This window comes from Peromyscus eremicus, chromosome 19, assembly GCF_949786415.1.
Source record: "Peromyscus eremicus chromosome 19, PerEre_H2_v1, whole genome shotgun sequence".
Lineage (NCBI taxonomy): Eukaryota > Metazoa > Chordata > Mammalia > Rodentia > Cricetidae > Peromyscus > Peromyscus eremicus.
Window position 1 is genome coordinate 12,163,867 of NC_081435.1, and position 144,179 is coordinate 12,308,045.

Genomic DNA, 144,179 nt, shown 5'->3' on the forward strand with positions numbered 1-144,179 from the left:
TTGTTCCCGGCCCAGGTTTTCACATGAACTCTGAATGCCAGTTTCTTCCCTGTTGGCATTATTTGGACACCAAGCTATTGCTTACTTTGAGTAGTAATGGTAGGACATCTATTAATAGCTTAGACAGTCCTTGAACCCCTGCAGTGTACCATACATAGTCCTCAATTCTCTTCATGCTTTGGCTCAAACTCAGATTAGTCCTCTATGACACAGTGACTTCATCTCTGAATATTTTGTATTTGAAGGACCTAGATCAAGATGGGCCAATTAAATGTGATACATTTAGCAAAGGATCCAGCCTCAGTTGTACTTAGACCAACTGTCTCAGAAGTCCGGAGTCTTACTTGCATTCTATTGCCTTCCTTACTAGTCCAGGTACCATCGCAGTGCATGGCATGCATAGTTGTATGGGACAGTTGCTAGTCTCATTTGGCATGGCATATAGGCTACAGGGTGTCTGTAATTGACAGGGACAGCCTTGCCTTCTCTCTGACAGTTTTTGAAAACCTATATAATATAGATGATATCCTTTGTCTATATTTAGAATGGATTTAGATTACTTGCTGTCCACGTAGATACTAAGTTAAAATAATAAGTAAACTCTTGTCCTTCCATAGAAGTTTTTGCTTTCCAAGATGAATATCAGTATAGTAAGTGTCTCTATGAATTTCTGAAGTTCATCAGGCAGTGACTTGGTAGTCTTTATAGAGCAGCCTCAAATATCTAAAAATACCAAATATTCTAAGAAGCCATCTTTCCATGTAAGTCAGGGCAGTTAGAGCTATGTATTATGGTTTTAAATCTAAAATGTTTTCTTGAAATTTACTCATGAAGTTGAAATACAATTAATCATACCATTTGAATAATATCCCTTGCCTTCATGACTCTACTTGATAGAGGAGCATTCAGACTACATTTGTAATGTTCCCTTAGAGATATAATGAATACTGAAAGTCGTGGAAGGGCCGGAGATGTAACTCAGTGGTGGAATACTTGCCTAACATACACAGATCTCTGGGCTTGATATCTAGCACTGAAAAAAATATGATGTGGATATATTCACATATAAATTTACAAAATATCTTCCTGTGCGTCATCTCTTATTTAAGTCAGTTTGGTTCCTATTTATTTTATATTTTTCTGAATTCCAATCTTATTATTCCCCACCTCTCAGACTTTATTGAACTCTCTAGAGACTTTCTTCCACAAACCATGAAAATGATGTTCTCAAAAATCAAATGTCAGAGTTGTTGCAGACCTGTGAAATGCACAGTCTGTGCTGGGATTATTCATCTGTCATTTCTAGATATTTTACATGCATAGATTATTCATATAATGTATTCACAGGTATCTAGTTTTGAAAGCATTTCAATTCCTACTGACAGTAATATTTCACAGCAGCAAGTTAGTGTGTTCTTGATTTTCCAAGGTGTTTTCAATCATCTAAGTTACTGATTTATCCATCAACATACAATCTGTTACTCAGTGTGCCTAGAAAGTACCTCCTTTACTGGTAATGTGGCTAATTCTTCTCCATTGACAGGCCTATGCCTAATAAATATACAAATAGCTAAGTAACCAAGGGTCCATTATTCATTATTTAATATTTGAAGAACATAATTTGTAAAATTTAACATAGAGTTAAGTGTATACTTTCTGAGCATAAGCAGTTCAGTTTTCACAGAGTTAGCAGAAGGATACTCTATCTGCATTTAAACAATTACTTCTATCAACAGATGTCACATCAATTATTCTTTAAAATGTTCTTTATAAAATAAATATATTTTTCAAAGCTTACAGTGGAAATATTTGCAAGAAGCTATTATTAATTCCTTTCTGAAAGGAGAATGAGCATATAATTATTTATATTAATAGCACTTAGCATACTTTTTCTCTAATAAGGGTTCCTCATAATTGCTTATTGAACGTGTTGAGTTTTTAGACTTATGTCGAATAGCATTAATTTTTCATATTCATATATTTGAAAATGAGATTTTAAAAACATTTACCAGAAATGGGCTATAACATTTTATCAAAAGCCACATTAACAAAATTAAAATAGTTTAAGATCTGTGTGACTTAAATATTCTTCTGAAATGCTATTTTTAAATGTGAAGGAATGGACACCTGTGATTGAGATAGTCTTTGTCAGATCCGTGAATATTCTTTCAATCACATTTCCCAGCATCTTTCCTGGTTTTTAACATTACTTAAGTAGACAAGCTGTCCATTCTTAGCACTCAGCATTCACTGCTAGTAAATTTTATGTGTTCCATCAGCAATTTGATGACAGAAAGAAATGGTTTTTCTGTATTTCACGTAGCACCGGGGCTCTGCAAAGTGTCTCTGGGGGTTCTTTGATGTCTAGACAGTTTAAATTATGCCTGCTCCCTGCTTCCAAATTCCACCCCTGTTCTGCTTCAGGGGTTGTGGGAAATGAAACAAACCAGAAGGGTTCCACAGTCCTACAGTCCAGGGGGAAAAGCGACCATGTAGAGTAGGTCTACCCTGGCAGGTGTATAGGAAACAGCCCAGTTGCAGGGTCTGTAAAAAAGAGGAATGGCGCAAATACCCTGCTTATTTACTTCTTCCTGTATTTTCCATATGGAAATACATGCACATTGTCAGCAAAATGGAAACATCTAGTACCAGAGAAGGAGTCCCAGTCACCCTATAGCCTAATGTCCTTTTCTCCTTCCCAACCTCCCACAGGCAGCTGGGTCCAGGGTTTTAGTCCCATTCTTGAACATGGCCTTATTTTTGACATGGTGAGATAAATCGTTCTTCATATGAGAAAACTAACTTTGTTTTCTTCTTTGTCCTTTGTTTTCCCTTCACAAATGGATGTCACCGTTCCTCCCACCCATCCTGTTAGAAAGTAAGTAGTGGCTGAAATCTCTGAGATGTTTTGTTAAAACGATGATGCTTTATGATTCCACCCACAATGCATGTTCCCTTTCAGAGCTCGTGCGTTCAGTTATGGTGGACAGGATTAATCTTTGTATCAGCTTTACAGAAATGTCTGGGGAGCAGACATGTAGAGTGTATTTGTTTCACCCTCCTTCATAGCCACAGCTCTGTGCATGACATTCTATATTTTATGAATATAAATAACAAAATTGCACAAATAAGGCTTTCCTTATTTATTTACTTATTCCTTTTGTATAACAGTTAAGTGAGATCACACACTTGATTTTCAGGAAAAGGAGGTTACATTATCTAAACTATGGAATTGAGATTTAAGAGCCATAAGTAAAGAGGGAGGGGTTAGACTATTTTTAAGGTGTATGTTCCTATTGTGTGTATTACATTGTATTGATTGGTTCCTTTTAAGAAGCATTGGTATCTTTAGATGAAAACTCTGATTGTTTTTAAATGAGATAGACCAAAATAATGATTTTTTTTTTATAGAAATGCAGTTAATGCCTTAAATCTTGGTGGCTAATCAGAATGATTTGAGCTGCAAGAATGTTTTATTTGAATATAATGTCATTTTAAATCAAAACAAATTTCATATGCTTCTTTTGGGAAATATTTGGAGAAATTAAACCAGTTATTGAGACTTTTAGAGCTATATTATCTTACAATTGTGAATTATTTTTTAAAAGATTTTTCTATGGTAAATCTTGAGCATTTGAAGTTAGTAAACAGCATCACTTAAGAAAGTACTTGTGCTCATTAGAGCTTATCATTTGTGTGAGATGAAGTCCTTATCATCTATGCTGACATTAACCATAGCATCAAGCTGCAAGAGTTAGGTATCATGTGTACCTTAGACTATGTAAACTATAGTGATGTTGTATTTGTTCTGTTTTCTTTTTTACCTTTAAATCTACATTCCTCTTAAATGTTCTAAATCTGCAGTCTTTGAATTATGTACATTAGGAACATAGTATGGGGGACGGGAAGACTATTTTAGGGTTTCCTGTTAAGTGGACAATGCTATTAAGTTATGGTTTTAAAGATCTACATTGTGTCATTTTTATGGGTTGGATTCCATGTGACTTGTCATGTTAACATCTTGTCACGTCCCTGCAGAAATTCTGCATTTCTGACAGTTTTACTAATTTAAAACTCCTGAAATCTGGCACAATCATTCCAAGCTTCAAATTTTCTGTGCTTTTGTCTGGAGAGTAGAGTATAAAAATCACATATTTTTGCAGTGTTCAGTATAACATGTGTTGCATTATTTATCTGGAATTCATTTGTAGAGAGATAGTTCTGGGGAGATGAATCTATTTTTCTTTATAGCTACGGCTGGGCCCACTTACATATGAGCAAACATTTTTCATGAGGGAAAATAATGAAATGAGGCCAGTGAGGTTGTAGGATCTTCATGAGGAGAGATGTTACATAAGGCCATAGCACTGTTCCCACGTGAGTCACAATGTTTGAGCTACATTGTTCTCCGACCAAATTTATATTAGGACTCTTGTTTCCTGTCAAACCCAATGGAATTATATTTATGTGTTGGCACAGAAAAGCTGCTTCTTAAAATAATAAAGAATACTCACATTATTATAATGCTCCCAAACCTTCCGGACCACGATGCCTATCCATGCTGACTTTCAATAGTGGGTTCCTGCAATTCAGCAATTTTGTCTTTTTCAATTTACCAGAAAGCATTCATAGTAAATAAGAGATTTGATCATCTTGGCTTTTAGAAAAAGCTAGAAGCATGAACTTGTAGTTTTACCTAAAATTGAAAATTTGAAAGTTTCACATCTTGAAGGCTCCTTTGTTTCAAAACATTTGGGGTTGAACACTTATAACTCTTAAGGGGTTTGTGGAGTAGGGCTTCTAATCAACACTGATTTGACCAAGTACTGATCTTTTGGGATAATGGAAAGTAATGTGCATAAAGACACATAATTAACGCAAAGCAGTATTTATACATTTAAATTCTTGCTTGCAGAGCTATTAACTTTTAAACAAAATACAATATACACACAGTGTACATTTTCTTAACATATTTATAATGGTTTTCATATAATCCATAAATGTTTGTACATGTGTGCTCTGATATATTCAATCATTAATTTAATGTAATGTGCTTTCTTTTAAATATTGCTTGAGCAATTTATTTCATTACATCTTTACTGCAAATGTAATTATTATCTGGGCAGAGTGCTCCAACACACATTTCTTTATTTCACATATCTAAGGAAAGGTTGACATTGTAGAAGCTATAGCAGAGGTATGAACATAGATGTGAATTCTTAATTTGCCATGTGAGCAATTCAACACTAGGAGCAGCCTAAATACTTATAATTTCAAATCAGTTCTCCCCTAGTTTCTTATTATTCTTTTGTTGTTTTCAACCTATAAGATGAAGCAGGCCTTGAACTTTTTTTTTTTTTTTTTTTGATCATTCAAGTGCAACTTCCAAGTTGTCTGTAATATTTTAAAACTGAGGCTTCATCATGTTATTTTACAAAATAACACCACATAAAAGTTTGAGCTTTGGTTTCTTTAAAGTACAGTGTTGGTCGCTTTGTGAATAAAAGCATAATTTGAGTTTGGGAGACTTTTTGCCTGAAGCCTGTAAAACAGATGAATCTGATTAACTTTGGGGAAGCTGGACTGGCTCTTTATTGTAATGTAGATGTTTTCAAGGGTGGCAGTGTATTTTAAAAGGCATGTAAGGAGTGGTTTTGTTTTTTGTTTTTTTCTCAGACTCAGAGAATGGTTTGGCTTAATCCGTTGTGTCTCAGCTGGGCTCATTTTTTGCACACTTCTCTTTTTCTAGTGGAACCTCTCCCTTAGCCTGTCTGAATGCCATGCTTCACACTAACACTCGAATAGGGGATGGGACATTCTTCAAAATCCCTGGAAAGTCAGGCCTCTATGCTCTCAAAGTAAGTTGGATGGTTTTGCATACTGTGTGTATTCTTACTGTGGTTCACACATTTTTAAATATATAAAGGTAAACACAATTAGATCTTTATGAATGACCTCTGTGCTTGTGAAGGTTTTCACCTCCCACACAAATTATTTGGTGTGGAGCATAAACAGTGATGGATTTCTCTAAGTAAAACCATGGTTTCACTTCATAACATGGGGTAATAAAAAATAGCTGTGGCTTCCTTGGAACTTCTTGATTCTTTAAGATTAATAGGGAAGCATGTCACAGAGCATCAGCTGGGAGTTTTAGGTGAGCACAGTGACCATACACTTCTTGACTTTATTACAGTCAGCTATGTGCACTTTGCACCTGTGTGCCTTCTATAAAAAGAAGAAAATCTCCCCTTCTGCTTGAAATTGCACTGATTTAAATCATATATTCAGTGTGGTAGCAAATAGTAAGCTCAAGAAGTTGGTTTTTGAAAGCAATAATAAATGTATGTTGTATAGATATATAAACAGAAATATAGCTATAGAAAATAAAAATTTATTTTGCAGTGGTAGTGTACTCCTTTAGTTCCAGCACTTGGGAAGCAGAGGCAGGTGGATCTCCATGAGTTTGAGACCAGTCTGATCTACAGAGTGAGTTCCAGGACAGCCAGGGGTACACAGAGAAACTCTGTCTCAAAAAAGAAAAAGAAAACAGAGAGAGAGAGAGAAAATGAAAGAAAAATTAAAAATATGAGCTATATAGATAAAATATTAGATGTTTTGGATGAAAGAATCTTAATTATCTGGTGGACTCCTCATTGCTCTTGAAAATAGGAAGTGGCATCTAGAACAGAAAATTCCTCAGGACAGCAGCTTTTGCTAAAGCAATTGCGAATATGATCTACCAGAATAATTATACTCTGCTAGAATAATTGAAGTTTGTATATTTTAGTAGACTACCCAAGTTAAAAAGAAGTTAGTGCTTTAATAAGTGATGTTTAATTAAGTGAAATTCAATAAGGTAAAGTTCATGAATTTCCTTTGATATGTTTGTTTTTAATGTCAAGAGTTACACCTGGCAAAGAAAGTCTTCCGTGAGTAGGAATGACTTCCGTTCTTGTCACATTGTGTGTTGTAGAAAATAACACAAGCTCATGAAAATTGTTGTATCTTTTCATTTGTTTTTGGTAGCCTCATGGTGTCTCATTGCTTGGTCAAAATTCTGAGGTGCTGTCCCGTTGTCATTGCTTTATAAGGAACGGGACATAAGATTGAAAAAATGCAATCTGTACGTGACAAAAGGACATATTTTTGTATAGGTTTATTTAAGGTTTATTTATATATTTATATAGAAGGGTGTTTTGTCTACCTGTATGCACACCAGAAGAGGGAGTTGGATCCCATAGAACTACAGTTATAGACGGCTGTGAATCATCATGTGATTGCTGGGAATTGAACTCAGGATGGCTAGAAGAGCAGCCAGTGCTCTTAACCACTGGTACATCTCTCCAGCCCTGTGTGTAGATTTTAGAAGACTGTCCAGAGACATTAACCATTGTGGTGGTCTTTTCTCAATGTTTTAATGTTTTCCCATCTTCCATCCAAAGGTGTAACTTTTACATTAAAATAGCAATCAATATTACAATTCTGAATCAAATATAACTCTGATAATACTTCAGGATTCTAAAAATATTATTCAGTTGCTAATAGACCTCTATAAATCTTTTGTTGTTGTTGTTGTTTGTTTTCAAAATAATACAGAAAGAGGAGTCATCATGCCCAGTGGATGGAACATTGGATCTAGTGTGTGACCCAGACCTGGATGGCACTGAGATGGCAGAGGCCAGTGCCAACGGAGAGGAGAACAGGGGTGAGTGACTCACACACCCTTGCTCTCTTAAAAGCTGTATCATTCAAGTGTCAAGTCACTACTTGCTTTCTCCACCGTTACAGATGCGATTTTTCTGCTACATTTTTATCACTTAAGATTTATCATCTATCGTTTTTGATATAAAAGCTTAGCATCGAAGAAAACCCTGACATCCTTTCCCATTTTGTTATTTTAAACAGTTTCCCTGAATGACTTTCTTGGATGTTACCAGAATCTGCATATTCCTCCCATATAGTGATAGAGGGTTCCTGGTTGGTGTTTCTGCTTTTATTTCAATGGGTGGGCTAAGATCAACAGCATCTTATGACTGGTGGTCCTAGTTCTTGTTACTGCCCTTTTTCTTGTAAGTTAAGCCTAGATAGTGTCACTATAACTCACAGAATCAAGACAATGTCAGCTAGATTTTCCTTTCACAGAAGCCACTGTGAGGGTTCCCAGCCAATTCACTAGTCCCACAACTGCCCACATATGATTACTGGGGAGGAAGGCTGTAGAATTAAAGTCTCATCTGTGGACTCATAGGAATTAGTAAATTATCTTTAGGCAAACAAACCTTGTAGAAATATTGCATTTCAGTAATAACAGGATTCGTTCATTTTGCTCCTAGCATAGTGAACACCACAGCCCTTGAACTGCTTGTGCCTCTTAGAGGCCCTAGAAGCTGGGTGCTACTTCATTCCTATTTGAACTGCAGACATGTGTGTGAAACAGATGATGTCTTACCAGAAAGGCTGCAGTGGTCCATACATTTTTACTATCCTGTGTTTGACTCAATGTCCCTACTTCCCTCCCTTTTGAGCCCTCCTCCTACTGCCAGGGTAGTCCTCTAGCAAGGCAGAAAAACGCACCTCTGGCATCCTGGATGAACTGGTTAGTATGGCCTCTTCCTGTCTTCATACAAGGTGAAGGAGAGTCTGCCTGAGTCAGTCTTAATGTTGTGCTGGTTGAGTGTATGACAGTATACACAGTCAGTATACTCTCTCTCAACATATGCTCTTATCTTCTATGAGCCAAGCACAGTTCTCATCAGCAGTAAACAATACAGCAGCTTGCTAGTGAAAATTGAGTACTTTGACAGACAATTGCAAAGCAAGTATATAAAAGTTGTTCTTGTCCAGTGGTGACAACTGATACTCAGACATGAATAAGCAAGTGTCTACTGAGGAATGAATAAACTCCTTCATGGAGTGAGAGAGCAGAGGTTTAAGGCCCGAGAGTTCTGGGTAGAGGGAAGAGCAATTCCAAAGGCCTTGAGGTAGCAGAGTACCAGGAATGTTCCCGAAACAGCAAGAGATGGGTGCACAGGGGGGATTTTAGTAAATTACAAAGTCATACAGCCACATTATATAGCATCTTCAGGTATCCAGATAGTGTTTTACATGAGAGTCTGAACCCTTGCATGGTTTTAAGGTAGAAAGACAATGGCCTCAACTGGATTCTACTAAGATCACCAAGTATAAGGAAACTGAGAGATAATGGCAAAAAGTAGGGAGGGCAGTTGGAGACTTTTGTCACCATTGGCGGATGGGGAGGTGAGGACACTGGAAAGGACAGAGAAGCAATGAGTGGGATGACAGTGATTAGACTCTGGATATATGTGAGGGATGATCCAACAGCAGCTGCTCCCAAATGTAGAGTTAAGATAAAGGGGTTGAGGGTGAATCTAGACTTTGGATGTGAGTAATCAAAGAAGACCATTATTCTTAATACCTTAGCTTATGTATCAGTTACATTTATTGTTGTTGGGCAGAAGCTTAGGGTTTGTTTTGGCTCATAGTTTGAGTGTACAGTTCACCAGGGTAAGGAAGTCATGGCAGCAAGAGCCAGAAGCGGCTGTCTCATTGCATCTACTGTTAGGAAGCAGGGAGAGATGAAGGCTGGGGATTGGCTTACTTGCTTCTTTTAATTCAGCCTGAGACTCTAGCCATAGAATAGTGCAACCATTTGGTTTGGATGGGTTTTCTTACCTCAGATAAGCTCATCAAGAAACTTCCTCACTGATATACCCAAAGACATGTCTCTGAGGTGATTCTCAATCATGTCAGGTTGATGATAAATAGTAGCTGTCCCAACTAGAATGCTGGGTTTCCAAATGATAATTGGTTTGGGGAAGGTTTATTGAACAAGAGCTCAGGTTGGTGGTGTGGGACATGTGATTGTATTTTATTGTTCAGGTAGATGTGTTAAATGGTCACCAAATTGCCAGGGAAAGATCAGGCAGAGAATAGATACCTGTAGATTTTCCATTGACTGGAATCATTTGTAGACATGGAATTGGTTGAGGTCACTAAAGGTAAATCGAAAAAAAAAGAAGTTTCATGATCTCAAGGAGGGCACTTGATTGTCAACAAATTGGAGAGACTAGAAAAAGGTGAAACAATGTGTTTCTTAGAAGACAGAGTTTCAAAAATGTCCATACTTCCTCCCATAAAAGCACTAACCACTCTAACCCTGCTTAGCTTTTGATTAAGATCAGGTGCATTGTCGTCCTTATCTACCAGGATATTTGACGCCAGTCTGGGCTGGAAACATTGTCCTGAGATGAGCAGAAATGGGGAGGAAAACGGGGAGAGAGAGATGGGAACCATGGAGGAGAAAAGGAAGAATACATTTCTACTAGATTCATGCTTTGTTGATGCACACGGTGAGAACAGAAACAGCCTTGGGGACTTAGATCACCCCCTGCATGAGACGGGTTCATGAGAGTGAGAAGGAGACCTGGAGGGACTGCAGACGGATTCAAGGATTCAAGGATTTCTGAAGGGGAGGCAAAGGAAGTGGGAAAATACTTGGAAGGGGGATATAATGGATAAATTATTTTTTTGCTTAATGAAAAAAAATTATTAGAATCATTGTGTGTTTACTGGTAGGAAAATTCCAGTGGAGGAGAAATGGATCTAGTGGGAGGGATGTTGCGCTGCCATGTGCTTAACAAGAGGAGAGAATGTTGATGAAGATGAAAATCTATGCAGATGAAGATGGTTTAGCTAAAGGCACAGGCATGATGGAAAGCAGTCAGTAGAAAAGTCAGGCTGTTTGAGTAGAAGGGCAAGTGGGTGATTTCTCACCGTTATGTTCGGACCACTGAGCACGTACACAGGTAGATTTGATTGCCATTGAGGTCTTGTCACGTGGCTGATGATGCAACATAGGAATGAAGGAATGGAGGGTGTATAGAGGAGAGATTTATGGTCTCCATAGTGTTTAAGCTAGATGTTACTAGTGCCTTGGATGGATGGGTCTACCTAGAGGGAAAATTACATTTTTAAATTAGAACAAAGATATAAAAACTGATAGAGTCCCTGATTATGGGATTCAAGAGTAATCCTGAATATTGAAGCCAAAAATATGATAGAAATAGTATGGATAATGTTTACCAAGTAAGAGCTAAAATTTTCCAGAAATGGAAGGTACCCTGGAGTTGGCCAGAATGTGTAGCTAAGAGTAGGAGTTAATGATTGGTGCATACCTATTTCACCTGGACTGGACGCCAGCCGAGCTACTTTGAAGTAGAACAGCTGTGATAACCCACAAGCATTGCCCACCCGATCAAGCCTAGTAAGAGTAAGATGGTGGCCCCTTTCTCTGTAAGAGTCTGGCAGCCACTCTGTAAGAGGTAAATGGCTGGCTGTGAAGGGCTTACTCTGTGATCTAACTGCCTTTGAGTAACCTGTGTCCTTGTAGTTAATTCTAGTAAACTTAGGGTTCATCTGGTCGGACTTGGACAGATCCATGAATAAATGAACTTTTACATGCGCCCGGAGTGAGTCACTCAGGATACATATGCTCTGATGGCACAAAACGCAGTGCTGGGGTCCATTAAAGAACAGGGAAGAATGGTCCAAAGGAGCAGTGAGGGTCACATAGGTCACCTACCCTATTCCAAGGCCCAGTAGTACAAGACATGTGCAAAAAAACCAAAAGTCTGCCATGTCGCAGTATCTTGGGGTCCTGGTGTACATGGGAGAGAGCCAAGATTTGTCAACCAAGAAGCAAAGTAATGATTTGGAGAAAATGTTGAGATTGCAGAAGTTTTTCTAATGACTGACCCAGAATTCCAGGGGAGACAAGGATTTTAGGGCAGGGATAGAAGATAGGGAAGGAGACCTCAGCCAGTAATTAAGCAAAGCAGGGATAAGCAGACTCCCCTAATTTGACATGTGATTAGGAACTTCACAGAATAGCTCAGACCTGCACATATCCAGCTAATGTGACCCAAATTAGATTTCCTGGCCTCTCCTTTGAAGTTGCATTAGGGAAATTGCTTTGGGGAAATCGCTGAAAGAATAGTAAATAGCTTATTTCCTTGAGTACTCCTTGGCTCACCCACCTTTGTATCTTATTGCAAACCATAATTGCTTCTTGCAGGACAAGCATATTTCCTATCCACAAAAGTACCCTGTGTAGCGTGGAAAACCTAGAGAGTGAAAACCTATTGAGAGCTGACGATGCCAGCTTTTGCAAAGAGCCCACATTGCAAGAACTTGCACGAACTTTGATATTCACGGCATTCCTCTGATGCAGATGGTATTTATAGGTTCTCTTGCTTGACTTGATCACAAAGAACAGTCTTAGGGACCTCTCAGATTGTATCCAAACCCAGCCAGGTTCTAACTATTCTGATGTGCTGCCTGGAAAAGCAGGGAACAGTTATTACCTAGTGGTAGAGGTAATTTGCCCTTCCAGTGTGAGCCCTCAGGTGTTCTGATCATCCCCTTGAGAAAGTTTTCCACATGTGTGGATGTGGACCTCAGGGAGAAAAGGGAGAGAAAAGCAGAGGAGGAGGAGAAGACATGGGCCCACTACCTGTTCTATCTGTGGCCCCTCCAATTGCTTCTTTGGTGTAGAGACTGAGAAGTATCTAGGGGAATAATAATCAGTGATTGGTAAGATACCTTTGGCACAATTGAAAGAATCAGTCTGGCATCACCGAGTTATTTAAAATTAATAAAAATTAATAAAGATTAATTGTTACACCATCAGAGAGGGAAATAAAGATACCTGGGAAGAAGTGTCGTACATTGACTGATAGCAAACTGAGGCTGGAGAGATGGCTCACTGGTTAAGAGTGCCTACTGATCTTGTAGAGTTTGCTCTTCAGTGCTTGTGATTCCAGCTCCAGGGAATCTGACACCCTCTTCTTACCTATACTAGAGATACGTACACATATACTTAACTTAAAAATAAATCTACTGGAAACAACCTAGATGCCTGTCAACTGAAGAATGGATTAAGAAAATGGGGTACATATACACAATGGAGTACTACTCAGCAGAGAAAAAACAATGCCAGCATGAAATTTGCAGGCAAATGGATGGAACTAGAAAATAACATCCTGAGTGAGGTAACCCAAACCCAGAAGGACAAACATGGTATGTACTCACTCATAAGTGGATTCTAGATATAAAGCAAAGAACAATCAGACTGCAACCCATAGAACCAGGGAGGCTATATAGCTGGGGGGACCCTAGGATGACTGTGGCTTATAATACGTTTCGGTTTTACTCAATTACTGGGCAAGCCTCAGTGAAACATTTCACTATTAAGATAAGAATTTATACTGTATCAAGCTGATAATAGAAAAATAAATAAATAAAATAAAAAATAAGTCTTAGGGATAAAACTATACCAAGTAACAGTCTATAGTATCTGAATGCCAGTTCCTGTGGTAGAGTTCATGTCACTGATGTCCTGCCTTAGTCCTTCTCTTGGAGTCAGCTGACCACAACAACAGGTTCTTAGAAAATGGCAGGTGCTTTGCCAAGATACTTTTATTAAAGTTCTGTTGAAACAATTCTCAGTGTGGGGAAAGTGGTATGTTTTTGGCTGTGAGATTTATGGGACAAAGAACTATGGCTACGTCCATGTCTCTTTGACTTTTGTGTCCCTCACATGAACAAGTATCGAACACACAGACTTGAGAAAGTAAACTGCGCAAATTTTACAAGCTAAGCTCTGGAGATCAAAGAGTGACTTAGGTGAATCAGTTGATACATCTGTGTTGACAAGCCATGACAAGCTATGCCTATATCAGTATAGATCTGTGTCACACAAAGAAAATATTATGAATTTTATGGTCTATTTTAGGCTGAGATTTATGAGTGTGTTTGTGTCTGAGTTGTTTTTGAGCATAGTACAGAGGTATATCATAGCTTTCCTCATATGTTAAGTTGGTTTACAATACATTACTCTCTTTCAGAGCCCATAATAGTTTATATTAAATAATATCACCAGTAGACAGTCTTTACCCTCTTCATCTTCTACTTAAAAGTTGCTATTAATAAGAAAAAAGTGTCTCTTTTGTAGCTGTAATATATTTCATGCTTAAGATAAACAGCAAGCCGACCCCTTTCTTTTAATGAGGAAACTGAAGAATGTATAATTTTCATCTGCAAAGATCAAAAAAAAAAAAAGTTCTGCTTGCTATTAGCTCTAATGGCTTCAGAGAGGAAGCCACACTAAGGCCAGGGAATTAGTATTTTTAAAGTCTCCATTTACAGAGAGAGGGGGGAGGGCAGGAGAGGATAGGAGAGGGGAGAGAGAGGGGGGAACAAAGGCAGGAAGGGAGAAAGGGAGGGAGGGAGCGAGGGAGTGAGGGACAGAGGGAAAAACAGGAACATATATCCAATGTTGTTTAGACCTTAAATCCCAGTATGTATGATTTCACCATTTCAAGAATTTTATATGGCCCTTTTTCATTCTTCTTTATAGCCAGTTTTATAAGTGGGTTTCTGATTGTGTGATTCTTGGCAGAGTTGTGTTAACTTAATGAAACTCTGTTCAGCTCACTCTTTGTTTTCATTGGCTCAGAGGTTGCAGTTGGAGGGGGTCTTTTTTTTTTTTTTCAATATCAAAAGTGAAAGTTGCTTTAAGACAGCTCAAGTGTATGGGTAGGATGTCTGCTGATGCATCAACTACACAGAGACCAGGAGCTTCTGGAGGAAGTGTGTGTGTGTGTGTGGGGGGGTTTCTAATGAAGGCCCAGGCCCCCTGGAGGAGTGCTCACACTGTGCTCTAATTATATAGCATATTCACACTGGGAAGAGGTGGAGGCAGAGGGTAGCAGGGGTGCAAGGGGAATGACTTGGGTAACTAGATTCTACCCACTGAATTAGTTACTTTTTCCTGTCGCTGTGACAAAATGCCCAAAAAAGGCGACTTAAGAAAGGAAGGGTTTGTTTCTGCTCACGGATTGAGCAGGAAACGCATGGCATGAGGCGGTTGTTCATGTTCCTCCCACAGTTAGGAAGACAAAGATAAATGCTGGTGCTCAGCTCAGTTTTTCCTTTCTAATTCACTCCAGATCTCAGTCCATGGGATGGTCCAGCCCACATTTAAGGCAGGTTTTCCTCCTTAGTTAAATTCCTATGGAGACACCCTTACAAGACACACCCATAAGTGTATCTCCTAAGTGAATCCAAATTGAATCAAGCTAACAATAAAGATTAACCACCCCAGGGTCTTGTTTTTCTATTTGCCTGTGGTGCCCCACTGTGCTACTTGCGCAAGATGCTAAGTGTCTACACGTGTGTGGGGTTTTTATTTGGAGGGTGGGATATGCAGGGTGTTGTAGGCAGGCTTCCAATTGGTCACTGAAGAAGAGACAGTGTTGCCACTGTCTACCTGGCATCCCTTCCTGAGAATTTTGTGGGCATGAGAAAGAAATTCCTTCAGGGTTTGTACCATGCCACCTGGTTTCCTTGGGTTAAACAAACTTGTCCCTTATCCAACACCTCTGCGTTTTAATCAACAGCTTGTTAACCAGTGGAGGCACCTGCTCTACTTTGGTGGGCTGAAGAAACTTAAGTATGTGGGGATAGTGTTGTTTTAGCTGCATGTGGAAGACAGTACAGAGGGAAGAGAATACTCTTCAGAGAAATGACCATTGGTGGGATGTCAAACTTCCTCTGCCCACACTCCTTCCTATTCCTCATGCTTTCATCCCTGCCCATGGATTTCACAGTTCATGAGAAATAAACGAGATTTCAAAAGATCATTCTGCTGTGACTTTTCTTGTACCTAATCCATTTAAGGAGACATTTTCCTAACAACATGTCCAGGGAGGGTAGGAATCTTCAAGTCCAGCCCTCTTACATTTTTTTCCCCTCTGTGTTTTTGATAACCTTTATAGCAAAGAAGGATTTCCTTATGTTGAGTCTTTGTGCTTTTAATTGAAACAATTTTCTCCTTTCTTCTGCTGCCCTGTGATGGAGAACAGCTGGTTACCATCACCCCACCACCCCCTTCGCCTTCTCCAAGTGACTCCCTCCCACTCCTTCAAACATGACTTAGATATTACTTCCACTTCTTTTATCCATCAGGGGCCTCGTTTTCTTACATCTCCCTCCTTGAACTGTGAACTCGGTTCATGGATAAATGGGTTTTAGTCAGTTTTAACAGCTCTGAGCCATGGGGGAAGAGAAAGTTTGCTTTTCAGTGCAGATAAAGTTCCCCACGTTACATATCATTTCCTAACTTCTCTTGTGTTACAAGAGCAAAATTCCATAATAACGATAAAGATGAGAAGGAGTGTGATCTCATAAGAAAAACAAGCTCCCTCTCAAATAAAAATACAATTAAAGGTATTCCCCCAATTCTTCATCTTAACGAGCCCATTTTGATTTATATCATCAGAGACATGTACATCGGAACAAGGCAGCCATGCTCTTTAAAAACTGCACGTTCTTGCTGGTGCCAGATAATCCATTTTCTCTGTCTGTAAAGTGACTTTTTACAACTGTTTCTCAAACAGCTATCTGTGTACCCTGCCTGATATTTTACATTCTGACATATGAAGTGATTAGCAATAAGCCCATTAGTGAAGCTTGGCCCACACAAGCCCTTTGCTTTTATATTTTTCCTGTGGACTTTCCTATGTTTCATTTTCTGGGTCTGTTGTTCTATTTCTATGCAGCTATTCCTGGGAAATGGAGTAGCATTGACGATCTGGGGTGTTATGCCAGTATAAGAGAAATAATTGGGGAGCTGCAGTGATAGCTCAGTGCTTGCCCCACGAGCATGAAGACCTGAGTTTGATTCCCATTACGCGTATTAAAAGTTGAGTGTGATGGCACATGTTTGTAATCCCAGCGCTAGGAAGGTAGAGACAGGTAGATCATTGTGGTTCACTGGCCAGCCAGCCTGGCAGAGTCAGTGGCCCCCATGTCCCCGTGAGACACTTGTCTTAAGAAACAGATGGACAGTCTGAGGAAAGACATCAGAAATTAACTTCTGCTCATCAAATGTGTGTACATATAAGTGCATGTAAACACAAACATACACACCCATATGTATACACACACAACAACATATGTATACACATGTACACACAGCAACTTACAATGCAATTTTGTTGTTTAGTATTGTTTTTATTATATCCTCTCTCATACAGTACAGTTTCCCTTCCTGTCACTACTCTCAGCCACCCCCACTTCTCCTCTCCCCCAGATCTACTTCTCCTCTGTTTCCCTTAAAAAAAGCAGCCCCCCCCCCAGGGATATCAACCAAACTCTGCATGGCAAGTTACAATAAGATTAGGTATAAGCCATCATATCAAGGTTGGACCAAGTAACCCAGTAGGAGGAAAAGGGTCCCGTGAGCAGGCAAAAGAGCCAGAAACACTCCCCACTGCTTTGTTCTCTGGCTGGCTCAGATAGCTTTCTTGTACACTGTTAGGAGTTCCACAAGAACACCAAGCTACACAAACATAACATACACGCAGAGGATGTAGCTCAGACCCATACAGCCTCCATGATTGCTGCGTAAGTCTCTGAGCCCCTATGAGCCCTGCTTAGTTGGTTCTGTGGGCCGTGTTCTTCTGGTGTCCTCAACCTCTATGGCTCCTACATTTCTTCCTCCCCATCCTCCTTGAGGTTCCTGAGCTCCACTCCCAAGTGTTTAGCTCTGAGTCTCTGCATCTGCTCCCATCAGTTGCTGGGTGAATCCTCTCTGATGACAATTTGGCTAGATACCGATTTATGAGTATGGCAGAATATCATTAGAAATCATTTCATTCATTTTTTTGGCTGATTGTTTGGTTCTATCCTAGGTCTCTGGGCTATCCAGCCTCTGGTTTCTGGCCATCCAGGCTGTGTTGGGCATGGGCTTCCTCTCCTGGCATGGTCCTTAAGTTGAACAAATCATTGGTTGGCCACTAGTACAAGTTCTGTGCCATCATTACCCCAGCACATCTTTTAGGCAGGACAGGTTGTAGGTGGAAGGTTTGGTGGCTGCATTGGTGCCCCAGTCCACCACTGGAACCCTTGCCTAGTTACAGAAGATGGCTGGTTCAGGCTCCATATCCTCCATTACTAGGAGTTCTCGCTAGGGTCACTCATAGAGTCCATGGAGTTTCCACTGCACTAGGTTTCCACATTCCCCTGCCCCCAATGCCTATGGTATGTTTTACCTCATACAAACAGAATCTTGTTTTCTTTATTTCCATTATTCTGGGAAATTCTTACTGTTTTTATGATAGGATGGGAATTAGGCATCTAGAAGGTGGAGCTCCTTAGGTATACTTTTCTTCTTAAATACATCATTTTAGTTTGATGTTTTCTCATTGTCTAATACATGTTTAAAAGGATACTTTAAAGGGTACTCAGAGATATTAGCATAATTAAATCAGAATGGCTGATTAATCAATACTTGTAAGGAGTGATTCCTGTAGGTACATCTTCTGTGTGGGAAATGTTCTTAGTTACCTTTGGAGCTTCAGTGTTTCATCTAGTGCAAACCAAAATGTTTATTAACCATTTGTTGACATTCTAAATCAGTTATGGTATACCCAGTTCTATGATAGGCAACTGCAATTTGCTTATCAATATCAGCCACAAAATCACTAATGAGATTCATGGCATTGTCTTTTATGACACACATGTATGTACATGCACACAAAGCATACTCATGCATACACAAGCACATATTTGTACACACACATGCACACATGTCTGTCCTAATTAGTTTTTATTGTCAACTTGATGCACCGGGGAAGAAGGACCATCAATTGAAGAATTGCCTCTTTTGGATTGGCCTTTGAGCATGTCTGTGGGGCATTTTCTGATTGCTAATAGATATAGGAGAGCCCAGACCACTGTGGGTGGTGCCATCCCTAGGCAGGTGGTCTTAACCTGTACTGAGGGTTGTTGCTCCAGATTGCAGCCTTGAGTTCCTGCCCTGACTTCTGTCAGTGGTGGACCTGGAAGTGTAAGATGAAACGTTTTCCTCATTGGGTTACTTTTGGTCATGGTGTTTATCATTGCAATAGAAAAGCAAACTAGTAAAATATAACATTAGCATCTTATTTCATGATTACTTTTGGTTTACTATTTTTCCCCTAAAATAAGGCTCCACAGAGCTAATGAAGCAGATTTTGGAAACATAGTGAAAATTTCATTCTCTCAACTATATTTTATTCATACACATTATTGTGCTAAATAATGTCAAGAGCCTCAATGGTTAAAATGTTGAGACTCTGTTCTTTAACAGTTTCTTGAGAAAATTGCTATTTCCGTTATTTTATTGCTAGAAGTCCTCTGTTGCTAGTTTGTTTTGGCATATCATACCCTTGGAGTGTTTTTTTTTTTTTAATGCAACAAGAAAACTTCCTTAGACCCAATTTACTGTACCCTCTTTGACACAGGAATAACTTTAGAGAGGACACCTCTCCCTAGGCTGGATCCAAAAAGGATTAAGGAATTACCTTTCTCTGAAAGAATTGAAGTCCAGGAAAATTTTAATTGGGGTCAAATGGGTTTCCTGTTCTTTTTTATGTCAGTTTTTATACTTTTTGGCATGCATTTTAGTTGCTGCATTGATCCAGAATATCTACTTACACAATTTCAAATGTAAGTACTATACACAAAACACACTGTAATCCAAGCTGAGACCTTTGGACAATTTCCCATGAGGGCTTTACTCTGGAATCACTTGCTTATTGATCTTTCAAGACAAAGTATAGTTATCACCATTATGTTTCTATTGGCATAGTTTTCTTTGGAATTAATTGTTCTATACCATTGTTCTTTAAAAAAGAAGATTAGTTTTTAAACAGCGTGGTTTTATAATGTGTACATACACATGTGATCAGCTGTAAGTGGGAATAACATCTAAAAATCCAGGCAGAAGGTCGAGAGAAGACAATATTAAGTGATAAAGAAGGGCAGGGTGGGCAAAGGGGGCATTGAACATGGAAGAGGAAAAGTGTCTATCTGTGGGGAGCTATGAGTGGAAGATGGGTGCAGGGGTTAGGGGGAGCTGGAGAAAGAAACCATAGAAGCATACCTTAATAAAGATGGTCACAATGGCATCTAACATATAATACGATGACTTTAAGGTAAACGTTAAACCTCGTGGTCCCACAGTCGAATCATGGGCATTTTTGTATGTTTATTGACTCTTGTTCTTCAGTTTTTGAGAATGATCTACAGTTCCAATTAGAGATTATCATACCAAGCAACTTAAATCTATTCAGAGAAACAAATATCACATATTTTCTCTCAATTTTCCGTCCTATTATGCATATATACACACATATACACATATATATGTGCATGTATGTAACTATGAAATTAAAATAGAAACTGTTTTGGAGAACAGAGGGAACTAATAGGAAGGACTAAAAGGGACTAAAGGCAGGAGAAAAAGGGGAGGGTGAGGGGTTGAGGGGGATCTGCCCAACATAAAATGCACATGTATGATAGTGTCCTGTAAAGCCTGTTTACCCTGTTTCTTTCTGCATTTCATGTTGTTCTGGACATGAAGAACGTATTCAGTAAAAGTTGTGTGTGTGAACTAGTGATTGATAAGTAGTAAAACCCAGCTCACTTCTAGAGAATTACTGAGCCCCAGTGGGTGACCACAGTGTTGTCCTAGCTCTCTGATATGGTGTCTATTCATTGTGATGTTTTTCCGATATCTATCTATCTATCTATCTATCTATCTATCTATCTATCTATCTATCTATATACACATACATCAGTGGCATTTTTGTAGGAACCTGTTGGAATTTGACAGCATCATCTGTGATTGTTTTAGGAAACTAATAGGGAGAGTTAGAAGAAAATTGATAGAAATGAGAAGAGTTGAAGTCCACAGCCTTTCCTGAAGGAGGCACTTAAAGTAGAGATCTCTCAAATCGCTATTGCTTATGGGGGTGGCTTAGTGGGACGCACAGTGGGAACAGAATGAAAAGCCTGTATGGAAGTGACTGAATATGGTCCAGGCCCTGGCATGCACTATGGTTTGTGCCCACACTGCTTCTGCCATTTTATGTAGCTTAATGATTTTTAGCTTTGACTTTGAAATTTTGTTTTTATTTCCTTATGCAAAAACCATAAAATTGTGGCTTTTCTCTTAAAGCAGGGGAACAAGTAAGGGTGGTACAGAAAAAATACATCTATGCTTAGCACCGGTCCCTGCAACTGCCAACTCATTTGTGAGGAATGTTCTGTTAATTGACTTTAGGATACATACATATATATATATATATATATATATATATATATATATATATATATATATATAAATTTTTCAAAAGGTTGCTTTCTCCCCCAATTTTAAAAACTTTTATAAATGCTTTTCTATAATTAAAAACTACCTGTGTTTTTCTCCTCTTCCTTAATCTCTTGATATAAGCAGTAATGAAAAGTTAACTGCAATGATAGATACTTTAAATGAATTTAATGAAAGTCAGATTCAAAATTCAAAGGTAATGAACATAGAATAGCTTGTCTTTGCACATAAGTAAGTCCTGAGTTGCTGAGCCCATGGGTGCTGTGGCAAGAGTACATCCCATCACTGCAGAGACAGTCAGGACTGTATCCACTGACTTCTTCCAAGGATGTACATAGGAAGAAGCACGGCTTCTGCAGAGGCAGTTAGGGGAGCTTTTGGAGAAGCTATTCAAGTTGGATCTTCTGAGATCAGTTCACAAGGCTGAGTGATGGGGGAAGACTCCTTGGGAACGACACAGTGAGAGTAAGTGCCACAAACAGCAGGGGCTTGTGCTCCAGAATCATTAAATGCCCTCCTTGGCTACCTCAGATGTGGTGGGAGTTGTAGAAGCCAGTGCAACGTGAGACCAGAAATAAGTGCAGATCGATAGAGTCTACTTTCTGATTCCTCCCTCATTTGTGTCTTGAGTTGAAGATCAAAGCTGGATTTGTGGGGCATTTGTTCTTCTGTTAGTGAGCTAACAGGTGGATTAGAAGGGGATCTTCACGGGACCACTCAACTTTAAACATATGCAGGTTGTATGGCATCAACTATTGCAATAGCATGTTCAAGGTCAATGGAATGAAAAAGAGGCCAGAGGACAACTTGGAGACACCTAGAAAAAGAGACACAGTTGGCTGCGACACTCCCACCTTGTCTCTGGTTGTTAAGAAGACTTCATGGCTGCCTATAACCTTTGCCCTCAGCCCTTTTGAGTAAGTAGCTTGTGTGTAAAGTGATAGCCGAGAGGCAAGTTTGAAACTAGAAGATTAAACTATGCTTTCAGTTTGCCTTATTTGGGGAGACAGGCAAAATGTAGGATGCAAAGGTATCTCTGTACCTTTTAAGAAATACTGAACACCAACTTGGCCAGCGAAAGTGCACATCCTTGTTTTTGTTTCCTTTTTCTCTGTGTATTCGTCTATGGCATCTGTGAGAAGGGCAGGCTATCTTTTTATAAAATTCCATGCCTTTCTGACATGCAAAGACCTGTCATTAATTCTGTGATCACATTAACGTAGTTTAAAAGAAAGGAAAAATCCCAGCTCCCATTCTGTCTTAAATGCCAAGAAGATAACAGGTTCTAAGCCTCATGTCAAGGTTTGATATTTATTGGATAAATCATCTGTCCCCGTTGTCCGATTTCCTGGCTCCTGTTGTAACTTCACTTACAGGGAATTTCCCTTGATCTCTCCTCTGACATTAACTTATCTGCAGTTTGCCTTTCATAAACCAAGCTCTGCCTCTTAGATGAATACTCAGACCTCCAGTTATTTATTTATCACATCTATTCCTATGACAGCTGCAAAATAAGTATAAAAGGGTGAAAGAAAGCCTTGTGTTCTGTCAAAATATGAATCTGCATAATCCATTTCCTCAGTGGATGGGTATTTCCCATTCTGCTACCCTTCTGTCATATGTTTGGCAAAATAATGAATGAATTATCTCAGATGTCCATTTGTTTACATTTGTCCATGCTTTAAACTAAATATGTCCATTATAAGCCATCGCTTGGGGTCTAGAGATGAACACATCCATACCCAATGCCAAGGCACAATCATTTATAGATTTTATTGTTGAGTGCACTTCTTTTCCCCTTAATAGTGTATTTTTTTTAATCAGAAGCAAATATTTAGAGAAAACCATTTTGATCCAGAGAATCATGTCAAGATCAGTTGGAGATATGAAGGGAACAGTAGCTGAAACATGGTGTTATTGGTGGTACTGCATTGAATTTTGAAGGAAGGGCAAAGAGAAGGCTAATAATGCGGCGTCAGGGAAGGCCTAGCCTGAGAATGCACTTTATGGTATTCCTCGGGCCTGATCTCTCCACCCCCAACCTCCTTCATTTTGAGCTCTGAATTGAACATACTCTTGGTACATGGCTGTGAATAACTACAAATGAACACAGGACAATAACAGCTAAAACATACGTGTTGACACTAAAGTAGATTTCCTGATAAAGGGGGTGTCCTAGGTCAGAGGGCAAGAGGCAGGATGGTAAGAGCCACAGCTGTTCTCGTCCGGAAGAACACACAGGTGCACCCTGCTCTCACAGCAGTTGGATAATGAAAAGGGCACAAAGGTTTGGGAGCGTTCAGTCAGAACTTGTTATTGTTTGATCACGCTGCACTGAAGTTTACATTTGGAAGATTGATGATTCTGAGCCAGCGAGATGGCTCAGCCACTAAAGACACCTATTAACAAGTCTGAGAACCTGGGTTTGATTTCTGAGGCCCACATGGTAGGAGAGAATTGGCTCCTGCAAGTCGTTCTGTGACCTCCACACAAGGCCTGAGACATGCCTTCACTCAAACACATATAAACAAAGTAAAACAAGAAAACCTTTAAAGTTTTTATTTAAAAAAAGATGTACCATTAAAAGTGTTTCTTAAATAAATTGATAGTAAATTTGAATTTACATGTTCAATGCGCTAAAGCAATTTCATATCTTCTGTGAGTTTCTCATTACCTGTGGACTTCATTTGGTTCTCCATTAACCTGGTCAGTAAATTTTCAGTTTCCTGAGTAGAGGCGCCACCAAGAATGTAGAAGTCATAAAGCATATTTGCTAATGCCTACTTTACTTTTAGCTGGACTTTTATTATGTCCATTGCTGTTAGTTGGTCCAACTAGGATGATATATCCTGTCTGCCACCTTTCTGTCACCTCCTTGGCTGGTCACACATTATAGAGAGTTCAGAATATTAAGAGCAGCATCTGTAAAATTGGTGGACAGATAGGTCTATCTTTGGAGTGTGATCTGGTGGGTATTTATTGGTAAAGAAGCTTTGTTGAAGTGTCAGCAACCAGACCAGTGCAGTAGTCATTTCAAGGAAAGAAGCCTGGTCCTCTGGTCCCCAGTGTTTACTCAAGACATGTTATAAAGGGGGTCTTTACTAGAACATCTAGGTTGTCTTTGTGAAAACTGTCCTACTATATCAAGCAGAAAAAAAGCCATCTGATCTTTAATTCAAAGACTTCTGTCTTTACATGTATATCCAAATCTTTGTTTTAAAGATTTTATTTTTATTTATCTGCATGTGTGTATATCTGTGTGTATGTGTGTATCTTTGTGTGTGTGTGTGTGTGTGTGTGTGTGTGTTGATGAACATGTGTGAACACTTGCCTGCAGAGTTCAGAAAGGGCCATCATACCCCATGGAATTGGAATTATAGGCAGTTATTTTCCAACCCACACAGGTGCTGGGAACCAAGCCTGTGTGCTTTAGAAGAGCAAAAAGCCCTCTTAATCAGTGAGCCATCTTTCCAGAAGCAGATGCCAAAATGTGTTTACTATAGTACTTCCTGGTTCTGTTACCCTCCCACTGAACAACCTAATCCTCTAAGCCCTATTCACTTTCCACTTAGTACATCCAACATCATGCAGCTAAATTCTAATTCTTAAAATGTGGAATTTTTACCATCAGATCTTCACTTTGAGGGACAGTACTTTTGGTAGAAAACAGTGAGCTATGGGACTGGGCTAGCCTGGGATCCCAGGTATGATCTCATTTTCTGTAAGAGTATGTGACTTTCCGAGCCTTTCTGAGCTCTAGTTTTCTCTCTGCCCTATATGGAAATGACTCATTTTTCTTATAACAAATAAACTCTAAGAACTAACTGAGATCCCATATGTAAAGTTTCTCGAAAAATAATTAGCAGTAATTAACATTTTTTGCTAAATATGTTCATTTTGGCTTCCTAATTACCTTCTGTATTAAAACAAAACTCAATTAACTCTGATTTCAACAAAACTTTTTAATTAATTACATGTTCATTTCTAGGTGGGATATGCTAGTCTTTCAAAAGCAAATCTTATGTAAAGAGTGTATCCATTTTGGACTAAAATAGCTATTTTTTCTTTTCTTGAGGGCATGTGCTGGTTATTGATAACTAAACAGTCTTTATTCTATAGTTTTCTTTAAAAGTCTGTTCAGAACCTCCTCCCCCAAGTTGCCATCACTTGGAAAACAGTCCTGACTTCTCTTTACCCAGTGCCCTTAAAATGTCTTGTTTTGAGCTTTGACAATATGTTCTCGGGTTATTTTCTTCCATGAAACTTCCTCTTGCCTCCTGCCTTTGACATATGCCTCCATTCTGCCACTTACCCTGCACTTCCTCACTTTGCTCCTGTGACTCTCTCCCCTTCCTCCAATGCATGGAGAGCAGGGTCTTTCCCTGTGCGCCTGCCCAGAGCCTCCTCGCTGGAGGATGGCCGAGGAAGAGCTTCACAGCAAATGGTTCACAGAGCAGTAGACTCTGTATGCTCTGCAGTCACCCACTTCAGGACAGCATTTGTCAATAGCAGTGTTTATGGAGAAAATTTCCTGTGTGGGGTAGGCTAAAAGAAAGCCCAAACCTGACAGAAAAATGGGCAGAACTCATTGTTATCTGTAGAGGGTAAACTGAATTGATAGCAAGCACCATGGATCTTATCCCATAGGAAGAAAAACACAGTCTGGGACTCCATGGATTCTCCAGGGGCTGGCTAGTGGGAAGACGAATCAGAGTTTTAGTCTGTGGATCTGAGTTTGTTTAAAACAATTTCACTCACTCAGATGGTTCCAATGTAGGATCTACATATGCAGATAGATGTAGTGTCCATTGACCCCTGAATTGTAAGGCAGGTACATGGCTGTTTGTATGTCATATGCTTGCTCTAAGGCAGACACAATCGCCCGTGGGAATGAAAGCTCAGCCCTCTAGAACAGTTGAGTGGAACTGTGGCCGCAGTTACTAAATGATCCCTCCTCTTTGAATCCAGATATGTCTCCTTGTACTGTGCTATTTTGCTGTATTTTAAGTATCCATTTTCAGCTAGAGAAAGCTCCAAGTGAGTTAATTACAGTGGGTATAAAAAAAGGAATTCAAATTAGTAATATCATTATCTCTCTCTGCTTCTAGTGTGTACGAAGCAGGTAACGGATGAAGTACCTTCCACTCGAGACTGCAGCCTTACGAACACAGCAGTGCAAAGCAAACTGGTGTCTTCCTTCCAGCAGCACACCAAAAAGGCTCTGAAACAGGTAAGAGGCTGCCTTCTGCACTCAGCCCTTAAGTTCTGCCTATGCAAGGTTACGGGGGGTGGTGCGGACCAAATAAGGTAACCAGGATCCTGAAATCAAACAGTGACAAATCAAACTCTGGATTTGGCTGTTTCTGTAATATTTAGTATAATAATTTCACTATATAGTGAAAATTAGGTGTTGATTGGACTAAGAACTCTGATGTAAGACAGAATAGGAAATATGCCTGGAGTCATGTAAGAACGTGTGTGTGTGTGTGTGTGTGTGTGTGTGTGTGTGTGTGTGTGTGTGTATGTGTGATTCATAGTAAATCCAGTTGGGATCATAATTGTGTTATATAATTTGGAAATTATATTTCTGTTTATGATCATCCTGTTTATCTAGCCGTTGCCACAGTAATGATTATTGTTCGATACTGAATGGAACTTCATCTGTGTATCACAGAAGCTACCTGACCTTGTTGGCCTTGACCTGTGTGGCCTCATGCTTTGATGGTGGGGTGAGTGTCAACTGCTGTCACCACACCACCAGGTCCTGAAACACAGGAGAAAGAAAGGTCCTATGGTTAGATGGGCTGTGGAGTAATGATTACACTAAATGAGTAAGCTTCATCCTGCAACTCTGTCTGCCCTGTGTTTGATGGAAGTCGGGAACAGGGTTCCAGTTCCTGCAATGTGTTTATAACTAGGAAAGGAGAAACGATATTTTCCAAAGCAGCTTGAGCAAAGTTCCCAACAGCCAAGTTGCTCCTTGATGCTCTTGTAGCTTCTTCCTCCTTTTCCTCATCTTCCTACCCTCCCCACTGTGGTTGTTTCCTTAGTTGAGATCACATCTCCCTGTTAATACCAGGCTGGTCTTCAACTTTCAGCAGTCCTATTACTTCTGCTGGTATTACACCTGGGGCTTGCCATAGCAGCTAACATTCACTTGTAGATTTGGGATGCTTCTACCCACCATCTCTGCCTCAAAGAAGGAAATTCAGGAAGGAAATTGAGCATTTTAGTATTGAGTTATGTTACTTTTCTATTCTGTATTAATTACTGAAATGATGGTTCTCCCGTCCATATTTAAGGTACTGACAGTGTTTTTCCTGCAGAGGGCTAATCTTCTTTGGTAACTTGCCATTCATATCATGAATTTTATGAAACGTTTTTTAGATGCTACAGAGCAAAGCTGCGATCAGCATTGATATCCCTTTTTAATTTGTGAAATAAAGAATAGAGTAGGTAGGCAAGCCCAAGCAGATGCCCACTCAAGCAGCAAATAGGAAATAGGATGTAGGCAATAAAATACTAAACAGCACAAAACAAAGAGTACAGAATTGGACACTTGTGGCTGTGGCATTTAAGAAACATAAATTGGATCATAAATGAAACGTGTGCATCCAAAGTGTGTGGCCTAGAGGATGTGCAGACTGTGAATAGTGCTGGGTATGAATGGGAAGAGAACATTCACATCTCTGTGATGGATGTTCGTGTCATTTTTCTCTCACTTTCATTATTTCAGCTTCGTATCACTTGAATTCTAAACAATTATTAATATTGTACAACTTTGAGTTAGCAGTGTTGTTGGTGACTCTTGATTTCTCCCTTTTTATTTTCTTTCGTAGTAGATCATGTGCTCATGAGAAGCACAACTTGCTTACAGTTTGAAGTTTGTCTTTAGAAGCGTGTCCTGTGAGTTTCTCAGTTATGAGAAAGAGTCATTTATTCCTTTCTTAGAACTTCTATCTTAGAATCAAGTAACAAATTAGCAGCCAAGTAGATGTGGCTCAATATAGGTCGGATATGCTAATGTTCCATTAATCACTAATTTATATTGTAAATAACATTCAAAAGAAAAGCTCCCTGGGCAGAATTTTACTGAGATCCCTGTAACTGCTTAATGCCTTAAGACAGCATTTAAAACTTGACTAAACATATGGCTCTTACCTTGTAACCCCAGACAATATGCACCTGTCATTTGCTTTGGACAGTTGAAAGATTATAACCAGATAGAATTTTTATCTATATCTACCATATAAACATGTACATATATGTCTGAACATGTTTTCATGTATGTGAATTATATGTCCCATGTATTTGTATACAATCACAAATCATAATCATAGCATGTAAGACAGCTGAATCACTTTGGTGATTATTACACGAACTGATATTTACATTATTACTCACCCTTTGAAGTGTGCAAGCACTCATGTGCCTGTTTTTATTTTTTTATTGCTGTTTGAGAGAAGGTCTCATGTAGCCCAAGCTAGCCTTGAACTTAGCATGTAGCTAAGAAAGGCCTTGAAATCCCCATTCTCCTGCTCCCACATCCTATGTGTATCACTATCCCCAGCCATAGGCCTATTTTTCAAATAAACCAAGGTCCAGTGAATTAACCGAAGTTGTTCAAGACCATCAAGCCAATAACTGTCAGAGACAACACTTCAATCTAAAATTGCAGTTTCAGATTCTATCCTCATCATCAATATCTCCTATCAGCATATGGTATATTATTGAGCATATACTGTTTTGAAACTATTTATGGAAATAAACATACTTAAGTTTTTGTATGACATTAGGAGGGTAACACAGGGGGGTCACTCGGAATACCATTCCCAAAAACAGACTGCTTGTGTTCAGTACACGTAGTGATGGCCCACTCTCAGTTACATTAGCCACTAAAAATTCATGAAAAATAATTCTCATTCTTGCCCTCCTGTGGTTAAACATCTCTGAAGCTGCAGTTAGTTTTTTCCCCAGCTTTATGAGAAACCCAGGTGCCAGGGGACTTTCTCCATCAGCACACATATGCACCAAAGAACAGGCTGAATCCTCAGAGGACCCCAGCTTCATTATAATGTCATTTACATTATGATTTAGGTCTTCTTGTAGGCTTTCAAAAGGATAATGGGATGAAATGCCCTAAAATAGAGAATCTGATCTACCATAACTGGGGATAGAAGATCACCTTATCCTTATGAATGTCAACCCACTTCATAAATATTTATACAAACTTAAAAAAAAATGTGCCACACTACACAACCCAATATGCTGCTAGTGTTCTTTGGGGTCAGCATGCTCCCATATCTCTCTGGGTGTATGAGTGCACTTTTATTTTGCTTTGCTTAATAAACTTCTTCTTAAAGTGTGTGTGTTCTGATTCAATTGAGCTGCAATAGAAAGAAGAAGGTGAAAACAAATTCCTAAGAACACAGGAGTCTTCACATCACAAATAAATAAAAACAATGACTAAAACAGGAAAACAAAACTCTTGCAAGCAAAGCCAGACACAGCATCACAGGTCTAAGCTGCTCACCCTTTAATATAGGATGACACTATAACAAGCAAGTTCTTTGACCTCAAAGCTGCTGACCACAATGTCATTGTAGGCTGGACTGTGTAGAACCTGTAGTGCCTTGGCTATTGGATAGAATATTTTTATTGCTCCAAAATACCTGAATTCCTTTTACCTTCAAATCATCATGGGGTTGGTTAGCGTGATGAGCATAAGTGCATGGATAACGTTTTATTTTCTTGCAATTTTGTTGTTGTTGTTTTTTCATGTATGCACTCTCAGAATCGTCCGCTATTACCTTTTTCCCTGTCTGCTTTCTGCTCTGCTCTTGACTTCTTAAGATCCTTAGACAATGGGGAATGATTAGATTTTTGAAATTTCCAAGAAGCAAAGCAAGATTATCTTTTGGAGTCTTAACCAGCAGAATAAAATAATAGGAAGGATGAAAAGAAGGATGTATTGTGCTCTGGCAATAGTGTGGTAGTGACGGTAACCACGTGTCGCCTCTGTTGAATTGATTTCCTCCAGTTTTCCTAGGATGGTGGAAGTTGCAGATCCTTCATCCTTGTGCTATGGTAGAGCAGATGCAGTCTTGGTACTTTGCTATTTGGTGGTGGTGGTGGTACTTTCCTGTCACCAGTCACAATGCTTGCTGCTGGTGCCTGACACAGACAGCTGGTCCCCATGTGTGCACTTCCAGTTATTTTAGTGTTAGCAGTCATTGCCTCTGATATTTTCAGATTTTCAATAAGGGGGCTAACTGCGTTCTGCACATTCTTAAGTTACATTGTTGGTGTTGTTTCTCTATTAAAGTACAGTGAACACTTTTTGTTTAAAGTGCCAAGTCAACACAAAAGCTTCTGGTACTGAACTTCAGTTTATTTATTCCCATTAGAGTAGATGTGAGGATGACTTTCCTTCATTCTTTGTTTTCTTTTAGAGCATTATCTGGAAAGCTTTCTGTCTCAAATGAAATGTTTATCTAAAAGTTTTTTTCTGTCGTTTTATAAGAAAAATCACACTGTACATTTCTGTAGAGAAAGCATATTCAGCTGGCAATTTCCTTTCCCTTTCACAGAAAGACATTGCTAACCAGAAGTGAGTGTGGAGTTATAGTTACTTTGTTCAGAGACATTTTTATTTAATTTAATTGGATATTTATGCATATGAATGTTTTGCCTGTGTGCATGTGTGTGCACCAGTTGTATGCCTAGCACCCCTGGAGTCCAGAAGAAGGCATCAGATACCTGTAATTGGAATTCCAGATGGCTGTGAGCCACCATGTGCACCCTGGGAATTGAACCTGGGACTCCTGATAAAATAGCATCTCTTCAGCCTGAGAACTCACATCTTGAACCAAAAGCATGAAGTAAAGAAAGTCACCTAGACACACTGTGAGGCCCGCAGTGACACGCTTCCTCGAGCAAGGCTGCACCACCTAAGCCTCCCCAAAAAGTGTCACCAGATGTTGACCAAGTGTTCAAATGCCACTGGGGTCAGTTGGCATTCAAGCCACTGGCACTTCCTATCATTGGCATTGATAACCAACTGTAGAACTTGGTGCTTATGGCCAGCCAGAGGGGACATTTATTCATTTCAGAGTGTTCTAGACTTCCCATCTGCTTATTTATTTAGATTCTAGGTTTGCTTCCTTCTGGGTTTAAAAAGATTGGATGTAGAGTTGTTCAATAAAGCATTCTGTTGGCATTACAAAACAGAGAGTAGCCTGATAAGTAGAGGTACCTCAGTGGTACTGTACCCCTAAACTGGATGTAGACTAAAGTAGTAAGACCAAGTAGCTAATGCTGAAGTTAGGACCTTAGTGTAGATGAACCACTAGGGCCACCACTGGCCTAGTGGAGAACAAAACAGTGTTTCCACGATGTCACAATGGAAAAGCATTTTCCTTCTTTTAAGGCACCCTTGTATGCACACAACCCCATAGGTATCAAAACAAGTTTTCCTGATCTCTTTTCCTTAACTTGTCACATAGATGTATTTTTAAAGTTAAGGAAAATTCATTTTAAGGAAAATAAATTCTATTATATCTTTATAAGATATTATATCTATTATATCTTATATCTTTGGTATATATATATATATATATATATATATATATATATATATATATATATATATATATACCAAAATTCCAAGGGACATGTACTATGAAAAAAGCACTCCTGATTTGAAAGAGAACCACCAAAAACCCAGAGGCCTCAGTGGAAGGAGTCTGGCTGTGTTCATCGTCCCCTGGTGTACAGATAAGTTCATGGTGTACTTAGCAGATGGCACATTTTGCTGACCTCAGGTTGCCTGTGGTCTGGAGTTACCTTGTTTTAACACATTATTTATAAACAGAAAAACGGACCTAAAAAATTAGATTTGAGTCAGACACGGTTAGCAGGAGGATTGCAGGTCCGAGGCCAGACTGGGAAATGCGGTCACACTTTGTATCAAAATATAATTTACAGAAGACTGAAATGTGGCTCAGTGTTAGAGTGCTTGCATAGAGTGTGCAAGGCCCTGGGTTTAATCTCAGTACTTACAGAAACCAGCGAACAAGGATTAGATTTGGTGAAGCAGCTTCTGGCCTCCCTGGGGGTGTGTGGGCCCTTGCTTACTTCAGCCTTTTCCTCTGCTCTCCTCTTCCCTCTCCATACCACCCGTGCTCAGTCTCTTCCTCTGCTCTTCTCTGCCCTCTCCATACCACCCATGCTCAGTCTCTTCCTCTGTTCTCCTCTGCCCTCTCCATACCACCCATGCTCAGTCTCTTCCTCTGTTCTCCTCTTCCCTCTCCATACCACCCTTGCTCAGTCTCTTCCTCTTCCCTCTCCATACCTCCCATGCTCAGTCTCTTCATCTTCTCTCTCCATACCTCCCATGCTCAGTGTCTTCATCTTCCCTCTCCATTCCTCCCATGCTCAGTCTCTTTCTCTGCTCTCCTCTTCCCTCTCCATACTTCCAGTGCTCTTCAGAGAACTGTGAAGAATTGACATGCAGGAAGTTGGAGTTGCTGGCCTGAGCATAACTGAAGACAGTTATATACTGTCTCTTTACCAAAGAACAGTCTGTTTTTCCATGAAGGAAAGGCACACTGTGCCACCAAGTGTCCAAGTGCCTAGTAGGCAGGAAGCATGTCTAAATACCCTTCCTTAGAGACATCTGGGTTATCTGATGACTCAATGGAAACAGCATTGTATTGTCTTCTATTAATGTTATGTTGTGCTTGTAGGGTGTCCAGTGTCCATCATTATGTTGTATGTGTAGGGTGTGCCCACTGTCCATCATTATGTTGTATGGGTAGGGTGTGCCCACTGTCCATCATTATGTTGTATGTGTAGGGTGTGCCCACTGTCCATCATTATGTTGTATGTATAGGGTGTGTCCAGTGTCCATCATTATGTTGTATGTGTAGGTACCCAGTATCCATCATTATGTTGTGTGTGTAGGTACCCAGTGTCCATCATTATGTTGTGTGTGTAGGTACCCAGTGTCCATCATTATGTTGTGTGTGTAGGTACCCAGTGTCCATCATTATGTTGTGTGTGTAGGTACCCAGTGTCCATCATTATGTTGTGTGTGTAGGGTGTGTCCAGTGTCCATCATTATGTTGTGTGTGTAGGTATCCAGTGTCTATCATTATGTTGTGTGTGTAGGTACCCAGTGTCTATCATTATGTTGTGTGTGTAGGTACCCAGTGTCCATCATTATGTTGTGTGTGTAGGTACCCAGTGTCCATCATTATGTTGTATGTGTAGGTATCCAGTGTCCATCATTATGTTGTATGTGTAAGGTGCCCAGTATCCATCATCAAATACACTCTTTTTCCTGGGAAGAGTTAGACTTCTCTGGACAGCTGCTGATGGAGTCTAAAGAGATGCATTGTAGTTTGTGGCATCGGGACTCCCCTTTACAATCTGATGCCATAGGAAACAGACATGACCCCTTTTTTGTTTTCTGACCTCTGAGTGTTGCTTAGAATTAAATATAGTGTGTGTGTGTGTGTGTGTGTGTGTGTGTGTGTGTGTGTGTGTGTGTTTATGTGTGTGTGTGTTTTCAGGGGCATGTGCCTGTATGTATTCATATTAAGGCCAAGGGAGGATGCTAGGTGTCTTCCTCTATCTTCCTCTGTTATCTGTTTTTTTTTTTTTCCTTTACAGTAGGTCTCTACCACACAACAATGGTGTATGACTTTGTCTGGCTTTTACATGGGTGTTGAGGATTCAAACTCAGGTCTTTACACTTGCATGACAAATATTCCTAGTCACTGAACTATCTCTGCAGCCCCAATACTTGTTTTGCAGGGGTATAGCAAAGAACCATGTATGCTTCTCATATACTTGAAACAATTTTGTTTATGTAATATGTATGTAGTTTGTATTGCCTACAGTGGGGCATTTCATTACTTTTTAAAATAGTGTTTTGGAAGGTATTATTCAAACTTACATGTTTATGAAATGTCATTTGGATGGACTCCATGTTAGCATTTCTTTATCCTACCTGATAATAATTCACAGCAGCCATGGTTTTTATTCTTGCATTCCATCTGCCATGGTTTCTATCCAATTGTTAAATCTTTGCTTGTAGAGGCCTCTCAGCTCTAGAAACTGAAGGTAAAATTTTTATGTATTTTTATTATTACTGATCACGTATTAGAAAAGAAGCATGGTATCTTTGACTTTCTGTACAGGTCTAGGCCATTAGTTAGTTAATTTCTTTTATAGTTAATCAACACTTTCCATAATATAATCCCCTGACATCACGTGCTCACACGGAGAGGGTATTTTTAGAAGACTAATATTTCGCCAGGAGGAATTGAAGTTGGCGATACCTGGACACGTGGAGATTCATTGCTATATTTACTGGCTGCCTTTACTCTCCTGTGTCGATTTACACAGTGGGTGAAGAAGACCTCAGCTGTAATCGGAAGCACTGATTTGCCTAATTCTCTTGTATTGTTAGGTTAATACCTACAGAGTGCTTTGAGTTCTTTTATAAAAGACGAGAAAGATTTATGCAAGTATGTTACACAATTTATGCCCAATTACATACACAGCTTGAAGAAAGAGTAAATTCTTAAATACTTTATAGCACATGTGGCCTCATTAAATGTATTATTGACAGCAGGCTAAGATGAGATGGACGGCATAATGAGTCTTTGTATCTCAGGTTCCTCAGCAGTGCCTGGGACTTCACAAAAACTCCCTAAATATAAGAATCCCAGGGTGTTATCTCTAGCAAATATATCATTTATAATAAATTCTCCAACTCTTCCATCTGTCATGTGGCTTTAAATCTCATCTGAATTTGCCTCTAAATATTGTTTAATTTTTCATTTCTGTAACTATGTGATTGCTAAATCTTATGGTCAACGAGTGAAAGAAACGTACAGCTTATACCCTGTGTAAATAAGAGCACATTATTTTTGACAGTCAAGAAATATACAGTCAAGGCAGTATTTCAGAAGACTGTGACAACTGTTGGTCAAAGCACATTAATCATATAACTGAGACGTGGTAAAATTAGTAGAAATTGCACAGAAACCAGGAACAGAAAGGTTTGAGAACAGTCTGTGGCCAGCCTTTTAACCTTTTGAGGAATTTCAGCATTCCTACGGCTTTAGCTTTTAATGGCTTTTCCTGTTTTGTGTGCTTAAAACCCTTTTTATTACAGGTAATTTTCTGCATAAAGCGATTCGCTAGATAAAACTGTATTTCAAAACTTTCAAATGCCTTTTATTATATTATCATCACTATGGCGGACTCATTTATGAAACACAAAGCATTCCCATTTTGAAGAGATTTATTCTCCTATCTATTTTTTCTTGGATTTGCCCAAACCCTGTCATGTTCGTGTTCTGAAGGTTAATGCCAAAGTCAAGCAGACAGAAGCCAAGGGCTGCAAGCTTTCCAAGATTAGGACTGATTCCCTTCACAGAAATAAATGATTCCTGCCATGTTCGGTGATTTTGTGCAGCGCTCCCCACGGCTGAGTGAATGCATCAATACAGTAGTTCTTACATGCCGTACATACTGATGACACCCGGTGTTAACTGATTGACTGAGCAGCGCACAGGAGACAGAGCACCTGCGAGAGAAGTGCAGACACATATATTTTTATCCTGGTTTTGAAACATTTATTTTACATTTATTTTACTGGGGAGCCCTAGTATCAAGTTCCACCGGCTTTCAAGCCACACTGCTAAGGTAGAATAAGCCGTTCCGTGGTGTTTTGTTATCAGAATTAGACCGAAAATGGCCTCAGGCTTAAACCCCTTTGCCAAAGCTCAATTTTATGCTTTTGAGGGAAAATGGACAAAGGTGATTACCAAGAATCCTGACAAGTCAGGGGCTCTGTGGGATTGGAGATAGTCATGAGCAAGTGGATCATGTAATTCAATAACCAGAAATCACTGTGGATACGTTTTTATGTTATATTTTATTATCGTGTTTTATAGGCTTTGAGGCAGCAGCAGAAAAGAAGAAATGGAGTCTCAATGATGGTGAACAAGACTGTTCCTCGTGTTGTTTTGACACCATTAAAGGTGTCTGATGAGCAGTCGGATTCGCCTTCAGGTAAAGAGCTAAAATATTGTATGCTTGGCCAGTTCCTTCCCGGAGGAGACTTCCTCACGGAGAGGGATGGCTTGATTTTTTTTTTTTTTAAATTGAAAAGATACTTTCATGTGAGGTTCAGTTTTATACATATGTCCATATATCTATAATGTGCATCTGTATTATAGATGTGTACCTATCATTGACTATCTCAGTAATTTAAAACTGTAGAGTATTTCCCAATTGTCGTGTTTTAAAGGCACCAGCCTCTTCATCAAGTGATTTAATTTGCTAATGTCAGTAGGTGTGAGAGATGGATCCTGATGCTGGTGGGTTTGCCATCCTTGCATTAGCTTTCTCTTGAACGTTGAACTTGAGTTCTGGATCACATGCTGGTGTGCAACACCATGGAAAGTAGTTTTTCTCTCGAGTGTGAATTTGATTTTCAGCAAAGCCTAGAATCCTTTTGAGTGTCTGTGTTCTCCAGACATCCCTGTCACCTCCGTGAAGCCCTGACCTGCTCTTCTAATTTGCCTCCTGTCACTTTATCAGCTGTGAACTGTTGAATTCATTATGGATTAGTGTTTGCATTTTCTGTTCCTGCTTCAGTATAATGCTGGTGATTAAGGTCTGGTCCTTCCTTTTCTTCCATTTCCTTCTTCCTTCATCCCTCTGTCTGATATCGTCTCTAAATGGCATGGTAGTGTTGGAGCTTATTCATGTGTTTTTACAAAGATCCAACTCTTTCATTTAAAAGCTGTTTGATCAGTGAATGCATGTCAAACTCTGCTATTAGGCCATCTGCTCTTGCTTTTTGTCCAGGTTGATTGATTTATTGGCCTTTTCTCTTTATATCCAATAGGGGAATCAGATTGTGGCTAAGGTAGTATATTAACTCAGGAGAAGAAGAAGGAGATTATATCTGTGGTTCTTAAAACAATTTTAGATGTTTCTTGTCAAGGACAGGGAGAGAAAGATAATGGTATAATAACTATTTCCTTTTTTAGGATCCGAGTCTAAAAATGGGGAAGCAGACAGTTCAGATAAAGAAATGAAACATGGGCAAAAATCTCCCACTGGAAAACAAACAAGTCAGCACTTAAAACGCTTAAAAAAGTCTGGTTTAGGTGAGTACCAGTTCACATTTCAGAGATGTATGTCTTTTAAAAAAACAGATTTTTTTTTAATGCTTAAACAAGAAAACTGAAAATATCCTTTGTTCATCTAAACAAAAAAAATGCTAAATTGGGAAGCATTGTAGTTTCAGTTGAGTCTCAAGCTTGTAACAAAATATAATGTTATTGGATAAAGCAGAGGGTAAAGATAGTAAAATTAATGTGTATTCAAGTAATTACCTATGTAGCCAGGATTCTGTCTAGCATGCAGTATTGTATTGTGGCCTCCCTTTATTAGGATATTCTAGACTCTGGGTAAATGCGGCTCTTTGGAAGGATGTATTGAGTTGGAGAATGTGTGGTCATGGGGTCTGCTGCAGTAGGGTTGCCCTGCCTTGGTTTTTGTTTGAGATGCTTGAAATATTCAGTAGTATCTGTCTACAAAACAGAAACGGTATGCAATTCCTGAGAGGTGTGGGGGACACTGTCCAATGATCTTGCTATTAACAGTGGATTTTGTTCTGGATGCTTGCTTTTGCTTTAGTAAGGATCTGTAAGGAGTGTACTGAAGTGTGAGAATTAAGACAAACATGAGTGTTTCCTGAGCTGACACTTGTAACTAACCCCCCACACACCTTGTTGAAGGACCTGGGCCCACTGACTTCACCTTTGAATAGACACAGTGATGATATAACCTAGAGCATTAGAATATTTGAGAGCTGAGTGTAGTGCTTAAATATCTCAGTGTATGATAAAGTGCCTTCCACAAAATGCTAAGGACCTGAGTTCAGATCCCCAGAGGCTACCTGAGGTCTGCTCATGGGCTTGCATGTCTGTAACCCTAGCACTAATGGGGAGTTGAGGTAGAGACAGGCACATCACAAGCATGCTGGTCATCCAGCCTAGCCAATCAATGAGCAGCAGCATGTTCAGTGATAAAGTGAAGAGCAATTGAAGAAGACATTGCTTCTTCATGTACATGCACACACACACGTGCATGCATACCCACATGATGTGTGAGAGTGTGTGTGTGCACGCGCGCGCGCACAGTCCATGTCACCCCATGTTGCCACAACTCCCTCATACTCACGGGGATATTGGATGTGGTGGTCAGTAAAAACCATGAACTTACTGACCTGAACTTTTTTTTTACTGTGCCTGCCACCTGCTTGGCAATGTAGTACTCTTTTTTATTTATTTATTTTATTTTTATTTTTGGTAAATTTCAGCCAGATTGTAACTAGTTGTTGACTGGTTTGATAGTTTTATTTATTGCCTACTGTATGCTAGAAAATTTACTAAATCCTGGGACACACTTTCACTAAAAAGCATTGGGATAAGACTGGTGGATCCTTAGATAAAAGATTTGTGGGAAAGGAGTAGCAGTTTTTAATTTAATTCTTTAATATGGCATGGCTATCTATTTTCTATTGTTTCTAAGGCTTTTACAGTTATTTCCTACAACCCCAAATGTGTCTCTGTGTGTTGGATAATCATCATATATACACACACACTAATATGATTTCTGGTCTGAGTGTTTTAAGTAATTCCTAAAGTGGGAAATTCTGAATGACACATACAAAATGACATCTGAGCCACATGTACATACACGTGTACTAGTTCTTTCTCTGGAAAAGCCCAGGTATGATTTAAAGATCAGTGACATTTAATTAAAAAGAGTGTGCTATTCATGCAGGGTGGCACACCTCTGTAATCCTAGCACTTGGGAGTTCAAGGCTGGAGCTTTGCAAGGAATTCAAGTCCAAGTGAAAACCTAACCAGCCATGGCTCCATAGCAAGACTGTCTCCCAAAACAAAAATGAAGCTGGGTTGAGTGGTGAATGACTTTGATTCCCATACTCAGGAAGCAGAGGCAAGCAGATCTTTGTGAGTTCGAGACCAGCCAGGGCTCCATAGTGTAAGATATTATCATAGTGTAAGATATTATCTCAAAATTAATTAGTTGATTACTGATCCACTACAACTTCAGCAAAATGAATGACATACAAGGACAGTATCTAGGATGATCATCCTTGGCATACCTGGCTTGGATCATGCTGTATTATCAGAAGCCCCAGGTCTTGGATCTTTTCCATTGGGATCTTGTGTGTATGCTCATCACCTTGAGGTCCATACTGAAATAGAGAGAATAAGAATTGCTTTGGGGTTTATTGTCTTATTGTTATTGTTTTACTTTGAGGGTCAACTTAAAGACAGGGTGACAGGCAGCTTCTCTAGCTAACCATGCACACCACAGGCCATCTCACATGTTGTGAGTAGTTTCTTAGATGATTTTGCTGCATGCAAGGACAAAATAGGAGGAATAATGATGCTGTTTTCTAGGAGGGATGCAGAGAATCATAGTCCGTGGTTAAGGGACTGGTTGGCCAGATGTGTCAGCCTTTTAAGACTGGGACAGGGAATTGTCCTCTACAAAGTTTACACTTAAGAACTGTATTCATAATATTTTAATTGACGTTATGATTTCATGTTGAGCTCCATTCAAAGCTATCCTGCACCTGTTGGTTGGACTCATCTGGTTAACGTTTGATATAATTTGTCACATTTAATTCTTTAGCTGTATACAATAAAGTGATTTCCATTTTCAGTAAAGAAAAAAAGTCTGAGCTCCAGAAGGTTAAGAAGGTTTCATCACAGCTAAGATCCAGGCTAAGGCATATGCATCTGCAATTCTACCATTCATCTTAGACAGACTTGGAATGGCAGAACTACCTTGCATCCAATGGCTGCAGTTTTGACTGGGGAGCCACCTCAGTCTATATCAGTTGAAGTGTCTGCCTAAGTGTTAAAGTACAGGCACTCTAGTTGCACATGGAAAAAGAGGTAGCACTTTTAAGATCTCTTGGCAAACACTGTATGAAACAAAAGAAGCAAGTGTTGGGATTTAAAATAAGTCTAAAGTAGAAACAGCCTGTGATCACTGGGAAGCAACTGTGACTGCTGCAGCTAGCAAGCCACTGAACAGAGGGGCTTAGTTTGTGCAACTGAAGTTGGCAGTGCTCACTAACCTTCTAATAGACACCAAGAGTATAAATGAAAAATGAGGAGAAGTAGAGGAAAGAACCCCCAGGCTGACCATCTTCAGACAAACCACCTCGTCCAGCTTTTTAAATTATCTAAAATATTTTTATTATATTTAATTGTTGGGTGGTGGTGGGTGGGTACACACAAGCTATGGCATGCATGTGGAGGTCAGAGGACAACTTCTGGTAGTTGGTTCTCTTCTACCATGCAGTTCCTAGGGGTTGGACTCAGGTCTTCAGGACTGATGACAAACATCCTGTCCTGCTGAGTCATGTTCCCGGCCCAGATAGTGATTTTTAAAATGTTCTGTTAGAGTCAGGATATTTGGTATTCTCCTTGTCATGGTCCTGTTGGGTCTGCTAGAATAGAGATTGTTCTGCCCTTCCTCGTCATCCTCCCACACCTTTTGTGTCCCTTCCGTTTGGTAGCTGCTGAGAGAATATTGGACAAATGAGGGAGAGAATATGTCAATTGAATGTGCTAGTGAGTCAGTCAAGATAAATAAGGAATAAGTTTTCAATGACTTCTGTCTTCCTGGATGACGCTGTGTCTTTAGGGAAGAGCATTCTAAATGAACACATGTATAAATACAGAATCAGAAGGAAGGAATGCCCCCCCCCAAGCCAGATGGGGGTACCACCCTCATCTGTTTCTCCCACCTGACTTAGATATACTTTAGTGTCAGAACAGCTTTGAACTTACTTTACCTTCTTTCAGAATGGTTAGCAGTTTTATGTGCTGAAATTATTCTAAATTAGAACATACACCATAAGTTTCTTCTAATTTCAATTAGCAAGGTTAAAAGCAGTCAAAAGGAGACTTCATGGTATAAGCCTAAATTTTCATTTTCATGGTAAGATTCCCCCCGCAGGATAAAAAGTCACTTCTCATTATCCCACATGCACTGACTCACCCTCCACCCACATATGCACAGCCTTCCTCAGGACTGACAGCATGGATTGTAGCGGTCCATCACTATTGCTGCCGGTGAACCTGGATCAGTGGTCACTGTCACCTCAATAGCTGGCTTGACATTCTCTTTGGGTGCCCCAAGATGGGATCACATTCATCTACCAGTGTTGTATTCTGTGGAATATTTCAGCTGGCTTAACTATCTTCTGTGTTGTTCCTTCTCCCTTCCTCTTTCATGTTTCGTGATTTCACATATCTTCCCCCACCCCAGCTAAAATATAAGTGACTTAAATTCAGGGTCACTGACCTAAACCAGTTGTTAATTGTACCTTCTACCCAGTCATGCAGTAGGAGTTTAAAAGTGTTTGTTAAACAAGCCCAAGCTTTTAATGGATGTCTCTGAGGGAGTTTTAATAATGTCCTCATTGAACCCAACTTCTGGGATTCCTTCCAACGTTAATTTTTTTGTTTAATCTTTTTGTAATACAGAATTAAAATTCTGCTGGTTTTAAAGACTGTTCCATATTTGAAAAATAAATTCATGCAGAAAAAATAAAAATGAAAATTGGATAATAATTCTGTATGTCATTCAAAATATCCTCGTTGTTTCCTGAAAGTTGTTCGGCATTGCTTAATATTATCTATTTTTCCAGAGATTATATATACCAGGACTCTGTTTTAACTAAAACACTAAGTTTTCTTAAAGTGGGGATAAATAAGAAACAGAAGAATTTTTCTTTTTTTATTGAAAATAGATTTCTTTCATACATTATATCCTGATTATGGTTTTCTTTCCTCCAACTCCTTCAAGATTTTCCCCACCTCCTCTCCCATCCAGATCCACACCCTTTCTGTCTCTCCTTAGAAAACAAACAGGCATTTAAAGAATAATGCTAAAATAAAATAAAGTAAAAACTAATTGGAATAAGACAAAACAAAAAGAGAACAACCAGAAGGAAAAGATCCAAAGAACAAGCTCAAGGTGCATACATAGATATAGAGACACACATGTTCTTACACACAGGAATCTCCCACAAACACAAAGACAGATGCCATAGTGTATATGCAAGGGACCTGTCAGGCTGATTAAAAGAAAATTGCCCTGTCAGAACCTGAGGAGACCAAGAACCTACTGGTAAATTTGATTTGTGTTGGCCATCTACTGCAAGGCCAACAGTGGCCTTAAGACTCTCTCTATTGGAGAGAACTGAATTTCCCATTTTTGAGTGATTATCAATTGGACATATCTTAAAAAAAGAGAGGGGATGGGGAACATGTGAAAATGGAAAGCTCCCATTGTTAAACACTACCTTCAGATATATCTATAGCTCTCCAGAGTTACTTAAACTGTGAAAACAACCTGAGCCTTGAAGATGGTTGAGCAGATAAAGATGCCTGTTGTCAAGCCTTTTTGAGGGTCTCTTTGGACATGGGGTATACTAGAATTGATTGTGAACTCTTACTTGTTTGGGCCTTCCCTCTTGTTTGCCTGTGTGTGTGTGTGTGTGTGTGTGTGTGTGTGTGTGTGTGTGTGTTTCTTCCCTCTTCCTTGGTGCATTTGACACCTTACTTGTGCATGTTGCCATCAGAAACTGAGTCTTTAAGCCAGCACACTCCTCCTGATCCACAAATGCATGTGCCCAAGTAGGATGTGACCACAGGACTCTCTGAGCACACTAAGCAAGGGACTAATTACCAGGGCCTTGGCTGGACACGTGCCCCCGATTTTTATCACAAAATGGAGCCTCTAGTGTGTAGTGCCGAGCCTTTCTGTGGCTTCTCCTGTCTTCTCTGCCTGCCTCTGCTGCCACAGGCCTCCAGGCAAAGTGTCTGGGAATTCGACACTAAGAGGACTTCATGCTTTTCCTTCTGTGGGCACTGTAGGGAGATGTGCAGTGCCAGCTTTAATGAGATAAGACAATCATATATAATTGGATTGTTCTTAAGCCAATTAAGAATACATGTGTGAGGATAATTAAAATGGAATTAAACGTTCTCTATAAGAGCGAATTTAGTTAAGTCGTTCTGTCTTTTTGTCAGAATTATAAAACATAGCTTTGCTTAGGTGGACATTTTGAGCATACATCTTTATTTGGTTTAGTCATAAATGACTGTGTGTCACTCGGGGGAGAGGGTGGTGGTAATTCTCCTCGTCTTCTTCCTTCTTCCCTTTCCCCTCCCCTCCTCCTCATTCCTCCTCATCTTCCTCCTCCTCACCTTTCATTAAGTGAGTTTGGGATAACAATAAAGTTACCTACACTACATTAAGTAAATTATTAAGTTATTTATATTTTGTTTACTGTATGTGAGAGAAAGCCTACTGGTTACTTTTTATGTGTAACTTTTTCTATCTTAAAATTAACTTAGTAAATGTCTAAACTTAAAGTAGTTTTAGGGCTTGGGGATTTGGCTGAGTAGATAAAGTATTTCCTGTACCAGCCTGAGGACTTGAGTTTGATCTCTAATGCTCATGTAGAAAGCTGGCCATGAAGGCATACACTTATAATCCCATTTCCAGAAGGATCTGTGGGGCTCACTGTCATGTAGCCTACCCAGTTGCTGATACTCTAGCATCAGTGAAAGACTATCCCCTAAATAGGAGGTGGAGAGCAATTGAAAAGGACATCCCATGTCAACACTAGTTTCCCCACAAATGTGCATACATGTGAATGTGTAGCCTCATACATGATTACCCCCTCCCACACATGAATATGTGCATACAATAAAATCAGTTTATCTTTATTCAGCAATATTGTCAAAAATTCACAATGCTGTATTGTTCATTAAAAAATCTGCTTTTAATTATATCTGCCCATTAAATCAGTCCTGTGTCTAGAACTGTGTCCATGTTTTTCATTACTGTTTGTGATTATACAGTTTCTTCTCAGGAATTTCTAATTTTGTTAGCTTAATTTAAAAAAAAATACAGCCTTTTAATATTGATAGCTATCATTATTCTTTTCTACCACATGGATCTCTGCTCCTTTGTTGAGTTTTTATTCAGTGCTTATTTTATTAAATTCATGATTTGAGCTCTTAACTCTTGAATGTTCAAACTTTCTCCCCTCCCACACTGAAATGGGCAATTTAGTTTTAAAATCAATTAGCACAGCATTCTATAAATGCTGGCATTATTTTTCCCCAACTTCTGAGAAACATGTACTAGAAGTGGGGGGCTCGAAGGGTTGCTGGCCTTGTGTTGTGAAGCTTAAAGTAAACTTTTCCATTGGAGAAAACACTGGGGGGTTTATGTCAGTCCCACAGTATTTGTGGAGACTCACTGGTCAGTTGTGCTGGATTTCCTTGCTATTCCTTGAGTGACAGTGCGGTGCCTGCCTCTGATAGCTTAGTGCGGTTCACTGGCTTCAGTTTATTGCATAAGTATAGGTGTTGATTTATGAAAGCATTCTGTGTGTTTAAAGTTACTTTTTAATTTGATATGTTAGTTTTTATCCGTGTCTGTTGAGACCTCTCCTGCCATTGTAACGACAGTTTGTTTTCTTACTTCTCTCAGCTGCATGTTTTGAACCTGTCCTGTTTATTCGGAGGCTCAGATCATTCCTTACGCATGCAATGGATGGCCAGTTCCATTCTCAGCAATGTTTCCTATGTTTGTTCTGTCTTGGCTAAGTCAATATGGTGTTGTTTATTTTTGTTGTTTTCAATCTGTTATTAGTATTTTTCAGCTTATCTAGGTGAATTTTTATCTCTTGAAAGCAATAGATATCTGGACTTCTTACATTTTAAATCTCATATAAAATTTTGGTTATGTTTGTTGTGATTTTCTTGGACTTAATTTTAGTTTTCTTTCCTCTTCTTCAGTGCCTGCCATTTGATGTTTTTCTTCTGTTTATTATTTTGGAAATTTGTTCTTTTTATGTTCTTCTATGGTTACCTGTAGAGTTTTAATAAAACTTACTCTCATTGCCCATGTTTTATACATATTCTCATTTCTTTTTTTTTTTTTTTTTTTTTTTTTTGGTTTTTCGAGACAGGGTCTCTCTATGTAGCTTTGCGCCTTTCCTGGAACTCACTCGATAGCCCAGGCTGGCCTCGAACTCACAAAGATCCACCTGGCTGTGCCTCCCGAGTCCTGGGATTAAAGGCATGGGCCACCACCGCCCAGTGCATACATATTCTCATTTCAAGTGCATCATTTCTATATACATAACTTATTTCCACTTTGCTTTAACTTCTGTTAGTCGTTAGTGATATTTCTTAAAATTAGTGTTTATATCAAAGCACTCATGATTATTTGACTTTTAGTTCCCCATTGCTGTTACAGTTGCACATTCCCTTCTTTGATAGAAATTATTGGTCAATCACATCCAGTAGTCGCTCTGTCAGCTAGATATTCTTAGGAATAGGATTTCTGTTCTGGATATTTAAATGTTCTTGAATGATGCCATTTTCAAAAACACAGTTCTAAGTCGATCTTTCTTTTCTCTTGGTCCTGTGAAGATAGCACACTGTCTCTGTTATCTATTAGAAACTTTCTGTTCATCTCATCGCTCTTCCTTATGATTAATTCTTGTACAAAATGGCTGCAGAGAATTTTTATTTTTGATGTTTGGACAGGTTTCAACTTAGATGGAAATGGAAACGAGTACATATTTTTCTTGAGATTTGGTGTTCTACTTTAGCTGAGAGCCCTTATATTAAGAATATTTCCCTCAAAGATTTCAGACATCACTTTCTGCCGTCCTCAGCCTCTCTCATTCTAAAGCAATGTAGATAGGCATTCTGACCATGTGTAGCAGTCCCTGTAGTTCTTTGCTTTTAATTTATTGTTTGGGAATTTTAATATATGTATCATAGTTTGATCAAATCCATTCAAATCCCTCCTTCCAACTTGTCCCATATACCACCACCACCACCACCACCACGACGTTTCCATCCCAAATTCATATGCTCTTTTGTTGCCTACGTTCACATGGATGTAGGGCCATCCATGAGAACATGGGAAGCCTATCAATGGTTTAAATTGAATAAAACAGAACAAAACAAAATAAAACAAAAAACTTTCTCCTCAAAAGCGATCAGTTGTTGATAACTTCTCAGCCCACACCACAAGACAGAATTCACACCTGGTATTGTAAGTTGGTCCAATCCCCCATGGCTGGGAGAATGTACTACTATTGTTCTGATAAATGAACCTAATCTTCTACTGCCTCCTGAATGCTTGTCTTTATACCCATAGATTATTTCTGTTCTCAACCCTTTTGAGAGAAGCTTCTTTTGGCAGTAGTGATTAACAGGGAGGCTCACAACTGACTGACACGCCTTGCATTTTTGTCTTTATTCTTTCCTTTGTGTTTAATCATTTAAAACAAAGATCAGCACATTGTTTGTTTGCTTGTTTTCTGTAAAGGACCAGAAAATAAGTAGTAGAGGTTTTACGGTGTACTGGATTTCTGCTACAGCTCTTCCACTGTGCAGCATGTTGCAAAAGCAGACCAGAGCAGTCCAGAAACTACTAAGACTGTGTCTTAGCAAAACTTTATTCAGCAGAACAGGCATGGGACTAGATGTAGCTTAGAGACCATAGTGTGCTGACTTCTGATTCAATGCATACTCTAGCTCAAGTACCCAGCAATTCCTTCTTTTGTTGTACATATCAGCTGACAGTACCTTATAATAGACTGCTGTTTCATTTGTTGTGATTTCCAGTTATGGAGTCTACACACAGATTCCACTGGACACCAGGATGCCTTGAATTGTGGAATGGTCTGGAAATGTATATTTACCCCTCAGATCTTGCATCTGGAATTTTTATCAGCATTTGCTTCTCAAATTATCATCCTCAAAAACTCCATTCAAGGAAATTTTGTAAGATTATCTGTGCTTACTGTTTGAAACACGATGGGAGCGCACAACTGCTGTTGCTGTTGTCTGCTTATTAAAATGAGAAGTACTGAGCAGGGATGTAGCTCAGCTGGAGAGTATTTGCTGAGCATATTCAAGACTCCTGTCTTTGATGCCCAGCACTGCAAAATAAATAAATTAAATTAGTGAGGTGTTGCTATCATTAGAGTTGAGTTTTAGAGACCATACATAAATTTTTGTTCATTTATGCTGCTAAATGTTTTGAAAATTCTAATCAATTTCCAATTTATAATTACCTGTACCACATACCTAGGAGCTTTAAGGATGATGATAGCCTCAAGTTCAAGGCTAGTGTGAATTGGCAGTGAGCTCCAGGCATGCCTGGATTGCACTGTAAGACCTTGTTTCAGAAAAATAAAACCAAATAAAAAGACATTCATAATTACAAGGCTTTTAAAATCAGGACCTGATGCTAATTTAATTAAATAGTTATTGATTGAAATATAGCTAAGGTAGATATAAACCTTAATAATAAAGGTTTTTTTTTATTTCTTCTCTGGAAATCGTTTTAGAAGCAATAGAAATGAACTTATTATTGGATAGATCTGTTCAGTGATTACGTAGTTACACGTGTCCATGTGTGTTTCTTCACTTTAGTAAATTCACACCTCTTCCTTTATTCATCACAGGACACTTGAAATGGACCAAAGCTGAAGACATTGACATAGAGACCCCCGGATCGATTCTCGTCAACACTAACCTGAGGGCATTAATAAACAAGCACACCTTTGCTTCCTTCCCACAGCATTTTCAGCAGTATCTCCTGCTTCTGCTCCCAGAAGTGGACAGGCAGGTAAGTGGAGCTCTGCACCTTCCATGCCAGTCCCCATCATACAGTGCAGTCTGTTGTCAAGGCGACTGGTGTCTGAGTGGACCGCTTTACAAAATGTAGTATATAATTTATTTATTCTGTTCAGTTACTGCTGCTGTTGGTCTAGTCCTTTAGTCTGCCAAAATGGAACTATTATTTTTAAAATTCTTAGTAATGAGCCTACTCAAAATTCAAATCACAGTACACTATAGTGGAATGAAAACTTGGCTTACCCACATTGGGAAAGGAAAAGAGAAAAATCAAACATTCTACTATCAAATAAATCTTTGAAGTAGCTGCTCCTTTGCCTAGAAGGAATATTGAAATTTGGTAATAAAGAAAAAACAGGGTTTCTGAGAAATTATGTTAATGCTTTTATTCTAACTCTTTCCAAATGGCATTTAAAATTTGTGTTTGCATTTTCCTTCTGAGTGCCCATCATCAAGAATATGGTGCCTATAAATAATCACCTTTAATCGTTTTGCTATAACTAGAGATGCCCTAAATATATTTTTAGAAAGCTTCTAAAGTAAAGAAATACAAATATAGGCATGTAAAAGGAGGCATCAATCAACTTCTAAACTGTTCTGTAAGGGAAGAGAAGGAAAAAACTCTTCATGAATTTTTGTTACATGTCAAAAAATTATTAAATTCTATCTTGAAAATATATTTTCTGTGATTCTTTTTTATTGGCATAATATATCCATTGTTCTGTAATTCTTATTTCAGTAAATTCTGATGCTGCATTTTTCAGTTCATATATTTAACTAATGTATGTGTACTTCTGAATTTATATTTTGAATAGATAGGTCCATCTGTGAAGTGAATTAGGCAACACTGATTCCATACTTCTACACCTTTCTGAAGGATTTTGACAGCTTTCTATATGGTTTAGTTTTCTACTGACTTGCCCACCTCTTTTCATATAAATTTCATTTTGATAACTAATAGCTTGTTAAAATTCCTACATATCTGTTTAATATATTCTTCTTTTTGAAAAGATTAATTTGCCTTCAGATACATTTCATTGGGGGGTTTGCCACTGCTGAGCAAAAAAAAATCATCATCTTTTATTGTGACTCCAGTATATTTTAGATGCTTTAAGATAGTAGACAGTAAACGATTAATCAATGCTCATGTCATGAATGATTAAATACACTGTGCTTGGGTGCATGTACTTTTTACAGATTGCTAAAACGTGAGGAGAAATGGACAAGCTTAGACTAATAGAAGATCACAGTGCCTTTCTAAGCACAAATGCAAATGGAAGTATCAGAGACAAATGTAAGAGTATTTCTTTAACCTGCAGATATAGACAGAATTGGAACAAAATGGGTAGAAAAATTTCCATAACAGAGATCCAGAATTAAGAAATCAAGAGTTAACCAGTGGGAGTCTCTGTTATTAGAAGAACAGTAGACTTGTAAACTTTGTAAAGACACTAGAAATAGACTCTGGAAAATTCCTTTAGTATTGAGCTGAAGTGACTGAGCCTTGTCTTCAGCTACCTGCAGTCAAAGCCGAGGTCTTTTGAATAGAGTACAATCTAATAATACCATTGCTTTTGAAGACTTTCCCATGTAATTGTCTTTGTTAGGTGACATTTCTCCCCTCGTTATTAGTGTATAGTGGTTGTACAAAATGATGATTTCCCTTATTAAATTTCTATACATGTGTATAATAGCATTTATCATATCCATGCCCTTGTCATCTGTGGGACCTTTGACCCCACCTAGTGCTGGTCAACTTCCTCTTCCCGAAGAGTCTCCTTTCCATCTCATTTCATTTTAAGAGCACTGGTTTTTAAGAAAGTAATTTCTCATTACTGGAAAGGAATGCCAAACATGGGAAACATGAAAGCAGGAATAATCAGTGTACTATTTAAGTTCCGAGAGGGATTGGCACTGAAATAAGAAAATGAAGAAAATATAGTCATCACTATCTTTGTTCTTTCACTATCCTTCCTGCTGTCCCTCCTCTTCACCCTACTCCTTTTTCTGGCCCTCTTTCTCTACCTTTTCTTCCCCCTCAAAAATATATGATTTCAGTTTTGATTCATAACCTTTGAAAGAACTTACAGGGATGAGCCATGGATAGTCATTTTATTTGTTTGTTTGATTGAAAATGGAATTCAGGAGTCAAGAAAAACCTTTGGAGATTCATTTATTAGCATACACAGTTGTTTTCTCCATTTGGACATGTATGTGATTTATATTGTTTACACTAAGGTGTAGCATACACCACATACACAGTAAGTACTAGTGAAATGAAGAAATAACAAATTGTCCTAGATTTAGCCAAAGATTCACTAACCCAAGAGACCATGGTGTGAGCCTGATATTATATTCAAGCTACAGCATTTTATATTACTCCATTTATTTCCTAGCTACTGTAAGAAAGAAATATAAATGAATTTGGCACAATACCCACTCGTGAATAACATTTATCCCTTTGGGAGATTATTTATTCAGGAAATATTTACAGAGCATGCATTGAGTGTTGTCTACTTGATGAATGCAGGGAGTGTGTGAGTTAGCTGTGTGGGTAGGCATAAGAGAGCAGAAAACCTCACATTGCAATGCAGTGCCCTTTCTTTGTAATTAAGGAGTAAGATTAATGGATGTGTAGGTCTACACCAAATTTAGCAAGATGACTGGGGCATGTAAGTGTCAAAACAGAAGCATAAAGTCCTGTACAGTCATTGAAAATGAAAGCAGTTAACCCAAATGCAGTATTAGAGACAACTGTAGTGGGGAAGAAGGGTGAAGTGAAGCCCGGAAGCACTGAAAAGTGCTTTTAACGTAAAGAGCATCTTCCAGAAGGAGAATTTGGCATTTGCAAACTGCCCACATGACTTTCCAGTAGATTCAGTCCTCTGTATGACTGACATTGGGAGGAATTCTAGAATACTACGAAGAAAAGTACCTTGCCCTGCAAACTTTAAGACCTGGTTTCAGGCTAAATAGATTCTTGGAACTTTGTGTGAAACCAGTAGAAACCATCAAAGATGTTTTCAAATGAGAACTGATGCACACATATAATTAGTGCCTAGACACAGAGGAGGATGAGAGGGTTAATAAACATGCAATACTTACTTTTTCTCAGGAGCCAATAGCCCTGTGAGTGAGGGATAGGACAAGTGAGACAAAGGGGGACCGGGTTGCAGACAGTACAGTTGTTTAGATAAGAAATGGTGGTCTGAGCTTGGGAATTAGCCTTGGAAATATAAAGAAACCACAGAATTCTGTACTTATTTTCACCACAGTAGGTCCAAATAGAAGATTGTCTGAGGTGTGGGATTCTTGAAGGGGCAGAAAACAACTAAGATTTTATCTTTGGGAATTTGGAAGGACATAGCCCACTATTGGCCTTGTCAGCATTTGGAAAAAAGAAATTTGGACCATATTTTCTCTTCTCTCCCCTCCTCTCTTCCTCTTTCTTCCTTCTCCTCTCATTCCCCATTTCTCCCTCCATTACACTACAAAAAGTAGTTCCTGTCTCCTCTGAACAAAGTGGGCTTGATATTGTCACCTGGAAGAATAATGTGTGGCTGACTTGATACAAGCTGCCTATGGTACTGATCTCTGAGTTTAGCTTAAAAGTTTCCAGATTGCTACAAATACCAGTTTCCTACACTAGAATGAGTGAGGAAGGAAGGAGAATGCAATATGATTGCATCAGTTTATTTGAGCCCATGGGAGGGTCTATAATTACATGAAATCCCTGGGCGTTTTATTGGGCAAAGACTCCTACCCAAAGTTTGAAATTCCTAATTGCTCATGTTTTGCTTTCCTGAATTTTCCAAGTTTCTGCCTCCTTACCAACCCAAAACAACGCTGTAGGATCCCTAACCTTGGAGTTCATTACATGATTGCATCCTTAAATATAAAAAGCTATATATCCCCTTTTGTCTTGCCACCATTAGCTTCCATGAAGCCAACCTCTCCAACCTCCTGCTCTTCTGCCTTTTCGCAACTTTGTTCATAGGACTGTTTGTCTCCAATCATAATTTATTTACTTCTAATTGTTTTATTACTTGGTTATATGTAGTTGACTATAGCTGAAGTTTTCCTGGTCCACAGCCTCTCAGATCCAAGCAACCACACAGAGGCTTATATTAATTAAAACTGCTCAGCCATTAGCTCAAGGCCTACCACTGACTAGCTCTTAACACTTAAATTCAGCCCATTTCTGTTAATCTATATGTCGCCACGTGTTCCATGGCTTTACCTGTGTGCCATTACGTGCTGCTCCCTGGACGGCAGGGCTGGCATCTCCTGACTCAGTATTTCTCTTCCCAAAATTCTCCTTGGCTGCGTATTCTGTCTGGCTACTGGCCAATCAGTGTTTTATTAAACCAGTGTACCAAAGCATTATCCCACAGCAGTTGACATTGAATTTACTCTTCACATATTATATAGCAAGTAACAGAAAATCCATCTAAACTAACTTAAGCCTTAAGGGGATTTATTGGTTTAGGTATGTAAGATAATAGGGGTTCATGTATTAAGGCATGTTTTTGGTGTTTATCTTGGGATTCAGTTGTTGTAAAGGAACCATTGCATTATTTGACTAAGTGAATTTTGTAAGAAAGTTGATGTTTTAAATATAAGTCCCTTTGTGACAGAATCACTATCTGAATTTTTTTTTTTGAATTTTAAAAATAGGTGTTTACCTCTTGTCACACCTTCATGGGAAAAAAATACATCTATCCCAGTATTTTTTTTTAAAGATTTCTTTATTTATTATGTATACAGTGTTCTGCCTGCACGTATCCCTGGAGGCTCAAAGAGGGAACCAGATCTCATTACAGATGGTTTTCAGCCACCATGTGGTTGCTGGGAATTGAACTCAGGGCCTTTGGAAGAACAGCCAGTGCTCTTAATCTCTGAGCCATCTCTCCAGCCCCTGTCCCAGTATTTAGAACAAAGCCCCAAGATTCACACTCACAGTTGCTGCTGAGGCCACTTGATCTCTTATCCAGCCATGACTGAGGCTAATGGAATGGAAGACAAAGACAGGCTTGAGTCAATGAGGTCTTGCCCTTGGAACAGTGTTTTCACTGCTGTTGCCATAAAGTTGTATACTTGTGTTAGGGTCAGAGACACTTTGAAGTTACATTTCTAAGAAATTTTGTGAGAGAGTACACTGCAGGAATGAATAGATGTTTGCTAGGTAACTAGCCATACCCTCAGAAGAGAGGGTAGATTGAGTTTGCTTTTGTAACACATTGGATTAAGACACTTCCTCTGTGTGAAACGGGTGCTGTCTTCAGCTTGAGACTATAGATGATGAATTAGGTTAAGATGATAGAATTATTTATGTCAGCTCTGCGATTTGATGAGATGGGGAGGTGTCATAGTCACCACAGGGTAACCTGCATATTGAAGGATGTACTTAAGAAAGAGTAAGGGGAGGCATGGGGCACAGAGAACCTTTTCAATGTGGAGATTACTTTTAGGCAGAGGACAGAAAGATAAGAGGTGGAGACTAGGGACTATTAGCATTTTGAAGTACAGGTAAAGGAGGCACAGCTCCCCACTCTTATCCCCAGTAGCCTGAAGAATTCCCCCTAGAGTTTTAAGGACTTTGCCTCTGGACAAATTGAGGTTTGTGACTTGAACTCTGCCATGATTTCAGAACTAGCTAGTTTTTGAAGAAGAGTTGGAAATTGTCTTAAGCATACCTTAATATAGGGTTAAGCAGGAGGCTTGGGAGGAAAGGCTGTGTGCTCAGAACAAAGCGGGACTTGAAAGAGATTCCCTGCTTATTGTTTTTGACTAGTCACACCTAGGCATATACAGGATTGTGGGGGAGTTTGACTACTGTCTTATTACTGGATAATTCCTGAATAACTGGTAAGATAAAAGAGATCCTGGAAGCTAGTATACCTTTACTGTCAACAAAATTAAGTTTGAGATTCTCAGGCCACCTCTATGGAGGAATGGGGCCCCACCTAAGATCATAGACCTTCAAGACTTAAGGCTCTGTCATTGCCGCTTTAAAACAATATCCATATATGAAGGGAATATTATCTCTGTGTGGGCAGCCTTTGCAACAGGTTTTAATTGTGCTAGAGTTCTTGTTTCAGCTGGTTAGAGGCTTCTATTGGATTCTGGGTTAAGAGGGTTCCTCTCCCTTCTCATATGCAGTTTACAGCCATACTACCCTAAATGAGTCCAACCTTGGTCTTTCTCATACCCCTGTACTTTCCCTGGCTTTCTATTCTACCTCAGGAGTAAGGAGGGTGTCTTCGCTTTGTCCTTTAGATCCATGCCTCCACCGCCATTTAGTCTGATTGGCTCCATAACTAAACCTTAGAAGGAACACTGCAGTCTTCAGGGATTGTTACATTCACTTCCTCCCTCTCTTCCTTACCTTCTTCTCTGTCTTTGCCTTTAGACCCCTCTGTCTTCCTCCTTTCTTCTTTCTCTTCCTTCCTTTCTTCCTTCTCCTCCTTCTCCTTCTGCTCCTCATCATCCAGTTTCTAAAATGACCATAAACCCTTAGAAAGTGCATTTCACAGTGTTTCTAGGCTGGTGGATTACTCTTCTTCCCACCCAGTGTGTTAGGATATTAGAGTTAATGGAATATATGTGATGGCAAGGCAGAAAGAGGACTGTTGGGCAGAGGAAGATAACTAGTGAGAGTCGAGGAAGATGAACGATAAGGCTAGTGGGAGCTGGACACACAGTATGTGTGATAAAAATACAGAAATGAGGACTTCCTTGTCATAGACCTAGTGTAAGCAGGTTAGATGTGATGGTTTCTTTGTGATTTGAGCTCCAGTCATATTTGGCCAGGAGTCCCAGTGAGATCTCTTTGATCAACAAGACCACGTACAGATCTGTAAGTATATTGAATGTTGTTGCTGCTCTCCGCTGTCTGCAATGTGACACCTTTGAAGACTGTAAGCCAATCTGGGCTGGTATTACAGTCCTTGGGAAGGGGACAATAAATCAATCTGTGTTCTTGCATGCTGCTGCCCAGTTTCCCTAATGAAAAACTTACTGCTTCCTTCTTTGAAATCAAATAGTATTTTAAGGAAGTTAATTTTAGCCATGTAAATATCCTGTTGCTCTTCAAACATCCCAGTTACTAATTTATATTTGCACAACTTCGTGGCTTTCTGTTTTTAATAGGTTATTATGCTGAAATTATCCCACATCCGGGCAATAGGAGACCATTAAAGGGGGCTCCTGTACTCACAAACATGTCCCTGTTATTATTTGAGCTCTTCCTTACTATGAAGCACATTAAGGTCAAGGTGGTGTGATTTCATTTTGTACATTCTTGGTACCAGTCCAGGATGAACCCTGTCATCAAGAAACCAGGATTTCCTTTACTGCAGAATGGAGTCCGGAAATCCAGATTTCATGACAGGGTGCTTTTCACAGTTGGGGTATTGCTTCTTCCAGATCTAGGACTGATTTGGACAATACATATAGGAACAAAATACATATGTGCCTACACACATGTGGGAACAGCTCTTTAACTCTGTATTGGCTTCAAGGAGTATCATGTAGAGAGTTGTGAATCTGGTGTGTAACCAGTACAAAATCCACATCTACATCTATCTCCAGATACAGCTTTCTGTCTTGTAAAGCATGAATTGAAACTGACCTAATACCTTGTGGTTCACTCTAGTGTTACTCTTTCAGGCTGTCTCTCTTCTCTGATAGCAAGAAACTGGCTTTTATTATACTTAATATATTTAAATACTTGACATCATCCCCATATAGGCAGCCATTGTTCTATATAGGCCAGGTAACCTGCCCTGTGTGGATGAGTCCTCATCACATTCAAGCCCTGACTTGAAGACAAGGCCCACCTACTCACCCACCTCATTTAGGCTCCTTCCTTGTCCTAACCAGCTGTCCATCAAGACACTCCTCCATGCAGGTACTTCCTCATCAACCCCAAATTTGAAACTTTAGTCCAAGTGCTTCCTTTGCTGACTCCCCACCCCACTGCACTAGCCTGTAATTCTATGCTGTACCACACTAGCCCCTCACCTCACTACACACACAGACATACACAGACACAGACACACAGACACACAGACACACAGACACACACACACACACACACACACACACACACACACACATTCATACAGACACATAGAGGAGAGGGATTATATCCATCTAAACTTCAAGCCTGAAAGATTCAGAAGGCAAAAGAGGAGACCCTCTGCTTTCTGATGTTTTGGGAGCCACAATAGTGAAGTCAATAAAAAAGCAAGTGAATCTGATCTCCATCCCTTCCCTGTGTGGCCAGTGCAGGCTGTATTCTTTGACCATTGCTACAGGGAGGTCCTCCCCACAGATCCTTCTCTCTACAGAGTTCTTGAAGAATCTCCTCTTACTACATCAAGCCACCACTTCATGCTATTAGTCCTGGCTTACTGTAACTTCTTCTGTGAGTTTTCTGCTTCTTGGCTGTGAGTCTATAAACTGTGAATTCAATCTTCTCTCCTCTAATGGTCCAACCTTGAACCATCTGTGATTGCTGGTACTCTTGACTGACAGACTCTCAGGTATATGGGTTGCTGGTTACTGAGCTTTGGGTCTGACACCTGTAAGGCAGATGTGCTACTACTGAGCTGTATTTTCAGTCTCTTGAAAGGCTTTTTTTGTGAAGTTGAATTCATTTGGCCATAAGCCAATCCCAGTTTTTTTTTGCAGTAGGAATAGGATATATATATATTTCAATAATTATTCAACCAATGTTAATTTGATATTTATTTATGTATAAGGCTCTGCTAAGCACTAATGATATAATGTTTAAAAGTCAGACGGCCTGTCCTGAGATGGAAAAGCCTGTCACCATGAACTTATGCTATAATGGTGTTGTATGCATCCTGTGATGGGGACCTAAAGGAACTAATAGAGTAGAGGGGGCCTAGAAAGAATCAGGGATATATATGTATCAAGCAAAGAATCATGGATGATGTTCTAAGTAGAGGCAGCAATATATGTCATCAATAGTAGTGATCACTTATAATACCCAATATGTAATCATTAACTCTTACAATAAAGCTTCAAACAGTGGCATTTATCCCCAATTCCTATAAATGAAACTCAAGATCAAAGGCAAGACCCAGACCAATCTAACTTCCTCCAAGTACAATCATGGAAATTAGCATCTGAAGAGCAGATAATACAACTCTAAGTTCATGTTCTTTCTCCTCAGGATCTTCCTTGTCCCCAGTACACAAAGCAGAGAAGGTAGTGAGGTCTAGCTGTACCTGGGAGGTGGAGCTATCAGGTGAGGACACTGAGGCTATGAAGGTGAGTTGGAAGAATGGCTTCAGAAAGACCTAAGGATCCCTAAACAGTTTAGATTAGGCCAGGATGTTTTTAGTGAGGTGTGGCATGAGTAGGTTTACTTTTTATAAAGAGCTTTGGTGGAGAAGGGAAGTAAGGGGACCGAGCCCCACCCTTTTCTGTGGTGAGCAATGCAGTCTTCCCCTTGTTACTCAGGTGGTAAGCCTGTACTCTCTGCCATGCTGAGCAACGCAGTCTTCCCTTTGTTACTCGGGCAGTAAGCCTGTAATCTCCCATGCCTGTGCTGTCACCATTGGTCAGATCAGCTCACATTCACCCATCAGAACCCAAAGATATTGCTTTATAAAGGCCCTTCTTTTTTAATTAAATTTGTTCTCTGACAATCTCACAGATGGATATAACACAATCTGGTCACTCTCATCAACCCACATTTTCTTATCTTTCATATCTGTTACCCCTGTCTTCCCTACAGGTTCCTTCCCCATGTCCATGACTTTTTGCCTTGTTTTGTGAACCAACCCACTAAGTTTTACTAGAGCCATTTGAGTGACTGTGCACATGGAGCCATCCTCAGTAGGTGCACATCTAGAGATTATGACTCCCCTTCCCAGGAACCCATCAGCAGCCAAGAATTTAGCAGGTAGAGGTTTAGCCCTATAAGCTCTCCCTTCACCCAGGACTGCCTGTTAACAGGTCTTACCTTAAGCAGACCTGGTATAGGCAACCACAGCCTCTGTAAGGTCATGATTGAAATAGTTGTGTTATGCCTAGAAGATAGCATTTTGCAACTACATGCCTTTCTTGATTCATCTGCCTTTTAAGGTACCCTCTTTAGTTATTCTCTGTCATATATGTTTCTGTTTATTTTCTCCCATGTGTGCGTTATATGACTTCATTTACATAAAGGCTCCAAGATAGTAGCTTTATTCTGTTCAATGTGTATGGCACATAGGAAGAGGGTTAGTAAATAAGGATGGATGGATGGATGGATGCATGGATGGATGGATGGATGCATGGATGGATGGATGGATGGGTGGATGAACAGGTGGATGAATGGTAAATGAACAAAAGGAAGAAGGGATGAATGAATGAGTGGATAAATTAATAAATGAATGAAGTAGATGAATTAATGTAGGAATAAGTACATGTATGAATGAGTGGATTAATGAATAAATATATGAAGGGATGAAATGAACAACTCTGACTGAAACATTACAGGATAAAAAAGGCTGGATTCATGAGGTGTTGAATTAAGCTAGTTGATCTGTTGTAACACAATACAACAGACCAAGAGGCTCAAAGGATTTAAAAAATCTTTTCTCGTGGTTCTGGAGGCTAGAGGAGCTGGTATAGATGATTCTCTCAATGCCTCTTACTGTCCTTGGTGCACAGATCAGCACCAAGTTGAGGATGCACTCCAGTACTCCTTTTGCTTGTTGTAGGTGCAGTGACACTAGACTAGAAAATCTCCTTGGTGACCTCATTAACACTGAGAGATCTGTCCCAAATAATAGTCACATTGTGGGGCTGGAAAGATGACGCTGTGGTTGTGAGTGCTTACTGCTCCACCGGAGGACTTAAGTTCAGTTTCCAACCCTCATGCTGGGTACTACTTCCAGTTCCAGGGCATACAGTGCAGTCAGCTGCACACACAAGACAGGCACAGATGCACATATGCATAGATAAACATCAAAATCTTGAGTTAAAAAATAGTCACATTGGGATTACATCCTCAGCATTTTTAGAAATAAAATTATGAAATTTAATAATTGGGTTTAGAGAAGAAAATTTTAAGAATATCAGATGTGACTTTTTGTACATTTGGGAAAGTAGACTTCAACATGTTTTGACCTAAATAGTGAGGTTACTGATGAGTTTAAAATAGAAGAGATGTTTCTATTTATTGACTAAAGTTTCAGAATTCAAAGATTATAAATAGCAAGGAAAATTAAATTTTTATGGATTTTTGTGTGTGTGTGTTAAACCTAGGCCCCAACAGGTGTTAGGGAAGCCATGTTCCATCATTCCACATGTGATGTCTCCAGGTTTCCTTTATTTATTTTTTTTTAGACAGCCTGGCTTGTATAGTTCAGGCTGGTTTTGATTTTGTGATTCTTCTGCTTTAGCCTCCTAGTAACTGAGATTATAGCTTGCAACCCAAGAGCAGTTAAAAAGAAGGCTATTAAGGAAAGGTAGTGCGTGTGTAGTGTGTGTGTGTGTGTGTGTGTGTGTGTGTGTGTGTGTGTGTGTGTGTATGGTGCATGCACACATGTGCTGATTCCTGAGATCACTGGGAGCAAGAAAAGAGTGAGGACATAATTAAGTGTGAAACTGCAGTGCAGAGTGATTCTGTCTGCTCAGAGAGTCAAGATATGTTGGAAGACAGCCTGATGGACCAGCATAAGGATTCAATATACCAAAGGAATTGACAACTGAGTAATGTTAATGATGAGGTTAAGTGGTGGTTGAAAAACTGTTCTCTTTACCTGTTTTCACCCCAACAATGCCAAATAATTTTTTTGTGCAGTTACCTTGGTAACAGATGTTCTGGAACATGGGCTTTTCAAGAGGGAGATAGTTTTCTAAATATCAAATGATAGCTTTGCAGAGGGAGAGGGGTAGTTTGGGAGGTGCTCATTGGCTGGCAGTGGGGCTCAGGCTAGTAAGATTGGGGTGGAGCTGCACCAAATGGAAGTGTGGGAAGGAGAAATTGTAGGTTTCAAGGAAGAAAAGCATATTAACTGTGAAGTATTGAAGTAAAGAACAGCCAGTTTGGATATGATCAATTAGATAAACACAAATCAAAATTCTTCTCTTCAGTTGATTCTGACCTCAAGGGAGAAAACCCCAGAGGGTCAGGATAGTATTGGTCAGAGCAGAGGAAGAAGTAGAAGTCACCCACTCTTCATCCAGTCCCCATGTGAAAAAAAAAGAATGCCTCCAAAACCTCAGTGCTTGGCTCGTTGGCCAGCTGTGCATATCTCTCTCTCTCTCTCTCTCTCTCTCTCTCTCTCTCTCTCTCTCTCTCTCTCTCTCTCTCTCTGTCTGTCTGTCTCTGCAGATGTGTGGGGAAATTTTTAGAACCTCCCTGATGATGCACGGCAAATCTTCCTTTAAGAATTTGCACTTTATCAATGTGTCTATATAGAACAATTTTGTGACCTTTTAAAAATATATGGCAGCTGGTGGAATAAATGTCACCTAAAGTGGAGTCATATTTAGGCTTTTATTACACTTTCAAATTGAAGCTTGCTGATGAATAGGTTGTTGTCAGGTCTGTCACCTGAGTCATTTTTAAGTGATGGTCTTCACCACCTCCATTTGGTGGCATCAGGGCAAACAGGGCTGTCTGCAAATTTTTCTCAGACCATCCCCCAACAGCATCCCAATAAATGATACCTTTTATTTTTGACTCAATGGTAATTGCAGTGTTTCAGTCCTCTCTGACTCCTTGAAGTTGTTGTTCTTGTCGTTTTGTGTCTGTATCTGAGTGTCTATGGTCCGCTAAATGGTTAGCTTCTGAAGGATATATACAGTAGAGGCACTTTAAAATCCTATCTGCACTCACTGGCAGTAATGCACATAATTTTAACCGTGGAGAATGTCATTAAACTAAAATGGAACATTTACACAGTCCTTTTACAGAGAATTTTGGACCAGGAAAATGAATGTGTATGTCAAGCATTTACTGCAGCCGGGAATGTGATTTATTGATTTCTGATGGCTATGTTGGCATTAGTGTATATATTTAAAGAAGCCTTTATAAATGCAAATGGGAAAGGGCTTTTGGTTCTTTTTCCTCCATGGAAATAGCTCATACATTTTCAATAAGCCAAGCTCCTCTTAGAGATCGCTCCACATACTGTATATATTGATTTAAAAATTATACTGTTATTTTATTCTACAAATAGCATATATAATGAAATGTCAATTTACCTAAAAGATTATAAAATTCAAATGTATTAAAGATATGAAAAGTACTAGTATCTTAAGCCTTTAGGTAGAAGTAAGCGTGTACTTGAAATGTAATTATTTTAATGGAATGGACACATTGGCTTTTCCCCTGCTTCTGAAAGCATATCTTAAGGTACTTAGGAAATCCATTATTCTGTCTTGCCTAAGTCACTTACTGGTGATACTAAATCATACATAGCCAATGATATCCTTGCAATCCGAGGCTTGCTATTCCCATTCTTGCCATTCAGACTGTAAGGGAAGCATGGAAGTATACATAGCTTATTTAATAATATGGAAATGACTTATGGAAACAACTGATTTTTATCTACATTATTCACTTCTTAGCTCACTTGTGGTTAACATCCAATTTTATTAACCAGTGTCTAGCTTCGCCTTATGTCAGATAATGTAGACATTAGACTGAGTTACCAGTAATGGACAATTCAACAAATGCGGCTTCTTTTACTCCCATGCTCAGTGTGGTTAACAGGGGAACACAAACACATTCAGCCTAGAAAACATCATTCCTTATGATAAAACATGTTCTGCATCTTATATACGGACGTTATGTGGTAACTGCACAGCATGGAAGGGTATTCTCGACTGTGTCTAATCCACTACCACGACACATTATGTTCCCAAGTGATATTTGTATAGTTACCCTTTGCTGTCTAATTCATTTAATAAAATATTTATAACTTAACTTTCAGCTTTATTCAGGCAGGGAAAATGAGAGTCTTGTATAAATAACAGACTTCCACTAGCTTTGCTATGGATGTGGAAAGGAACAGCACATAGTTAGATGGTAAGAGTTAATTCAGGTGGCAGGGCACCTGTTGTTTTAATGGTAAGGAACATTTTCATATCAAGGCAACCATGGACTATTATGAACAGATATTATGTAGAAACTCCTAAATTAAGGTCGACAGAAGAAAAAAATATCAATTAAACTTCTAGGATCACCTTTAAATCCCTAGTGGTTATTTAGTCCTACTTAAAAAAAAAAGTCTGAAAAAACACCCTAACTCCACTTATAAAATACATCAAAGAAGACATGAAGAAATAAACACTCAAACATAAGCAAGGACTCCTGAGGAGTGGTGTTTGGATCTCTGCATCAGTGTGCATATTTAATTCTTTTCATATTTCTAATATCTGAAAGCAGTTATGGGAGTAACATGAGGTAGTTTGCTCTAATGAAGGGTGGTGTCTCAGGAGGTAAACTGTCAGTGGACTGTTGATTTGCCCTCCTCATAAAACTAGCTCTTAGTGATGGGGACCAGCATTAAACATCTAAATACAGCTTCTGCTTTCTGGAATGTTCCTGGGGATGTAGTATCTACAATAGAAGCCAACTGCAGAAAATATTCCTGAGATGTGTTTGTTCTGGGGTTGCTTTGTGGTCTGTAGAGGCTGTTTTGTGAGTTGACGTAAACCCATGCCCATTGATGCATCACTGAGTATATGGTTAAGATGCCTCTTATTAAAGAAACAGTCCCCACTCTTCACAAGTGCTGGGCTCCTATTTGGTCACACATGAACTTGGTAAACATGTAGTTTTTCCTGAGATGACCAGAATGACTCTTGCGAGGTCCAACAGATTTCCTGACAAAAATCACATCCATATCTATGTCTAATTCAACATCTACTGAAAATGTTCTCAGTGATACCTATTAACAAACTGAATATCATCAAGAGAATTCATTTATTTTACAAATCAGTTTTACCACAGGGCTAAGCAGTGTACTAGACATGGGGATATTCTGTTGCATGAGCTGGTCATGACTTCACAGTCTAGCAGACTGTAGGATTAGTAGAGGTGCACTGAGCTCCCTGGGAATATAAATTAGAGTAAGAAGGGGAAGAATAAGAGAGATTGAAAGGGAACAGAAGTGAGAGTGATATATTTATCTGGAAGCAGCTTGATATTTTGGAAGCTTAAGATCCTAGGCAGATGCAAACGTACCAGCACTTAGTTCACAGTAAATTATTCTTTACTACAGGGACACATGCTTTCCAGTCTGACTGGTGGGAACAGGCATCATTTAGGACCCTGTATGAGCAAAGGGCACTGCTAACTCTATTCATTTCAGGTGATTCTTACCCAGCCTTTCTCTGGTAATTTTACTTATCATTTTATCTGGAAAGCTCAAGAACATACAGTAAAGAGCAATGAAAGATTATTTCGAATCTAAGAACACTAGCTTTCTCATACGTAAAACACAGCCAATATATTGCAAGAAGGTAATGCCTTTAGCATTCAACTGAAGAACTCATGAATTTTCCATCCAGTGCTATCTCCTCTTTCTGTGAATTTTAGTTACCCAACACCCACCTTCATGCTCCATTTGTCACAGTGAATGAATGAATGAATGATGCTACTTTCTGAGATAGGTAAACCTGGGAGAAGTGTGCTGTATTTGGAATGTGTGTCCATTCAAATCCGTACATTTGAACTCGACCCCCATGATGACAGTATTAAGAGCAAAAGCTTTTGAAGAAGTGATTAAATCCTGAGGATCCTGCCATTGTCAGGGATTAGTGCCCTTGTCACACAAGTTTCACAGGGCTTTTCCACCCTTGCACCTGCCTTACCAAGTAAGGACAGAGCACCAGAGTATCACCCTGGGAGCAGAGATCAGCTTTTGTTAGACACTTTTTGCTGGTGCCTGGGGCCCCACTTCTAGATTCCATGACTACAAATACATTTATGTTCTTAATCTATTAGCTAGTCTCCTGGAGTTTGTTGCAGGAACACAAATGGATGAAGACAGGTTTTCAAATGTGAACACAGATCTGAGTTACATTCGAGAAGTTTATGTAGAATTTGCGAACAACACATTAACTATAGTGGTTTGGATGTTGAACTACAGTTCTAGGTAGAATTTAAAATAATTGGTACCGCTTATATATGTATGTTAATTAAAACCATGGATCAAGCCTGAGGTTGTAATTCAGTGGTAGAACATCTGTGTTGGACTTTGAGTTCAGTCCCCAGAACTAAACATAAACATTTGGATATAAATGACATGAGTTGTAAAGTAAGACAAGGAGATGACTGAGGTTTGAGCCTTCTGCATCTTAATGACTGCATAAAGGTAAATGGCTCTTCAGTGAAGAGCAAACAGCAGCAGCCAGTGAGGTAGAGGGAAAAGCCAAGAGAAGTGATGTGTCTTCAGGGGGCATGCCCTCATTCATAGGCAAACTGTGGAGCAAGTGAGGCAAAAGCCAAGAACTAGCCACGTCTCACAGCTGATCCGAACTAGCAAGAACAACTTAGAGTTTTATAAGGCAAACCAGAAAGAATCCTTAGAATAAAACTCGTTAATACCCCCTTGTGAAGAAAAGCATGGGGATGAAGAAATAGACCCTGGGTTTCTTATTAAGTACAGTGAGGCTATTGTTCTTTTTATAATTACTTTTCTAAAGGGGTCTTTTCTTCACAGTATGTTAGTTATATTTGAAGTATATAAAGTGTCCCTTTTTTAGACATTTTACTATGCTATTGATAAGTCTTCATTACTTTTTATTTTACATGCCTAAGCTTTCCAGATAAATAAATAGCCATATCACTTACTAAGAATTATAACTTTTATGTATTTCTTTCTAATTTGTGTACTTTTTGAAAGCCACTAAATTTATTTGATAGGAGAGAAATCACATGAGTGTTTGATGAGATAAAGGCACTCATCCACTCTTCAGGGTAGATCCCTCATGACTGATCAGCTTTTAAAAATACTAACTACCTCAGGTGCTACGCAGCTGGACCAAAAGAGAATTGGCTGTACTTCCAGAGGCTTCAGCTCTATTCCCAGCACCTACATGGTGACTCACACCTGTCTATAACTCCAGGTCCAGGCAATTCAGTGCCCTCTTCTGACTTTCAAGGAATTCTGCACACACAAGGTGCACATATATACATGCTGGCAAAACATCCAGATGCGTAAAATATTAAATTAAATTAAGAGTATAAAAGACACCACTTATTAGTATCGCTGTAACAATTAAATTTCAGCCGGGGGGTTTTGTTTGTTTTTTTGTTTGGGAAGTGGCCAAACCATAGCAGATGCATAGTGCCTATTGCTCTGTCTTCAGTGTTATTATTTCTTCTGTCTGAATGATTAAATTTAATATTTAGCTCCTCTAGAAAATTTTCATTTTGCTTATCTTGCTTCCCAATCTAGGATTTTTATCTGGCTATTCATCATAGCCACTGCTTCAGTATGACTGCTTCATATACTTCATGAGACACCATTGTTTTGGCTGACTTAGTTCATCATGGCTCTTTTTAGTTATTTAAAATATGTTTATTTTATTTTATATGTACAGTGTCTCACCCGCATGTATGTGTACCACATGCATACCAGGTATGTGCAGAAGCTAGAAGAAGGCATCAGATCCCCTAAAATAAAGTTACGATGGTTAAGAGCCACCATGTGGGTGCTGGGACTGGAACCCAGGTCCTCCATCCTCATCCCCCCACTTCCTTATCTTTCTGTCCCAATCTTTGTTTTTAAAAGTAGGCATTCAATGTCATATCATCTAGCCCATCTGTGTATTCATGCCTGACCCCCTCTCGGGACTTGTGGTCATTGTTGTTTTCTTACTAATTTCTTTTTTATTTTTATTTTTATTTATGTGTGTATATGTGTCTGTATGATAGTTTGACACATGTGTGCAGATGCTGGCAGAGGACAGGAAAGAGGCCCAGGTGCCCTAGAGTTGGTGTTACAGAAAGCAGTAAGCCCTGTACGGGTGCTGGGAATTGAACTCTGGTGCTCTGTAGGAGCAGCAAGTTCTCTTAGCCCCTGAACCATCTCTAGCCCCTTTCTCATTACTTTCTGAAGACTTGCCTGGACTATTTTAGTGCAGCGGGTTTCCCTGCTGTGTACAGACTGGGCCCCTGCCTTTGCTTCCTAGCAAGTACATAGCCATGGCCATTAGCATGGTCACCCTAGCGCTCTCTGTCCTTGTATCTGATGCTCAGTTAAATACTTATAAACAACTATGATAGATATAGTAACTGCTTAAAATCTTCCTTCCTTACAAAAGGAGAATGTTTCTTTTGCCTTTAACTTCATTGTATCCTTATTTGCAAGACTTTTTAGGAGTTTGATTGTATTTGTGAGGAGAGGTGTAACAGTTGATTTATATGAGGTTGTCAATGGTCCCAGTGCCATTTCATCAGCTGTTCACAAACATTGTAATGCTGCTATCAACCATTCTCTTTCCTTGGCAAGCAGTGGGGATAAAATTAATGGGTTGATAGGACTGTGCTCAAGATTTTACAATCTTCTTTGATATCGTACCCAGCTCTTAGGGCCCATTAATTGCTTCCTGATTGCTTTATTGTTTTCAACAGCGCTGTGGTTCACACTCTATCCAAGTAAATTAGGATTCTTTTCCTGGATGATTCAGGGGCCCATTTTGAGGTGGCTCAAATCCCAGGTGGTCCATTCTCAATCATTTCTAAAAAAAAAAAAGTCACTGGTCTGCAGTTTAGATTGCTCCTCCCAGGGTGCCAGCAGTCTCCTGCTGGATGTTCCTCACTACAGCCTCCACTGTACAGACAGACCGCAGGCTCAGCCTCCACTGTACAGAGCACAAGCTCAGCCTCCAACTTCCTGCATGCTAAGAACTAGCTTTTCAGAGGACTTTCGGAGCTATAATTAAGGAGGTCTTCTCTCTGTTTGGGTCACTGCTGTCAAGCTGGGCAAGGGGTGACACAGGCACTTTAGAGCCGGGCTTTCAGTGGGGGAGATAACCTTGAGTTTGCTCAGTGTGACTTCCTGTCACATTAGAGTCTCCAGGACCCTAGAGCAAAGGAACACCTTACCACTTGGCTGAACTAGCTCAGACTTTAGCTTCCCTGACCATAACCTGGAGTTAGGATGGGAAGGGCGATTGGAAGGTTTCTCTCATTCTCTTGCCCTCCCCTCATTGTAACTGAGAGCAGGCCTCTGAGCCACAGTCGCCTACAGTGGAGCCTTGCCCATGGGAAGCCGCATGGCAGAGGGTGTGGACGAGGGCCTGTGGACACAGGCCCTAGTGGCTACCAAGATACAGCAGGTTCTTTGAATGACTCTCCTTCTTCACTGACTGTATACCAACAACACACATTTGTAGCCTCTGAATGACTATTTCTTAAAATAGTTCTCCCCGCTCTGCTGGGTTACCTGAGGCACCTCAGCCTCCAGTTCTCACGCCACCAATCTGCAAGTCAAATTTCACCCCCTCTGGATTTGTCATGCTACCTTTTATTTTTGGTATCAAATCTTGGTTTATTTTTTTTTCTAATAGTATGCCAAAGCCATTTGTTAAATAAACCACCCTTTTCCCAAAAGCAACTTAATAATGCATGCTTATTTTCTATATGTGCAGTAATGTAGTTGGTATTCAATATTAATGTTTTGGAAGAGACCCAGAATAGCATCTTATTTTTGAGTAAATCCACCCCAAAACCTGCTTTATATTCTCCACATCATATTAGTTTATAGTTTGCATTCAGATGTCACAAAGGAGCATTTCAGTATTACTAATAAGTTTTATATCACAGAAACCTCTAATATGGGTTATTAAAGGGCGGATGATCTAAAAACCAACCCAGGAGTGTAACACTTCCCATGATAAGTACATGTATGAATATTGTGCTATTTTCTCTGAGAAGAACATTTTTTTCAATTGTATATTCATTTCTTTGTGTCATCAATGGTGATGATTTTGAGGGGGAATAATTTTCTATTTTTTTCTCTCTAACAACATGATATCCCCATTACATTTTCAGCAGGCACAACATAATTGCACTTTGCTCATGTTAATTGTTGAGCCTCTTAGTTTTGTGGTTTCTTTGCTCTCAGTGGGGGCAAAATTAATAAACAGATGCAGTGGCTGAACACATCTGGAAGGAGAGTCAGAAAGTGGCAGAGTAGCTTATGAGAGGGAAGCTTGCTGCCATTGGTGATAAACCACATCAGAAAGGTTAGTGGTACTGAGGAGGTTTTTCTTACGTAGAGCAAGTTTGCATCCAGCCTCGACAGATTCGCCTCATTGTTTGTGTGCTTGTGCCGAAGCTTGTTTTAATCCTGTGTGTTGTCATCAGCAGAGTTATTAAATAAAGGTAAGTGAAAGGAAGAGGGCATTGACAGAAGACCAGGGAGATGCTTCCAATACCGAGAATTCCCACTTTTTTAATCTCTTCTTGGGAACGTTTCCAGAATAGCACTTTCTGTACTCTGTGTTCTCATTTAAATTCTTCCTCTAATGCTCTATCCATTTAGCAATTCCATCGAAAGGGAAGCAAATTTATAAAAGAAGAAAGAAAAGGGAAATCTATTAAACAGGATTAAATGAACTAATGTGGCACTGAGTTTACGTGGTAAGGTTCATGGCCTCTATTAGATTTATAAAAATATTTTTTTTATGTATAAGTAAATTTGATTCTTAAAAATACAGATTTTTTTTTATTTCTGGATATTTTAGGATACCTCTAAAACTTTTCTGTCACAGAAAATGAGGTAAGTTTCTAACAATGATATTAGTCTTATTGTTTCAGGTGTCTGTTTTAGATGTATTTCTTTAAAAAAAAAAGGTTTCTAGGATATCATATGCCAACTTTAGACAGACTTGTTTTCCAATCTAGAGAATATGGTAAATAGTTTTTATTTAATTGAAAATTGTTTCTTGTTCATGGTGGTGTACATGTTTAACTCAGAACTCAGAAGGTAGGCAGACAGATCTCTGAGTTTGAGGCCACTTTGGTATACATAGTGAGTTCCAGGATAGCCAAGGCCCTGTCTCAACACAAACAAATAACCGCCAAAAGAAGAAAAAAAATATACTCCATGTACCTAGTATGTATGATAATTTTATTAAATTTAAGTCATGATCAATGGAGTTCTATAAGCTTTTACTTTATGTAAATGAGCTATTTTACACCAAAACAATTTTAAATTTTAGATGTTTAACATGCACCAAAGAACAGATAAATATATAAAATATTAGAATAAAATTAAGATTTTTTTTCGGAGCTAAGGACTGAACCCAGGGCCTTGCACTTGCTGGGCAAGCACTCTACCACTGAGCTAAATCTCCAACCCAAGATTTAATCTTTTATCCATGTAAATGTGAGTATGTCTGTTTGGGTATGTGCCACATGTGTGAGGGTGTCTGTAAAGGTCATCAAATCCATCGAAATTAGAGGAACAGGTGATTGCAACCACTTGACATGGGTACTGGGAACCAAACTGGGGAAAAGAAACAAGAACTCTTAATCATAGAGACGTCTCTGCAGCTGCAGAAATACGTTATTATTTAAAATGTACATTCTGTAAAACTAAAACCTTCTCCTCCTCCTAAAATTACGGTCCAGTTCCACCACCAGAACATTTTGTCACTCTTGTCAAAACACAACTGACCAGATACACAATTACATTTGTAGACAGCATTTATACTTACACCAAAGCAGTCCAGTCCTTATTGGGAGCTTATCACACAGAGGCAGCTCATCTGTCCTGTTCACTTTGCTTGACTGGTGATCCTTAGATTTTGGTAACAAGTTTGAAACAATCTTACCATTTTCCACACAAGCACACTGCTGTTAGAGAAGCCATCTAACACAGACCAAGGTCAGGGAGAAAGTAAACTTAACCACAGTGCATCTGAGAAGCCCTGAATAGAACTGGAATTTACCTTTCTATTTATTGATAGTTTCCTTCATTTATCTCAATGATATTCCCCAGTTCCCTTGGGGTAGGTCTTGGGAATATTGTAACATCTGTCCCTATGGATTTGTTGAGTCCTTTAGTCTAAGTTGTTTCTAGGTTTTGTTACTGTAGACATTAGCTTTTGTACATTTATTGTTTTCTAGGGAATTTTTTAATTCATCTACTCTAATAGTACACATGTTGGTAGGAAATCCTCTCAGGAGATCATTATGACTATGATAATTGGACTTTTATTCATTATTTTAAGTGCTTGTACTATTCTTCTTTATTTCATTATATGCAATACAGTGTTAATTAGAAGTACTGATACCTAAAATCCCTCACATATTTAAAATTTTTATTGTTGTTCCTGTTTGTTTGTATGTGTGTGTGTGTGATTGTAGGTGCAGGTATGACATTGTGTCCCTGTGGATATCAGAGGACAGCTAGGGAGGTTTTTCCTCCACTATATGGGTCCTGGGGATTGAACTCATGCTGTCAAGTTTGGCTGCAAGTGACTTTACCTGTTGAGCCTTCCATTGGCCCCAACCACACCTTTTAAGTCTCTGGAATAAGGAATCTTATTATTATCTTGACGCATGATTATTAAAGCAGGTTCCCCTAATATATACTTTATATTGTGAAAATTTTATTCTATTTCCAGTCCTTTTTCCCACATTTAATCATAAATATTTTATACATCTATTTGGATAATTTTTTTCTCCTTTTTTATATAAACATTAAGAAAGTCTGGTTGCTCCTTAGATATTGAAGAAACCTCTAGTTCCTAGAATAAAGTGCAGTCTGCGTCCATGTGCAATTTGATAATATTTGTTCATGGTTTTTACGTTTTTAATAGGAGAGAAATTAGCCTGTAATAGTTTCTCATATCCTTAATGGGTTCTGGTGATGAAAATGTTGACCTCTTTCCCTTTCCCATTACTTTGTAGGTACTGAGCATTGAACCTAAGTCTCAAATAATGCTAGGCAGGTTTTCTACCACTGAGCTACATACCATATTCTTTGTATTCTTTATTTTGAAACAGAATTTCATTAAGTTATGTAGGTTGGCTTAGAACTCCTATGAACTTTTTGTCTTCCTGCTTCAGACCCCCAAGTAACTGGGATTACAGGCCTCGGCCACCAAACTTAAAATGAGTTACAAAGTATTATATTTTCATAGAATATTTATGTCATAACACTTCAAAATCTTAGAAGAAAAATCACTTGAAAAGTCACCAAGGCCAAGAAATTTTCAGAAAACTTCAAGATTCAGTTCTGTCAATATTTGTGGAACTTCGATATCTTTTGTTAGATTTAGGCCATTTGAAAATAACTTCGAAGAATTAAAAATAGCTCTATTGATAAATAATTGAAATAAAATTAACCAAACATTTTGAAAACATTAAAATTTGTTAATATTGACCTAGGATTCCACTCATGGAACCATTACCACAGTCAAGATAATGAGTGTAACTGTCACACCCTGACAATCTCAGTGTCTTGATGTTTATGATATTTATACCGAATTCCAGGCCATAAACATTGGAGAGCCTATATCCCCATCTACTTATGTCTTCTTTACTACTTTTCTTTCTCTTTTTATAGTTTTATGGATACTGTAGGGTTCTCAGCCTCAGCACTAACATTTTGTTCCAGGCATTCATTCCTTTGCTGTGGGATTGAGCTCACTCTTCTGTGTATGGTAGGATACATACTAACGTAGTTGGTTGCTACCTACCAAATGTCCAGAGCATCCACTTCCTACATCCCTAAGAGTCAAACCTGTGCCTTAAACATTGCCACAGGGGCTCTGGGGGACAAATCCCCAAAGCTGAGAGATTGAGAACCACACATGGGTACTTATATCTTACATACTTTTCATTCAGATTTATTCATTCGAAGCTACTTTGTACTACTATATGTAATATCTTTCTAAAATTTCATTTCCCTTGGATGTTGACATTTCTCAGATGAAATCACAATGTGCAGGGCGACTGCCTACTCATGCAGATGGATGTTATGAAAACACAAAACTGTGGTGATTTTGTGTTCCCCCAAAATATTGTGCACCCTAATAAACTTATCTGGGGTCAGAGAACAGAACAGCCATAATATTAAACATAGAGGTTAGGCAGTGGTAGCACACACCTTTAATCCTAGCCTTCTGGAGTCAGAGATCCATGCGGATCTCTGTGAGTTTAAAGCCACACTGGAAACAGCCAGATGTGGTGACTCACGCCTTTAATCCCAGGAAGTGATGGCAGAGAGCAAAAAGGTATATAAAGCCTGAGGACCAGGAACTAGCCTGGATAAGCTGGTTAAGCTTTTAGGCTTTTGAGCAGCAATTCAGGTGAGATCCGTTTGTACGAGGACTCAGAGGCTTCCAGTCTGAGGACACAGGATCAGCTGAGGAATTGGCGAGGTGAGGAAGCTGTGGCTTGTTCTGCTTCTCTGATCTTCCAGCATTCACCCCAATACTTGGCCCTGGGTTTGATTTTATTAATAAGAACTTTTAAGATTCGTGCTACACAAAACCATTGTGAAGATGGCAGTAAGAGAAACAGAACTCTCATCTTGGTCAGAGTAGTGGGAAGCTTTGAAAATGGGTTGACAGTATCTGCTACAGTTGAGCCTGCATTTCGTATTCTCATGACCACACAAATCATACCTATCAAAAGACTCAAGCAACATTGCAGCAGACATACCATTGCCATAGCCAAAACTTGAAGCTCCCCAAATCCCATGAGCACCAGACTAGATAAACACCTTCTGCACAGTATTTCTGTGCTTACACTTACCACAATGGCAACGAGCAGGCTCATCTATGCAGCAATATAGAGGCATCTAACAAACACAAAGGGGGAATAAGTGTTGCCCATGTACCACATAATTTTATTTTGCCAAAGGTTTAAAAGAAAACATTTCTGTGTGTCTAAATATATAAGTGCAACCTGATCAGTCTGTTTAATGTTAGTTTTATTTACGTGATTTTAGGACTAACCATTTGGTATGCTCATCTCTGGGGAAGACTTTTCTCCCCCTCTCAGCATTCTTTAGTAGACTGTAGTTCGTTGTCTAGGGGTGGGGGCCCCTGATATTTCCCACTTCCATCTTATCATGTCTATTGATGTTATACTTCTTTGAGTCTTGTTTCAGCAACCATATTGTTAAAATTACTTCTTAAAAAGTTCCAAGCTTTATTTCATTTAGATTTTTTTGTTTATTTTCTTTTATTTTTGCCTAACAGCACAATTGTATCAATATAGAATGAATGCAGATATCATTGTTTCCCTCAAATTGATTTCTAGATAAGATAAATTATATTTTATTTTGTTAACAGATGTTTATATTTGTTTTATTGATATGACTTCTCTACTCCTTTTGAGGACATCAGTTAGTTTTTATTTCTTATGTCCATGACAGACATTCACAGTAGCAATCTTTTTTATTCTATATGCAAATTTGATGAATATTTTTTCATTATATTTTTTTATTTGATTCTGTACCATATGCCTAAAACCTGCTTTTAAAATATTCAAAACCTTCTAAAATTTGATTGGCTTCCCAATTATGCATACTGTTTATTAATTGCATTATATTCATATTACAAGATGAATATCATACCATGGATAATTCAAATTCCCAAATGATGAATTCTTTACTTGTCAGAATATGGTTATTATTTAATTAAATGGAAGCAGATTTCAGTTACTGTGATAATGAATTGTGGCCTGGTAACTGATTTTTAAACAGCTTAAATTTTAACAGCTATTCCTTTCCTTTATTGTTTGAACAAAATTAGATGTTGATTTGATTGCTTGCATGGTCCGATTATTGTATGTGTCCTGTGGGTGCTGGCACATGGCGTGATGAGATAGCTCCAGATCTCAATCAGGAAGCAATGTGGGTATCCAGGGCAGAATCAGGACTGCGTTGCTCAGTAGAATCCCTGCCCCAGGAGGTCCTCTGAGGGCTCACACTACCACATTTGCAGTACAAAACTTCTGTCAGAAAGATTAAAATTCTACACATCCCAGCAGTTACTAAAAAGAATGACAGTGAATCTATAGCACGACATCCCCACATCCTTGTATTTTAAATCTGTGTGAAGCGAAGGAGCTCTCCCTACTTCCCAGATTTCTAGTTTATAAGTGATCAATGATTCTTTAGATATCATTTTTGCTTATTAAAGTGAGATATTGAATTCAAATGGAAATGAAAAATATTTTGGCCAGAATGTATGACTCATTGGTAAGCCTATGGTTGCTGTTTTCTTCCTAGAATTTTCATATTCCTTTGACATATTTTTCATGGTATTTGGTCATAAAGAATGATTGTGTCTCTTTGTTTTACATATCATCCATTTATTGTAAAAAATGTTGGCTTTAGAAATCTACCTTTTAATTAATGACAGAAATAGAATATGAATAATGGTGTTTAATGATTTTTTTTCTATTTAAAGGCAAATAACATGGTAGTTTTAGAGTTTAAATGATTGTTGCCCCTGGTATTTGCTGTGACACACTTAAATAAGCTTTGACATTCATTAAGATTGCTTGCTTGCAGGCCTGAGAATGGAGATGAGATATGAACGAATTTAGGTCACTGGGGGAAAAGTCAATCATTTAATCATATTTCGCACTGCACAGCGACCTCCCGTTCCACCTGTGTGTTACAATCTCAGCTGACAAAATGAGCTTCCTTATGACTGCTCCAAGACAAAGGCCTCTCTCATGTCTTTTTAGCTAGTTTTCCTGAGACATCCTAACTAGCTCAGATTACCATAAAATGTTTATCTCGGAGAATTAAGAAATGATTCAGAGCTTCAAGAAACTTCTGAAATGGTAGCCAGTAGTACTCGTGTGTGTGTGTGTGTGTGTGTGTGTGTGTGTGTGTGTGTGTGTGTGTATACATACTTGTAAATTTACATACATATGTACATTTACTTGGTTTGTTTTATGGGTGTCTGTAGTTAAGATGCAGGTTATGTTGCTATAACAAAGAGTCCCCCCAAAGGCTGTCTGAAACATGGTGGGAATTTTCCTTTCACTCTAGCCCACAAGTAGACAGTATGGCCACAGTGGTTGGTCTTTCACCTATTGGAACATAAACTACTTCTGACTCTTCTCCCCTCCTGTTCATCACTGGCTACACTGTTGTTCTCATTTTTAATAGAAATGCCACAATTGAGGCTAGAGAGATGGGTTAGTGGGTAACGTGCCTGCTCCAAAAACAGGGTGTCTGATTTTGGATCCCCTATTCCCATGTAAAAGCTGGGTGTGGTAACAAAGATGTGTAATTGCTGTGCTGGGGAGGCAGAGACCGGAAAGTCCTTGGAGTTCGAATAGTTATCTGAACTCGAAAGCCCCAGAATTGGTAAGAGACCCTGTCTCAAAAATTAAGGTGGAGAAGGATGGAGGGGACACTCAGTGTTGGCCTCTGGCCTCCACATGTGTGTACATAGGTAAGTGCACTTGGATACACATATGCACATGCATTCATATAACACACACACACACACACACACAGAGGCACACATACATGTAATGCTACAGTGGTGTTTACTGCAGTATCATGAACTTTTGTAAAAGTTTCTGAACATATGGAGAAGTACAATTTTTTTTAAATAACAGATTACATTCATTCCCCTAGCATTAAAATTCAGTGTATATCAAACCCATGCAAAAACTCTAGTTTCTATTCTGGTTTCTGACCACAGCAGGCATTTTACTTGCATACATATCCCCTGAGTCATTTGGAAGGCATATGGTGCGTGAGGCAGTTCCCCCTGGTGTGTGACTGTGCTCAAAGCAGGTCTTCTCTCTCCCTTCTCTTTGCCCACCTTAATTGTGGAAACTGAGCCCACAAATACTTCCAAGTGGTATTTCTTATTTTTCTAAAGTTTTTCTCCTCAAAACCATTGCCTTCTGTGTTCTCAGTAGGAACTCACTCCAGAGCCTCGATTGCAGTACCCTTTGCATGTTTCAGTGCAACAGCCAGCTCAGATTACCGTCCTTGACAGCAGGTCACAGAATCACCCCGTTATGCACTTGGCACTGAGCCTGTGTACACCTCGTTTCTTCACCAATTCCATTAAATGGCTCTTCTTTGAGGCCAGTGACGCTCACTGTCCTTCTCTTCAGTTTGCTTACATTCTAGAACTTTGGATCTGGAAGAAACATTGGAGACCTTGTATTGTAATTGCTTCCATATGGTCAGAACAATATGCCTGAGGACACGTGGTTGGTGCTAGCTCCAGAACAGGCCAAGCGTCGCTCTTATTACCCCAAGATTTCCCTTGAAGAGCAGACAAACTTTTTACTATGTCCAAGTTCCTTCCCACTCAGCTACAGACCCTTGCCTTTTCTTCTGAAGCACTAGTCTTCTCTGGAAGCATGACAGACATGTCCCTGCCCCTCTTCACTCTTCTCTTACTTCCTCTTTCCTGGTCTTTCTACCCATATGGCATACAATGGACTCAAAGGACCTACCCCTGTTTGTTTCTATTGTCTCATTAATGTTGCCTTGAGTCAAGTTTATTCTGAGAAGGTTGGGACCTTTTTGAGTCTCTGGTCCACGTTTTGAGAGCATGTTTAGATAAAAATTGTAATTATCAAACTTAGGAACAAGCTGAGTGAAGCTGATGTGAGTGAAAGGGGGGAGGGGTTCTAGCTTATAGAGTCCCTTACAGTCCCTAGTACACCCTTTCAGTAAATGACTCATGTGGGTGTGAAGGTTATGTGATGTCACTGGTTATTCATTTCTTACTTCATATCTACAAAAGGTCACAGTGTTCATGCTCAGCTGAGCACTGTGAGTAGCTTGTACATCTTCCATGCATGAATGTGTTTTTATTCGTCCTGGGTCTGTTTGAGCCTACAGAGACTTCTAAGCTCTTGTTTTTATTATTATTATAAAAAAACAAATTCTTTGGATGGGGTTTCAGGTAGCCCAGGTTGTTCAGAAACTTGCTATGGAGCCCAGGTTGACCTTTAGGTATTGTTTCTTTGAGTCTCATTCTGTAGCTCTGCCTGGGCTGGAACTCACTGCTAGGTGTGCCACCCTAGCTTTGAATTCACAGACACCCACCTTCCTCTGCCTCCTGAGTTACAAAAAGGCATAAGCTACTATGCCTGCCTAAGGATAGCCTCCAAATGAACCTCCTCTCCTGCCTCCCTCCCTCCTTCAGCTCCTGGGAATACAGATATACACCACCATGCTGGTTTAAGAGGAGTTTTCATAGAACTTGTTGGTTTATTCTTTCCCCTGCTTTTGAAGCTTCAGGTTTCCTAAAGATACTTCCTAGTCCTCTGACACATGGACTTGCCCAGTTCCACCACCACACAGGAGCATGTGCGTATTAAAGGAGCCTTGCCCATGTGTTCTGCTCCCCAACGAGCCTTACTTTGTCATGTTCCCTAATGTAAATAACACTTAGAGATTATTCCCATCTTATGCAGCCTTCAGTTATGCTTGGAATCAAAGCAACTGGATGGAAGGGTGAGGTAGGCCCCATGCTGACTTGTCGTTATTGAAACACTCAATCTAACATTGGGATTGCTCATTTTTGTGTGAAAAAGAATGTAATTTTCTATCGTTATCTTTACTTTTAAGAACAGTAATTTTTTTAGTTAAATATCTACAGACCACCTAGGATGTTATAACTTAATTGTCTTAGCTGTGATTTATTTGTATTTAAGATGTCTGAATATATATTTTAATTATAGAACTTTAACAGATTGGTAAAGAGAAGACTATCAGGTCATAAAGAGGAAGGGGCTAGATGCAGCCACTGGGCCAGGAATGCTTTGGACAGATCCTACGTGTGATCTGACACTTCCATCAGAGACTCCAAAGAGCAAGTGAAAAAGACAAACAAATTGTTGTATGGACAGAGACCTTGTCTTGTCTTAAGATGATAAAATAAAAGTTTGCCTATCAGGATGCCAAACACTTGAATAATACTTCAGGGATAATTCTGTAAATATTCAAGGACCATTTCCATAAGGACTACTTTTTAATTTCACCAATATCAGTGGTAAGACGCTCATTAAATTATAGTTTATAAAGATGCATGCATTTAGTGCTTAACTGATAAAGTCTGTTCTAGGTCTGTAATTCTCTGGGGCTCCGACCTGCTATTGCTTGGAAATTTTAAGGTGACATTTCCTACAGTGAGTATCTCACTCCTGAAGCTTATTCATAGGAGAACCTCTTCAGAGCACCCTCAAGTTTGGGTAATGCAGTGCTCATTTGCTAGAGAAAGCTCCAGTGTGTGTGTGTGTGTGTGTGTGTGTGTGTGTGTGTGTGTGTGTGTGTGTGTGTGTGTGTGTGTATTTGCACTCTTCCTCTTCTGACCTCTCTTCTGGTATTTAGACTCTGTCTGTTTCTCCTGCACATGGAAGAGGTAACTGCCTGGTCAGCTTATGTTATAGAATTCCTCTCTAGAATAACTTTGTCCTGAGCACTGACCTCCGAACCCACCCATTGTGGCCTAGGTGGTAGTTCTCAAGGTTGAGGAACAGGAACTCAAAAGGTGATAGTAGAGATCGTGTGACTGGGAAGCAGTAAGTCAGTAAGAGTTTATGGAGGTGTTCCACCCACAGCCAGATACAAAATAGCAAATTCACTTACAGTCTTAAAAAAGAAAAAGAGAACTTTTGTTACTCAATTGCATAGTCTCCAAATGTGAACTTTGTACATGATAATATCATATATCAGTGTCAGAATCAGAAACATCTGTTAGGCGCTCCGGCTGTGCTCTCTAGATCCAAGCCTTATAATTCCTTCAAATGGAGTTTGTTTAGATTGTGTCACATCTCCATTAAGATTCAGAGACATGTTAGAGAGCATTGATACTTAAGAAATCACAAAATAGCTTGGTGTGGTAGTACACACCTGTGATCTTGGTGTGCTAGAGACTAACACTAGAGAGTTGCTGGGAGATTATAGTTTGTCCAATGTTCCAGGCGAATTCAAAGCCAGCCTGGGATACATGCAAACCATATTGTTGTTGTGTTTTAAGAAAGGAAAGACCTGAATGTGGTTGCTTATGCATTTAATTCCAGCACTTGGGAAGCACAGGAGGATCATTGTGAGATAGAGGCCAGCCAGGGCTACATGGGCAGATGTTGCCCTCAAAGAGACAGAGAAAGACACACAGATAGACAGAAGAAAGAAAAAGAAGGCAGGAAGGAAAGAAGAAAGGAAAATATCATAGAGAATTTGTTAAATAGCACAATGAATACTGTTCAGATCAACATCTTAGTTGCTTCTCTGTTGCTGTGACAGAGTACGTGGCAGAAATAACATAAAGGAGGAGAGGTTTAGTTTGGCCCAGAGTTTAGGATGGTCATAAAATGGTGGCAGCTGGGGCACTGGAGTGGCCCCATCCATAAGTTAAAACACATTCAAAGGAAAAAGAGAAAGGTCACAAAGTAAACACTTACCAAATGACTACTATTGATTTTACTCTTATTAAATTTAATGCTCATGTGTTATTTGTTGGACAGTATGCTAAAATCTTTTATGTTTATTAATATTACCACAAGCAAACTAAACTTTGCAGTTCTGTGGGTTTGAATAATGAACAAAGACTAAAATCTGTTAAGAAACTGGATCTTTATAGAGTATGGTCAAGATGTGGAAGTGGCTTTGACAGAGAAGATTTCTGACTGTCAACCCAGCCCATGGGACACACTGAGTCACTTAAGTATGGAGGATGGAGTGGTGGAATGTCTCAAATATTTCAAAAGGATGTTTTTAGAGTGTTAGGGGAACTTGGTTATACATAACAATTAAATTGTTCTAGGCTTAATAGAAGGAAAGGTACCTTCCAATTTCAGGATTGCCTGTAGCTGGTTGACTTAACTGGAAGACATAGATGGTCCACAGTGGAATGTTGTACACAGCAGCAGCAGCAGCCAGTGTTGGTGACCAAGGCAGACACCGGAGCTCATTTCTTTCCCTTTCTCCTTCTCACTACACAGAGAGGACAGTAGTAAGAGGAGCTCCTGGGATCTGGATTTTTTTTATGGGATCATTTAATAAAAGTACCCAGTAGGCAGGATTGCCCAAACACTGGCTTGTGTTTCATGATGTATCAGATAATGGCATATTTTAAATACACAAGAAGTGGGTTTATTGAATTTTTTTAAGCTCCTGCCCTCCTAGAGATTAAAACCTGCTGTTTATAACACCTCTCTTTGGTACTTGGGCCAAAGGACTTGATATCTTATATTGTCTCCCTGTATTTTTTAAACATGAAGCACACATACCCCACAACAGCCAGACTTTCAACAGATAGCACCTGTCACCTGAGAAGGAAGAAGTAATTGAGTTTTCCTCACGGGTCCTGTATTGGCCCCAGCATACCTCCAGTTCTGCAGCTTAAGTGAGTGCACATTTAGCATCTTCAGGGCTCAGACATTAGGCTGCTTCTCCTGGCTCAGGAGGGAACTGACACCTCTGTGCAGGGTCTGTCGGGCAAGCTTCTTCCCTCTGAGCTGGCTCCCTTCTCTCCCTGAATTTGTCTGCTTTATCCCCATTTCAGCCTTCCTATTACAGGTGTTCACCCTGCTTCCCTCCTCACCTGAGATCTCTCACTCACTTTTCATGATCCCCTTTCCAGTTTTCAACGCATGCGCGCTCGAGTGTACACGTACACAAACATACACGTACATACATACATATACATATACATATACATACACATACACACACACACACACACACACACACACACACACACACACACTTTTAAATCTAGGTTCCTTATAGGATACAGGTGTGCATTGGAAGGATGCCTGCTGCATCCTAACAGTCCACAGGTGTTTATCAGCAAAGTCAGCTTTCCTGTCCAGAGCTTCTCAGTCCACCTGAGGCTTTCATGTCATTAGCCCTTCAGTAACTTCCTGAGACTGTTGTCCAAACCAGGGCCATTTGGGTACGTTTTGTGTGTACTTATTTATCCCTCACTAAAACTCTGAAGTAAACTACTAGTTAGTTATTCCAAGTTGACTGATGATGGAATTGAACTGCAGAGAGATGAACTTTATGGGCAAAAACTTTCCAACCAAAAAGAATTTAAGCAACACTAGCAGCAAGGATGACCCTGCTGCCATGCTTTCTGTCTGCTGCCACACAGAGTCCTCACTTCCCTGGCTTGTATGCGCTATTCCCAGTGCCTAGCACATCAGCCTTGACCAAAAGGAAGAGCTAGAATACCTTCATGTTAACTTCAATACCATATAAAAGGAAGCCTTCCAGAGGCTAGATCCTGCCTTAATTCTTGGTCTGAATTTTTGTGTCCCTCTGCACATTTATATTGTATAATATATATTATATTATATATAATAATATACTATTATAAAATATTATGTATGATATATAATATTACATATGTTGAAATCCCAACTCCATGGTGATGGCATTTTAGTTGTGACTTTTGGGAGCATGATAAGATGACTGAAGTTAGCTTGATTGAAGTTAGATAACTGGCTGACATAATCTATGAGCCAGGAAATGGACCTTTCCAGACCCCAAATCTGTAGACACTGTGATATTAAAGTCTCTAGCCTCTAAAATTGAGAAATCAATTTTGGTTGTTTATAAGCTTCCTGTCTGTGGAATTTTGTTATAGCCATGAATACAAAATGAGACCGAGGTTGTTGCAAGCATTAAATTAATGACAGTTGTTATTATTATTGGTTCTAGGTTTTATTGAACAATAAAGAGACGGTGCCGTTATTAAAATGAGTATGGGCAGAAGCAGGTGCAGTAGGGATAAGATATTTAATAATCCACAAAGAAGGAAAGAATGCAGACTAGTGTCAAAGTCGGGAGTTTCTCCTAATGTCCTTTCCACTCTGAGGACTTCTTCTGCACTGCCAACATTGAATCCTTCCCTTTTCTACTCTGTGGCCCAGGCTCTTGTGGAAACAGAAGCCGTCTGTCCATTTCATGGTTCCTGGCACGTAGTTGATGCTTATGAAGTGTTTGTTAAAGAAACGAGTGACTAATAGATAGTCACTTAAACACAGCTGTTCGGAGTATTACAAATAGAAACAGTGACTCACTGGTTCTCACTACATTATAACATAACCTTATTTTATCTCTGTGAGAACTGAGCTTAAGTTTCACCAGCTAGAACATTCATGTTCTGTTTAATGGCTGAGTACATTGAAAGTCTGCTTTTTCCCCTTCCCCTCCCACAGAGGCAACACTGGAAAAAATTAAAAGAGACATTGCCGCCCTTTAATAAATGTGTACAAACTGAGTGTGGTAGATAATCCTAGAACTCTGGAGATAGAGGTAGAAGGACCAGGAGATCAAGTTCATCCTTGGTTACACATGGGATCCAAGGCCAACCTGAACTACTACGTAAGAGACCCTATCTCAGAAAACAAACAAAGGAAGTTATATGCACACATTTTTATATTTGCTAAGACTTGTTCACATTTTATTATCTGCCTTTAGGTCATTTTGAAAGCACCACTTCTCACAAATGCCTGTCAGGTGGCCCCAAGGTGTGGCCAGAAGTTGTCTACAGATATGTCGTGAAGTAGATGTTCCTTAAATATTTAAGCAAACTATTCTAATTTTAGATTCATCTGCCAGAGGGTGTGTGTTTATCTTTGGATGTCTTTATTTTATTTATTTCCACTGATTCTGCCACAGGCTACCTTTCTTCTGAACAGGCTGCTGAAACACTATTGAAGTTAGCCCACATTGTGTGGCAAGTTGAGGGCCGACTACTTATTTAAAGGGGGCTCAGAGGGGAGGGGCTTGATCCTGCCTCCACTTGGTATACCAGACTTTGTTGACTCCCCAAAGGAGTGGATGGGGGCTGGGGTGGGGGGAAGTCAAAGGTGGGGAGAGCTGGAGAAGGGGATGGAGGGGGAACTGTGGTTGGTATGTAAAATGAAAAAAATAATTAATTAAAAATAAGTAAATAAAAGGGGCTCAGAATATCAAAAGTAAAGGACAGTGTCACCGGACAGTAATTATTGTTTCTGATAAAATTGCTGGGGACAGTAAGCGAAAACTCAGACAAGCTCCCTAGTGGACACTCAGTAACCGAGCCCACTCACAGCCCAGTGTTGAGCTTCTCCTTTGCCATTTGTTTGCTAGGGGCTTCTGTGTCTTTCAGACACTGTTTCCCCATTGTATGTGCTGAAATTCAAAACTGAAATTATGAGAAAAAATATTCCTGCTAGAAAATAAATTCCATTTTCCTGGTCACTGAGGCCTACAAAATTACTTTCCTGTGTGTCTTGTTCTAAGGAATGGCATTCCCAACATCTGGTTGAACATCGTAACAGAGTTGAATGTTTGGGCTGGAGGCCCTCATTTTAAGTTATTTACAACATAGATTTTTCAGAGGGAAAAGAAGTTATGTGTGTATGTGTATAATATATACTTATAAATGTATGCACACATAAAATAAATATCCATATGAATTTATGCATATGTACATACAGTACACGTGCACACACACTTTATTATTTTTTGTAAGGAGAGAGAATCATTTTCCACAAGTCTATTTCCTATTATGTCACCTGAGAACTGAGAATCCTTTTTGCCTTTTTGGAGCCCCTTTTTGATACATATATTCAGATCTCAATAATCGGATGCCCTATACTCCTGACCACGCCTCTGCCAGAATTTCTTCTAGTTCAAAATGACAGCTAGCCTCCTCCTGGGTACAGCAGATCTAGCTCCCGACCTTCTCTGCTGAACTTTGTACCTCCTGAGTTCGTCCTGGTGTTGAGTGCCTATCACAAAAGCAGCAGGCAGTGGGAAGAAAGGAAATCATCTCAGCAGAGAACAGGGGAGGCTTTTATTATGAAAATCAGCTTTGAAACTCTGTCATAACAATTATGACACAAAAGCCTTCCACTTTTCCATCTAAATGTTGATTTTTTTCATAATATTTTCTCTCCAAAGTTTCTCTTTTGTTCGTTTTACTTTGATTCTGTGCATTTTTTAAATTGGGTGAAAGGATGAAAATGACATAACTTAAAAAATTCTTGTATGTCTTTGTGTCGGTATAATGAAAATCTCATTTTTTAAAAAGTTGCTTGTGCACATAAAGATTAAAAAAAAGAATAGAAAATAATGAAACTGCCTGCGATGAAATTTAAATAATGTTTGTATTTATTTGTTGAGAATTTCATCCATATGTACAATGTCTTTGTATCACATCTACCTCCTATTCTCACCCTCCAGCTTCTCCATGGCCCTCTCTCCAACATACCTCTCTCCCAGCTTCATGTCCTCTTTTTTGTGTAACCTGCTGACTCCAGTTACTGCTGTCTATGTGTGCATGAGTACACGGGGCTACTCGGTAGATCATGGACAGCCACCAGGGCTCATATCCCTGAAGAAAAAAATGACTCTCCATCCCTTACACCCATCAGCTGTCAGTAGCTCTTTGGATAGGGCAGGGGATTTATAACCTTTCCCCTACCCATGCTAGAATACTGACTGGATTGATCTTGTGCAGGTCTTAGACAGGGAAGCAAAACTACCAAGAGTTTATAGTGTGACAGTCCCGCCATATACAGGAAACACTGTTTCTCATCATCCTCCACTACTTCTGTTTCTTGTGGTCTTTCTGTCCTGTCTGCCACACTGTTCCCTGAGCCCTCTCATGAGTGGGCACATGAGAAAGATGTCCTATTTAGAGATGAGCACTTATTGCCAGGCACTCTCAGTGCTCTGAGCAGCCGTGACCATGGGAGAGTTGCTGTCTGCAGTGGGGCTTTGACTTGATGACCTTCAGGGAATAGAGTAAGGATTATGATACCATTTTTCCAGGTATTTTTTTCCATTTCTTATGATTACTTTGGGAATGTTTAAATCTGCCATTCTGGAAACATCTAGAAAATTGTTCTGAGTCCAGATCTTAAAATGTTTTCATTTACTTGTTAAACAGGGATTTAATAGGAAACACAAACATGTTCATTAGACTTAAGTGGTTTGTCTACTCCTGACTGTTCTCACACATTGCTATGAGTCATTTTCCTGACTGGATTCTCAGAAAGCAATTGTTCCACAAGATATTAATAATTGCTCTGTGAAAGGATTACACACTGATAAGTTTTGTAGATAGTACATAGCCCATTCTTATACATAAGAACCTGTAAAAACTTCCAGCATAGGAAAAAAAATATCTATATTTAATAGTAGGCACAAACTGTACTTGTTGGAAGAAAAAAGTTTCTCTTAGATGCATTTACCTAAGGTCATCTGTTATATTAGCTGTTTTGGAAAGTACAGTTTGGGGGATATTGGCTTATTCTATATTTGAAAATAATTATCAAACACCACTTGAGAAGCATTCTTTAGCACATTCTTACCCTATTTCTGTATCCTATTTCTTTTAGTGATACTTTCTTTCTCCCTTAACAGTGTCCTTTTTTATGCCTCTTCATGTACTTCTGAAGAAAGAAATTCCCTCTTGCAAGTGAAACCTGAGCTGTCTACATCCCACTGAGTGATGGGGTATAAAAATGAAAACTCGCTTTTTAGAGAAAGGTGATCTCACTTTAATTCACACCAGAGTTCTTGACCAAATAGGATATAAGTGACAACAGCTCAGAGTTCATTCCTTTCCTGTGTGACACTGTGTTAGGATCAGTGTCCTGTTTAGTGGTCCAGTGTCTAAGCTCCTTTCCTCTGAAGATCATATTGACCATCTCTAATGGAAACAGCAGCTTTCACAGTGTTCTGCATACTGTGTTGACCTAAATAATTCTAAATGGTTTGATGGGTGTCCGCACATATATGATAGACATCATCTCCCCAGCACTCCCTCCCCTTACACCTGAGTTAGCACATCATCTCCCCAACACTCCCTCCCCTTACACCTGGGTTAGCACATCATCTCCCCAACACTCCCTCCCTTTACACCTGGGTTAGCACATCATCTCCCCAACACTCACTCCCCTTACACCTGAGTTAGCACATCATCTCCCCAACACTCCCTCCCCTTACACTTATGATATTTCTTGCTCTATTTTTCTACCTGCCTCTGTTTTTTTTTTTCATCCTCCAAGTAGTGTCTCCTTCTCCTCCCCACTTTCTATCGTAAGTGCTCTTCAGAGCGCCACCTGAAACCCTCTTATAATTTGGTTAATATTCCTTGGAGAATCTTATATATACATGTTACATACATGTTTATGAATAAGCCTTCTTTGCTAATCCTGATTGTTCTAATTGCTTTCCTAATACTGAGCTCATGTGGTGGTGGTGGTGGTGGTGGTGGTGGTAGTGGTGGTGTGTGTGTGTGTGTGTGTTTCCTTTATCCTAGGAACAAAGTCACTCACTAAATTTGGGGTTAGTTAGGTTGGCAAGTCCTAGTGATCCTTTGGTCTGGGGAAGGTGGGGAGGTTAAAGGTGTGGACAACTATGCCATTTATTACAACCAGTCCTAGCTCCTCTCATGTTTCTCATGGATTATAATAATCACAGCATCACAATATATTAATAATTCTGGGTTGTCCTTGTTGTATAAAGCTGTACTGTTCAATATGGTTGCCAGTAGCCAGCCACACAGCTGTTCACGACTGGAGATGTGGCTGCTCTGTGTGGAGGTGCCGTGAACAGACATACAACTGAATAACAAATAATCTTCAAAGAGAATATAAAATATCTCACAAACAATATTTGAAAATAGTTACATGTTGAAATAACATTTTAAGTAGGTCAAATTAAATAAAATGCATTCTTAGAAATAATTTCATGTTTCTTTATTCTTTTGCAATGCAGAGACAAAAATTAAATTCACACATGAACGTTGTTTTTATTGCTGTCAGATAGCTTTGCTTTATAGTATTTCCACATAGAAGTCTGAACTATCCCTTTGAAATGCCAGATTTTATCGTGACTGGCTTAAGGCCCCAAAGGTTTCTGACTCCATTGGGGCAGGGGCTGAATGCTGTATGGAGTCCAGGGCTCAGTAGGTCCTGTGGCTGGCCATTCTGCCCATGATAGTGGACTGCCTTGGCCCCCTCTCTTTCCCTCACCCACACCTGAGGATTCTGTTTTTATCCTTTGCCTTGCTCTTTCCCACTTCTTCCACGTGTGGCCGGAGTTAGTCCCTTATTAACAGCGAGTACGAGGGACGCTGTCTAAGCCAGCCCTTTGCTACCTGCGCACACTGACTTGCCTCTTTTCCTCGGGCTTCTGCTTTACATTGAACAGCTCTCCACTGACTATAGAATGAAATCCAAGGTGCATGTGTTTCTAGATGTGAGTCATTGTTTGCCCATTTTTCACAACCAGCCCATTTCTCACTGTTCCTCTAATGAGTGTTCTTACCATGTTGGGGAATCACCTGGAAGAGAAACACAATTAAGAAAAAAGAAAAATAGTGCAAAAAACCATGTCTAGCTTGGTGGTCTGTTGTGTCAGCACTTAGGAGATGAAGGAAGAAGAAGAGGAGTTCAAATTTATCATTAGCAACAGGGTGAGGCCATCCTGAGCTATATGAGACCCTACCTACCATATCCACCCCCCTCTCTCAAACACAAATAATTTAAAATGTTATTTTATTAATTATGAATTCAAATATTAGATAATATTGCATAGTGTTTAAGTAGCAGTGTTTGTCTATTGCTTTGAACTCTAATTGACATCCATCTATTCCTAAACGTTTTTGTCTTTTTTTTTTTTTAAAAGACTCTCACCCTGGTAACCAGGATGGCCTAAAATTCACTAAGTACCCAGGCTGTCCTCAAACTCACAGTAATCCTCCTGCCTGAACCTACCAAGAATATGATTACAGACATGTATTAATGTATTAACCAGCTAAAATGTTTTAATAACCAATGTCAAAGGCAGATGATAAACTCATAAGAGTTTAAATCTTTATATCATGCCAGGATCTGTGCATGAACATATTTTTCTTTACGCTTACTATTTTCCCTAGAGAAATCATATTGGTCAGTTTTTCCCTTGCTAATTTAAAAGGAAGAATAGCTGATCAATAGTTTAGCTAGACACTTCATCATGAGAGAAGATTTTTCAGAATGAATGTTTCTATCATGGCTAATAAAAAAATCAGAATTTATAGCTCATCAATAAATAACTAACCTTTCAGAAATGTTTATTGTTCTAGTTCATTAAAGCGTTATTTCTTTCAGACAGTATTTTTTAAAGGCCATAAAATTAATCGTGTATTTTAAAAGCTTTATTGGCACGTATTTCTTAAGTCTATTTTAGCCGCGGTGTTTAATTGTGCTGTCTTACATAGGCCGGGAACCTTACTTTTCATGTGCATTCTATTTGAAAAGAAAATGATTTTCCTCCAGGGCCAGCTTCCATGTTCTCGAATGTGTTTATATCACACTTGCTTTTTCATGTGCTCAGATCTTGAGAATCTGTCAGAGCTAATCTGGATCTGCTGTTTCTTTGTGTCTTAAAATTAGTAACCAAGCCCCCAGCCTGGCAGAAAATGTGAAACAGAAATTCTGGATGTGAGCTGCCAGAGAGAAATTTCAAATCTTCCACTAACCAAAATAAGGGTAGCAAGGAAACCATTGTGAGATTCTGCACATTGCATAGACTGTTAAAGCTGCATCAGCTCCGTGCATATCCCCAAATGTAGAACGAGTTAGACCTGTCTCACTGTGCCTTGTGTACATGGACTCCTCAGTGCACAGGTTCCTTTGCATTGTGGGGAACTTGTCCTCCACCTGCTAATCTTATTTTAAATCCACCCTTGAGACAAGGATCTACTTCCATATTCACGTCTCTCCATGGGGTAGCTTTTCTCTTTCACCACGGAGGCCCACATGCAGCCTCTGTCCATGTTGCAGGCTTAGAGACGTATCACTGAACATACTTGTAACATCCCTGGAAGGTCTGCTTGACTTCCAAGGCAGATATTAACCTACTCCTGCCAGAGTGATACTGGGGATTTCGGAGCTTCTTCTAACATGCTCAAGGTGTGTTCACCTCCTTGTTCCTGAAGACCTTCCCCCATCCTGAGTATTGCCAAGCCCTACCTTCCTTTGATCATCTGTCCCCTAAATCTTCCAATGGCATTTTAGTGATGTCTCCATATCTGCTGCCCATTTCCCTCAGCCACCTTTGCAGGCCTAGATCTACAAGGCTTTTCTGAGACCAACATTTTAGAGTGTTTTGGTACCTAGAGTAGGGCCTCACAGGTTCCATGGATTGTGGCTCAGACTGGAAAAGGCCATGACATGTAGATGTAATCTGAAGGGGAAACTTAGACCTGGAGACCATTAACCTGGAACCTCACATTTACTTGAGAAGCACTCAGTAGACCAATCCCAGGTAGAGGTTAAAGCCTGAATTCCTTGGCTTATGACTTATTTGCTTACAATCATTCCTGTTTCCCATGGACCTGAGTTGTTCCCAGGTTGTTCCTGAAGGTTGTCTTCGAGACCTCTGTACTTGAGCAGAAGTCCAAGACTTTACAGGCTTGGGTGGCACTAGGGCATCCAGTCATTATCCTGACTGGTATATATTTCACAGGCTTCTTGACACAGATGGAGTTTCACCACTGCTGGTTTATTCTAGCACTTGTAGCACTTGCAGTGTGTCACATGAAGACCACTCTGTCACAAGTACTTGGAGGGGGATAAAGGGATGGAAGGAAGTAGGAAAAAAGAAAAGAAAGAACAAGGGTGATAACTGGTGGGTTAGCTACAATCTACACTAGTCTTAAGCTTGACTTAATTTCTGTTTGACATTCCTTTTATCTCCTCTTAAAACCCATTTATGGTTATCCTTAGACAGGTTCTTCTGCTGGTAGACCTGGTAGCAGGACCCAGACATCACCCCTGAGGCATCTGAGCCTATGGCCATCTTGCCACTAATCACTGCATTGGTCCTACTTTGCGTGCACCAAGATGTGCCAGTGAATGTTCAGTGTTCCCAGCATCATCCTACCTGTTCCTCTCTGAAAAAGCAGCCCTCTGCCTCTGGATGATCCCATTTGTGTAGTAGATCTCCTTTGCCTTATGATCCTACCACATGAGAGATGCAAGGTATCCAGGCAAAGCTTAGTTACCATAGTGTTCTTAACTCATCACTTTGTCTATTAGTAGACTATTTTTAACCTAGAGATGGTTATGCCTCCATATTACATTTAGAAGTATCTGGAGACACTTTTAGATACTGCATCTTAGAGAGGGGTTGCTGCCAGTAGCTCATGCATCAGGCATGCTATTAATTTTCCTGCAATGCACAGGGCGTTCATGACCCCAAATAACAGTAGTACCTAAATGAGCAACATGTCCCAGGAGAAGTGATTCACCTTGGAGCGGGGCTTCAGATTTTACTGAATCTGAAACTTAGAGAACAAGATGCATGAAACAGGCAAGTGGGTCCTGGCACTAGCTCATCTAGCTCATTCTATTCTTAGCTCTCAGATCCACATATCCTAGCCATTTGAAGACTTACCACCAGTGGTGCCTAATAGTTCAATGGTTAGACCAAATTCTGAAAATGATATTCTTGAATTATCCATTCAAAAGATATAATGGCTGGGATGTTTTTCACAAAAGGTAAGAGCTTGCAATGCTGACCGTAAAGCTATACCACAGCTACTATATTAAGTTACTTTACAAGTCCCTGTAATCAAATACCCTACAAGAAGCAACTGAAGGAACAAAGGCTTCATCTTGGAACATAGCTTAAGGATACAGTTCATCATGGTAGAGACATCGTGATGGTGGCCACATGAGGCAAATGATTACAAAGTCTCTGCAACTAGGAGCGAGGTGGAGATGAACATTGGCGCACAGCTCATTTTCTTCTCTGCATCCCAGCTCCCAACCTACGGGAGTGGTGTCACACACAGTCAGAGTAGGTCTTCTCGTGTTAATTAGCCCAGTCTAGAAACTCCTTCACAGGCTTGCCCAGAGGTCTGTGTCCGAGATGATTCTAGATTTTGTGGCAGTCAATATTAAACATCCCAACCACACAGAACTAGATGAATGGAAAGGCTATAGAAGAAACAATCATTTGCTCCATGTGGAACAGATTGAGAACTTAAGGAGAGGGACCTTTTCTTCATCACTAGCACCCACAGAAGAACTAGGTACGTAAGCTTATACTGGTGATCTAAGAAGTATCTGTTAAATAATGGTAAAAATGGAGAGTAAACAATGAATCAATGGAATCCTGTGTTTAGTACATTGACTACTTTAGTGGCTGCCAATTTCTTCTTAGGTAGCGATGCCCTCAAGTTAGTCAGCAGCACTCTCATGTTCCCGATGTCTGCCTTTCCTCAGTTTGATTTTTCATGATCCAGTCTTGGACAGACAGTATGTGTTTTCAGAATCCATATTCCTCTTATGAATGATGACTTATCTGACATATTCATGGAGTTCTTGCATTAAATCTTTAAGATGGTTATTTCTATGGATGAAGCTAGAGTGCAGAAAAAAATACTAAAAATGAGGATATATACATGTAATTGTGGGCTGGCAGGATGGGCAGGATCCACAAGGTGGAAGGAGAGAAACAACTCAGTCAGGCATCTGCTGACCTCTACATCCACACCACAGTGTGCACACAGCACACACATTTACACATGTGTGCACACAATTTAACAGATCCTTTTTGTGTCAGCTGTGTGAACTTACTTGCTTGCTCCTTGTATGGGTGCTGGCAGAGTGGAAGAAGACCCTCTCCTCGGGTTCTCCACACCACACCAGTTCCACTTTGTGCATAGATTTGCCCTTCACTCCTCATGCCCACCTATGCGTTCCCTCGGCCTTTATCTTTCAGACTTCTCCATTCCCAGTCACTTCATGCTTAGCTGCTTGGCACTCCCTCATCTTTTTATCCCGTATAGTCAGTCCACAGTTACAGTCAGGGACAGAACTAATTGTCTCTGTGCTGGAATTCAGCAAGAGAGGGCATGCGATTGATGCCCCAGGAGTCATCTTTTCTTCAGTTCCTTTCCTTCCTTCTTTCCTCCTACATCAGACCTTAATACACACGCACACGCACACACACACACGCACATGCACATGCACGCACACACACACACTCAATACTACTCAGTTTTTGCTTCTCCTTTGCATGCTTTCACTTTGAATCGTTTCTGATGGACTATTGTTTTGTCCGCTTATTTCCTAGATGGGAAGTGATGGAATTTTACGCCTCAGTACTTCAGCTCTGAATAATGAATTCTTTGCATACGCAGCACAAGGGTGGAAACAGCGACTGGCAGAAGGTAAATTTCCGTTTCCTATTATTATGTGACAGGCTAGAGCATGTGTACTGTGTTAGAAATGGGTACTATGTTAGAATGCACACGTATTGCTAGAGCATATGTACTGTGTTAGAATGCACCTGTTCTGCAAGGGCATATGTTCTGTGTTAGCATGAAGATACTATGTTAGGGTGTACATGCTCTGCTAGGGTATATGTACTGTGTTAGTATGAAGATACTATGTTAGGGTGCACATGTTCTGCTAGGGCATATGTACTGGATTAGCAGGTAGGTACTATGTTGGGGTGCACATGTGATGGGTGATGTCATTCTGTATGCTGTGAATATGTGTTGCTCTGATTGGTTGATAAAGCTGTTTGGCCAATGGTGAGGCAGAATAGGGTTAGGCAGGACATTCAAACTAGAGAGGAGGAAGAAGAAAGACAGAGCAGAGGAGATGCTGCTAGCCGCCCAGAGGAGAAGTGAGATGTAAAGTACTGGTAAGCCACAAGCCATGTGGCAAAGTGTAGATTTATAGAAATGGGTTAATTTAAGATGTAAGAGCTAGCTAGCAAGAAGCCTGAGCCATTAGGCCATATAGCTTGAAAATAATATAAGTCTCTGTGTGTTTATTTGGTTCTAAGCAGCTGTGGGACCACAGGGCTGCAGGAGATGGGCAGGACCAGGAAAACTTCCAACTACACATATGCTCTGCTAGGACATATGTACTGTGTTAGCATGTAGGTACTGTGTTAGAGTGCATGTGTTGTGCTAGAGCACCTGTACTATGCTGGAGTGTACATGCTTTACTAAAATACACGTATTATGCTGAGTGCTCATGTACTATTATGCTAGAGCACATTTACTATATTAGAGTATACTCACTCTGCTTCAGTGCATGTACAGAGTACACATGCTCTGTTAGAGCACAGCACACACACACTGCTAGAGCACTGTTAGAGCACATGTGCTATGTTAGAATGTATATGCTCTGCTAGAGCACACATACTATGCTGAAGTGCACATATGCTATTAGAGCATACATATTAGTAATACACTCTGTTAGAGAATACACACACTGCTAGAGTTCACACACTATGCTAGAGTACACACACACTGTAGAGCACAATACTCTGTGGAAAACACTGTATAAAATACACACACTAAGGAGAATTCACAAACTATAGAGTGCACATACTCAGTAGAGTACAGACACTGTAGAATACCCACACTGTAGAGCACACACTCTATAGACTACACGCACTCTGTAGAGTACAAACACTGCAGAGTCCACACTTTCTATAGAGCACACTCTGTACAGTAAACTGTGTAGAATATGCACACTGTAGAGTACACACATTCTGTAGAGTACACACCCTATAGTGTACACACACCATGGAGTACACACACTGTAGACTACAAACACTGTAGAGTATACACACAGTAGAGTACACACATTGTAGAAGACACACAACAATAGAATACACACACTGTAGACTACAAACACTGTAGAGTATACACACAGTAGAGTACACACATTGTAGAAGACACACAACAATAGAATACACACACTGTAGAATACACACAATAGAATACACCCATTGTAGAATACACACACAGTAGAGTACACTCACTGTAGAATACACACACTGTAGAATACACACAATAGAATATGCACACTGTAGAATACACACAGTAGAGTACACTCACTGTAGAATACACATACTGTAGAATACACACAATAGAATATGCATACTGTAGAATACACACACAGTAGAGTACACACACTGTAGAGTACACACACTGTAGAGTACACACACGGTACAATACGTACAATAGAATACACACACTGTAGAATACACACACAGTACAGTACACTCACTGTAGAATACACACACTGTAGAATACACACAATACAATATGCACACTGTAGAATACACACACTGTATAATACACACAATAGAATACACACACTGTAGAATACACACATAGTAGAGTACACACTCTGTAGAGTACACACACTGTAGAATACACACACTGTAGAATACACACAATAGAATACGCACACTGTAGAATACACACACAGTAGAGTACACACTCTCTGTAGACTACAAACACTGCAGAGGGCACACACAGTAGAGTACACACACTGTAGAGTACACACACTGTAGAATACACACAATAGAATACACACACTGTAGAATACACACAATAGAATACGCACACTGTAGAATACACACACAGTAGAGTACACTCACTGTAGAATACACACACTGTGTAATACACACAATAGAATACACACCCTGTAGAATACACACATAGTAGTGTACACACTCTGTAGAGTACACACACTGTAGAATACACACACTGTAGAATACACACAATAGAATACGCACACTGTAGAATACACACACAGAGTACACACACTCTGTAGACTACAAACACTGCAGAGTGCACACACAGTAGAGTACACACACTGTAGAGTACACACACTGTAGAATACACACAATAGAATACCCACACTGTAGAATACACACACAGTAGAGTACACACACTGTAGAGTATACGAATTCTGTAGAGTACACACCCTATAGTGTACCCACACTGTAGACTACACCCACTCTGTAGACTACACACTCTGTAGAGTGTACACACTGTAGAATACACACACAGTAGAGTACACACACTCTGTAGAGTACACACTCTGAAGAGTGCACCTTCACATGCTGTACTGAGCTTCGTGTCTTCCTCTGACTTCCAAATCTTCCCAACTCCTCCCTGAGATACATTTTTCACTTAGTGCGATTCCACCCTTTTCTAAAGGAGCTCACTAATTCTTTGATGATAGTGGGCATTTTAATATGTGACATTTTTGAAGAATGTGTAGTATATCATAGACATTTCATATGAATGTTGTTATATAATATCTTTGAAATGATGACATAGTGTAATCCACTGTATTTTCTAAATCTCCTGGATTCTGGGGAAACTCTGACACTCCTTTTCCCTGAAGCTTCTGTCAGCATTTCCTTTCTTTAAACTCAACCCAGGGTTTTGGAAAGACTAAGAAAATCAAATGCAGCACTGTACGCCCTTTGCTCCCACTGGCTGGTGCTACTTGAATACCTGAACTCCTTCTAGCGAATTCTGATCCCTAGAGTTCATACCTTCTCTCAGTCTTCACATGTCACTTCCTTTCCTCACACTGCATTTTATTCTAGTTTATTTGCGCCTTTTACCGTATTTCATATCAAACAGCAAACTTTAGACATTCATAGTATATTTTAAATTGTTCCCTGGGCCTGTATTTTCACACCCTTTCACAGCTTCCTTAAGCTTACTCCTTTTTCATAGTAAATGATGACATCTCTAAAATAACACTTTCTTTTGAACAGTACAGTTGCTCCAAGCAGCCTTGGTTACCTCCTAGGTTCATGCTACTGTCTATAAGCTTCCAGTTCTGAAGGGTCCTCGCTCCACACCCCTGGTCTTTTTCCAGTGTTTGTAGATCTCATTTGCTTGTTTCTCACACTCTAAGTCCCAGCCCAAATACTCTACTAAACCTAGGACTTTTGCTTTTCTCTTCTTCCTTCTGCTCTCTGAACGGTCCCCTGACCCTCACACTTGGGTACTCTAAAACTGAAAGTATCTGTGACTCTACTTTTAATCAGATGCCTGTTGGCATCCCCACTGTTGCTGGCCCACTTGTAATGTGCGTCTTCCCCTCCATGCTGTTCAGGCAGGAGTCCTACGATTTCTCCACCATCTTGTCACTTTCTTTCCAGACTATTTACCTGGCTTTGCTCTGCCACCATGGGATGCCATCAGGAGCTCCTGTCTCCTGAAGGAAATACTGATCTCTCTTTAGAGTGTGCATTGGGTAATTGACTCCAGCCTTCCTTTCTTATTTAATTTCATCCGATGTTCTGCTCAGAATTGGCCACTCAAAAGGACATAAATATGTATATTCATGTCTCCGTGCCTTGTGATCTAATCACTTACATAAGCCTGATCATCCTTTAAAAGTGAACTCAAAAATCAACTCCTAAATGTAATCCTCTTTAATTGACTTAGGAAAAATTAAGTGCTGCCCTCTCTCTACTTTCAATGCATATATTATCCTTATGGCCTGTACAGGGCTTTTGACAATATTTCATAGTCCATTATGTTCCTTCTGCTTCCATCAGGATGATTTCCTCCAGGACAGTGGATATACAGTTTCATTTGCAGCCCATAGCATGTAATACCTTCACCAAATGTTTTAGAGTTGGTCTAACGTGAAATGACCATTTGAGCGATGTTCATAAAAGGGGAAATAGTAGAAATGTGATCATGGCACGTCTTACCTTTAACATTCAGTGAAGTTTACTCAAATGAATGACATGTGGTCTTTTTTGAATTGGCAGAGGACATGGCCATTTTAATTCAATTTATTGCCAATTTCTTTCTAGGAGAGTTTACCCCAGAAATGCAATTACGAATAAGGCAAGAAATTGAGAAGGAAAAGAAAACAGAACCTTGGAAAGAAAAATTCTTTGAGAGGTTTTATGGAGAAAGGTAAGTACTAGAGCTTTTCTCTCATTTCTTTTAGAAGGAAATGAAAATGTAATTCTCTGCTTCACATGGCACCCTCATATGCTGTAAAACTTAATAAACCTGTGATAAAAGGCAATGGTCCCCCAGTGTACGAAATTGCAGGTAAAATTATAGTGGCATATCAGCACTTAAATTTTAAAAATGGGTTTTCAAGGTTTATAACATGTTCATGAAAATTCATCTTAGACCAAAAATTACATGTGGAATCCTAAAGAAGTCAATTTTGATTTTCTTAAGTGGGTTTTGATCAAATTCTCTTAGTTTTTATCCACATATATTCATTAATGAATATTGCAAAGACAAGGAATTTTAGAAACATTTAGTTCTCATACTTGTTCCTTATAAATACTGACTTCATGTGTCCATTGTAGTAAGTGTGTGTTGGAGAGAAGCTGAGGTATTATGTTCCACTTTATCTGTGTAGCCTGGGTTTATTGAATATTTTGAATATGCATTTGAGTTGGTTTACTTTTTTTTAATACATTTTGTGTGTGTGTGTGTGTGTGTGTGTGTGCGCGCGCGCGGGCGCGCGCACATGTAGAAACATCATGCACAGCACCTTGTCGAAGTCAGAGAACAACTGGAGGGAGTCGGTTTTTCCTTTCCACCTTGTTGCTTCAGGGTCTCAGCCATTGCATTTTGTACTCCAGGTGCTAGCCTGCCCTGGAGCCTTCAGTTGAGTTTCCGTCTCTGCCTCCCACCTCACTGGAGGAGTGCTGGGATTGCAGGTGCTCCCCATTCTGTCCAGCTTTTTGCATGGTTTCTGAAGATCCATCTCTGGCTATTATGCTTGTATGGCTAGGACGTTTATCTGCTGAGCCATCTCCCTGGCCATGCTTCTTTAAAAAAGTAAACAATAGTAACCACATGGACATATGGTAGTCACTGAATTAACCTGAAAGCAGTTTCCCTCTCCATACTGTTGAGCAGAGAGACATGGTTTGGCAAGAATCTCAGTCTCAGATAATCAGATTTCTAGGAAAGGAGATTCAAATGCTATTGATTGTAGCTCCAGGTCTTTGTAGAAGAACTTGTTCTGACTAATGCTTGTATGAAAGACACAAAGATGGTTTCAGGTCATGTCTTCTGTACCATTTAGTTTTGTTTCACAGATTTCTCCTGTCAGTGAGTAAAATAATCCCAGGAATCTCACTTGAGCTTTTCTGCATAAGGAGTTCCTGCTAAAGGTGCTTTGTATGTGCAAAGTCTGGCCCATAAAGTGCTTCCTGGGCAAGTATGAGGGGCTCCAGAAACAATGTGAAAGGTGTGTGTGAAGGCACATTTGCAACCTCAGCACTTGGAAGGTGGGGTTGTTGGTCAGCTGACCTTACCTGTTTCATCAGCTCAAAGGTCAGTGACAGAACCTGTATCAAAGGCCAAGTTGCATGCATACGCATACACACACACACACACACACACACACACACACACACACACACACGAACAGTGGGAGGCAAATAGATGGCTCAGCATTTAAGGGCACTTGCTGTATAATCATGAGGCTCCTAATACCCACATGACAAACTTGCCATCCTGAAAATACCTGTAACTCCAGCTCCAAGAGATCAGATGCCCTTTTATGGCTTCTATACATTCACCTGTATATATACATACACTCATGTAGATACATAAACACATATAATTAAATAAATATATAGATAAATAACTAAATACTATAAAGCCATGTCTGAGGAATAACACTGGAGCTTGACCTCTAGTCTCTGCAAGCACACACACCAATGTCCACATGCACACACATGCAGCTGCACACACATGAAACACAGCACATGTATACACACTCATATACACAAAAGGCTTCTTATTCAGCATGGGCTACCCTTGATGAATTGTCCTCGTTAGTAGTATAATGAGGACTCTTTCTTTGATTGCTCTAGCAGGGTTCTTACATTCACATACACACATGCAAAACTAAATAGAGATAATTAATATATTTTCTCAAAACTCAAAAATGGGGCAGGCTAATAATATGTCTTCATGTATTGTCATTAACAGTATTACTTAAGCCAGGTACATCAAAGGAATCCTCAATGGAAAATTTAAACATACACACAGATTTCAAGACCCACTTGAAATAAATATACTGATGTATCATCTCTAGGAGTTGAACCCAGAAATTCACATTGTAAGAAACTAGGTCATACTGAAGCCTGGCAGCATTAAGAACCATGAAGGACAAGAAGCCCACCCATAGGTGCATCTACATTGCTGTTATTATAAAAGGTTATATATCAGGGAAAGTGAAGCTAAGTAATATTATAGTTTATATAATGAAGTTCAGTAAGTTGCTCAAAATCTTAATTCTATAAATAATTCTCATAAAAATTCACAAACACGCACATCTTCCTCAAGAAGTTTGGATACTTCCCAGATTCCCAAGAACACTTGATGAAGAGGCAGAAGAGGAAAGCATGAGTAACAACTTCCCACCATGTTTTTCATGCTCTGAAATACAAGTTTATAGTCTGGAGCTTTTTCTTTCTGTAGACCAGTGGTTCTCAACCTGTGGGTCATGATGCTTTCATAGGAGTTCCATATCAGATATCCTGCATATTAGATATTTACATTACTATTTATAACAGTAGCAAAGTTACAGTTATACAGTAGCAATGAAACTAATTTTATGTTTGAGGTCACCACAACATGAAGAACTGTATTAAAGGGCCATGGCATTAGGAAGCATGAGAACCACTGCTGTAGACCATAAGTAGGTTGGTTTTTTCACTCCATGACATCACTTAGCTTGCTCTTTGCTCTTTACTATCTTAATTTCATATTGGAGAACTGACACATGACAATAACTTCCTCTTTCATTTCACTATTCTTACATTACCTAGATATCCCACCGTATGAGAGATTTGCTGTAGCACCAGACCCTTTTTAGTTGACTGACACTGTTTGTCTTTTTATTGCTCTAAGTTTTTCTAAGAATATTGCTATCCAAACCTTTCATTGCCTGCACCCCAATTTGGCTTCATTTATAATGCATTTCTCTACCATCTGCTGCTGATGCTGCAACTTAAAATGAAGAAAACATTGACTCACTGCAAACTTCACTATAATTACACTTAGCCTGGCTTGGGTACCTAACGGTGGGATAGATTATCTTGGAATTTTTCTCTGCTGTCCTGTATGGAATATCTTCATAATAAGGCATGCACACACATTTGATTGACACAAGTATCATCTGGCAGAATAACTTGAATAATTCCAAGTTCTTTTATTATTCTTCATATTTAATTAGACAATTAGATGCCAAGAAAAAAATTGGGTAGCATTTCTTTTTTTTACTTTATTTTTTATAACCTGAGTGCTGTTTCCCCTCCTTCCATGGGCAGGCCTCCCATGGAGGTCAACCAAACATGGCATATCGAGTAGCATTTCTTAGATTGGTTTTAAGATAGCTAATCTTTAGAAGTCATTTCAGTTTTAAAATTTGATGTATTTCACTAAATTTCCATTCATATTAATTATTTCCATTGCATACTTTAAAGACTTTATAATTTTTATGTTATAAAAACATCTTTTTACTTTCCGACTTCAGAAAAATAGGATTTTATTTATTCTTTGATTCTCTGGCCATATTTTCTGATTCATTGTTTTATTTATAACATTCAAATTCCCTTTACTAATACTTGGTAAAATTTATAAAATCTTTGCTTATAAAATAAATATTGCCTTTCTTAATTAGCTGAAGCTTCTTTTAGGTGTAAGGGCAGTACTAAGGCTATGTCAGGAACTATTTAACATAAATTAATCATGTGACTTAGTGGTTTTTCTGATCAAGTCAATACATTTACTTTTATTGAATACTGAATTTGTAAGAGATCCATTCTGAGCCTTTTGCTTTATGACTGTGTAATGATGTCTCTAATTTCTGCTCAGATTGGGCATGTCCAGAGAAGAATCCATAAAGCTCACTTCTGGACCAAACCATGATGGAGCTGCAGGGTGTTCCTCACATGGGAACTCTGGCATTCCAGGTGCTTCTGCACAGACAGCATTAGAAGAACAGCAACCAAAAATCATGAAAAGTTCAGCTTCCTCGGAGCCTGACTTCTGCTCTACCATTTGCCCTATGTTAGAGGTTCCAGTGAAGGATGTAATGACAGAGTCAGAAACAGAAGACATCTTTATCCCGGAGGAATCTGTGATTCAGGAGGAAGTGGCAGAAGAGGTAGAGACTAGTATCTGTGAATGCCAAGATGAAAATCATAAGACCATTCCAGAGTTTTCTGAGGAGTCTGAAAGTCCAGCCACCTCTTGTGAAGAGCCTCAGTTAGCAGTCCCTGAAGATAGCTTGGAGTCCTGTGTTGTAATGAATGATATTTTAGAAACTTTACCTCATATTGAAGTGAAGATAGATGAAAAATTGGACTGTCCCCAGGAAGAAATGTCAGTTGTTATTGACCAACTAGAAATCTGTGACTCTCTTGTTCCTTGCACTTCATCTGTCACTCATATCCTTGATGCAGAACAGAAGGAACAAGGAACCACTATAGTGACCAGCACTATAACCCTGAGAGCAGAGCCATCTCTGGAAAGCCAATTTCCAAATGAGGGAATCGCTGTAGACATGGAGCTACAGAGTGACCCTGAAGAGCAGCTCTCGGAAAATGCTTGTGTCTCTGAGACTTCCTTCTCCTCTGAGAGCCCAGAGGGAGCATGTGCCAGCCTTCCATCCCCAGGTGGGGAAACACAATCCACGTCCGAAGAGTCATGCACCCCAGCCTCTCTGGAAACAACATTCTGTTCTGAGGTGTCTAGCACTGAGAATTCAGATAAGTACAGCCAGAGAACCCCTGCTGATGAAAGCCTTCATGTGTCCTCGATGTCAGAAGTCTCTCCACTAGCCACCTCACCCGAAATCTCAGAAGCGTCTCTAATGTCCAACTTACCGCTGACATCCGAGGCATCACCAGTGTCCAACTTACCTCTGACATCAGAAGCATCTCCAATGTCTGATTTACCACTGACATCAGAAACTTCCTCAGTATCTTCCATGCTTCTCACCTCTGAGACGCCTTTTGTATCCAATTTGCCTGTCCCTGCAGAGACTTCTCCAGTTTCTAACTCTTCCGTGAATGAAAGAATGATGCATCAACAGAGAAAGTCACCTTCAGCTTCTGAAGAAGCTCTTTCTCCACAGAAAGATGACTCTTCTGTCCCCACCAAGCCCCTGGGAGAGAACCTTATCTCCCACCCTATGCCTTTGTCCAACATCCCAGAACCCATCAGCATGAGTTCTTCCATTGTGCCTGAAGCACTCCCACCTGAAGAATTGCACAGCCAGACTCTGAGTCAAGAGCCTTGTCACACTCACGTTGAAATGGAGAAGCTCTACCCGCCTTCTATCCCAGAACTTCCCTCTACAGAAATGATGAAGGTTAAAAACCACAGTGTCCTGCAAAGAACGGAAAAGAAAGGGGTGTCCTCATCATTAGAAGTCCCTGTCTTTTCTGAGGAGACAGAGACTGAGGGAAATGAGATTCCACCAGCTAAACTCCAGGAAAAGCAGTATGTCCCATCAGTAGATAAGGTTCCGTTTTTAGAAGGCTCAAGAAACAAAATACATAAGCAGACCAGTATACTGAATAGACTGGAGACCTCACATAATTCCAAAACATCAGAGCCCTCCAAGTCACCCGATGGGATAAGAACTGAAAGTAGAGAATCAGAGATATCAAAGAGGAAAACTGTGGAGCATAGTTTTGGAATTTGTAAAGAGAAAAGACCCAGGATAGAAGAGGACCAGTCAGCCCGAAGCCTAGCATCCTGCAGTTCACCTGAGAAAGAGCAGCCTCCACGAGAGGAGCCTAGGGTGCCCCCTCTTAAGGTATGGTATTTTAAAATAGACTATTCTGAAAATATAGTCCCATCTTTAGAAACTTAATTTTTTCAGAAATTAATTAGATACTTCTCTTTTTAGGCTTCATATAGCAAACTATAAACTAATCTATTCATACCAACTCTATCATTAAATTATCTTTTAAAAAAACGGCATAGAGGAGCCTTCAGAGATGGATGGGTGGCTAAGAACACTTGCAGCTCTTGCAGAGGACCCATGTTCAGTTCCAGCATCCATATCAGGTAGCACAGCAGCACCTATACCTTCAGTTCCTGGGGATCCGATGCCTTCTGTCCTCCATGGTACTTGCAAGCACAATGTGGCTCATATACATATACATACACATACTTTTTTTTTAAATCATAAACTATACATTGAGCCAATACAAGAAGACCTGAATCACCCATATGTTTTGGCAGCAGGATTTAAGAACACTGTGGAGAACAGCAGGGCCTAGGGAATCCTACACAACATTTGAGGATTTTAAGATACAGATGAGAAACTTGGGAAAGTGCGAAAGGTATGTTACAGTTCCACGGGTTTGGGGAAAGTGGTCATAGGCCAGTCTAGGACTGAGAGATGAAGATCCAACAAACACTGGACACCCAACCACCACTGCCAAGGATAAGGAACCTGTCTTTTGGGCCACTTTTGAATATTTCCTATGCAAATTAATAAAATTTCTTTATTAACTCAGAGAGAATGCAGTAGATACACCAAGAAACCCAAAATTTAGTTTCCAAGATATTAAAGAGGCCTCAGACGTCACCAAATTATAAAGCTTTTTGGACAGATAACCCTGTTTGAATGCTTTTATTTTATCCTGGATCAGTTTGTCTCTTTAGAAAATACATAGGTTTAACACGTAGGTGGGTAAGGAAACTGAAAATTAAGGTTGATTCAAAATAAATCTCTAGTAGCATATTTTGCTATGCTTTGCCATATTTATTTGTGGCTTTTGCCTATGCCAATTTGTATGTACACAGTGGATAATGTCCTCATCACAGGGAACTGTAGAATTAAGAACATCTTAAGCTTTTAACAAGTACCAGCCTCTCAATTTGCTCTGCTACACCCCACCTTATAGGTGATTCAGGATCTTTACAAGCCTGAGTTTTAAGAGTGTGGTTGTAGTTATTTTACTTAAGAAAGCCATGTCTATTAAATAAGATTCTAAACATTAAAATGGCTACTGTAAACACCACTTAATAAATCACTCTACTATTTAATTTCTAAACCACAGAAAGAAAAACATAAATATACGTTTTCGAGGAACTATTTTTATTAGATATACCCATGTTATTTTTCTAATCAAAAGCTGATTTTCTAAATGTTACATGCTTTATTTAAATATATATTAATGGATTAGGCAGGTATATGATAGATACATGATAGATGATATATTTATACAGAAAGACAAACTATTCACTTAGTATTTGAATGTGATCTCTTGATAAAGCAGATTTAGGTAGAATTTTAACATGTTTAATTATTTAGACTAAGGGAAACATAAAACTGAAAAATGTAATCCCTCTGGCAAATAGGTGATTCTTGGCTATGGATTGAAGAACGTGGTTTATAAGCAGTTTGTACATAAGAAAAGGGATTGCTTAGAGAGAAGGGATATTCTACTAGAGGTCCAGAAATACATCCCAGGTGGGAAGATCCTGTACCTGTCAGGAAGTTATAATGCCAATATCCTTATATGTTTGGGAGAAAGATAAAAGTTTTCTAGGAAAATTTTGTTCAAAATGGGAAAGGGAAAGACACAGAGCAGATTCCTATGAACAGCAGAGTTAGGAGTTCCCAGACTCCCTGTCACTGTCTAATCCCTGGGCAGATAACATCCATTGGAAGTGAAGACAACAACCAGAGAGCCCTTCCAGTCCCCAAACTGTAATTCTGAAATTTTTCTTAGTGATTAGGTCATCACAGCCTTACCATGGGAGGCTGCATGCTAGCTCTTGTGTCCCCCAAATGAGTTCATGACTTTTTAGCCTATTAAATAGCAAAACTAGGTAAGCAATGTAGACTGGGCAACAGGTACAGTATACCTTTAGATGGTCAATATTAAAAGAAATCCCAAACCACATCGTTTTGAAGCATAGAAGTAGTCAGCCAACCACTCCTGCTTTTATGAAAATGCCATGACAGTACAGACCTCACGTACCGCATCCTCTATCTACAGAAAACCACTGACCAGAAATAACTGAACTCATTTATAAATGTCCATAGTATGCTTATTACACACGTTAGGCAGCAAGCTAACTGGTCTGTCAAAACCATACCACCCTCCGATCCTGGAGCCAATGAGGCACACAGTGACCTTCCAGAGAAGGGTCACCTTTACAAAAAGCCAGGGTGAGAGAGCTGTGGTCTTCAGGCTTCTTGGCCAGAGCTATTTTCTTTGAACTAAATGAAAGGAGATTAAACTAGGAGAAAATAGCTTAGATGGTTTGTTTTTCTCTAGCAGGGAAGATAATTTTAAAGGTAAGTATCTCTAAGTCTTTTTGCCCTGTCTGTCTGTCTGTCTATCTATCTATCTATCTATCTATCTATCTATCTATCTATCTATCTATCTATCACCTATATCATCTATGTATCTATAATTTATTATCTATCAATCTGTCATCTATCTATCTCATTTATCTACCTATCGTCTATCCATCTCTCTCTGTCATCCATCTATCATCTGTCTGTCATCTATCTATCTATCTATCATCTGTCTGTTTTTGAGACAGGGTCTCTCTATGTTGCCCAGGGTGACTGGGAACTCATTATATAGCATAGGCTAGCCTCAGACTTTCACAGTCCTCCTGATCCTAAGTGTGCTTCACCATGTATGATCTAATCTTATGCCAAGAAGCATACTATTTGCTCTATTTATACATGACTTTAAGAAGATTCAAGTCCTGCTAAATGAAATCACTGGCTGATGTCTTCATAAATGAAAACTTCATGTCACATTCATACTGCATTTATTGTTTCTTTATATCCTAAAGATTCATTCAGACATTGAGATATCTTTCAGTCCACATTATGACTGAATGCAGCTCACGCCTACCCACTAACCACCTTTTTTAAGGCTGAGGTTCTCCTGGAGGCCAGGCCTGCTTTAAGCTCAATACATAGCCTAGGATGAGATCTGATCTCACTGTATAGCCTGGAACTAGTTATGGAGACCAGGCTGGTTCCAAGATCACAGAGAATAACCTGCCTCTCTGTCCTGCGTGCTAGGGCTACAGTGATATAACCCAGGACTTTGTACATGCTAGACAAGCTCTCTACCAACTGAGCTACATCCATGGTCCTCATCCTCCCGTTGGGTTACCATACCCCACAATCATCCTCATTGGTTGCATACTAATACTAACCATCTTCTCCTTCTTTCAGATACAGCTTTCTAAAATTGGGCCACCTTTTATCATCAAGAGCCAGCCAGTCTCCAAAGCAGAGTCCCGAGCATCCACTAGCCCATCGGTCAGCAGTGGTAGGAACACAGGAGCCAGGACCCTTGCAGACATCAAGGCCCGTGCCCAACAAGCTCGTGCCCAGCGTGAGGCTGCTGCAGCTGCTGCAGTTGCAGCTGCAGCAAGCATTGTCTCAGGAGCCATGGGAAGCCCAGGAGAGGGTGGGAAGGCAAGAACCCTGGCCCACATCAAGGAGCAGACCAAAGCTAAGCTCTTTGCAAAGCATCAGGCCCGAGTCCACCTCTTCCAGACCTCCAAGGAGACCCGGTTGCCCACTCTCAGCTCCAAGGAAGAACCTCTCAATATGGAAGCCTCTTCTATCCCTGAAACAAAAATGGAAGGTTCCACTGGTGTCATCATCATCAATCCAAACTGCAGATCTCCTAGCAACAAGCCCACACACCTCCGGGAGACCACCACTGTATTACAGCAGCCTCTGAACCCGCCTCACATTCCAGAAACTGCCACTGACTTGTCTGTGCATAGTTCTGATGACAACATACCTGTGTCACATTTAACTGAGAAAATTGTCTCATCTACCTCTTCTGAAAATAGCAGTGTACCCATGCTTCTTAATAAAAATCCCATCAACCCCGTCCCTATGTCTGTCTGCAGCACTGCTGTGTCGGGAGCAATTAAAGAGCATCCCTTTGTGAGTCCTGTTGACACATCTTCTGTCCTCATGTCTGTTGACGGTGCAAACAGTACGATTTCTGCTTGTAATATAAGCATGTTGAAATCCATCCAGGGATCTGACACTCCATGCATAGCCCTTGTACCAAAATGTATCGACAGGACTCCTATCCCAGCTGCTCCAGAAGGTACTGGACGGTCTAACTCCATGGATGGTAAGACCCTGCTTGTACCCAGCAGCAAGGCTGCTAACTTAGTGTCCAGTCAGTACACATCTGTGCCAGCTCCCACTGTTGGAAGTAATTTGCCAAACCATCTCTGCACTAGCTCTGTCTTGATTCCCCCCACGGGGATTAGTAACAGGTTTGCTTCTGAGAAGATAGCCATGTCTGGGAGTGAAGAACAGGCCACGGTGTCCATCGGTGCCACCATGAGAACAGCTCTCAGCTGTGGCGACTCAGTGGCTGTCACTGATCCACTCGTTTCACGCCCACCCATCGCAATGTTTTCGGGAAACATGCTCACTATAAACTCTTATGATAGTCCTCCCAAACTAAGTGGAGAAAACTCGGACAAAAATTCAGGGCCCCGAAACAGGACAGACAATTCTGGAAAACCTCAGCAGCCACCAGGGGGCTTTGCCCCAGCAACCATAAACAGATCGATTCCATGTAAAGTCATTGTGGACCACAGCACGACCCTGACCTCCAATTTGTCTCTGACTGTCTCCATTGGAAATGCAGAAGCAAGCTTGGATCCCCAGAGTAGGCCAGTGAGGACAGACATACCCATACAGCCTGTGGCATGTCCTCAAGTGTCAGTCATTAGTAGACCTGAGCAGGTCACAAGTGAAGGTGTTGACCATGGTTCTGTTTTCATTGCTACTTCTACAGCTAAACAGGACTGTAAGACACTTCAGGCCACTAGCACGAGTCATCGAGAATTGCCCCTTGCTCTTCCAGATAAACTAAATGAAGTGGCGGCACCTAGTCATGGCTTTGCTGAGCAGGCACGAAACTCGAGTACTTTCAAGAGTGAAACAGACACAACCTGTAGCAATCAGTATAACCCAGGAAACCGGATTTGCTGGAGTGAAGAGCCAATGAGAAACACGGGACAGCCTGTGGTTAGTCACTCGGGTTCAAGTAAACAGAAAGAATATCCCGAGCAGAGTGGGCTGAAGGCTGTCAAAACAGAGCATGCCAACTATGCACACGTGTCAGATCTCCACCCTCGGAATCTTGTCACCAATGTCAGTCTTCCTGTGAAGCCCGAACCCCATGAAGTAGACAAGAGTTTTAGAATGGACACAGAGGATTTCCCTGGCCCTGAGCGTCCTCCTCCAGCCCCAGAGGTGACAAACAGTGTCAGTGGTCAACAAACACAGGCCACGAAGCCTTCCGCCTCTAGCCCCGCAGAAGAGGCTATCTCCTTGGCTACAGACACCCTGAAAAGACTTCCAGGTGCAGGCAGCTCAAGCTGCCGCCTGTCTTCCGTGGAAGCTAATAACCCACTGGTGACACAGTTACTGCAGGGCAACCTGCCTCTGGAAAAGGTGTTACCGCAGCCGAGACTGGGAGCCAAACTGGAAATCAACAGGCTCCCTCTGCCCCTTCAAACTACCTCAGTGGGTAAGACAGGGCTGGAGAGAAGCCTGGTGGAAATGCCGTCCAGCTCCCCAAATCCAGACGGTAAAGGCTATTTGGCAGGAACTCTAGCACCACTCCAAATGAGAAAGCGAGAAAACCATCCCAAAAAGAGAGCAGCCAGGACTGTGGGAGAGCACGCTCAAGTTAAATGTGAGCCAGGGAAGATGGCGATGGAGCCAGATGTCAAAGCGGTACCCTGCGTCATCAGTCCAGGCGTGAGTCAGCTAGGACACAGCCAGCCATTTAAGCAAGAACGGCTTAGCAAGTCCTCCGTGGCCAACAGGATCATGCCCAGCCCCGAGGTCAAACAACAGAAACGGCTGTTGCCTGCATGTAGCTTCCAGCCGAGCCTGTTCCATGTGAACAAAAACGATGGCTTCCACGCTGACACTAGTACCTCACACAGACAGCAGTTCTACCAAATGCCCATGGCTGCCAGGGGACCCCTTCCCACTGCTGCTCTGTTACAGACCTCTCCCAAGACCCCAGTGGGCTGCAGTGCATTTGCCTTCAATAGGCATCTTGAACAAAAGGCATTGGGAGATGTTAATCTTCCGTCAGCACCTCACCAGCTAAGACTAGCCAATATGTTGTCCCCCAACATGCCCATAAAGGAAGGCGAGGAAGGGGGAGGCACCACACACACAATGCCAAGCAAAGCAGTGGTCCATCCTCCACTGCCACTTCCACCACCCCCTCCTCCACCACCCCCTCCACCCTTGGCCTTGCCCCCACCACCCCCTCCACCCCCTCCACTACCTCCACCTCTCCCTACTGTAGAAGTCCCATCCGATCAAAAGCAACCACCAGTTACCATGGAAACCAGTAAGCGACTTAGTTGGCCCCAGTCCACTGGCATATGTAGCAATATCAAATCAGAACCTCTTTCTTTTGAGGAAGGTTTAAGCAGCAGCTGTGAACTGGGCCTGAAACAGGTTTCGTATGACCAGAATGAAGTGAAAGAGCAGCTGAAGGCCTTTGCATTGAAAAATGCAGATTTTTCTTCCTACTTGCTCTCTGAGCCTCAAAAGCCTTTCACCCAGTTAGCTGCTCAAAAAATCCCAGTGCCCCAGCAACAACCGCTCTGTGGAAGTTACCCGACCATACACTTTGGGAGCACAAGTTTCAAAAGGGCAGCATCTGCCATCGAAAAGTCCATTGGGATCTTGGGGAGTGGCTCCAGCCCTGCCACCACCACAGGCCTGGCAGGGCCGAACACTCAGATGCCAGTTCAGAACTTTGCAGACAATAGCAACACTGACGAGTTGGAGCTGAAATGCTCTTGCCGGCTCAAAGCCATGATCGTGTGCAAAGGCTGTGGAGCCTTCTGCCACGACGACTGCATAGGTCCTTCCAAACTTTGTGTAGCTTGCCTGGTTGTCCGATAAGAGCTGAGTGAAAGATGCAGTGCCCCCCCCCCCATTTTTAACATGAAAAAGCCTAACAGGATTAGCAAGGAGTCAAATAAGGCATTGACTTCTATGCTGGCATATCCCATTGAGGAGCTAGTCATCTGTTTCTTCTAGGTGATTATTTTCTTACATCTCTCATACAGGGGGAGATGCAGCACGCAGGAATGGCTTTTGCCTGTTCAGTCACCATTCACAGCTTCGATGTGTTTCTGTCCGTGTATACAGATCACTGCCTCATTCTTTTTCTTTCTTTTTTTCATTTTTCTTTCAATCCAGGCCTAGACAGTAAGGGCATCCTGAGTTGTCTAATCACCAGATACGCAGATGTTGAAAAACTATGACAAACATGACCTAAGTTGGCCAGGTGTCTTTCCATAGATTGGATATCACAGCAAACATTTCTGCGGTGATGCTGTGGGACCTACCCATACCCAGTGGCTCGAGGCATAGTAGGAGCGGGAGCCTAAAGATACGATTCTTCCTATTTACCCTGATCACAGAAAGTACATGAAGGATGTGTCAGTGGCATCCACTGTACCAGCTCTCTTTCCTCCTTTCTTACTCTTTCTCAGAAACTCACAAAAAAACCTGAATTGGCTTTGGATTCTGTCCACAAATTGTGGTTGACTATGCATTGCATCTGAATTGACAGCGGAGCTCCGTGCTGTAGGTGGTGTGATTCTAGCCCTTGGATATCCAATAATATAAGGTCCATTGGCTGATAATCATGGGACCAGAGTATTGTGGTGTTCCACTTGTGGGTTTTAAGAGCAAATATGAAAACCCATGTCCTGATATTAGAAATAAACAATAAAATGCTGTACATGCATGTATAGTGGGTTGATGATGTAAGGTAATAACTATTCTAATCACTCCAATCCAATAACCACATGGAAACTGGGGGTGTGGGAAGCAACTATTGCTCTTACTCACACCAATACACTCTGACCTTTGCAGAGATGGGCCACCTCCTTTTGCAAGTTGGTAGGAATTGATGATAGGAACTACAGAAGGCTGAATGAAGGGTAATATTTTTCCAGAACCATTTCTCCCCTCTTGATTCCCAGTCTACACAGTTGTCTTTGACTCTGAAATAACCCTTATTTTCTAAACTTGCTCCCTCCTGCATGTGTTGCTATTTCTTTCCTCAGCCCTAGGAGAGTGGGCTGGAAAAGGAATACTGCATCTCAGTTATCTTCAGTGTTTATCCAGTGAAAACCCTGGAGCTGAGCTACTTCCGTCTACTGACTACTCTCCCACTGGAGACAGCTGTGCTTGACAAGGCTCTGTTCCCCAAACCAAGCTCCAAAGCACACAAGACTAAAGGAAGGAGAAGTACACCCACTTAACTTCAAACTCAGAGCACAAAATGCGAATGCCATTAGTCCATTGATTGTGCCTGTAGAATTAAAAATTAAAGAATTCAGAGGGAAAAATCTCATGTCTAGGGTCAGAGTGAAAGATATTTTCATGTGGGATCATCTTGTCAACGTAAACATTTCTGACATTCCTTGAAAATGTATCTTCAAAAGTGAACTGGAATGAGTAGAAACCCTTCATACATTCCTGAAAGAAAACAAAAAACCACTATGTTTAAAAAAAAAAAAACAAAAACAAAAAAAAAACAACCATACTAACTGGGGTGGGGTACTTTCCTCTAAATCTATTATTGTGATGTTGCCAAATTTCCTTAGGTGACAGAGACATTGTTCTAACAAATTCCTGAAGGTGAAAGGTCCTTTATCTTAAAGACAAGCAAAGAAAGGGCTGCCTGTGGCAGTGACCCTGTGCTTCAGTCCTGTCCCTGCCTTTTCATATGAAAACTATCTATTGACGATGGAAAAGTCAGTGATGCACTTAGCTATAGCCCAAGGACTGCAACCTTAGGGCCAGGCTGTGAGCTGCCTGCCTGCCTGGGTGTAGCTGTGCCTATGGGTGATGCCCTTATGGTCTGCTTGGGTATGATATCATCTTAATTTTGAAGCTTGTGCTCTTAGCCTCACAGCGGGGCACCCCAATACGCAGTGACACTTGCATGCCTACCCCTTCCTATTTAATCGCTGCTACTCCAGCGCCAGATACTGTCTACACCAGCAGATTCTGAACTACAGCGTCAGTACCTGACACCTGTTAAAGAAAACCAAGTCTTCGAAGCCTTTGCACTCTGTATGAGAGGGACAGTTGAGGCTGAAGGGATACTGGGCTCATTGTCAGTTGCACCTTTGTTGAATACTGCCTGCCAATTGCTTCCTGGGAATAAAGAAAAGTGTCCTTCTGTATGTTTGGATATTTCACATAGTAAGTTTGGAAATTCAAATGTTGATAGTGCATGGATTCTGTCACCCAGGTCCAAAGAGCATAATTTTTCTAGAACCAGCTTCTTTTCTGCCCCAGTTCAAATTCTGGACATTCTCTTATTGTTTATTTTCCTGAGACATTATCTTTGGAGTGAGTATAGTAATGAAATTCAGGAGCAAAATGTCGGCTAGGTATTTTGTAGGTATGCGTTTCACGTTTATATAAAAGCCAGCCTATTCGAATTAGGCAAGCAGCTTCCCAGCTTCCTGATTCCACGTTTCTGCGTGTGTGCAGCTCAACATTGCTATTTACTATGCGGCTGTGGTGATGTAATGTGCAAACTTCACGTGTGCATTTTCCTGGTCACTGGACACTGTTAGTCCCCTATCAGGAACTGAACTGGCACGTGTAACATGTATTTATTTTTAATCACAAAGGATGTATTTCTCAAAATAGCACTTTTGAAGCAGGGGAGGGAAGGAGACTACCATGCCCTATTCCCCTCCATGTGATATGCATATGCCTGAGGTGTATAAAACATTTAGCTAGTTAATGGGCATGTTAATAAAAGCATTCTGATGCAAATTCATTTTCAAAATGAAAATATTTTTCCTTCCCCAAAGTGAGAATGCAAAATACAGTGACCAGAGCACCGTAGTTATGTAGACTGTTTCCCTGTGAAGGCCTAGTGTTAAGAAACAAACTTGAAAACCTATGAGCCTGAGCCAGGTTGCTAGAAAGACTTCATGGCAGTATGTGTTTCTGGGGTGAGCTGTAGAACCATAGCTGACTTCTGGACCTTGGATATTCTTACTCAGTTCAAAATAAGCATAGAGAAATCAGCTGGTGCCTGTGGTGCTTCATGATGTAGTCAAAAATAGTACTTGAAAGAGTACACAATGCTGCAAGCCAGACTCCTTTACAAACACTCGCACAATTTCAAAAAACAAATAAAAACAAACAAACAAACAAAAGAATTGCTGTGGCCAGTCTCCCAGCTTCTCTGGGTGGTGTGATGACGTCCAGGTGTTAGATGCTGAAGCCCAGCTTCACTACTGCCTGGCCCTAGCCTGGTGTGGGAGCCCAGCATCCTAATAGCTGACTGGGATACCTACCCCATAGAACACACAGATCTCAGACTTGAGGTCCACCTGTGTTCCCCGAGAACAATGTGAAGAGTCCTGGGACAGAACTCATCCACCGTCAGGGGCCTATGTAGCCAAAATGTCACTGTAAGAGTTGTGTTGCTTCCTCTGTCCTCATGGTTGTCACTGTAAAGCGAACAAAAGGCATTTTTACTATAATTTAAAGGAGCTGCTTTTTTTAATAGCATACACTATTTAGCTTTGAACTATATTTTATAGTCACAGAATAATCTAGACTGTAGAGAAACTTTGCTGTGTTTGTGCTGTTCACGAATGTTCCAGAAAAGTGCTTTACCTGGTTTCCCCCTTCCCTGGCTCTCCTGTACCCTTTCCTTGCTTTGCAGAAATCCGATCTCATTCATGTTTTCAGTACCATTTTTTTTAATGTGTTTGTTGTGGACTGTTCTTTCTTTGGGTCAGTATTCTAAATGTTTACATTTGTTTGACATTAGCCCTGTAATGCCTCTTTTTTTGTTCAAAGGCGGAATTTTCTCCTCCAGTAAAACAGCAAAATGTGAAGTCCACCCAAACACAGCAAGCATGGCACACACAGACTGGGGGCCCAGGCCCTGACTGTACACAGACATTTCCTATCAGCATACGCAAGAGCGAAACCCTCCTTCAGTCCTCTACCAAAGAATATATTATTCCCACAGGAAAAACTCAGAAAGGTGTGTAAAAGCCTCAGGAGGAGGAGCAGTTCATCCAGGAGACTGCTACAATTGAATAATGGTATGCTTGCTTTGATACCTGACTAAATGTGACTGGCTGCAACAAGCATTTCAGAAGAAGGTTTTAGGCAGTGTTTTGTTTAGAATTCAGGGATCATGCATTCTTTAATGGTGCTGTTTGTTTTTTTATTTCTTTTCTACAAAGAATAAAAAGTGTTGCCTACAAAAGTAACTGCTCATGATAATGTAAGTTAAATGGAATGTCTGTCTCTCTATGTTTCTATGTTTTTCCTTTTCTCCAAGTAAGAATTTGGTTTCAGTATCAAAATATTCTGGAGAAAATAAAGAAATGAAAACATGAAACATTTGTCATTTGAATTTGTTAATGCCATGAGGTTTGAACACTCCATTCAGGAAAACAGAGAAAAAGCATATACCATTGAATTATCTATTCATATTTTTGGTGTGAAGAACTGTCAACATGTGATTGTAAGTATTGGTAACAGTAAAAACAGAAAAAAATGTCTGCTGTGCATATAGTCTGCAGCAATTTTTGAGCCTTGTCAAAAGCATCTTAATTTCTTATATCAAAAGTATTCTTATAAAATAAGTTGTCACTGCCAGAATTTTTATCTTACAAAATGAAAGTAATCTTTTTAAGAGAATTGTTCTGGCTAATATTATGTCCTAGCTGAACTATTGTAGCTGTAGTTATGTGTATACAGTGCTATGAACCATTAGAGCAGAACTGCCCCAGTTGTGTGTATCTAGGTTGAGGAAGTATGCACATCTTTCTGGTCAGATGAATCAGAAGCCATTAAACATAATTGGCTGTTAACTCAGTGCATCTGTGCTTTATGCTCATGGAAAACATTGTCTTTGACCACCAGATGGCGAAAGAGGATGTTTAACTTTTGGAGCCTGGGTGCAAGTTGCGGTATATTATTTTCAGTAACTGTTAACCCGTTAGCAACATAGTTCATTTTCTTTACAATCACAGGCTTTTGTACGTGCTTGTGTCACTTTATTCCACAGACCCAGACCAGTACAAAATCCACTATATCACATTTAGCAAACTGTGAGACTGGAGAGAGAGCTCAACAGTTCAGTGTTCTTGCCCTTGAGGAGGACCACCACCTTTGCCTCTCAACACCAGCACTGGGTGACTCATGGCAACTGGTGACTCAAGTCTCAGCAGATCCAACATGTTCTCCTGCTCCCTGAGGGTGCATACACACACACACACAGACACACACATACACACACACACACACACACACACACACGCACACACACATGCACGCACGCACGCACATACACCCTAATTAAAAAAATTCCTTAGAAAATAATTGAACTGTCATTTCTTAGGTTGACATTTATGTAAAATGACTTGAATGTTTTATATGTTTTAGTTTATTCATTCTCATATGATGGATATGAATATACAGTTTTGTATAAAAATTCCTTTTAATTATTAACAGGGTCTGATTTGAGTAACAATCTTTCTGATGATGTAAATTATTTATTTGTGTCCATCATGGCCTTTATGTGGGTCTCGTAGTTCCTTAGTTCTAACCTGCCTATCTTGGTATAATCAAAGGTGATTAAGACTTTTAGAAACCTACTCTCAGGGCTAGAGAATTCTCAGTGTCTCAGAATATCCCTTGCTCTACAGAGGACCCAGGTTAATTACCAGCACGCCCAACAGCTTACAACCATGTATAACTTAGAACCAGGGGCTCTGACACCATCTCTGCTACTTCCAGGCACTGCACTGATATTGTACACAGGCATGCATGCATGCCAAACAGTCACACACTTAAAGTATAAATAAATCTAAAAGAATAAATTAGAAGTAACCTCACTAGGAAAGTGACTGATACAGTGATTTGTGAGCTTTCTTCTGTGTGAGACAACTGGATAGAAATCCTAGTAGATATTTCTCAGTCCATAAAAGCAATTGGAGTATTTTTGCCCTAGATCAGTTAGACCTAAGATCTCAGCTGCCAAGCACACAGTTATCCAGAGTGATAAGAAAAATGGAAAGTTAGAGTCATCAAATGTCATAGCTAATACAGAAATTTAAGGTGAGTAATGACTGTTAGACCTCAAAACACTTTTCTCTGGGTCACTCATGGAGTTAAATGCCACTGGTGCTTACTGGTCAGTAGAGTGACCCACTAAAGTGGGTATTTTGCCACTTTTATTTCAAATGAAGTTTTGTAACTATGTTAAGTGATACCCATCATGGTGCCTGTTCATAAGAAAAACTGATGTTAAAAGTAACTATTAATCCTGGAAGGAACTGATCAATCCTAGGAGGTATGCAACAAATCAAGAGATGTCTGACAGCAAACCCATGGGATTGGCTGGGATTCAGTGTGGATGAAGCTGCTCCCTGCATCTGCACTTCTCAGTGAGGAGGGCCTATTTGATGTGCATTGTGTGCCTTCATGGGAAAATTCATTTCTATGGCACTATTTCAAGCGGAAATGACCACTTACTATCTCAAATCACAGATCTCTCGCTCATATACAAAGGCACACGTATGCATGTGGTATGTATGTATGTGTATGCTTTTTTGCATGTGTGGGGTCATATGTATGAGTACGCATGTACATGTGCATGCAGATGCCTAAGCATTTACATGGGTGCTGAGGAACTAGACTCGGGTCCTCATTTACAGAGTGAGCACTCTAACTACTGAGCCAGCTCTTCAACCCTCATACACTTTTGAGGGAAACCATTTCTGGATGGTTCAAAGTAAGCTTCCCCAAGCATAATGGAATGTCTAAGAATTCCCCTTTTGGGCTTTTTCTAAGTACACCAGTGGACACTCCTCATAAGGATGAGAATATTGGCTACTTTCAAAGAGTATCATGGAGACTTGAAAGTTACACACAGTTTATTATATTTTTCATCTTTATCACAAGCTTCTAGTTTGAAAATAGACTTCACTCATGACTCAAATACACATCTCCAATTCCAAGTCAGTCTCACTTCAGGAAAGCAGGTGTGCAGACTTCTCATCCTTCAATAATCAAGGAACACAGATTCAGAGGTGTGCAGGATCAAGGCTCTAGTGATATTTTGCTTAATTTTTTTGGTATCTGGTATCCATTTCTCCTTCCTGACCTAAGAAAGTGGGGCCACCTCAATCATGAGGAAAGAGGAACTTCTGAGTGTTCTCACCACACAGAACTTGCAATGATTGTATGTTTCCAACTAGGCAGAAAATTTAAATATTGTAATGTAAAAACCTTCCTATCACTTCAAATCTCAAAATAAATTGAAAGGACTGGGGAGAGTTCCCCAAGATAGCTTCTAAGGGGAGTCACTAAGTTATTTCATACTGTTTCTTCCTTTACCCTATAGACTCAACATTAATTTTTTTTGCTTTTAGTACTACACATTTTTATATAAAAATCTTTATCAAAGATTTCTCTGTGGAGAAAAAGTTACAGGAAATCAGTGGTGTCTTGAAAAGAAACAGTCAACATTTTTTTTTTAAAAAAAGAAACTTTGAAAATTATCTTCAAAGTAGAGTGCTGTTTGCCCGATGGTTTCTCTTATCGCACACTGGTCAAGCATCAGGAAGATAGGACGGAGTGTGTGGTCGGAAGGAGTTGGATCAGTCAGTAAAGCTCTTGCCTTGCAGGTGTGAAGATCTCAGATCCCCAGAAGGGCTAGCATGGGAGTGCCCTGGTAATCCCAGTGCTGCAGAGGCGAAAAGAGACCTCTGGAAGCTGGAGGGCCAGCTAATCCAGCATACTTGGTGAAGTTCTGGGTCACTTAGATAGATGCCCCCTTGCCCCCTCTTCCAGCTTTCCTTTGTGCTCTTCTCTCTTTTCTTCACCTATCCCCATCACCTCCCCCTCCTTTCCTTCTCATTCCTCTCCCTTTTATTGATCTCCTGATGGAGGAAAGATGCTTTTGTGCAAACTTTTCTTTACAAAAGCTTCACTTCAGAAGTACCTGGACTGATCAAGACTCTGGCTCTACAGGCAGCTGTGTATAGCTGGAAGCCAGAGATGTGGTTCCCCCCCCACCCAGGGAAGGACACAGCAATTCATTGTCCAATGCCAAATGGTCCATGCTGAAAATATACACACAGGGAGCATTTTATGGATGCAACAGGATATATGTCGGGATGTGTGTGTGTGTGTGTGTGTGTGTGTGTGTGTGTGTGTGTGTGTATACAAAAATATACATATGAATGCAATAACAATTGATTTAAGAAAAAGAGGCTATGAGTTTGAAGGAGAACATGGAGGGGTATATGGGAGAGCTTGGTGAGAGGAAAGGGAAGGGGGAAATATTGTAATTAAAATACAATCTCAAAAATAAAAAGAATCTTGTTCTCTTCCTATAGATACTTTTCTTTGCATAATTTTTTTACACTTTTAACTACATACTCTACCAGACACAGAAATTTCTGAGGATTATTCCTACAATGCAGGCTCTATTTTATTTTTTATTTTTTTAGGGAAAATAGTTTTAATGCCCTTGGTATTATATTCATCATCTTACAGATAAAATTATAGAAACCTGAACTTTGGGCTGATATATGATCAAACTATCAGAATTTTTTGTGTTTTACATTAAGAATAGTAGCATATAAGGGATGGACATCAAAATTGCTAGCTCTTAATGAGTACTGACTAGGCAACAAGTTAAGCTCTCTGTGTATATTGATGCATTAATGCAGCAGCCCTATGGGGAAAATGTTGCTATTAGTAGTATTATCTCTAAAATGGATGAACGAAAGACACACAGAAATTAAATTGCTAAAGATATATAGCCATTAAATACTTGGTAGATAGAATGACTTTGAAATCCATGCCTTTAATGGACATTGTTAAATCAGTATTACCTATTAGTAGGAAATTTTGAGAACAGATACTTCATTTTAAATTTCAAGAGAATGGCATTGGGATATTCTTTGGAGTAACACTGCCAACTCTGACCCCAGGATGCACAGAATACAGGGATATCTCACTGAAGAGACTCAAATTCAGAAGGCCTTACAAATTCAGGGCCAGAGGGAGAACCCTTGACCTCCAAACCGGGGCCTTTGCTCCTTGTGTTGGTTAGGGTTTTTTCTTCTTTCTTCTGTTTTTATTATTTAAAACAATTTTACATTTTAACCTTTTTAAAATTATTTTTTCTCAACATTTATTGATTCTCTGTGGATTTCAGATCATGCAACTCAAATTCTTATTATGCCCTCTGCCCTACAACCCCCAACCCCACCCCCAAAAAAAATACAAAATTTAAAAGAAAAACCAAAAACGAACAAAAAAAATAATAAAAGTAAAAAGAAGAATCTCATCATGGAAGCTGTAGTGCGGCCTGTTGAGTCACACAGTTTACCTTTTTGTCCATTCACCTTTACTTTTAAGTGTTCATTGCTATGAGTCACTGGTCTGGCTCCAGGCCTCTGGCTTCAGCTATACCACTGATAATGGGCTCTCCCTGGGGCTCCTCTTGGATATCCTGTTGTCCTGTGTTGTGGAGATCCTGCTGTTTTGGATCTGTAGGTTTGTCCCCTTCACATGCTCCAAATGTTCATAGATGGGGTGTATGTCGGAGTGGACCAACTCATAGCCGTTGTTTTGGGGCTGGGTGGTAGCTGAGTTGGTCAACCTGCCAGCTTTTCCTCACAGTCCCTCACAAGGTGAGCTCTCCAGCACTGCCTTGGCTAGATTGCCCAGTGAGGCCTGTAGCAAGGAGCGGGGCCAGTTCTACTGTTTTGCCCAGGTAAGGCACAAGGTCCTCTCTCCTAACTACTGCAGGGAGTATGGGGAGGAGGGAGAGGTTGGCTCTCCTGCTCTAGAGAGCTGGGCTTCCCTGCACTCTCCCTCTCCACAACAAGTCAGGGTCAGCTTTAGTGTGCTGTCCAGACAGGGTGTAGGGTCTGCTCTCCTGTGTGCTACAGCTAGTGAGGGACAGGGCTAGCCCTCTTACTCTCATGACCCTGGGGCCAGCTCTGTCACCTGCTGCAGGTGACAATGAGTGAGCTGGGGGGGCATGTTTCTCCCACCCATGCCACCACATGGCAGATGGAAGGCTGGTGTCAGCTCTCCTGCTCTCAAGCCCTCAGAATCAGTTCACTTGTGTCCCTGACAATAGGTTCGGCTCTAGCGTGCTGCCCTGGTGAGTTGCACAGCCATGATGAGAGGTGGAGCCATTTTTCCCAAGTGCATGGGGGTGGGCAGCTCTCCCCTGAGAGGCAGGGTCAGCTCCCCTGCTGCAGTATGCAGTGAGGGGCAGAGCCATCTATCCCGGGGCCAGTAAAAGGCAGGGCTGGCTTAGCACGGCTCTCAGATTTACACACATGTGGTTCCTAAGACCCCCTGTGCTAATACCAGCCATGAACATCACTCCAGAGCCCAGCCACTGCAGAACTACTCACTCAGATATGGCCCTAGGCAGTAACCTGGGCCTGAATGTCTCCATGGCCCCAAATGGCACAACAGGCCACCCATATCAGTATGGCCCCTGCAGCATCATGGCCCTTGGACACTGAGGTAGTCTCAGAAGGCTGATCAGGCTCTGATCATCCCATCCTCATGGCCCTCAATGGTAACAGAAGCCATGGACATCATTTCAGACCCTGGCTGCCTTGGGGCCAAAGATCCAGACATGGCTCTCAGCAGTAGCCCTGCCTCAGATGACACCATGGCCCCGGGTGAAAGTACAAGCCAATGTGAATAGCATAGCTCTGGCAGCAGCATGGCCCTCAGATGCCTACCTGGCCACAGGCTGCAACCCAGCCCCCAGGCATCCGTGTGATCTTTGATGGCCTAATGGGCCACAGACATCAATATAGAGCCCAGCTGTGGTAGGACCATGGACCCAGACATGGTCCTATGTAGCCAGAAGTTTCTCTGGTCCTGCCCAGCCCTGTGGTTGGGATGAATCTCTCCCACCCACGTCCCACAGCCTCTTGGTCCCAAGTAAACACACAGAGGCTTATATTATTTACAAACTGTATGGTCTATGGGTCAGGCTTCTTGCTAGCTAGCTCTCACAACTTAACTCAGCCCATTTCTATTAATCAATGTATTTCCATGTGGCTTCATGACTTACCAGTACTTTCACATCTTGCTTCTCCTTTGTTTCTCCTACGAGCTTTGTGTCACCATTGCCCTAGCATATCTTGCAGACAGGACATACTGTAGGTCAAAGTTTTTGTGGCTAAGTTGATGTCTAGTTTTCTCTTTTGTAGCTTTTGGAGTACCTTTCTGTATGCAAAACACTAGAGCATAGGGGTGAAGGCTCTGTGTAGGCTCCAGATCAACTTCTCCATGTCCAGGGAGTTGTGCGTTATATCTTCAGGATCTGGGCCTTGCCATGAGTTTGTGGAGAGCAACCTACGGTCTTGGCAACAGCTTGGATTGTTTGAGGATTCCCATGGGGCACCTTTGGCTAACAATATAACCAAATCCTGGAACTAGAAGGATTGTTTGTGGATAAGAGATAGCCACTGGGAATCTCTGTCCCCTATTATTTGGTGATTTCATTTAGATCACCTTCATATAAGTGTTTATTTTAACAAGTTTCTACTCTATTAGGTATCCATACTACTTATCGAATTCCCCTTAATTTTAACTGTCTCTTTCAGTATTTCCTCCTACAGCCCCCTTTCCCCCTTCTGCCCATGTGATCCTCCCATTCCAGGCTCCCCTGTTCCCAGTCCATCCATAATTATCTATTCCATTTCTCTTTTCTAATGAGATCTATCTATTTCCTCTAGTCCCTTACTCTATACCTATCCTCTGTGGTTCTATTGATTGTAGCTTGGATATCATTGGATTAACAGCTAATACGTGCATGCAAGCGAATACATACCATATTTGTCTTTCTAGGTCTCTGATATCTCACTCAGAAAGATTTTTTTCTAGTTCCATCCACTTACTTTCAAATTTCATGATTGTTATGCCCAGATCACTGTGACCCCCAAAAGACCAAATCCCATATGTAAAAGCAAAGAGCCTTTATTTTCAAGCTCTGAGCTTGGTCTCTCTGTCTATCCAACGCAGAGGCAAGAGCAGAAAGCCCTGAGCCCAGGTGGGGTAGAGTTTTTATCATAGAAGAGGTTGGAGTGAGAAAATTTCCAGGGTTCAAGACCCTGATTGGTTAACATTTGACTAGGGGTATCTGTTAAACAGAAAACAGGTGTGTGCTAGACTCAGGAACATTTGGCCATCTTACCTAACCTTATCTAATGGTTGGAATGTTTGTGATGTCAGGTACTTCCCCTGAGATGTAGGCCCTCTTTGGGTGGGGTCAGCTTATGGCTTTTCCTGGGTCTGGGTATTGCCTACTAGCAAGCCTGTCACAGAAGCTATATCTGGTGCTCTAAACTTTTCATGGCAGCTGTGTGGTCAAGCGGTTTGTGCCCCCCACAGTTTTATTGCTATGAAGAGATGCTTTTCAGCTTTGTTGACTATAACACACTTCTTTCTCTTGGACTGGCTCCACTCCCCATTAGCAGCTTTCCTTGGCAGGTATCCCATAGCTCTGACATCTTTAACATTTTGGGATCTCCAAGGCAATCCAGGCCTAACCTTCACAGCTTCACATAATGGCTTCTCTAGGCCTCCATACAGGGACACCCCTGACACATACCTAGATTCAGTGGCTTTTCTTAGCAGTAGAGGGAGATTATATATAGCCCCTTTCTTCTATTCTTGACTATAAAGCTGGAACCACTTGGCTGAAGCTGCCAAGTTCTGCTGCTTTCTGGGGCTGGAACATGGATTTCTCATTCAATTATATGTTCACAAGCTTTCTGCTTTTGATAGTTTCCTTCACTGCTTCAGCTTAGCTGTCTGGAACTGGATCTGTAGATCAGGCTGGCCTTGAACTCAGAGATCCACTTGCTCATCTCGAGTGCTGGGAATTAAAAGAGTGTACCACCACTCGTAATCCTAAGCAGTTCCATAATTCCTTTTCACAACTTGGAAGCTTATATGGACGGGGTCATGCTCTGAGGTCACCACTCCCTTTATTCCACTTAGCATCAAGTTTTTCTTTAGTCTGGTTACACTTCCTGGTGCTCCTTTTCTCCTCTAAATGTACATTTTGTATTTTTCCTTGCTCAGCTTGTTCCTTTTCATTATAGATCTGCATAAGACTGGCTACTAATAGCCATGTAGCACAGTCAATGCTAGGATGTTTGGAAATTTCTTCTGTCAAAGCTGTTAGTCTATAACTATTCAATTTAGCCTCAGGCAGATCTTTCAAACAAGGGCAGAAAGCAGCCATATTCTTTGCCAAAATATCACAAGCACAGTCTCTAGACCACATACTGAAATTCTCCTCTGAAACCTTTTGAGTCATGCCTCTACATTTCAAATCAACCTCAACACCACTGTCTTCCATGTTCATACTTAGGATGGCCCATTAAGTCCCACTTGAAGCATTCAACTTCCACATTCCTCCAAAAAAAGCATGGTCTGGCCTATCACCACAATACTCCAGTCCCTGGTACCAACTTCAGTTTTAGTTAGGGTTTCTATTGCTGTGAAGAGACAATGACCACAGCAACTCTTATAAGGGAAAACATTCAATTGACTGGTTTACAGTTCAGAGGTTTAGTCCTTTATCATCATGGTAGGACATGGCATCATGCAGGCAGACATGGTGCTGGAGAAGAAGCTGAGAATTCTACATCTTTGATCTACAGGCAACAGGAAGTGAATTGAGACACAAGGCATGGCTTGAGCATATATGAGACCTCAAAGCTCACCCCCACAATGACACAATTCCTCCAACAAGGTCATACCCACTCCAACAAAGTCACACCTTCTAATAGTGTCATTCCCTATGAGCTTATGAGGGCCAATTATATTCAAACTACCCCTGGCTGGCTTACATTTCAGAGGTTTAGTCCATTATCATCATGGAAGAAAGCATGGTGGCATGCAAGAAGACATGGTGCTGGAGAGGTAGCTGAAAGTTCTATATCTGAATCTCTAGGCATCAGGAAGATACAGTAAGACACTAGGTCTGGCTTGAGCTTCTGAAATCTCAAAACCCATACCTCAGTGACACACTTCCTCAGACAAAGCCACACCTATACCAACAAGGCCACACTTTCTAATAGTGCCACTCCCTATGGGCCTATGGGGGCCATTTTTAAACAACTGCGTTGAGTAATAATCCATTTTGTAAATATACCACATTTTGTTTACCCATTCTTCTGCTGAGGGACATCTAGGTTGTTTCCAGTTTCTGGCTATTATGAATAAGTTCACAATGAACATGGTTGAGCAAGTGTCCTTGTGATAGAATTGAGCATCTTTGGGTATACTCCCAAGAATGGTATACCTGGGTCTTGAGGAAGATCTGTTCCCTTCTTTCTGAGGAACTTCCACATTGGTTTCTTTAGTGGTTGTAAAAGTTTACATTCCCACCAACACCGAAGGAGTATTCTACTTGCTCCATATCTTTGCCAACATGAGCTGTCACTTGTGTTAGTGATCTTAGCCATTCTAACAGGTATGGGATGGAATCTCAAAGTAATTTGTATTTGTAATTTCCTTATGGCTAAGGATGTTGAACATGTCTTTAAGTGTTCCTCAGACATTTGAGATTCCTCTATTGAGAATTCTCTCTTTAGATATGCACCACATTTTATAAAATTAGATTATTTGTTTTTTGATATCTAGCTTCTTGAGTTCTTTATATATTTTGGATATTAGTCCTCTATTGGATGTAGAGTTGGTAAAAATATTTTCCCATTCTATAGGCTGCTGCTTTGTCCAACTGAGGTGCCCTTTGCCTTACAGAAGCATTTCAGTTTCATGAGGTCTCATTTATTAATTATTGATCTTTGTGCCTGTGCTATCAGTGTTCTGTTCAGAAAGTCTTCCGTGCCAATGAGTTCAAGGCTATTCTCCACCTTCACTTCTGTCAGATTCAGTGTATCTGGTTTTATGCTGAGGACTTTGATCCATTTGCATTTGTGTTTTGTGCAAGGTTTGCATTCTTCTACGTGCAACCATCCAGTTTGAGCAGGCACCATTTGTTGAAGATGCTGTCTTATTTCGAGTATGTATTTCTGGCTTCTTTATCAAAAATCATGTGTCTATAGGCATTTGGATATATTTCTGGGTCTTCAGTTCAATTTCATTGTTTCTGGTTTTGGCCAATACTTTGCTGTTTTAACTGTGATACTTCTGCAGTACAGCTTGAAATCACGGATGGTGTTACCTCAGAAGTTCTTTTACTGTTCAGGATTGTTTTATCTCTCCTGGATGTTTTGTGTTTCCATATAAAGTTGAGTATTGTCCGTTCAAGGTCTGTGAAGAATTGTGTTGGAATTTTGATGTGGATTACATTGAATCTGTAGATTGTTTTTGGTAGGGTGGACATTTTTACTATGTTAATTCTACTTGTCCATGCACATGGGTGATCTTTTCATCTTCTGATTTCTTGAATCTCTTTCTTCAATAACTTGAAGTTTTTATCATTCAAGCTTTTACTTACTTGGTTAGACTTACCACAAGATATTTTCTATTATTTCAGCATATTGTGAAAGATGTTGTTTTCCTGATTTTCTTCTCAGTCTGTTTGTCCTTTGTATATAGGAGAACTACTGATATTTGTTATTTAATCTTGTATCCAGCTACTTTGCTGAAGGTGTATATCAGCTGTAGGAATTCCCTGGTGGAACTTTTAGGGTGATTTATGCATATTATCATATAATCTATAAATAAAGACACTTTGACTTCTTCCTTTCCAATTTGTATCCTTTTGATCTCCTTCAGTTACTTTATTGCTCTGTCTAAAACTTCAAGTATTATGTTGAGCAGATATGGAGAGAGTGGATTTTTCTTATTCCTGATTTTAGTGGAAATGCTTTGAGTTTCTCTCCATTTAATTTGATGTTGGCTATGGACTTGCTGTAAAGTGCCTTTATTATGTTTAAGTGTGTCCTTTGTATGTTTAAACTCTCTTGAATTTTTATGATGGACTGTTGGATTTTTGTCAAAAGCTTTTCCTGCATCTAATGAGATGATCATATGGTGATATTTTATTTGTACTGAAATGTGATTTTATTTGTATGTTAATAAATAAAGTTGCCTGGGGGTCAAAGCTAATAGCAAGCCATAGCAGAAGCTGGGTGGTGGTGGTGCATGCCTTTATTCCCAACACTTGGGAGGCAGAGCTAGGTGGATCTCTGTGTGTTCAAGGATATAGCCAGCATGGAGATATATGCCTTTAATCTCAATACCAACCATAGAAGACCTGGAGGTCTGTACAGACAGGCAGTGACGAGGAGGTCATGTGGCTGGGTTTACAACCAATGAGAAGGCAGAAAAGAAAGTCGATAAAAGGACAGACAGACAGGAAGTAGGCCTCTTGCTAAGAGGAATGACAGCAGAGGCAGTAGGGTAAGAAAGGGTGTTTAGCTCTTAGCTATTGCTCTGACCTCTTGGGCTTTTAACTCTGCAATTGGCTCTGTGTTTCTTATTTAATAAGATGGTTACATCTACATGATCACGTGTTTCTTTTCTTTCAGTTTGTTTATTTGTTAGATTACATTTATTGATTTCCATATATTGAACCATCCCTGAATCTCTGAGATGAAACCTACTTGATTATGGTGGATGGTCTTTTTGATGTGTTCCTGGATCCAGTTTACAAACATTTTACTGAATTTTTTTTACATCTATGTCTATAAGAGAAATTGGTCTAATTTTCTTTCTTTGTTGGGTTTAGCTATCAGGGTAACTATGTCCTCATGAAATGAATTTGGAAATACTTCTTCTGTTTCTATTTTGTAGAAAAATTTAAAGAGTATTAATGGCAACTCTTATTTAAAAATCTAGTTGAATTCTGCCATAAAACTATGTAGCCTTGGACTTTTGGTTGTTGTTGGAAGACTTTTAATGGTTGCTTCTATTTCTCAGGGTGGTGGTGGTGGTGATAGATCTATTCAAATTGCTTCTCTGATCCTGCTCCTGCTTTAACTTTGATAAGTGATATCTACCAAGAAAATTACCCATTTCTTTTAGTTTTTTTTTCCAATTTTGTGGAGTATGGGTTTTTAAAGTATGTCCTTACAATTCTTTGGATTTCCCTGCTGTCTGTTATGTCCCCCTTTTCATCTCAGATTTTGTTAATTTGAGCATCCTCTCTCTGGTTTTTAGTTAGTTTAGATAAGGGTTGTCAGTCTTGTTGATGTTCACAAAGAACCAACTCTTTGTTTCATTGATTAGGTGTAGAGGAAGGGAATAGGAGAGACACATGTGTCTCCCTGGAAAGGAGAATTAGAATAGATTTTATGGGTGGAGTAGGGGCAGGGCAGAATGCAAATAAGATAATCAGGTGGGAAAGGGATAGAGAGTCGAGGGAGGGTATGTGGGGAGAGGCAGGTGTTGAGGAATATTGTTTTAATTGGGTAAAGATATGTTACATTTGTTTATGCTGTGGAATATTACTTTAACTGTGTAAAAGTGTGTTACATTGTTTCTGCTGCATTTGTTTAATGATATAAGGATGTGTGTTTAATTATGTAAAGATGTGCTGCATCTGTTTCACCTTGCCTGCCTAAGGCACCTGATTGGTCTAATAAAAAGCTGAATGGCCAATAGGTAGGCAGGAGAGGGATAGGCAGGGCTGCTGGGACGAGGGAATAAATAAGAGAAGTAGAAGAGAAGGAGGGGGAGAGAATGAGGGAGATGCCACAGGCCAGAAGCTGCAGCTGCCAGCCAGCTGCCATTCTTCTTTCACAAGAAGCAGTGAAAGTAAAATATACTGAAGGAAAGAAAAGTAAATTGCCCTAAGGCAGAAGGTAGATAAAGAGAAGCAAGTTAATTTAAGTTAAAAGAGCTTTCAAGAAATGAGCCTAAGCAAGGCTGAGGATTCAAAACTAATAATAAGTCTCCACGTAATGATTTGGGAACTGCTTGGTGGCCAAAAAGGAAAATCCTGGTATAAGCATCTAGAATTGAGGGACATATGAGGGATGGTATGAAAACCTAGTGCTGTAGAATCTCCTTAAAATATGTGAAGGTGTCCTAATAAGGTCTCCTAATAATGGGGTAACAAAATCCCAACTGTCTAACTCTTGTCACCAAAGGAGTCTTCCAGTACCAGGACTGAGTTGCATTCAGTTGAGTTGTTGGCCAAGAGGGTCCCAAGAAATCCCCAAACAACCTTAGCTGTTATTAAGACAATGGGTTGCTGTCAGCAAACTGGCTGCAGGGTTTTATTGCTGAGGACAATACCCACACAACTCAGTGAACTTCTCATGGAGAAGTCAATCTGGAGCCTACATGGAGCATTCACCTCTAGGTTCTGGTGTTTTTAGTGTGCAAAGGTACTCTGCAGGCTACCAAAAGAGATGTAAACAGCAACCCAGCCACAAAAAACTTTGACCTACAATATGTCCTGTCTGCAATATATGCTAGGACAATGTAGCACAGATCTTGTGGGAGTAGACAACCAATGTCTGATTTGACTTAAGGCACACTCCCTCCGTGAGAGGGAACCCATACCTGGTACTGTTTGAGTGACCAGGTACCAGAGACTAGATAGCACAGAGACTGTGGGTAAAACCAAATATTACTAGTCTAAAGGGAAAAAAGTAACAATAAAATGACTCCTAATGATATTCTGCAATACGTATGCATAGGTGTCTTACTGAGTATTCATTAGAGAGACTTCTTCCTGCAGCAGATGGGAAGAAATACAGAGACCCACAGCCAGACATTATGCAGATAGAGAGGGATAGAGAGAGAGAGAGAGAGAGAGAGAGAGAGAGAGAGAGAGAGAGAGAAAGAGAGAGAGAGAGAGAGAGAGAGAGAGAGAGAGAGAGAGAGAGAGACCTTGGGACACACAATTCTAAATGGGATGTCTCCATCAAATCCTTCCCTTCAGAGCTCAGGGACCCCTGCAGAAGAAGAGGAAGAAATAGTATAAGAGCAAGAGGGTATGAAAGACACAGAAGAACAAGGTCCTCTGAATCAACTAAGCAAGGCTCATAGGAACCCACAGACACTAAAGCAGTAAGCACAGGGCCTATATATGTCTGTACCAGGTCCTCTACATACACATTACAGCTTTTAGCTTAGGATTTTTATGGGAATCCTGAGTGTGGGAATGAGTGGGTCTCTGATTCTGTGCCTGCTCTTGGAGCTCTTACCCTGCTGTTGGGTTTCTCTGTCCGGCTTTGATGTGATGGTATTTGTTTTATTTTATTTGGTCATGTTTGGTAGTTATATCCTTGAAGCCTGTTCTTTTCTAATGAGAGGCAGGAAAGGGGGGAATCTGGAGGGGAGGGGAGGTTGGGAGGGACTGGATGGAGTAGAGGGAGGGGAAACTACTATCAAGATATATTACATGAGAAAAGAAATTGTCTTCAATGTATAAAAAATCAGAGAGAGAGAGAGAGAGAGAGAGAGAGAGAGAGAGAGAGAGAGATGTGTAATTCTAATATGTCTGCCTTTGTATATTACTTGGTCTTTTTCCCTTGCAGCTTTTGATATTCTTTCTTTGTTCTGTACATTTAGTGTTTTGATTATTATTATTTTTTTTTTTTTGGTTTTTCGAGACAGGGTTTCTCTGTGTAGCTTTGCACCTTTCCTGGAACTTGCTTGGTAGCCCAGACTGGCCTCGAACTCATAGAGATCCACCTGGCTCTGCCTCCCGAGTACTGGGATTAAAGGCGTGCGCCACCACCGCCCGGCTAGTGTTTTGATTATTATGTGGCAATGAGACTTTCTTTTCTGATTCAATCTATTTGATGTTCTGTATGCTTCATGTACTTTTGATAGGCAACTCTGTCTTTAGGTTAGAAATTTTTTCTATGATTTTATTGAAAATATTTTTGTGCCTCTGACCTGGATTTCTTCTCCTCCCTCTATGTCTATTATTCTTAAACTTGGTCTTTTCATAGTGTTCCAGGTTTCCTGGATATTTTGTGCCAGGAGATTTTTAGATTTTTAGATTTAACATTTTCTTTGACAGATGTATCTATTTTTTTTTCTATCATATCTTCAGCTCCTAAGATTCTCTCTTCAATCTCTTCTGTTCTGTTAGTGAAGCTTGCCACTGTGGTTCCTGTTTGAGTTCATAAGGTTTTCACCTCCAGATTTCCCTCAGTGTGGGTTTTCTTTACTGATACTATTTCTACTTTCAGGTCTTGAATGGTTTTATTCTTTCTCTTCCATTGCTTATTTGTGTTTTCATAGATTTCCTTAAGGGATTCATTTTTTTTCCTCTTTAAGTACCTCTATCATATTTGTAAATGCTGTTTTAAGTCTTTTCTTGTGCTTCAACTATTTTGGAATATTCAGTGCTCCTGTGGTAGGATTGGTGAGCTTTACTGGAGACAATTTGTTCTGGCTGTTTTGGTTATATTTTTATGCTGATATCTGGAAGCACCAGGGATTAGGAAGATTTTAATTCTGGTTGCTGATATGTGGTCTTGGGTTTGTTGTGGGGGACAGATGTTGTTCCTGGATTTGTGTTTCCTTTCTGGTTCTTAGGAAGGTGTGATGTCTATGTGTTGCCTTGTAGGAAAATCTTCTGTGGTCCTGATAAGGGTGGGCACTTGAGGCTCCAGGTAAAATGTGTTTTTAGACATTGGGACCTGACACTTAGGAATGGGCATGGCCTGGGGGTGGTTGAGGGGCTTCACATAAAGGAGGAAAGCAGGTCTTTCACCAGAATCTCCTTAGTCACTTAGGAATGGGGGAGGGGAGAGTGAGGAGAGTCCACTGCAAAAGGCCTATTCCAGAGCTGGGGTTTGAACTTGGAGAAATGGGGGGAGAAATGAAAATCTGCAGTTAGCCTACCTGCTTCCCTGGTCCTAGTGGCCTGCAGATTCCCAGGGAGTGCCTACTGCTGTTAAGGGATGGAGCGAAGCAATGGGAGGGGGAGGGGGAGTTTGGAGGGGAATAAATATGTGATGTGCATTTCTGGAGATGAGAGCGGGATGAGAGAAAGAGAGGGTGCAGCAGGTGTTCTGTTGTAGACTGAGGGATCCGATTTGGAGAAGCAGAAGGAGAAGTTAAGATCTGCAGTTAGCCTACCTGTTTTCCCGGCTGGAGTGGCCAGTGTGTTTGCAGATAGTCAACTGTATTTTATTTTTAAAAACCAAATTATACAATGGTGACTGACATTCTTTGTATCATGTGTCAGGAAGTACATATTTATCACATTTGTCCCTAAAATGTTATGTAGTACAGTACTTTAATACATATGTAACAAGGACTTAGGGACTTGCAGAACATTCCACAATGCCTTGGGACTCAAAGGCTTTTCAGAGACCAAAACCAAATTTCTTACTTGCTCCAAGACTCCATCAGTGTTATACAGGTTCTGGCAGGTTCTATGGATTCTAAGAAAAATCTAAAAAATGTGTAATCATGAAAGCATGCAGGCTAGTATGACGACAATAAAATGATTTTAATTTTATATGCAGAAATATAAATAAAATGTGTCCAGTGAGCTGTAGGAAAGGAAGGAAGCAAATATGTGAGACCTTTTCAGGTTACCCTTGAAGGGCATGAGCTCCACACCTGACAGATTGAATGGCCAGTCCCATGGATGGTGGTGATATATTCTCTGTCAGTTTCCAAATCACACCCCAGATCACTGATCATATAGCAATCTCTCTTTAAGGGTTAAGACCTTTTCATAAACCAGAGTTCCTCAATCCCCTTTTTAATAAATATACAAATTATTTAGACGTTAGTAATATTAAAAATGGATTTTTCTATAAAATCAGAGTGGTAGTTCAGTGTTAGAGTGCCTATCTAGTGTGTAGGAGACCCTGGGTTCAATCTCTAGAACCACATAAATAATAATAATAATGATGATGATGATGATGATGATGAAGAAAAAGAAGAACTGATTCTTTAAACATTAAGTATAATAAAATGATGTTCTTGGCAGATCTCTGAGTTCAAGACCAGCCTGATCTACAGAGTGCGTTCCAAGACAGCCAGGACTACACAGAGAAACCTTGTCTTTTTAGAAAAAAAAAAGAAAGAAAGAAAGAAAGAAAGAAAGGGAGAGAGAAACTCTGATAGTATCCAAGAAGTTCAGCTCTGAGGTTGTCTGCCATGGTGCCTCCAGGCAAATAGATCCCAGGAACTCTGATTGATCTATGGACCAATCCCCCAATGAGTTCAGAGCATGACAGCATTATTGTAACGTGGTACAAGGTAGGAGGTGTGGGCTACTTTGTGGAAATGAGTCACTGAGGGTGTGTTCTTGACACTGTAACTTGCCTTGGCCCCTCCCTTCCTGTGTTCCCTGTTTCTCTGCTTACCATTCACCAAAAAATTGAGAAGCCTCAACCATCTACTACTGCCATGATGTCCTCCCAAGCAATAGAGTCCAAACAGCCATAATCTAGACCCACTGACACTGAGATGAGGCAAATCTTCTTTTAAGTCTTTGTCTGCAATGTTCTGTCAATGGAGACAACGGCAACTACTGCAATGAGTCTGCTTTGAAATTACAATTTAATTTCTAGGTTCAAAGCAAAACTAGCAATGTAGTATAAGCAAGAAAAATCTCTTCAGTGTCTAATTAGACTTTTCTCATTTAAAGTGGAAAAATGGAAAGAGAGAAGACCCTTGTGTATAGAGAATGGTTTTGCCATCTCTTTCAGCCCATCTGGAGCAAACAGCACAGATGGTCGAGCTTGCTTCAGGACTGTGGTTTTACGCCATGCATGATGCAGCACCAGAGAAGGTGAACCAGCATCTGCTCATTTCATTTTGTGTTCACTATTGTACTAGCAGGCAGCAAAGTGCATTCTCTCTCTTTTGTTTCTAGACTCCAAGCAAGAAAATTAATGTTATTTTCTAAATAAAGATGCTCTTTTTCTATAATTTTCCATTCAAATTAACAAGATGATGCTAATAAAAACCTAAAAACAAGCAAACAAAAAAAACCATTATCAGCTTAATTAAATGTGATACTTCTTGACTTAGAAATCTCTATGGCCAAGACATAGTAAATATTTTTTGAAATGCATACAAAACTAATATGTCAGAAAGGAAAAACAGGGCTGGGTAAGTGATTGTTCTTAACAAGGTTCTGTGTTAAAATATTGTCAGAAGGGTTGATGCTGTTTACCTCATGTCTGTGAGGATTAATGTTCAAAATATATTTCAACACAAAGATTAACTGTTTTCCTCATTTAAAGTTGGATTGTATAAATATTGCCAAGAATGCATAATAATTTTAAGAATGAAAACTCTGATTTCCTGACTTGTAGTTAAACAAGTAGTTTTATCCAGATCCAATGAGGTTTGTATGGAAAGCAAATATCTCCCCAGATTGTACATAACAGAGACCCCTGTTTTGTCTTTGATAATGCCCTAAGTCGTCTTTTACTGTTTTAGAGAGCTACCATTTATTTACAGTGACTCATAAATTACAGTGAACAGAAAGAACTCAGGAACAGGCCTGGAATCTCATCTAAAATTTGACATCCCAAGCAGCTTCCATCAGGTGTAACACAGTCAGCATTGCTGCACACAGTAAATGTTGATGCTATGTCTTCTTCAGTGGCAGTCTCTATCAAAAATGCCATGGATACTGCAATGAACAATAAAAACCCCGAATTTCTTTTACTAAAGAAGGAGAGCAAAGCAATGAGTGTTTTATTAAATACATAACATAGACAATAATTTTGAAAATGTTAAGTGCTAGAGAGGAAAAGAAAGTACAATAAGAGCCCAGGGAATTTTATACAGAGGTGTGGAAGTTGTGAATGTATAGAAGGTTCTCAAGGCAGACCTTCCTGAGATGTTTCTTTGGATGGAATTGTTTCTGTTCCTACCCTACAAAGTGACTGCATCTGGGATGTGTACCTATAGGGAAAAATAGGCATTTGCTAAGTGTTAAGGGTTAGATTAATGTAGAACTGTAAATCTGATAGGAAGAGGAAGAGATACACATCTGTTTCTCTACCTGAGCAGAAAGGACCAGTCATATCAAGATGCGTTGAGAAGATCTTCATCTACAAGGCAGGAAGAGATGCTTCACCAGAAACCTCGGAACCCAGCACTTGAATGGCCACCCTCCAGAACTATGAAAATGTAATGTTGAACCCACCTGGTCCGAGATACTTTGTTGTGATACAGCTAGAATTATATATTCATTACTTTTATGCTTCTGTGATCAAACAGCATGACCAAGGAAACTTAAGGGAGAAAGAATTTATTTTGGCTTGTGATTCTGAAAGGATAAGGGTCCATGATGATGGGGAGGCATGGCAGCAAGCAACAGCCATAGTAACAGGAAAAATGAGCTGAGCAATTATATTTTTACCTACAAGTATGAAGCAGAGAGTGAAATGGTACCTAGGCTTTTTGGTAGCATGAGAGTTAACCACAAAATCACATCACACAGTAAGTTTTCACTTGAGACTAGAGAAATTCATTAAGCCAAGACACCAAAATGGCTACATCTGAGCAAGAATCAGAGACAGTAGTGAGTTGAGACACGATGGTGGTTTATGTAAGATGAGCTGGAGCATGCACACATAGAGGTGGAAAGGTATAACAGTTATAGAGAGTCCTGCCTCTAGGACCTAGACTCTGGGTACAACTTGTGCACTGCACAACAAATGCCTGAGAACACCCACACATCACTGCCCCAGCTCTGATTGGACCAAGAGATGAGTTACTCTTCCACCACCTAAAGAGCCCTACCTCTAGGACCTAGGCCCTGAGGAACAACTCATGTCCCAGAACCCCCACCCATTGCCACCACAGTTGCCAGCCAGCAGGAAAGACTCTTCCAGGTAGGCTTCCCCACCAAGAGCCCCCATCAGACCTACAGTCTACAAGACCCACTCCCTATCCCAAACTCACCCATCCCCTTGTGACCTCAGCTGCTCCCTGAGACATGGAATCTGCCAGCTCAAATTGGACGAAGAGGAGTTCCCTAAGACACAGAACCCCCCAGCTCCAATTAGACTAAGAGTGACAATTGGATCAAGAGTGCCCCCCACAGCAAGCACAGATTGGACCAAGAGAATCTCACTCAGGCACTGGCACCTCTTGCACCTATTGGAGGAAGAGATGGGTAGACACCAGTGCAAAAATACATACAACAACATAAAGAGCAATATGGCACCACCAGAAACCAGTGGTTCTACAACAGCAATACCTGAACATCACAACATAGAAGAAGTATAAGAAAGCAACCTTAAAAGTAACTTTATGAAGATGATAGAGGCTTTTATAGAGAAAATGAAAAATTCCATTAAAGAAATTGAGGAAAAACAAACAAAAATTAGAAGATATCAGTAAGTCACTTAAAGAAAGACAAGAAAACCAAGAAAAAGCAATTAAACAGGTGAAGGAAACAGTTCAAGACCTGAAAATTGAAATAGAAGTGATAAAAAAGATACAAATTGAGTTAATACTGGAAATAAAAAATCTGAGTAAACAAACAGAAACTACAGATGCAAGCATAAACAACAGAATACAAGAGATGGAAAAGAAAATCTCTGGTGTTTAGGATACAATGGAGGAAATAGATTTATCAGTCAAAGAAAATACCAAAGCCAAAAAAGGCATAGCACAAAATGTCCAGAAAGTCTGGGACACCATGAAAAGGCCAAACCTAAGAATAACAGGGATAGAAGAAGGAGAAGAATACCAACTCAAAGGCACAGAAAATACATTCAACAAAATTATAGAAGAAAATGTTCCCAACTTAAAGAAGGAAATACCTATGAAGATACAGGAAGCTTACAGAACACAAAATAGAATACACCACCAAAAAATGTCCCCTTTCCACATAAGAATTAAACTACTAAACATACAGAATAAAGAAAAAATATTCAGAGCAGCAAAGGAAAAAGGCCAAATGACTTATAAAGGCAAACCCATCAGAATAACACACGAATTCTCAATGGAGACTCTGAAAGCCAGAAAGTCCTGGACAGACATAATGCAGACAGACACTAAGAGACCATGGATGCCAGCCCAGAATACTCTACCCAGCAAAACTTTCAATCACTGTAGACAAAGTGAGCAAGACATTCAAAAACAAAACCAGGTTTAAACAACACCTATCCACAAATACAGCCCTACAGAAAGCACTAGAAGGAAAACTCAACCTAAGGAAATTAGATGTAACCATGAAAACAAAGGCAATAGATAATCCCACAGCAGCAAAGCCCAAAGAAGAGAAATACATACACACTACCACCAAAAGATAACAGGAATTAATAATCACTTTTCATTAATATCCTTTAATATCAATGGACTCAATTCACCTATAAAAAGACAGGCTAGCAGAACAGATACAAAAACAGGACTCATCCTTCTGCTGCATACAAGAAACACACATCAACTTCAAAGACACACACTACCTCAGAGAAAAAAGGTGGGAAAAGATTTTCCAGTTAAATGAACTTAAGAAGCAAGCTGGTGTAGCTATCTTAATATCTAACAAAATAGACTTCAAACTAAAATCAATCAAAAGAGATAGGGAAGGACTACATATTCATCACAGGAAAATCCATCAAGATGAATTCACCAATTCTGAACATTTATACCCCAAGTACAAGGGCATCCAAATATGTAAAAGGAATATTACTAAAGCTTAAATCACACATCAAACCTCACACACTAAGGGTAGAAGATGTTAACACTCCATTCTCACCAATAGACAGGTCTGCCAGACAGAAACTTAACAGAGAAATAAGGGATCTAACAGATGTTATGACTCAAATGAACTTAATAGATACCTATAGAACATTCCACCCTAACACAAAAGAATATACCTTCTTAGCACCCCATGGACCCATCTCTGAAATTGACGACATACTCAGTCACAAAGCAAATCTCAACAGATGCAAAAAAAAAAAAATTGGAGTAACCTCCTATTTTATCGGACCACCATGGTTTAAAGTTAGATTTCAACAACAACAAAAATTACAGAAAGCCTACAATCTCATGGAAACTGAATAATGCTCAACTGAAACACCAATGGGTCAAGGAAGAAATAAAGAAAGAAATAAAAGATTTCCTAGAATTCAATGAGAATGAAAGTACAACATACCCAAACTTATGGAACACTATGAGAGCAGTGCTAAGAGGAAAGTTCACAGCACTAAATGTGCACATAAAGAAGTTGGAGAAACCTCACACTAGTGACTTAACAGCACACCTAAAAGCTCTAGAAAATAAAGAAGCAAAACCACCCAGGAGGAATAGACACCAGAAAATAACCAAATTGAGGGCTGAAATCAATGAAATAGAAACAATGAGAACAATACAAAGAATAAATGAAACGAAGAGTTGGTTCTTTGAGAAAATCAACAAGAGAGACAAGCCCTTATCCAAATTAACCAAAAGCAGAGAGAGAACATCCAAATTAACAAAATCAGAAATGAAAAGGGGGACATAACAACAGACAATGAGGAAATCCACAGAATCATCAGGTCATACTTCAAAAACCTGTACTCAACAAAATTGGAAAATCTAAAAGAAATGGACAATTTTCTGGATAGGTACCACATACCAAAATTAAATCAAGACAAGGTAAACAATTTAAATAGACCTATAACCCCTAAGGAAATAGAAACAGTCATTAAAAGTCCCCCAAACAAAAAACCCCGGGACCAGATGCTTTCAGTGCAGAGTTCTACCAGAATTTCAAAGAAGAGCTAATACCAATACTCTTCAAAATACTCCATACAATAGAAATGTAAAGAACTTTACCAAACTCTTTTCATGAGGCAACAGTTACCATGATACCCTAACCACACAAAGATGCAACAAAGAAAAAGGATTACAGAACAATCTCTTTCATGAACATTAATGCAAAAATATTCAATAAAATATGGGCAAACCAAATCTGAGAACACATCAAAACATTATCCACCATGACCAACTAGGCTTCATCCCAGGAATGCAATGATGGTTCAACATATGAAAATCTGTCAATGTAATACACCATATAAGCAAACTGAAAGAAAAAAACACATTGTCATCTCATTAGATGCTGAAAAAGCCTTTGACAAAATCTAGCATCTCTTCATGATGGAGGTCTTGGAGAGATCAGGAATACAAGGAACATACCTAAACATAATAAAGGCAATTACAGCAGGTGGACAGCCAACATCAAATTAAATAGAAAGAAAATCAAGGGGATTTCACTAAAATCAGAAATGAGACAAGGCTGTCCACTCTCCCCATATCTATTCAATCTAGTGCTCAAAGTCCTAGGTAGAGAACTAAGACAACATAAGGAGATCAAGGGGGATATAAACTGGAAAGGAAGAATTCAAACTTTTGCTATTTGCAGATAATATGATAGTATATATAAGTGACCCCAAAAATTCTATGAGGGATCTCTTATAGCTGATAATCACCTTTAGTAATGTGGCAAGATACAAGATTAACTCAAAAAAATCAGTAGCTCTCTTATATACAAATGATAAATGGGCTGAGAAAGAACTCAGAGAAACATGACCCTTTACAATAGCCACAAATAATATAAAATACCTTGGGGTAACTCTATCTAAGCAAGTGAAAGACCAGTATGACAAGAACTTTAAGTCTCTTAAGAAAGAAATTGAAGAAGATATCAAAAATAGAAAGATCTCCCATGCTCATGAATATGTAGGTTTAACAGTAAAAATGACAATCTTACCAAAAGCAATCTACAGATTCAATGCAATCCTCATCAAAATCCCAATATAATTCTTCACAGACTTGGAAAGAACAATACTTAACTTTATATGGAAAAACAAAAAAAGAAAAACCCCAGGATAGATAAACAATCCTATACAATAAAGCAACCTCTGGAGGCATCACCATCACTGACTTCAAGCTCTACTATAGAGATATAGTAATAAAAACAGCTTGGTATTGGCATAAAAACTGACATGTGGATCAATGGAATTGAAATGAAGACCCTGCCATTAATCCACACACCTATAAACACCTGATTTTTGACAAAGAAGCCAAAACTGTACAATGGAAAAAAAAGCATCTTCAACAAATGGTTCTGGCATAACTGGATGTCAATACATAGAAGATTGCAAATAGATCCATATCTATCACCATGCACAAAACTCAAGTCCAAATGGATCAAAGACCTCAACATAAATCCAGTTGCACTGAACCTGATAGAAAAGAAAGTAGGACATAGTCGCACAGGAGACCACTTCCTAAATATAACACCAGTAGCATAGATACTTGGAGCAACAATTAATAAATAGGACCTCCTGAAACTGAGAAGCTTCTATAAGGCAAAGGACACAGTAAATAAGACAAAGCAGCAGCCTACAGAATGGGAAAAGATCTTTACTAACCCCACATCTGACAGAGGGCTGATCTCCAAAATATATAAAGAACTCAAGAAACCAGACATCAAAATACAAAACAACCTAAGCAGAGCTAAACAGAGAATTCTCAACAGAAGAATCTCAGTAAACTGGGCATGAGAGGCAATGCAGGGTAGGAGATGGGGGATGAGAATCTAAGGGAAATGGGATGGTTGAGCTGGAACAGGGATGGAGTAGGAGAGCAATGAAAGAGATAACATGATAGAGGGAGACATCATGAGGATAGGGAGAAACTCAGTGCTAGGGAAGTTCCCAGGAGTCCACAAGGGTGACTCCAGCTTAGACTACCAGCAATAGTGGAGAGTGTGCCTGAACTGGCTTACCCTAGTAATCAGATCAGTGAATACCCTAACTGTTATCATAGAGCCTTTATCCAGTAACTGATAGAAGCAGATCCAGAGATCCACAGCCAAGCGCCGGGTCAAGCTTCAGGAGTCCAATGGAAGAGAAGGAAGAGGGATTCTATGAGCAAGGGACATCAAGACCATGATTGGGAAACCTACAGAGACAACCAAACCAAACTAGTGGGAACTCATGAAATTTAGATCAACAGCTGTGGAGCTTGCATGGAATTGGACTAGGCCCTCTACATAAGTGTGACAGTTGTGTATCTTGATCTGCTTCAGGGGCCCCCTGGAAGTGAGATCAATATCCATCCCTGGCATATGAGCTGGCTTTTTGGAGCCCACTGCCTATGGTGGGACACCTTGCACAGCCTTCATGTAGGAGGAGGAGCTTGGACCTGCCTCTACTGATTGGACCAAGCTCTGCTGACTCCCCATGGGAGGCTTACCTTGTTGGAGGAGGGAATGAGGGGGGTAGGCCAAAGGGGCAGGAGGAGGGAAGAGAGGGGATCTGGGTTTGGTATCTAAAATGAATAAACATTTCCTTAATAAAAAAAAAGAAAAGCTTAAAAAAATACAGCATTTGTGGTTGAGTCACTGAGGGGGGAGGGTTGGAATAAGGGAATTTCCTGAAGCCGAGTTCTGGAGTTAAGCAAAGGTCAGGGCCTAGAAACTTTCTATTTGCTCAACATTCCTCCCTTTTTTGTTCATTAATTAGAAGAGGAAGGTCAAAATGAAGGCTGATGGGGACAGGACAGATGATAGCATACTCCTTGATCTACTTCCTGTTGTTTAGGGATATTGAATATAACTGGAGTAAGGTTGGTCCCCACTATCCAGGGTCCAAGCAATCTAGGAATCACGGGCCTTTGGTTTGGTGGAAAGGGGGTGGTAGGGAATTGTCCAGGCAAGGGGCTATAAGTAAGGGGAGGGGTTAGGAAGGGAAGCATCTTTTGCCATAGGTGTCTGTCAAAGGTCCATTAGTTTTAACAGCAGTCCTCCTGGAAGAATAAGCAGAGTCCTTCCTCTAGTCCCCTTCAGGTTTGTAGGACCATAGCAGTGAGACAGTCTAGACCCTGAGACTCTGAAGAGTAAGGATGTTCTACCAGTTGGGGATCTTGGATGAGCTGATACACAAAACCAGCATAAGATTTGGTGGGCAAAGTTTAGGGACTGAAACAGTAGCTGTAACAACTGGAGGGATAGAAGACAGGAGTTGGTCTGAGTAGCAGAGTGTAACACAGAGGAAGCCAGGGAGGTTAATTCCTCGGAGGCTTAGGAGAAGGGAGGAAGAATGAGAAAAAGAAGAGAAAACAGGAGAGATGAGTGACTATTCACTCATCTTGAATATCTTTGGAGATAAGAGGTAGATGGATGACCTTCCTGTTGGGATTGATGAGTATAATGGAGCCTCATTCTCAGGAGGTACTGTAAAGGGTTTAAGATGGGATAGATGAACCAAGTGGAGGAACTGATCTAGCTTTGTGGCAGTGGGGGTGGTTAGTTTCACTCTGAAGCAGCCTTTCCATTTGTGGGAAGTTCTGAAAGGTGTCGGTCAATGGGAGAGAGGAGGACTAAATCCCTGATGTTAATTGGAGAGGAACAGGAGTCAGTGTGTGGCTTGGGTAGGTGCTTGTCTGTAAAGTTCCATGGCAGGAAGCAAATATGACAGAGTAAGGGACTGAGTAAGTAGGCAGGGAGAGACTCTATGGTTGGGAGGTTGGGGTGAAAGACAGGGCCAGTATTGGGCATCATACAAGACCTAAAAAGGACAAACAGTGGCCATTTGAGCAAGGCTCTTTTTTGTTCTTTTTGTATCATCTTTATTAGTATTCAAAATATATTATACCTCTCACTTTCATTATATACATTTCTTTTTTATCTTTTTTTAGATTTTAAAAATATTTTAATTTTTCCATTCATCCCACATATCAGTCACAGATTCCCCTGTCCTCCTTCCTCCCACCCCCCAGAACCTCCCTTGCCCACCCCCCATTCCCACCTCCTCCAAGGCAAGGTCTCCCATGGGGAGTCAGTGAGCCTGGCACATTCAGTTGAGGCAGGTCCAAGCCCCTCCTCCCTGTGCGCCAAGGCTGTGCAAAGTGTCTCACCATAGGCACTAGGTTCCAAAAAGCCTGCTCATGCACTAGGGACAAGTCCCAGTCCCATTGCCTGGGGGCCCCTAAACAGTTCAAGCTAAACAACTGTTTCACTTATTTAGAAGGCCTAATCAAGCACCATGGGGCTCCTCAGCTGTTGGTCCACAGTTCATGTGTTTCCACTAGTTTGGCTAGTTGTCACTGTACTTTTTCCAGTCAAGGTCTCGATATCTCATGCTCATAGAATCTCTCCTCTCTCTTGCCGATTGGACTCCTGGAGCTCCGCCTGGGAGCCAGTTATGAATCTCTGCATCTGGTTCCATCAGTCACTGGATTAGGGTTCTACAATGACAGTTAGGGTATTCAGCCATCTGATCACCAGAGTAGGTCAGCTTAGGTACCCTCTTGACAATTGCCAGTAGATTATGGTGGAGTCATCATTGTGGATTCCCAGGGACCTCTCTATCACTCTGCTTCTTCCTATTCCCATGGTGTCTTCATTTATCATGGTATCTCTTTCCTTGTTCTCCCACTCTGTTCTTGATCCAGCTAGAACCTCTTGTTCCCCTAAGCTCTCTTTCCCCAGACTCTTGCCCTCCATTACCCCCCCTCACCCCTAGTTTGTTCATGTAGATCTTATCCATTTCTGCATTGCTGGGTGGTCCCTGTGTCTTTCCTAGGGTCCTCTTTACTAGCTAGCCTCCCTGGAGCTTTGGGTTACAGTCTGATTATCCTTTGCTTTACATCTAGTATCTACTTATGAGTGAGTACATACCATGTTTGTCTTTCTGAGTCTGGGTTACCTCACTCAGGATGATATTTTCTAGTTCCTTCCATTTGCCTGCAAATTTCACAATGTCATTGTTTTTTACTGTTGAGTAGTACTCCATTGTGTATACGTATCACAATTTCTTTATCCATTCTTCAGTTGAGGGGCATCTGGTTTTTTTCCAGGTTCTGGCTATTATAAATAATGCTACTATGAACAAAGCTGAGCATGTGTCCTTGTGGTATGATTGAACATTCCTTGGGTATATTGGGCAGGACTCTTAACCTGAGAATGGTTAATGGACAGTTTCAATTGGTCTAGGTGAAGCTCTTGTGAGGGTTTAATAAGGTTTTTTGAGAGCAATTAGTTAACTCAACCTTTCCTGAGTACTGGGGATGGTATGGGATATGGAAATACCAAGGGATACTAAGGGCTTTGGATAGGATTTAGGAGATATGGGATGTAAATTCAGGCCCATTATCTAATAGGAGGAAGGTAGGGACTCAGAATCCAGAGATGATCTCTAGGAGGAAAGAGTCAGAGATAACAGTTTGTGCCCATTTTTTGTTGATAGGAAATGCTTCCACCCACGCTGAGAAGGTGTCCACAAAGACCAGGTAGTACCTGAGCCTTTGACAGTCAGCATATAAGTAAAGTCAAGTTTCCTATTGGTTCCTGGGAGAAACCCCTTGGCCTGGTGAGTAGAAGAGGGGGTATATGGTAACTGGAGTTAGGGTTAGACTATAGATTACCCAGGGTCCAGGTCAGACACTATGTCCAGTGTGGGATAACAGAGGGGAAAAAAATCTATGTACACTATGTTCTTATATCTGTTAACTTTATTCCTCTAAGACAAAATTCTATCTTTACAGCTGCAGTTCCATTAGGCATTCAGGGTATCCTCTGTTACTTTGCCCTCCATCTCTACTTGCTCTCTACTCCTGACTCTGACGTACACTACAAGAGTTCTGCCTTACTGTCTATGAAACCTCTGTGTTCTTCCCTTCTCCCTGGTCATGCTGTTCTGTTTGGCTCTAATAAAATGCCTGTTTCTTCTACCCCTGGCCACTGGGCCACTCGGTTCTCTGCCTCCTTAGGAATGTTGCTCCACCCTACCTTCTACCTTGATATGTAAAAACCTCCCTTGCTCTTAGTCAATTTCTCTGGAGAGCCACTAGGCCTTAAGGCAAGGGGATGGTCTGAGCCTCATTAGCACAAGAAACAAAGCTATGCCTCTCCAGCCAGCTTGTCTCCTAGGCTTGGGTGTGGGGGGGTGTTGGTTACTTAGAAGTTCAGCAGGTCTGAGGAGCTGAACTGTTTCTCAAATGGTCTGAGGATATTTGGACATACAAGAATTCCATAGCAGAAGATAACTGACATATTAAAAGCTGGATAACACCAAATATTCATAATAAATGGCTTGCCTTTTGACAGACCCTTGGCCAGTCAAAGTGTAGCTTTAATACACAGCTGAATATAATATATTCTTGTGACTCACTACATTAGACATTTGACAGATTTTGCAGGAAACACTGATGGCCTTAAGAAAGACAATTCCTCAGGAGTGGGCTGTAGATGGACCTTAACAAAGCAAGACAAAGCTTGACTCTTAGAATGAAAGATCTGGTGTAGCTAGGACAGAAT

General features: G+C 40.1%; 1 protein-coding gene across 1 annotated transcript; it reads left to right on the forward strand.

The window, feature by feature from the left end:
• Positions 1-5,749: 5,749 nt before the first annotated feature.
• Asxl3 (ASXL transcriptional regulator 3) lies at positions 5,750-111,467 on the forward strand. Its single transcript, XM_059246469.1, has 10 exons — positions 5,750-5,858; positions 7,597-7,705; positions 26,347-26,468; positions 36,211-36,328; positions 37,315-37,434; positions 47,895-48,058; positions 92,154-92,250; positions 96,681-96,786; positions 100,729-102,679; positions 106,085-111,467. Exons 1-10 carry the CDS (start codon positions 5,781-5,783, stop codon positions 109,829-109,831), a joined length of 6,612 nt encoding a protein of 2,203 aa, XP_059102452.1. The 5' UTR covers positions 5,750-5,780; the 3' UTR covers positions 109,832-111,467.
• Positions 111,468-144,179: the final 32,712 nt, after the last annotated feature.

Excerpts from the sequence above, each read along its gene's own strand:
- Asxl3 (XM_059246469.1), top strand. The coding sequence starts at position 5,781 with ATGCTTCACACTAACACTCGAATAGGGGATGGGACATTCTTCAAAATC. Across the intron at positions 5,859-7,596 it reads CAGGCCTCTATGCTCTCAAA|AAAGAGGAGTCATCATGCCC; the intron begins GTAAGTTGGATG and ends AAAATAATACAG. Across the intron at positions 96,787-100,728 it reads GAGAGGTTTTATGGAGAAAG|ATTGGGCATGTCCAGAGAAG; the intron begins GTAAGTACTAGA and ends ATTTCTGCTCAG.